Here is a 144,179-nt window from a genome sequence, read left to right as displayed (position 1 = left end):
TAGCAGAGACCATAACCTGAATTACAGGAAGGTCAAGCTCCTGAAAGTATCAAAGGGCTCAATAGGTCCCATTCTGTAGATTCTTCTGACATGCACCCTGATTACAGGGTTGTCACGCTGACTAGTGGGCCCGAGCACAGCGTAATGCCAAACGAGCAAGTGGGCAAAGACCCTTACCCTAGTTACAGGGTGGTCAAATGGCTCAAATTACCAAACAACTCAACTTCCCTCGAAAGCGAGGAGAAGGTGACTTGCACCCTGATTACAGGGCAGTCGCTCTCACTAGTCAGCTAATCGAGCATAATGTCAAAAGGACAAAAAAGCACAGACTCGGACCCTGCTTACAGGGCGGTCGCGCTACTCAAGATATGAAAGGGCTCGAGATCCCCATACAGTATCATTACATGACCTGTCCCCTGATTACAGGGGGGTCACTGGGATTAGCCAAATAGCCGAGACCATAACCTGAATTACAGGAAGGTCAAGCTCCTGAAAGTATCAAAGGGCTCAATAGGTCCCATTCTGTAGAAACTTGTGACATGCACCCTGATTACGGGGTTGTCACGCTGACTAGTGGGCCAGTGTATGGCGTAATGCCAAATGAGCAAGTGGGCAAAGACCCTTACCCTAGTTACAGGGCGGTCACCCTGCTCAGGGTTCCACAGAGCTCAATATCTCCCAGAAGCCAGAGGGACACGAAGTCTCCCCTAATTACAGGGTCAGGGCTCAAACCAACCGGCTGAAGTAGCATGGTGGCAAAAGATGGAAAGGCAGAGACCTGAACCCTCGATACAGGGTGGTTATGCTGCCCATGTACTAGGGAATACTGCTCTACCTGTGAGTCACAGGCACGTGACTTAAAGTGCCCTCCTTAAAGGCCAGTCTTTGCCATCAGCCCACGAAAAGGAGTCAGCCTCAACAGAGCAGAAGGGGAGAGACCAGATCCCTGTTTACAGGGAGGTCACTCTGTACGAGGCAGTAAAAGATGATGTCTGAGCCCTTACTCTTCCCTTTGGTGGGGAGGAGGAGGATAAATACATTAATACACCTTGAGCTCTTTTTTCCGATTCTGAGAAGAGTAAAGAAAAAGCGCTGCAGCGATTTAACTTAAAAAAATAAAAATAAGTAAATAAAGAATAAAAAGCTTGCACACCCACAGTTATCACGTGCTCTCACAAACACATCTGTACAAAACAAAGGGGGACTTCCCAGAACAGAAAGAGAGCTCATCACAACAGGTCACTCGACCCTCAGTGTTAAACTCGACCAACCTTCCTCCCCTCAAAAAAACAAAGGGAAAAGGGACAAGACCTGCACCCTGATTACAGGGTGGGGTCCAAGTGACTAGCCCAACAACCCAAAGGAGCCAAAGGGGAAAGGACCTGAACCCTTCTTACAGGGCGGTCCCTCGGGCTAGCCGATTAATGGAAAATACATCACAAGAAAGAGAAAAGGAGGAGACCCTGAACCCTACTTACAGGGTGGTCACTCAGCCCAAAGCACGAAGAGGACCCTAGTCCTCCCTAAATAAGAGGCGCATGACCTGCACCCTAATTACAGGGCAGTCAAACCGACCAGGTAGAGAACAGGACACAATCCCAGAAGGGCAAAGGACAGAGACCTGAACCCTAGTTACAGGGAGGTCACACGGCTCCAGTAACAAAGACATCAGTAGCTCCCATAAGCAAGGGGAAGGTGACTCTCACCCTGATTACAAGGTGGTCACTCTGACTAGCTGAATTAAGGAGCATAATCACAGAAGACAACTTTAAACCTGAACCCTGATTACAGGGTGGTCATGCTCATAAGGGCCCTAAAATAACCCTAATCCCTAATAAATGAGAGGGATTTGACCTGCACCCTAATTACAGGGTGGTCACTCTGATTAGAATGATAAAGGTGTATAAAGCCAGGGAGCAAAAGGGCAGAGACCTGACCCCGAATTACAGGGAGGTCACGCTCTGCAACGTATCAAAGGGCTAAGTGTTTCCCGTACTACAGAATGGTGTGACATGCACCCCAATTACAGGTGGTCACACTGACTAGATTGCCGGCAGGGCATGATGCCGAAACAGCAAGAGGGCAGAGACCTGACCCCGAATTACAGGGAGGTGTGTCAAACTGCTCAGGGTTCCAAAGAGCTCAGTATCACCCAAAAGCAAAAGGAATATGACTTGCACCCCGATTACAGGGCTGTCATCCTGACTAGAGGGCCACAACAAGGCATAATGCCAAATGAGCAAATGGGCAAAGACGCAGACCCTAGTTACAGGGTGGTCACATAGCACAAGTTACCAAAGAGCTCAATGTCCCTCGAAAGCGAGGGGAAGGTGACTTGCACCCTGATTACAGGGCAGTCACTCTCACTACTCAGCTAACGGAGCATAATGTCAAAAGGACAAAAAAGCACAGACCTGGACCCTGCTTACAGGGCGGTCACCTGCTCAAGGTATGAAAAGGCTCGAGATCCCCATACAGTGTCATTACATGACCTCTCCCCGGATTACAGGGTGGTCACTGGGATTAGCCAAATAGCAGAGACCATAACCTGAATTACAAGACGGTCAAGCTCCTGAAAGTATCGAAGGGCTCAACGGGTCCCATTCTGTAGATACTTATGACTTGCACCCTGATTACAGGGTTGTCACGCTGACTAGTGGGCCCGAGCACGGCGTAATTCCAAACGAGCAAGTGGGCAAAGACCCATACCCTAGTTATAGGGCGGTCAAATGGCTCAAATTACCAAGCAACTCAACGTCCCTCGAAAGCGAGGGGAAGGTGACTTGCACTCTGATTACAGGGCAGTCACTCTCACTAGTCAGCTAACGGAGCATAATGTCAAAAGGACAAAACAGCACAGACTCGGACCCTCCTTACAGGGCGGTCACGCTGCTCAAGGTATGAAAAGGCTCGAGATCCCCATACAGTGTCATTACATGACCTGAGGCCTGTTTACAGGGAGGTTACTGTGCCCAGAGTCCCTTTTCTTCTCCTCAATCTTCAGTGACATGTCTTCTTTTCTCTTCTTTGGTTGACATTCCTGACGCTCTCTTCTTTTCCACCTGTGCTCGGAGTTGTCTGAAAGAGAGAGAGAGCGAGAGCACACAGGAGTGTGTAAGTCAGACGCCCTTATGGCAGCCCTACGTCCCTGATGCAACCTGAGTGTAAAGTAAGGACACAGTGTGGTTTTCTGGGTCTGCAGAGAGCCTAGATATTCAGCTCCAAGACCGTTCTCTGGGGTCCTCAGACACTTCTATAAGGACTGGCCCTTCCTCCCCAGCCCCACTGGGTGAGAAACGTACCAAACCCATCCAACTCCAGAGCCACAATCTCCGGATTTCCCCGTGACAACTATTACCCCAGGCAGTCTCTATACAGAATCGAGAACAACTCGATGATTAAGGGCAGTATGGAATTAACTGACAAGTATTCCAAAATCAATGTCACGAGGTACACTGCCTGGATTGACTTAGTCCAGAACTGTAACAGGACCCTCCCTTGGAGCTTACCAGCAACACCAGCAGGATGTCGGTCTCCAAGAGCACAGTACGTGGTGAAGAAAGCAGGAGACTTGGCAGAAGGAATTCCAGGCAAGTTGGAAGTGTCGTGCGAAGGGCCAGGACTCTGGACACAGTTACAAGGGGGACCAGAAAGAGGGTCTGATGAGACCTGGACCCTGTTTACAGGGTGCTCATTAAGGCCAGCTGGCTGCAGATGTCCTAGTGACAAGAGACTCGAGCGCAAAGACCAGATCCCCGATTACAGGGCGGTCCCTCGTCTCAGGTTGTGAAGAAAGCACAGTTCTAAGAGACCTAAGGGCCTCAGAGACTCAAACCCTAGTTACAGGGAGGTCAAGATGCCCATGTTACACAAATGGTTCTAATCCTCCACATTTCAAAAGACAGATGCAACCTGTCCCCTTATTTCAGCAGGGTCACTGGGATTAGCCAAATAGCAGAGACCATAACCTGAATTACAGGAAGGTCAAGCTCCTGAAAGTATCAAAGGGCTCAATAGGTCCCATTCTGTAGATTCTTCTGACATGCACCCTGATTACAGGGTGGTCACGCTGACTAGTGGGCCCAAGCACGGCGTAATGCCAAACGAGCAAGTGGGCAAAGACCCTTACCCTAGTTACAGGGTGGTCAAATGGCTCAAATTACCAAACAACTCAACCTCCCTCAAAAGCGAGAGGAAGGTGACTTGCACCCTGATTACAGGGCAGTCACTCTCACTAGTCAGCTAACGGAGCATAATGTCAAAAGGACAAAACAGCACAGACCCGGACCCTGCTTACAGGGCGGTCGCGCTGCTCAAGGGATAAAAGGGCTCGAGATCCCCATACAGTGTCATTACATGACCTGTCCCCTGATTACAGGGAGGTCACTGGGCTTAGCCAAATAGCCGAGACCATAACCTGAATTACAGGAAGGTCAAGCTCCTGAAAGTATCAAAGGGCTCAATAGGTCCCATTCTGTAGTTTCTTCTGACATGCACCCTGATTACAGGGTTGTCACGCTGAGTAGTGGGCCCGAGCACGGCGTAATGCCAAACGAGCAAGTGGGCAAAGACCCTTACCCTAGTTACAGGGCGGTCAAATGGCTCAAATTACCGAACAACTCAACGTCCCTCGAAAGCGAGGGGAAGGTGACTTGCACCCTGATTACAGGGCAGACTCTCTCACTAGTCAGCTAATCGAGCATAATGTCAAAAGGACAAAATAGCAAAGACCCGGACCCTGCTTACAGGGCGGTCACGCTGCTCAAGGTACGAAAAGGCTCGAGATCCCCATACAGTGTCATTACATGACCTGAGGCCTGTTTACAGGGAGGTTACTGTGCCCAGAGTCCCTTTTCTTCTCCTCAATCTTCAGTGACATATCTTCTTTTCTCTTCTTTGGTTGACATTCCTGACACTCTCTTCTTTTCCACCTGTGCTCGGAGTTGTCTGAAAGAGAGAGAGAGCGAGAGCACACAGGAGTGTGTAAGTCAGACGCCCTTATGGCAGCCCTATGTCCCTGATGCAACCTGAGTGTAAAGTAAGGACACAGTGTGGTTTTCTGGGTCTGCAGAGAGCCTAGATATTCAGCTCCAAGACCGTTCTCTGGGGTCCTCAGACACTTCTATAAGGACTGGCCCTTCCTCCCCAGCCCCACTGGGTGAGAAACGTACCAAACCCATCCAACTCCAGAGCCACAATCTCCGGATTTCCCCGTGACAACTATTACCCCAGGCAGTCTCTATACAGAATCGAGAACAACTCGATGATTAAGGGCAGTATGGAATTAACTGACAAGTATTCCAAAATCAATGTCACGAGGTATACTGCCTGGATTGACTTAGTCCAGAACTGTAACAGGACCCTCCCTTGGAGCTTACCAGCAACACCAGCAGGATGTCGGTCTCCAAGAGCACAGTACGTGGTGAAGAAAGCAGGAGACTTGGCAGAAGGAATTCCAGGCAAGTTGGAAGTGTCGTGCGAAGGGCCAGGACTCTGGACACAGTTACAAGGGGGACCAGAAAGAGGGTCTGATGAGACCTGGACCCTGTTTACAGGGTGCTCATTAAGGCCAGCTGGCTGCAGATGTCCTAGTGACAAGAGACTCGAGCGCAAAGACCAGATCCCCGATTACAGGGCGGTCCCTCGTCTCAGGTTGTGAAGAAAGCACAATTCTAAGAGACCTAAGGGCCTCAGAGACTCAAACCCTAGTTACAGGGAGGTCAAGCTGCCCATGTTACACAAATGGTTCTAATCCTCCACATTTCAAAAGACAGATGCAACCTGTCCCCTTATTTCAGCAGGGTCACTGGGATTAGCCAAATAGCAGAGACCATAACCTGAATTACAGGAAGGTCAAGCTCCTGAAAGTATCAAAGGGCTCAATAGGTCCCATTCTGTAGATTCTTCTGACATGCACCCTGATTACAGGGTTGTCACGCTGACTAGTGGGCCCGAGCACGGCGTAATGCCAAACGAGCAAGTGGGCAAAGACCCTTACCCTAGTTACAGGGTGGTCAAATGGCTCAAATTACCAAACAACTCAACTTCCCTCGAAAGCGAGGAGAAGGTGACTTGCACCCTGATTACAGGGCAGTCGCTCTCACTAGTCAGCTAATCGAGCATAATGTCAAAAGGACAAAAAAGCACAGACTCGGACCCTGCTTACAGGGCGGTCGCGCTACTCAAGATATGAAAGGGCTCGAGATCCCCATACAGTATCATTACATGACCTGTCCTCTGATTACAGGGGGGTCACTGGGATTAGCCAAATAGCCGAGACCATAACCTGAATTACAGGAAGGTCAAGCTCCTGAAAGTATCAAAGGGCTCAATAGGTCCCATTCTGTAGAAACTTGTGACATGCACCCTGATTACGGGGTTGTCACGCTGACTAGTGGGCCAGTGTATGGCGTAATGCCAAATGAGCAAGTGGGCAAAGACCCTTACCCTAGTTACAGGGCGGTCACCCTGCTCAGGGTTCCACAGAGCTCAATATCTCCCAGAAGCCAGAGGGACACGAAGTCTCCCCTAATTACAGGGTCAGGGCTCAAACCAACCGGCTGAAGTAGCATGGTGGCAAAAGATGGAAAGGCAGAGACCTGAACCCTCGATACAGGGTGGTTATGCTGCCCATGTACTAGGGAATACTGCTCTACCTGTGAGTCACAGGCACGTGACTTAAAGTGCCCTCCTTAAAGGCCAGTCTTTGCCATCAGCCCACGAAAAGGAGTCAGCCTCAACAGAGCAGAAGGGGAGAGACCAGATCCCTGTTTACAGGGAGGTCACTCTGTACGAGGCAGTAAAAGATGATGTCTGAGCCCTTACTCTTCCCTTTGGTGGGGAGGAGGAGGATAAATACATTAATACACCTTGAGCTCTTTTTCCGATTCTGAGAAGAGTGAAGAAAAAGCGCTGCAGCGATTTAACTTAAAAAAATAAAAATAAGTAAATAAAGAATAAAAAGCTTGCACACCCACAGTTATCACGTGCTCTCACAAACACATCTGTACAAAACAAAGGGGGACTTCCCAGAACAGAAAGAGAGCTCATCACAACAGGTCACTCGACCCTCAGTGTTAAACTCGACCAACCTTCCTCCCCTCAAAAAAACAAAGGGAAAAGGGACAAGACCTGCACCCTGATTACAGGGTGGGGTCCAAGTGACTAGCCCAACAACCCAAAGGAGCCAAAGGGGAAAGGACCTGAACCCTTCTTACAGGGCGGTCCCTCGGGCTAGCCGATTAATGGAAAATACATCACAAGAAAGAGAAAAGGAGGAGACCCTGAACCCTACTTACAGGGTGGTCACTCAGCCCAAAGCACGAAGAGGACCCTAGTCCTCCCTAAATAAGAGGCGCATGACCTGCACCCTAATTACAGGGCAGTCAAACCGACCAGGTAGAGAACAGGACACAATCCCAGAAGGGCAAAGGACAGAGACCTGAACCCTAGTTACAGGGAGGTCACACGGCTCCAGTAACAAAGACATCAGTAGCTCCCATAAGCAAGGGGAAGGTGACTCTCACCCTGATTACAAGGTGGTCACTCTGACTAGCTGAATTAAGGAGCATAATCACAGAAGACAACTTTAAACCTGAACCCTGATTACAGGGTGGTTATGCTCGTAAGGGCCCTAAAATAACCCTAATCCCTAATAAATGAGAGGGATTTGACCTGCACCCTAATTACAGGGTGGTCACTCTGATTAGAATGATAAAGGTGTATAAAGCCAGGGAGCAAAAGGGCAGAGACCTGTCCCCGAATTACAGGGAGGTCACGCTCTGCAACGTATCAAAGGGCTAAGTGTTTCCCGTACTACAGAATGGTGTGACATGCACCCCAATTACAGGTGGTCACACTGACTAGATTGCCGGCAGGGCATGATGCCGAAACAGCAAGAGGGCAGAGACCTGACCCCGAATTACAGGGAGGTGTGTCAAACTGCTCAGGGTTCCAAAGAGCTCAGTATCACCCAAAAGCAAAAGGAGTATGACTTGCACCCCGATTACAGGGCTGTCATCCTGACTAGAGGGCCACAACAAGGCATAATGCCAAATGAGCAAATGGGCAAAGACGCAGACCCTAGTTACAGGGTGGTCACATAGCACAAGTTACCAAAGAGCTCAATGTCCCTCGAAAGCGAGGGGAAGGTGACTTGCACTCTGATTACAGGGCAGTCACTCTCACTACTCAGCTAACAGGGCATAATGTCAAAAGGACAAAAAAGCACAGACCCGGACCCTGCTTACAGGGCGGTCACCTGCTCAAGGTATGAAAAGGCTCGAGATCCCCATACAGTGTCATTACATGACCTGAGGCCTGTTTACACGTAGGTTACTGTGCCCAGAGTTCCTTTCATTCTTCTCCATCTTCAGTAATTTGTTTTCCTTCCTATTCTTTGCTTGACACTTCTCAGACGCTTTGTTCTTCTTGTGTTCAGAAGTGCTGGAAATAGACTGATATAGTGAATAAAGACATTAGAACAAGTCCAAAGTTCTCCCAGCAAAAATCATGCGTTCACTTTATCATTATTTTTGTTAAAAACCCTTTATTGTACCATTTATTAGGTAAGGCTGTATTTATTTAATTATTCTAAGAGTCTCATAGGAACTGGCACATTTTATTTTTCTTAACATCAGTGCAGATTCTCTTCACTCCTGGTAAGTTATGAAAAAACATGAGCATTTCCACAGTGTTTAGACTACCCTTCTTCGGTATCAACTCAGCGTTTTCCACCAGGTACTGAGCCCCCTTCTCCATCCTCACCTCAGCCTTTCCCACCCAGACCCTGAGTCTCTTCTCCTGTGTCACTTCAGCCTTTCCCGCTCAGACCCTGAATCTCTCCTCCGGCATCACCTCAGCCTTTCCAGCCCAGACCCTGAGTCTCTCCTCTGGCATCACCTCAGCCTTTCCCACCCAGTGCCTGAGCCCCCTCCTCCAGCCTCACCTCAGCCTTTCCCGCCCAGTGCCTGAACCCCACCTCCATCCTCACCTCAGCCTTTCCCGCCCAGACCCTGAGTCTCTTCTCCTGTGTCACTTCAGCCTTTCCCGCTCAGACCCTGAATCTCTCCTCCGGCATCACCTCAGCCTTTCCCGCCCAGTGCCTGAGCCCCTCCTCCAGCCTCACCTCTGCCTTTCCTGCGCAGACCCTCAGCCCTCCTCCAGCCTCATCTCAGCCTTTTCCACCCTGGCTCTGAGCCCTCCTCCAGCATCACCTAAGCCTTTCCCGCCCAGACCCTGAGCCCTCCTCCAGCCTCATCTCAGCCTTTTCCACCCTGGCTCTGAGCCCTCCTCCAGCATCACCTAAGCCTTTCCCGCCCAGACCCTGAGCCCTCCTACAGCCTCACTTCAGCCTTTCCCCTCAGACCCTGAATCTCTCCTCCGGCATCACCTCAGCCTTTCCAGCCCAGACCCTGAGTCTCTCCTCTGGCATCACCTCAGCCTTTCCCACCCAGTGCCTGAACCCCTCCTCCATCCTCACCTCAGCCTTTCCCACCCAGACCCTGAGTCTCTTCTCCTGTGTCACTTCAGCCTTTCCCGCCCAAACCCTGAATCTCTCCTCCGGCATCACCTCAGCCTTTCCCGCCCAGTGCCTGAGCCCTTCCTCCAGCCTCACCTCTGCCTTTCCTGCGCAGACCCTGAGCCCTCCTCCAGCCTCACCTCAGCCTTTCCCGCCCAGACCCTGAGCCCTCTGGTGTCACCTCAGCATTTCCCACCCAGACCCTGAGCCCTCCTCCAGCCTCACCTCAGCCTTTCCCGCCCTGGCTCTGAGCCCTCCTCCAGCATCAACTCAGCCTTTCCCGCCCAGAGCCTGAGCCCTCCTCCAGCCTCACCTCTGCCTTTCCTGCGCAGACCCTGAGCCCTCCTCCAGCCTCACCTCAGCCTTTCCCGCCCTGGCTCTGAGCCCTCCTCCAGCATCAACTCAGCCTTTCCCGCCCAGAGCCTGAGCCCTCCTCCAGCATCACCTCAGCCTTTCCCGCCCAGAGCCTGAGCCCTCCTCCAGCCTCACCTCTGCCTTTCCTGCGCAGACCCTGAGCCCTCCTCCAGCCTCACCTCAGCCTTTCCCGCCCTGGCTCTGAGCCCTCCTCCAGCCTCACCTCCGCCTTTCCCCCCCAGACCCTGAGCCCTCCTCCAGCCTCACCTCAGCCTTTCCTGCCCTGGCTCTGAGCCCTCCTCCAGCCTCACCTCAGCCTTTCCTGCCCAGACCCTGAGCCCTCCTCCAGCCTCACCTCAGGCTTTCCCGCCCTGGCTCTGAGCCCTCCTCTGGTTTCATCTCAACCTTTCCGGCCCAGACCCTGAGCCCTCCTCCAGCCTCACCTCAGCCTTTCCCGCCCAGACCCTGAGCCCTCCTCCAGCCTCACCTCAGCCTTTCCTGCCCAGACCCTGAGCCCCTCCTCCAGCCTTACCCAAGCCTTTCCCGCCCTGTCTCTGAGCCCTCCTCCAGCCTCACCTCAGCCTTTCCCGCCCAGACCCTGAGTCTCTTCTCCTGTGTCACTTCAGCCTTTCCCGCCCAGACCCTGAATCTCTCCTCCGGCATCACCTCAGCCTTTCCCGCCCAGTGCCTGAGCCCCTCCTCCAGCCTCACCTCTGCCTTTCCTGCGCAGACCCTGAGCCCTGCTCCAGCCTCACCTCAGCCTTTCCCGCCCAGACCCTGAGCCCTCTGGTGTCACCTCAGCATTTCCCACCCAGACCCTGAGCCCTCCTCCAGCCTCACCTCTGCCTTTCCTGTGCAGACCCTGAGCCCTCCTCCAGCCTCACCTCAGGCTTTCCCGCCCAGACCCTGAGCCCTCTGGTGTCACCTCAGCATTTCCCACCCAGACCCTGAGCCCTCCTCCAGCCTCACCTCAGCCTTTCCCGCCCTGGCTCTGAGCCCTCCTCCAGCATCACCTCAGCCTTTCCCGCCCAGAGCCTGAGCCCTCCTCCAGCATCACCTCAGCCTTTCCCACCCAGACCCTGAATCTCTCCTCCAGCCTCACCTCAGCCTTCCCCGCCCAGACCCTGAGCCCTCCTCCAGCCTCACCTCAGCCTTTCCCCCCCAAGACCCTGAGCCCTCCTCCAGCCTCACCTCAGGCTTTCCCCCCCAGACCCTGAGCCCTCCTCCAGCCTCACCTCAGGCTTTCCCGCCCTGGCTCTGAGCCCTCCTCCAGCATCACCTCAGCCTTTCCCGCCCAGAGCCTGAGCCCTCCTCCAGCATCACCTCAGCCTTTCCCACCCAGACCCTGAATCTCTCCTCCAGCCTCACCTCAGCCTTCCCCGCCCAGACCCTGAGCCCTCCTCCAGCCTCACCTCAGCCTTTCCCCCCCAAGACCCTGAGCCCTCCTCCAGCCTCACCTCAGGCTTCCCCCCCCAGACCCTGAGCCCTCCTCCAGCCTCACCTCAGGCTTTCCCGCCCTGGCTCTGAGCCCTCCTATGGTTTCATCTCAACCTTTCCCGCCCAGGCTCTGAGCCCTCTTCCAGCATCACCTCAGCCTTTCCCGCCGAGACCCTGAGCCCCTCCTCTAGCATCACCTCAGCCTTCCCCACCCAGACCCTGAGCCCTCTACCAGCATCACCTCAGCCTTTCCGGCCCAGACCCTGAGCCCTCCTCCAGCCTCACCTCAGCCTTTCCTGCCCAGACCCTGAGCCCCTCCTCCAGCCTTACCTCAGCCTTTCCCGCCCTGTCTCTGAGCCCTCCTCCAGCCTCACCTCAGCCTTTCCCGCCCAGACCCTGAGTCTCTTCTCCTGTGTCACTTCAGCCTTTCCCGCCCAGACCCTGAATCTTTCCTCCGACATCACCTCAGCCTTTCCCGCCCAGTGCCTGAGCCCCTCCTCCAGCCTCACCTCAGCCTTTCCTGCGCAGACCCTGAGCCCTCCTCCAGCATCACCTCAGCCTTCCCCACCCAGACCCTGAGCCCTCCTCCAGCCTCACTTCATTCTTTCCCGCCCAGACCCTGAGCCCTCCTACAGCCTCACCTCAGCCTTCCCCACCCAGACCCTGAGCCCTCCTCCAGCATCACCTCAGCCTTTCCCGCCCAGACCCTGAGCCCTCCTACAGCCTCACCTCAGCCTTTCCCACCCAGACCCTGAGTCTCTTCTCCTGTGTCACTTCAGCCTTTCCCGCCCAGACCCTGAATCTCTCCTCCAGCATCACCTCAGCCTTTCCCGCCCAGTTGCCTGAGCCCCTCCTCCAGCCTCACCTCTGCCTTTCCTGCGCAGACCCTGAGCCCTCCTCCAGCATCACCTCAGCCTTTTCCACCCTGGCTCTGAGCCCTCCTCCAGCATCACCTAAGCCTTTCCCGCCCAGACCCTGAGCCCTCCTACAGCCTCACCTCAGCCTTTCCCACCCAGACCCTGAGTCTCTTCTCCTGTGTCACTTCAGCCTTTCCCCTCAGACCCTGAATCTCTCCTCCGGCATCACCTCAGCCTTTCCAGCCCAGACCCTGAGTCTCTCCTCTGGCATCACCTCAGCCTTTCCCGCCCAGTGCCTGAACCCCTCCTCCATCCTCACCTCAGCCTTTCCTGCCCAGACCCTGAGTTTCTTCTCCTGTGTCACTTCAGCCTTTCCCGCCCAGACCCTGAATCTCTCCTCCGGCATCACCTCAGCCTTTCCCGCCCAGTGCCTGAGCCCCTCCTCCAGCCTCACCTCTGCCTTTCCTGCGCAGACCCTGAGCCCTCCTCCAGCCTCACCTCAGCCTTTCCAGCCCAGACTCTGAGCCCTCTGGTGTCACCTCAGCATTTCCCACCCAGACCCTGAGCCCTCCTCCAGCCTCACCTCAGCCTTTCCCGCCCTGGCTCTGAGCCCTCCTCCAGCATCACCTCAGCCTTTCCCGCCCAGACCCTGAATCTCTCCTCCAGCCTCACATCAGCCTTCCCCGCCCAGACCCTGAGCCCTCCTCCAGCCTCACCTCAGCCTTTCCCCCCCAGACCCTGAGCCCTCCTCCAGCCTCACCTCAGGCTTTCCCGCCCTGGCTCTGAGCCCTCCTCCAGCCTCACCTCAGCCTTTCCCGCCCTGGCTCTGAGCCCTCCTCTGGTTTCATCTCAACCTTTCCCGCCCAGGCTCTGAGCCCTCTTCCAGCATCACCTCAGCCTTTCCCGCCGAGACCCTGAGCCCCTTCTCTAGCATCACCTCAGCCTTCCCCACCCAGACCCTGAGCCCTCTACCAGCATCACCTCAGCCTTTCCGGCCCAGACCCTGAGCCCTCCTCCAGCCTCACCTCAGCCTTTCCCGCCCAGACCCTGAGCCCTCCTCCAGCCTCACCTCAGCCTTTCCTGCCCAGACCCTGAGCCCCTCCTCCAGCCTTACCTCAGCCTTTCCCGCCCTGTCTCTGAGCCCTCCTCCAGCCTCACCTCAGCCTTTCCCGCCCAGACCCTGAGTCTCTTCTCCTGTGTCACTTCAGCCTTTCCCTCCCAGACCCTGAATCTTTCCTCCGACATCACCTCAGCCTTTCCCGCCCAGTGCCTGAGCCCCTCCTCCAGCCTCACCTCAGCCTTTCCTGCGCAGACCCTGAGCCCTCCTCCAGCATCACCTCAGCCTTCCCCACCCAGACCCTGAGCCCTCCTCCAGCCTCACCTCAGCCTTTCCCGCCCAGACCCTAAGTCTCTTCCCCTGTGTCACTTCAGCCTTTCCCGCCCAGACCCTGAATCTCTCCTCCGGCATCACCTCAGCCTTTCCCGCCCAGTTGCCTGAGCCCCTCCTCCAGCCTCACCTCTGCCTTTCCTGCGCAGACCCTGAGCCCTCCTCCAGCATCACCTCAGCCTTTTCCACCCTGGCTCTGAGCCCTCCTCCAGCATCACCTAAGCCTTTCCCGCCCAGATCCTGAGCCCTCCTACAGCCTCACCTCAGCCTTTCCCACCCAGACCCTGAGTCTCTTCTCCTGTGTCACTTCAGCCTTTCCCGCCCAGACCCTGAATCTCTCCTCCGGCATCACCTCAGCCTTTCCCGCCCAGTTGCCTGAGCCCCTCCTCCAGCCTCACCTCTGCCTTTCCTGCGCAGACCCTGAGCCCTCCTCCAGCATCACCTCAGCCTTTTCCACCCTGGCTCTGAGCCCTCCTCCAGCATCACCTCAGCCTTTCCCACCCAGTGCCTGAGCCCCCTCCTCCAGCCTCACCTCAGCCTTTCCCGCCCAGTGCCTGAACCCCTCCTCCATCCTCACCTCAGCCTTTCCCGCCCAGACCCTGAGTCCTCCTCTGGCATCACCTCAGCCTTTCCCGCCCAGGCTCTGAGTCTCTCCTCTGGTGTCACCTCAGCCTTTGCTGCCCAGACCCTGAGCCCTCCTCCAGCCTCACCTCAGCCTTTCCCGCCCAGGCTCTGAGTCTCTCCTCTGGTGTCACCTCAGCCTTTCCTGCCCAGACCCTGAGCCCCTCCTCCAGCATCACCTCAGGCTTTCCTGCCCTGGCTCTGAGCCCTCCTCCGGCATCACCTCAGCCTTTCCCACCCTGTCTCTGCGCCCTTCCTCTGGCATCACCTGAGCCTTTCCCGCCCAGACCCTGAGCCCTCCTGCAGTGTCACCTCAGCCTTTTCCGCCCAGACTCCTCCTTCAGCGTCACCTCAGCTTTTCCCACCCTGGCCCTGAGCCCTCCTCCAGCCTCACCTCAGCCTTTCCCCCCCAGACCCTGAGCCCTCCTCCAGCCTCACCTCAGCCTTTCTCACCCACTTGATCTACCTCAGATCTTTCCTGCCTCAGCTTGAGCCCCATCCCTGAACTCGTGCCACCTCAGGTCTTTGCCCAGCCTGCTGCCTCGAATCACCTTCCTCTCCCCCTCCAGTGACGAAGCATTTTCCGCCTGCTGGCAGCTCCGAGTGCTGGGGCAGCCTCCCTCTGCCACTTCTCCCCATTGGGCTCCCCCTTCCCTGAGGGCCTGGAGCAGCATCAGCACTTCAAAGACCTGGGCCCCTGCCTGGGCTCGTGCAGCCACAGCGGTTCTCTCTCAGTGTCACCTCACAGTCGGTGCCCGCCATCCTCTAACGCTAAGCCCCGGCCCGGGCTTGAGCTGACTCAGCCTCCCTCATGCCAAATGCCCTCCCTCTCCAACCCGTTCCAGCACAGCCCGAGCCCTGCCGCTGGGTGGACCCCTGTGGGCTCCGTCCAGCCCTTGTGCCCGGGGCTGTTTTGGTGCCTGGTCCCGTGGTGGCAGCAGGGTCAGAGCTGAGCAGAGCTGGCCCCGGAGGTGCAAGGGACAGAGCTCACCTCTCAGGCCATCTCCCACTGGCCTCTTCCTATGGGGAGAGGGGACCAAACCATCCCCTGCTGTCCCTCAGCAGCTCACAGAGCCTGCCTGCACCTGCTTCCCCACAGCGCCATGCCTGGCCCCATCCCTGCTGCCTAGGCTCTCACACCAAGCCCACCCTGGCTTCCCTCGTCCCCAGCACCACGGTGCCACCCCAGGCACTTTGGCAGAGCCCATCACCAGCCCAGGGAGGAGTTGGGCCTCTCCCAGCCTTAGGCAGCGATTTCCCATTTGCACAGCCGGACTCCACTGATGGGAAAGGGAAGCCAAGAGACAGCGGCGCAGATCCTCAGAGATATTTAGGCCCCTCACTCCCATAATGGCTAAACACCTTTGAGGATCTGGTGCTGTATGGCCAAAAGATTCAGCAAAAGTTTCTAGTGTAAATAGATATCCCCTGCATGGGCATCAGAAAGGGAATTACCTGCTCACTGAAATGTGCTGAGGTGCTATTAACACATCAGTGTAGTGTGTTCTCAAAGTTATTATTTTTATCCATAGAGGTTTAAATGAATCATCTAGGCAAAAAACTTTCAACCTTGATTTAATTGTATGGATGTGTTTTATTGTATACAAAAATAAAGAGCTTACAGTTTTACAATTATATCTGCAAAAGACAAAATGTAATAATCCAGTACCTTTAATTTTAGACCATGCTAGAGTTATGTGGAAATGCTGTTCTTTATTCCCCCTTAATAAATAGAATATATACGGTTTGTGTGTGTATGTGAATCTTTAGTGATAACACAAAATACTATCATAATAATCCCAATAGATAGCAGGAAATAAGTGTTTACAGAGCTGATTTGTTTAAAAAATCACATTCAAAATGGTTTGCAAACTTTGACCTTCCTATTTCAAGTAGTAGTCCTGCCTGATGTACAGTGGAAAATAGGGTTAGAAAACAGCAGCTGAATACACAGCCACAGGTGCTGCTTTGAATTTCTTCAGTTTATCTCAGAATGCCTGTCATGTTTAGGTCACCTACTCTGCAATTATATTACCAAGCAGAATTCAGCTTGAACTATAGATAATGGGTTGATAGTGTAATTTATTTGTCCTGCTGGTAGTTAATAATGGATTTATGGAATGACTTATTATGCTAGCCTTCAGTATTAAAATTGCATGATATCAGAAGGACCTGTTTTCTTATTCTTCTCTAAATGGCAATCCTCTGAATTCCCTTCTGTTCCCTTCCAGCCTAACCCAAGGGATCACTTCCACAGCCCTGATTTACTTTTGCACCTTTCGTGGGTATGTTGATGAAGGTAACAGCCTGACAAGGAGAAGGAAATAAAGACACTTATCACAGTGCATATTGTGTGTTGCACAATCTGAGACATGTTAAGGCTTCAAGGATGTTTTTTGGTCCGAGGTAAATTATAGCCATTTACATTTGTATTGCAACCAGGCTCAAGTACATTTTGCTTTTCTCCCTTGGATGATAAAAAATGAAAATGACAGTAGACCTTTGGGAAATGAGATAGAAGGTCCTAGTCCACTTCCTCATTGACATTCCTCATTCCATCCAGATCACGGAAGTTATAATTGAATTTGGCATTAATTAGTATTTTTGTTAGCAGTTCCTAAAATAAATTTACCTGTGTGGTGAAACATGACAACTATTTAAGCTAATGTATAGAGCTGAGTGGAGAACAGTTATTTTGCAGAGGATTTTACTATTTCAAAATCAGAATTCATTCTGGTTCAGAATGATAACCAAAATTTTTGAAATTCTCTGTGAAATGGAATTACTGATCTCCACCGAGCTCTAAAGCAGCCTGGAGGGCTGCCCCAGAGCTGGAGAACCTGGGAACCTTTGAAGCCCTAGATCCACAGTAGTACAAGCTGGTGGGCTTTGCTGGAGCCAGGGACCCTAACAGCCCTGTCTGGTGAGGAATCATGAGCCTGGGAGTGGGGGCTCCTACAAATTCCAGGCTCCCAGCTTCCCATCAGCCCACCAGGCAGGCAGCTGAGGAGCTGGGACCCTGGAAGCCTGGTTCCACGCATCCTGCCAGATGGTCTGCCAAGGAGCCAGGCAGGTGAGTTGTCAGGAAGCCAAGCAGATTTCTGATGGAATCCTGCCTGGCAGGCAAAGTTCCATTGGAAACTTGCTTGGTTTCTTTTGGGATTTTGTCATGTGTGGTTGGTTTATATCAGTGTAGCTGATTTGATCCAGTGGAACTAATCACTTGAGTAATGTAAGCATGATTTGGCTCAGTGTATTGGACAACTAGCTCCTACTTTTATTTGTTTTTATATATATATATAAACCCCTAAAATGGTTTAATTTGGGGTCCCTAATGAGATTAAATGATAATGGAGACTAGGATGATGGATTTTTGAGATTCTCCTTTGTTGGCTGCCCTCTGGGGTGAAACATGGTAGCTATTTAACAGTGCACTTAAAAATCAAAATATCTTTTGAAAATTGAATTAGCAGCTCCTGAGGGGAGGAGAGTTTGTGTGTGTGTGTGCGTGCGTGCACGTACCCATGCACAATATATCTAGTACTTAGAGCTGGGAGTCAGAGCACCTGAGTTCTTTTTCTGGCTCTCTAACTTGGACAAGTTTCTTGCCTTTTCTGTGCCTAAATTTACTGTAAATATGTTTTACATATTTCCCTGCCAAATGGGGATATTGTGAGGCTAACTTAATTGTGTTCCTTCAGATTAAAGGTGCTATATAACTGCAAAATATTATCATTATTTGATATTCTGATTAATTAAGTTCTTAGTTCAAGTTTTAAAAAGTTGAGGGAAATAATTCTAGATTTATTGTGTTTGTGGGGGGAGGGGTGTAATTTATTGCAATTAACTTTTAGCCTTTAACAAGCAACAAATTATTGTAACATAATGGTATTAAACTAATATTTTTTGCTTTGAAACTTCACTTTGTTTGAAACTTTATAAATATAAGTAACTTTTCATGAAGTATTAATACTCCCTCTCCCAGATCAGGAAAAAAAGGAGTAATGGGTAAGTAAGAGAGAACCAGACAATATTTGTGCTTCCATGCTCTTAAAAAGGGGGAAACCCATTAAAAAAAAAGAAATAATTGTCAGGACTTTTTAAAAATATAGACACAATTCTATTAAATAACAGAAAATCTCAGCCATCACAAAACCAAGAATTATTCACTGTGGGTGGGATTCTCTACTTGTTCACTTATATCACTCTTACACTAGGGTACTTTTGGTTTACATCAATGAGTAGGAGAAGAGAATCAGGCCCTATCATTCTTCTCTTCTCTTTCATATATACACTCAGAGAGACAAGGTGGGTGAGGTAATATCTTTTAATGGACCGACTTCTGGTGGTGAGAGAGACAAGCTTTCGAGCTTACCCAAAGTTCTTCAGGTCTGGGAAATATACTCAAAAAAGATGTAAATCTGTGTTATATATGTACAACAAAAGGCATTACACATTTTTTTTTCTAGCACTGGTAACAGCCCTGCAAGTCAGGCTCTACGTTTAAAATAGCCCTGGGCAAATTACAAATCATCACAGATATTTTAATAATTCTCTGTAGCCCATATCTTAATAATACCTATCTGTATTTTCATTTCAGAGGCTCAGGAGAGAAATTAGGACATCAAACTCATTATAAATTAGCATGAAAAAATAAGAGAGACCTCATGTGAGACTGAAGACCTAGAAACTCAGAGAATGGAGAATGTTACTCCAGATAGAAAAAAATCTGCCTAATTTAATGATGAAATTATTGCATATTAATGACGCTGAAATGACCAGGTCTAAAAATCTTCCAACACAAAGCATGGGAGACAGACATTAACATTTGTTCCCTATATGGTGAATTATTGAACAGGTGACTTGTTCTGAGAGACCAATTCTGAGTGAATTACTACAGCAAAAGTGTTTGACCCTGTTTCTTCTCCACCACATCCTGGATTTACTTTGGATGAAATCCTCCTTGACTTTAGCTACTTCTGATTTACATATATGTGAGAGGAGAATAAGAGCATGTGAGTTAATGTTGCATGCATCTTTCATTTTAACGGATGAATGTGAATCTGAATATTGGCAGAATCAAGCTATGGGAATACATTGGTACAGAAGAAACTTGGATTTAGAGCCTGATCCAAAAGCCATTCAAGTCAATAGGAGTCCTTCCATTCACTTCAGTGAGGTTTGGATTAGACCTATAATCTGTTCCTTTCAAACAGCTACGTATAGTGTTTAATTTAATATAGTGTTAATGCTTGTCTTCATTGTGTCAGTGTTTTTTTCTGTATAGAACCGGGAACAGGAATCCAGGATTTCTGCTACACATTTGCTGTATGATTTGGGCAAGTCACTTCCGCTCGGTGTTTACTTCAGTTTCCTGATCTGTAAAATAGGGATAACGTTACTTACCTCTTACAGTTCTTAATTAATTACAAGTTTTATAAAGGTTTCAGAGTAACAGCCGTGTTAGTCTGTATTCGCAAAAAGAAAAGGAGTACTTGTGGCACCTTAGAGACTAACCAATTTATTTGAGCATGAGCTTTCGTGAGCTACAGCTCACTTCATCAGATGTATACCGTGGAAACTGCAGCAGACTTTATATATACACAGAGAATATGAAACAATACCTCCTCCCACCCCACTGTCCTGCTGGTAATAGCTTATCTAAAGTAATCGTCAGGTTAGGCCATTTCCAGCACAAATCCAGGTTTTCTCACCCTCCACCCCCCCACACAAATTCACTCTGCTGCTGGTGATAGCCCATCCAAAGTGACAACTCTTTACACAATGTGCATGATAATGAAGTTAGGCCATTTCCTGCACAAATCCAGGTTCTCTCACTCCCTCACCCCCCTCCAAAAACCACCCCCATACACACACAGACTCACTCTCCTGCTGGTAATAGCTCGTCCAAACTGACCACTCTCCAAGTTTAAATCCAAGTTAGGGTTAACTTGGATTTAAACTTGGAGAGTGGTCAGTTTGGACGAGCTATTACCAGCAGGAGAGTGAGTCTGTGTAGCTCGTCCAAACTGACCACTCTCCAAGTTTAAATCCAAGTTAGGGTTACTTACGATTACTTTAGATAAGCTATTACCAGCAGGACAGTGGGGTGGGAGGAGGTATTGTTTCATATTCTCTGTGTATATATAAAGTCTGCTGCAGTTTCCACGGTATACATCTGATGAAGTGAGCTGTAGCTCACGAAAGCTCATGCTCAAATAAATTGGTTAGTCTCTAAGGTGCCACAAGTACTCCTTTTCTTTTTGCAAGTTTTATAAAGTGCTTTTACTCATGTAAATAGCACAAGTTGGAGACAATAGCACAGCTTCCTTGTAGCACCCTGTGAATTTATTGCAGCATTTGGAAAAGTCTGACAAAGGAAGTTCTTTATTAGGGTACAGCAGCCCATATCACATATGGCAGTCCTTACACACATCTCCTTCCAAATCCAGATTTGGTTTCAGTAAGTCATGTAAATGGTATGGTTTGTGTCCTTTGAGGTTTTTGCTCTGTGGCTACAGCAGCCCTCACATTGCTTCTATAGCCTATACTGTTCTTCTCCAACTCCTCTGGGGCAATTCCTTCATACAGGGCCACCAGGAAGGAGTCACGAGGGACTGCTGCACAGAGCACACTATACTGCTTACAAGGTAAACCCATCAGATGAACATTTCAGTGTCAAGGTGAGGAGTCAATTCAGGATGCCTCTAATATCACCTCCAAAGAGGCTTCAGTTCTTTACTTCTTCTCCTGACTCTCTCTTCTCTCCTGACTTACCTCCTGCATCCTCTCTGCTCTTCCCAGCTCCCATCCCGCATATCACCCCACTGTCAGGGCTCATCTCTCACATTCCTCTCCTGACTTGCCCCTTACTTCACTTCTGATCATAATGGTCTCATCATGCATAATTTCTGACCCCAGAGGGCTCCTAAAACAATTGTCGGTAGGAAAGAAAAGTCATCTACACCTTTCACGGTTTGGAGGAAGTGTGATGGAGGAGGAGAGAAGATTTTGGTTGAGTTCTGGCCCAAGGTTCAGCTTGCTTCTTATTTTATATGACCTGGTTTTCCCCCAAGCATGGAAAGAAGAACAGCTGATATCAGAAACTAACAGAACTAGAGGTTTTCAAGCTTGAATGCACAGCCTGGCTAACACTAAACAGAGCTGGAAACAATGCAGTAATAATGCTCAATTTTCAAACAGCAGATTTGATTAGAAGGAAGAAATCTGTTCTGCAGATAACAGCATTGCCCAGTTCCATGTCAAACAAGGACTAAATAGCATGAGTTAATGAGCATGAAAAAAGGAGCATGAAATCAGGAAAGAACGTTATCCGGTAGGGAGGAAGCATAGCGGGAGAAGGAAAACAAGGTCCTGTGTGATATCGCAGAAGGAGATTGTTTGCTATAGCACTCCCGATGATAAGTATGCAGGTAAAGGATTCCTGGAGTACCATGTGTTTGTTGTCATTATTGTTATTTAATAAATATTTAGCCTACCATAGAATCAGGATCAAGGGCCTGTAATTAGAGTACAGAGCATGCACATGGTTGGTTCCCATCCAAAGAGCTTACATGTGTAGCCCCCTCTCCTGTCCACTGGCCCAATATGAGGTTGCTCAAGATAGGGTAAGTGTGCCTTATGGCTTTTTACACAACTTTGAGAACTTGGGCCTGAGGTTCCTCTGTATGCTCTGCGTGGTGTGTCAGTGTGTATTCACCTCAGACAAGATCCACTCAGACAAACCACCAAGGACAGTTTTATTCTGCCTCCCCTGGCACTGCCACATCTGCCAGAATTTGGGGGGACAAGTTTTTGCTTTATTATGCCCATGCAGGTTCTGGGGCAGCTGGGGAGGCGGTATTTACTACTCAGCTTCCTGGGTTCATCGGTAATCTCTCTGGAGTCCAGGGAGATTTACTGATGACCCAGGAAACTGAATAGCACATACCACCTCCTCAGACACCCCAGAACTTGCATGGGGCATATCAAAAGCTTCTTTGCGAGAGTGAGAGCTTTTCCCCAGGGCTTGGGGTTTGGGGAGGGGAGGCACGGCTGGTCCATGGCAGGAGGTCTCGGGGCTCCAGCTGCGGGGAGGAGGAGAGGGGGCATGGGAGGAAGGGGCGGAGCCAGGGGCTAGCTTCCCAGAAGAGGGTCTCCCCCTGCCGTCCATGAGAACAGGATCACAATCCAGCGGCCTCCTCTCTGCTTGCTGGCCTTGTGTTCCCAGCTTCGGTCAGTGCTGAAACTTCCTGCTGGGAGGGCAGAGAGTACTTTCTGGCAGGAACCAGGAAGTTCTCCCAACATGCTGCAGTTTGTAGGTCTACCACTTATAGGTCCCACGACTGCTGTTGAAGCACACTGGACCTTGGGCTACACGTGCTAAGAAGTTCCTGGTGCCACACTTCAGTGCAAATATATGTGATGTGTGATAGAGTATTTACTTGTGGTGCTCAGGAAAAATAAACACACAAGAACAATCACAAAGAAAAATGAACTTATTTCATGGGTTATAGTTATGCTGACTCACTATGAGTGAGAAGTAGCCATACAATCATGGAGCCTTAAAATGTCACCTGTCTTGCAGTATGACTGCCGTTGAATTTCACTGAGTTTTTGTAAAAAAGAGATAGTCACTTAGTAATAAAGAGGTAGAATTTGTGAGCTTTTGAATAGTCATTCAAATCAGCAGAGATAATTTCTGCAGTATCTGGTGCTGGGCACTCTAGGAGACAGCATTCTGGACTAGATGGACCTTGTGTCTGATCCAGTCAAGAATTCTTCAGTTCATCCATGTTAATACCTCCTCCTGATCTGGAGAAAATGCTGATGCTGATTGAGAAATACTGATTGGTCCCTACCCAAATAGCACTCTCTTTCTTTGATGTGAGACCCCCAGGAATGACATACTGCTGTGCATTTATTAGGCCACCCACATATACCACTCACCAATGTCAAAGTGCCTCTCATCTGTCCTGAAGGATCCGCCATGAACCATGCCTTGACTTCTCCGATGGTAGTGCCAGAACCAGTGACAACACTTACAGTTCTGATTATGGGGTTTTCTTTGCAGACAGTTCTCTGGGAAGAAACTGACCTGAGAACCCCAACTGAAACAATTTACCAAATTTTGCGATGGATTGTCAATCACTGATAATGTTGAAATCAAAATTGGAACTTTTTCTAAAAGATCTGCACTAGTTCAAATAGGAATAATTTTAGGGAAGTTCTCTGGCCTGTGTTATGCAGGAGATCAGAACAAATTATTGCAGTGGTCCTTTCTAGCCTTGGAATCTATAAATCTATGAATTCATTTCACACAGGTCAGCAAAGAATTAATCTTTTGATACACAAGCTCTTGGCCTGAAAGGATTCCTTTTATATGCCTTGGCATAAAGGCAAAAATACATTCTGTGAGATCCTCCGTGTACACCTATTTACCATGATTTGCATTGACAGATTGCAGGGAGTTACACTATAACATAGGAGACAGAATGAATCCTCACAGGCTGCTGGATAGTGAAGGAATCTCACAATGAAGCAGATGAGACCGGGGATGGGGAGAAAGTGGCTTCTGCGTATATTGTATATTAGGATACCATAAATAAAGTAAAATAATAATAATAACAGTACTGTGTATTACTATACTATATATATATATATGAATATACACACACACATACATACATACACACACACACGTAATAATAACAGTATACACACACACACACACACACACACACATCCCTGAAGCAATATGGTTCAGTGGATAGCACACTGTACTGGAAGTCAGGAGATTTGCCTTCTATTTCCTGCTCTACCACCAACCTGCTGCATAATCTTGATATCTAAGATATTTGGGGCACAGACTGTTTCTTACTGTGTGTATGTACGGCACCTAGCACAATGAGGCCTGGTTTTCTATGGGGACTTTAGGTGCTACTGGAATATTATTAATAATAATCCATACAAACCTTCATGCGGAGGCATGCAGGTTTATACATGTAGACAGTTAGTTGTATAGGCTGATAGAGTACATAAATATTGCATAGACATATTTTCGTGCAGTATTTTACCCCGCTTTCACATTCAGCTCCCTATCTTCTTCTTCACTACATTCATTCATTCTGAGCATAAGTTAAATCCAGAGATGTGGAACGCAAGATATCTCTTGAACACACTGCATCTATATTTTGGAGCTGTATGCCATGTGCTCAGTGTGTCTCTGTCATTCACTCCTTGTTGCACATCCATCCATTTTTTTCTATTATTTGCCCTGCTGCTTTTGATACAGACAACAAGCACCTTGTACATTGTCAGAACAGAAGGCCATTCTGATTCCAGCCTCTGACTCACTGCTGGCTTCTCTAGCAAGCCAGGTCGCTAAGTGTTTATATGATTACTATGAAAGGAGAGGTTGATGGCTTTCGTCATTCATTTGTCTCAAACATTTTACCATCCGCCTACAGTTGGCATTTCTTAATTATGTTTGATAAAAGCTGAGGCAGAGACAATATCTGTCCAATTAGGGGTATATCCTTGAACATGCACATAAGCTTTTTGGGGACAGCAACTGTCTCTCTGTCACAATGGTGCTCTGGCCTATATTTACAGTAATGAAAATAATACTTATTATTAATAATAATAATAACAATAAATAATTTATCTCGTACTTATTACTTCTTTTTGCAATGGTAACATGAGTGAAAGGCACCCGATGGATCCTTTATTTACCCACAGGACTTGTGCAGACCTAATTTTCCAAAGAGCCCAGGACCAGATTTCCATTTGCTCAGCATGCACAATTGGGACAATCTACAAAAGAGCTCAGCTCCCATTTATGCACATAAATAAGGGTTATTTTTTCAAATGGGTACTGAGTTTGTTTGAAAATTCTGGCCTTACAAGGCAGAGTACCAGTTCTCTCCACACTGTCCTGCTTATGTGCCTCAGCCCAGTCCTAGAGGGAACATTGCTAGAAGTGAAATAAATAAACCTAGCCATGTGCGGAGCTGGACTATGTTAGCACATGGTCTCATTGCTGCTACCGTCATCCTTCCTAACCCTGTTAATGCTCTAAGCCACCACAAGTTCTTTCCCCACCCTGATAGGAGCATCTTTGCTGGCTTCCATTGTACATATTAAAATCCCAAGCACATTTAGTAAGTGGAGGACAAGCCATTTGCTAAAACACCATCATAGTAACAACAGCTGGTTTTTAAACTTGTTCTTTTAGTAAAAATAATAAATAAAAAGTCTTTTTTTAAACATTCCTGGCAGACCTGCCATCTCCTCAATCCAAGTGACAAGTCAGTTCTACAACGGGGCTTCACAAAGTTCAAACCATATTGCATGGCAGATGCTCTGATAATATTATTCCATAACTCTACATAGACTCCCCTCTGTCATCTCCTTCCCTTGAGGCAATTTATGACCTGCTCTCTGGTTGCAGCATTACATTATGGTTGCATTAATTGTAAAGATGCATTAACCTTACCTCTGGCTTAACCATTTGTTTTCTGACTTTCACATCATACCCCCTCAGGCCATGTCCCTGCAGTTGGCTTGTTCGACACTATATTTTCTTATTAGCTCTAAAGTAATTCTTTTGATATATTCTCAAAAATTTACCCCCTTAGTTCATTAGTTCTGGTCCTTTCAGATTTAGGTTTTCCATAAATCCCACAGCAGCAGAGTCTTTAGAAGATAACAATCCTGCACCTTTTCCCATTTTATCTTGTTTCCCAGTCCATCTCACCTTAAAATTAACATTAGTTGGCACTTCACATGGCCTCCATTCTACATAAAATACCAGATGTTGTCCATCATCCTTATAACAAATCTTTGGAATTAGTGAGTCTTTTTTTTTTTTTTTTTTAAGTCAGCTGTGATCTAAGGGGTTGAACATGGACCTAGGAGAAAGATGCTCTGGATTTGATTCCCAATTCTGCCAATGACCCACATAGTTTGGATAAGTCACTCAACCGCTCTGGGCCTCAGCTATCCCATCTATAATATGAGGATGATAATAATGCTAATCTACCTTTCCAAAGCATTTTGAGATCTACAAGTGAAAAGTGCTGTATAAGTGGAGAATGAATTTATTATTTATGATTCATTCTTATTGTTATATATTTTGATTAATATTGAAAATCTGCCCTTGATATACAGTATCTGTATAAGTCAGGTCCATTTCTTCTGTACAACAGTGAATGGTAAATTAGACATAAAGAAGGCCCATTCGGTCATTTATTATTTGTGTTGGTAGCACCGAGGAGACTCAGTAGCAGACCAGCAACCTGTTGTTCTAGGTGCTGTATAAACAAGAGACAGTCCCTGCCCTGAAGTGTTTGCAATCTAAGTAGTCATCTGGCCTTTCCTCTTTAGCCAGTGCAGGATTGTTCCTTATAATATATTATTGTATTTATTCTACCTATGAAGTTGTAATGTCCACTCAGGGTGCGGGGGGGAGAGTAATAGGTGGAAGGGGGAATGTGAGGGAAGGCGAGTAAGGTGGTTGGGTTGGAGCAGAAAGTCTCTTGTGATGTTTTTTTTTTCACAAGTTGATTTGAAACCAGACTGCCCACAGATGGATATCACCTGAATTCATCTAAACAGGATGCGCTTGACCCACTACAGAAAATGCACTTTGGCGTGTCGTTCCAAAGGGCAGAACATCTGCTGAATGTCCCAGAGGGTGGAAAACCTGCTGGGTCACTGCTGTCCCAATAAGTATTAAGCTGCCAAGTCTGTTGCAGTGGTCCCAGCACAACTTCGTGCAAAAGAATGGAAGGTCTTTAGCTGTTTTGCAAAAGAGCAACAGCAACAATTTGATTGTTGCCCTTTGAGCCTAGAAAACCTTTTCTGTCCCAGTGCCCCAGCTCCCACCTGTCAGGAACTCAGCTGACTCTGGGCTCAGCAGCCTAGCAACCCAATCATCTGGCAGGACCCAATAAACCCACACTAATTGACTGTGCTACCTGATTGGTCAGAAGGGCCAACAGCTCCCCAATTAGGCTTTGTAGCAACAGTAGCACAGTGAGTGTTCAATGTGTTCCATATCTGCAGCTGTGCCAAATCTGCTTCCTGCACTGGTCCTTGCTCCAGGCCTAGTTCCTACCATCCCCTGAACACCTGGCTCCAACCATTGGCTTGTCCTCTAACTGCACCTCTGGTTCTTCCCTCTGATTCTGCACTGGCAATAGGCAAGACTCATGTTCTGCCCACTAGATTGCAGCACCTATATTCTGGTGTGCGATACCATGCAACTGCCTCTGGGTCTGCCACTGTGGTTTGATTTGAGTATCTATGTAGACCAAAGGGCTGGAGTGAGGCTTTGCCATATACACAGTGCCTACTTTATGACACACCTCTGAGATGCACAATTCCTTCCCACTTGCCTCCTTGCTCTTGAGGGAGGGGAAGGAAGTAATAATTTGCTGGCATGTTGGGAGTGGAAGGGGTGTAGCAATTGTACTGCGCCCATTTACTCCTCTGTGCTGTCCCGAGGTTTATATAGTGGAGGTTTCTGCTCCCTCCTAGAGCTCTGGTCAGGAGTGCAAGCCTAAGGCATTCTAAGCCTGAGCTGTTTGGGGCAGCCACTTTGTCTTCTTCTGTGCTTTATGCTCAGCAATATGCTATTAACAATAATAATTGGGTGGAGCAGTGGCAGGAGTGGGGGGAATACAGATCAATAATTACCATACTGTGCTGGGGCTAGGAACGTGAGTTCCCAAAAGAAGACAAGTACCAGCAAAAACCCCACAAATATTAAGTGGTTAGGCAAGTACCACATACAGATATCTGCCTCCAGTATCTCCAAAATCTTGTCTCTTCTGCGATAAATGAAGGTTGATCTATTATTTACTATGACTGGGCTAACATTTCTAAAACAAGCTTATTAACATTTATCTTTGGCAGTTCTTTGTTTCAGTTTTAGCTTTTTGAGCTTTTTTTTACAAAAGATTGAAGAACTCTTGTAATTTTCTACAAAGCAATGGGTAGGAAATATGATTAAGGTACTAGGATAGGATGCATAAAGATCTATCACTTACCTCCGATATAATGCTTGTCATCCATAGATCTCAATGTGCTTTATAATGGACGTCAGCATCCTTACCCCATTTTACAAATGAGGAAACTGAGGCACAGGGACAGAAGTGACTGCCCCAGTTCATCCAGCAAAGCACTGGCAGAAGCTGGAGTTCAGCTCAAGTCTCTTGAGTGGTAGTCTAGTGCCCAAGCTACTATGCCACACTGCCGGTGTGGGTTAAGTTGTTTAGGGCCAGATTGTCAAGTGTTAAGCACCCAAAACTGGGTCCAAACTTTTTTTAAAAAGCACATCTCCCAGTTAGGTACCTAAATAAGTGCCAGATTTTCAAAAATGCTCAGCACCCAGAAGCTCCCCTTGTGAAACGTATAGTCAGATTTTCGAAAGACGACAACACTCAACATGCTGAGCTCTTTTGAAAATCTAATCTCTTATTTCGGAGCATAAATGGGAGCTGAACTGTTGAAAATCTGTCCCCTTGCATCTCTGGTGCCTTAATCCTCCATCTGCAAAACTGGGACACCACCATTCTGTTTGTCTGTTTCATCTGTTTAGACTGTAAGTTTTTTGGGTTAGACTGTGTGTGTGTACAGTACCTAGTGCAATGGGATTTTGTTTGAGGCCTTTATTAAACACTACTGAAATACAAATAATAATAAAGAATTCTGAGAACTTACTTCAGAAACATATCCAAACACTTTGGGTCAGCAAAACTGAACTGTATTTCTTAGAGATGAAGTGATGCTGGTGCATTTCAGCCCATCCCACATTCAGTCGTGAACAGAAGCAAGAAGCAAAAATGAGAAAATAATTTTTTTCAAACTTTTTGGAAGTTTTGACTGAAGTTTCCCTGGAGTTTCCATAGAAGCTTCGTATTGGTTATGATTGTCTCTGAACTGCTTCAACCATTCCTAATCGAATCTCTCTGAACCAGCCATTAAAACTGAAATTTAACATGCCGCCCTCCAGTTGATCTCAAGAATGGTATTATCCCATCAATTTCCTATCAAATTATAGTGCTTTGCAGGAATGCATTAAACTATCAGATCTTTCTCATAATGGATTTCTCATAGGGCTTTTAGTTCCAAATGAGCTCTGAGCCCAACTAAATCTCTAATGAAGCCGCTTCTCTCTCCCACTGCACAAAATGAAAAGTGCTGTAATCTGGGGGCTGAGCAGCTTTTGTAAAGTTAGGCAGCTATAGGTACAGGTTACTACATCTCAGTGAGTAACTGAGATGGAAAGACACAGTTAGCATTGCTAAATAGTGAGTTGGGTAGGAATCCGGAGGCCTGCTGATACGTCTATATTGAACTAGTATATGCTTAATATTTTCTTTCTCTCCTTCTTCTTCACAATGACCCCGAGGGGAATTCTGTAGGTATTTCTGGCAGCCTGGAGCTTTTGCCAGGTAATTATTGGGATTGGTAGCTAACGTAAATACTCCCGTTCCAGAGGGGATGTGAATCTTTCCCAATCAGCTCCTGGCACCTTTAAGATTTTGGAAGTATTTAAAATGTAAGAAGTCCCAAATTGACGATGCAGATTGATTTAGAGTCCACTTTAAATATCTGCTCCAGCTAGCGGTGTTAGCTTTATTGCTTAAAAATAACAGCTATTTCAAAATGTGCAGCTATGGAGCCATTGCAAATTTGCTGGGGGAGGGGGGAAATGGAACCCACTCTAGGATCCTGCTGGTCCATGCAAATTACAGGTTGCGCACGTCCTCACATTTCATCTTCACTGGCAGCTTACAGCACAAGAGCTGCATATTTGTGGGAGCTGCAAAACTAAAAGAGACAAGGAAAGAGGGGGCTGTCTGCAAGATGGATGTTGCATTTGCTCTGGGCCTGATCCTGCATGGTGCTGAGCGCCCACTGAAGTCAGTGGAAGCTGAGGGGGATCAGTATGTCTCAGGAGGTGCCTAGCACCTCAGAGGATCAGGCACATTGTTTTGTTCTTATAGTAATGGTGACGGTGCTTAGTGGGCTACGTCCTCAGAGGGGCCAAGCACCTGCAAATCACATGGGCTTAAGGGTTGTGCCCAACACTTTTCAGGATTTGGTCCAAAGTGCTGTATATTTCTACAGTGCTGCACAAGCATTTAAGGCTTTATTATACCTTTTAAGGCATAGCCCAGTGGTAGGGGCAGTGCAACAGAGGCAGAATTCCTCCCTGAGCTCTTGGGTATGCAAGAGGAGCACACCGTTGTTAAAAGGGGGCTCAGCACACTCCCTACTGTACACCCAGCCAGCTTTGCCACGACCTGATCTCCTCATAGGTTCATAGAATCCTAGAATATCAGGGTTGGAAGGGACCTCAGGAGGTCATCTAGTCCAACCCCCTGCTCAAAGCAGGACCAATCCCCAACTAAATCATCCCAGCCAGGGCTTTGTCAAGCCTGACTTTAAAAACATCAAAGGAAGGAGATTCCACCATCTCCCTAGGTAACCCATTCCAGTGCTTCACCACCCTCCTAGTGAAAAAGTTTGTCCTAATATCCAACCTAAACCTACCCCACTGCAACTTGAGACCATTACTCCTCGTTCTGTCATCTGGTACCATTGAGAACAGTCTAGATCCATCCTCTTTGGAACCCCCTTTCAGGTAGTTGAAAAGCAGCTATCAAATCCCCCCTCATTCTTCTCTTCTGAAGACTAAATAATCCCAGTTCCCTCAGCCTCTCCTCATAAATCATATGCTCCAGCCCCCTAATAATTTTTGTTGCTCTTCGATGGACTCTTTCCAATTTTTCCACATCCTTCTTGTAGTGTGGGGCCCAAAACTGGACACAGTACTCCAGATGAAGCCTCACCAAAGCTGAATAGAGGGGAATGATCATGTCCTTCGATCTGCTGGCAATGCTCCTACTTATACAGCCCAAAATACTGTTAGCCTTCTTCGCAACAAGGGCACACTGTTGACTCATATCCAGCTTCTCACCCACTGTAATCCCCAGGTCCTTTTCTGCTCCCCTATTCTCTGGAGACTGCATTTGTGCAAAGGGTGCCACTCTCTATGCCTTTCCCCTTTGTGCACATGGGGTCATCAGGGCACAATTTGGACCTAGCTACCCTCAAAAAACTCCAGAGAGAGAGCAAAGAAGGGGAAACGTAGACACAGAGAAGTTAATGCTTCAGGACTACACAGCTAGTCAGTGCCAGAAGAGATTAGAACTCAGGAATTCCTGGGTCCCAGTCCCATGCTTTATCCAGTCAGCATTCGCTAATGTATGCATAGGGCAGGTAGACTGTACTCTGTACAGTGTGCAAATACTCCATACTCCTACATGTGCACAGGCACATGTGGTAGACACAAGTACATTTACACATTTATTCTCAAAGTGAATGTAATGTGTAATAAGGAGAGCAGTGATGACCAGTGGCTAGGGTACAGTCTGGAAATTCAAGGGATCTGGATTCTAACCCCAGCTCTGTCCGTGACTTGCTTTAAAGTGCTTTCGTTTAAACTCTCGAGGGGAGATTTTCAAAGGCACAACTGAGAGTCAGGTGACCTTTCATTGAGCGCGGGGAGCTTCAGTGCCCTTTGTGCCTTTGGAGTCTCCTCCTGCATTGCAGCCTCCCCCTCGGCTAGATAGGGATAATGAAGAGCACTTTGCAATCCATAGTGACTAGCCCAATAGAACTGCTAAGCATTATTATTAGTATGAAATGATATATTTGATGGATAATGTGATCTAGAATATGTGCATTACATGAAATATGCAGTGTGTGGCAATACAATCATGGGTAATGGGTATCTCACTTTTTATGGGTCCATTCAACAGACTACATCTCCCCTTACTGTGAGCTAGATAACAATCCTGCATTATACCAGCTCTGGTAACAGACACGCAAGATGGGATGATTTAAATCACTCTCCATGAAATCTCCCCAAGGTTTTCAACTGGTTTAAATGAAAAAACACAAGAAAAAGCAATAACAATTTAAAAACTTTTAAGTCAAAGCCATAAATTCCCTTCAGCTTGTTAAATTTGCAGAGGCATTGTGCTGTGAAAAGGGACCAAATTAAAGAGTTCAGCAGCCAGACGAATCTAAGCAGGGTCACCTATTAAAATATCTCTTAACTGTGCAGAGAGCAGCACACACTTGACTCTTGAGAGAGGCATGAGGGGAGCATGCTGCTCTGATTTCCTTTCTGGCTGATGCTCAAAAGCATTCTCCACCAGCCATTCTCTGATATCATAAAGCAGGGACTTTACATCCTTGGGAGGAATAAGTGCAACAGCAATCATCTGGATCATCACTGGGGAATGGATGCAGGCTCTCCAAAGCTACACACAGAAGTTGTATATGTTGAATTTAAACTGGTTTAGTTAAACCAGCACAACTTCTCTGCGTAGACTTTCTTATATTGGTTTAAAACTGGTTATGTCAGTTTAGCTTGCAGCTGTAAATATAGCAAAGTAAACTAAGCTGCTATAAGCCAAATTGAAATCAGCATAAAAGCATTCACCACAAAATTGCACAAGTTTAACTACAGTAGAATTCAGTCACTCCTTTAGTTAAAATGGCACAACTTTGTGAGTAGACTGAGCTTTAAGAGCTAAAAAACGAGCTCCCTAGCTATCAGTTGTAGCAGACTCATATCCTCTGTCTATCAGGCACAGGGACATGAGCAACACACACTGAGCAATGGTTTACATAAAGATGAGGAAATTGTGCAGTACCCCTCAATACAGACAAGAAAAAAAACATACCCTTTTTCCTCTTTTAAGAGCTTTATCCAGGGAGATCAAAGCACTTTTCAAACTTTGAGAAGCACAATCGCCCAGTGGATGAGGCACTCAACTTTGTTTCAAAAGGACCTGGATTCTGTTCACAGTTATGTCACTGGCTTGCAGTGCTGGGTGACCTTGGGAAAGTCACTTCCCCTCGATGTCTTTAGTTTCCCTGTGAGTAAAATGGGGAGAATGATACTCCCCCACACTTTAAGAGCTATGGATGAAAAGTACTATATGAAAGCTTGGTATAGTTGCGTAAGCCTTGTAACAGTGCCCTGTAAGGTGGGCATCACTCCCACTTTACATACAGGAAAGTGAGGTGCTTTAGAGGCCAAGATTTTCAAAAGTGACTAGTAATTCTGGGCACCTCCATTTCTGGGTGCCCAACTGGAGACACCATAGAAGCGCCTGATTTTCAGGAAGTGCTGATCCTCCACCCTCTGAAAATCAGGCCTTTTTAAGGGGTCTCCAGTTGGGCATCCAAAAATAAGGCACTGTAAATCAATAATAACATCTTGAAAATCAAAGAGGGAGATTTCCAAAAACAGAAATTACAGTTAGGTGCTTATTTCCCATTTACTTGGGCTGTGTTCACTTCAGCTTGATTTTCTCTAGGAGTTAGGTACTAACTGCCATTTGTGACTTAGACAACCCCCCCCCCCAATGGACTGGCACTTGTGGGAGTGGAACCCAATTATCCTGACTGTGCAGCGCCATGCTCCAGCTGCTAGACTGCTCTCCACTGTGTCAATGCAGTTTGATTCTTTCCTTGCATGAATCTGAAGGGACTGGCCTGTAGTGCCTGATGTGATGGGTCAAATCATTAGGAAACAAGGTTGCGGTGTGCAAAGCTCACCAAGTTGGTTACATCTACACGGGGTGCAGACACGTCGACTCTAGCACTTCACTACTCCTCCGCTGAATATGCCTGTGCGGTGCAGGTCTGATCCCCCCACGCAAAAAAGCTAGAACCTGTACTGAATACTGCCTGCCCTTATATCACAGGATGCCTTAAGCCTAGACACATCAACAGACTCTCTACACATATTCCGGGAAGTTGTTAGTAGAGTCGAGCACAGATGCAAGACATTCTCTATATGATGTAACGTGACACTGAGTTGACCAAAGTCACAACAAAGTTTTCTTGCAACCATTAAACATGTAACATTGTCACCCAAACAGAAAAGGGTTCCCTCATGGCAAACAAGAGTAGAGAACAACTCTGTAGACTGTGCACTCCGGCTCCCACCGATTGAACACCTCGCATCCGGTGCAGATCAGCCATGGACTACAAGGTGTTGCCTTAATCAATACCGCACTGGAGTTGACTAGCTTAGAGATGCGATGATCAATACCTGTGACTGTTGCAAAATATGAAGCATGCCTGTGATGCAGCTGCTTGAGTGTGAATGCTCTTCCAGTGACCTGGCAAAGGGCAGTGATAAGGCAGTCGTATGTGCACAAATGTGGTGGGAAGCAGTATGAGGACACAACAAGAAGTGTGCAAAATTCCAACTTAGTTGACCTGCATGTTATAAATTAAGCATCTGTTCCTCAAACTGCTTTTCATAACATCAGCTGCTTGGTACAGACACTGAGATCTTTCATTCTGCTGGTCCGTTCATCAAGCTGACAGGCCCACTCATCACCGAGGTGATGCTCACCAGAATCAGGCATTCCAGACAGGTTTCATCTGCTCCATATTACAACAGGTTGCACTCACCTTAACGTTCAAAGATTTGTGCCATGCTGTCACCTTATGGGAATTGAGGGGGACCTCTAATCACAGGCCACAGGGCACTGGTACCTTGTAATCACTATGGAAAGCTTTGTGGACACTTTAACTACAAGAGAGTTAAGTAGCACAGTGCCTGTTCTGCAGCTTCGCACATACCCAGAATGGATTGTGCTTTGCTCCTCTCAGTCAGGACACAGTAGCAGGTAGGCTCTGCATAAACTGGAAATGGAACCAGGTACCATGAAGAGCTAGTGTGAGCATTCAGGCATTATTCAGTGTGTAAGCAGCTGACAGGTCTTCTGGGGTTCATAGCCTGTGTAATCACTGAGCAGCTTGCTTGACAGTAATGCTTGGTGCAATATCCCATATATAACACTGGTTTGAGTCGGTCTAAGGAGCTGTTTAATTGCAGAGTAGACATTTGGGCTCAGAGTGGAGCCCACCATGAGTGGGGAGGATCCCAGAGCTCGGGCTCCAGCCCAAGCCCAAACATCTGCACTGCAATTAAACAGCCCTTTAGCCTGAGCCCTGCAAGCCAAGGTCACCTGACATGGGCCATCCATTGGTGTTTAACTGCAGTGTAGAAATATCCTTAGTTTTCTTCCAGAAACTGAGGCAGCCTAAATCAATGTCCCCTTTGGAAAAGTTTGCTTTTACTCATTCAAGTATCAACCCACCACAGTACCTTTAAACAAACCTACAGTATTGGACCCTAATTGACAACAGTACTGTCTGGGCTAGTGAATGGATCTGGGGAGTCAGATACTACAGGATGAGGGCCACGTGATTGGATGGAGGGATAGATGGAGAAACAGACCACATGGCCTTTTCCCAGGTGACAATGTTATTGCTGGTATTTATTTGTTTCAAGTAAAAACCAGAAACTGAATCCCAATGACTTTGTTTAATTTTACATGCAACCTACTTAGATTTGCATTCTGTTTGAGCACTGGAGAAGGTTCAACCCTTTGATGGTTTGATAAGATCTTTTTATAAAGTTAACCTGCAAAAGCAGATACGGTATCTGGCTTTATGGTAATTAGCTTTACAACTTAATTAAAAATAGTTCTGTTAAAAAAAAATCAAGCACCTCCTGGTTTCTAAATTCCACCTTGAAAAGCCTCCTCATTCCTTCCTTCCCCGGGCTGCAATCATATTTTAAAGACAAGCTTTTTAAAATCTAAAAGCAGGGACAGAAGTGAGCAGAATGCAAAGTCTTCCCTTCTGGAGCTACCTGAAGAGATTGATGAAATAACAGATAGTCTTTAACAAAATAGCAAGTCTACCTGACAGGAACCACACATCCATTCAAAGGGTAGAACAGCAAGAGCGATGCATTTTAAACATACTCCCAACTGGTCTGTCAGTAACAAATTAGACTTGTCACATTCTCCAAACAGATTTAGTGAGAACATTAACAATGTTAATGAACTGTGGTCTCAGCAGGAGAAAGAGGTATGAGTAGTTCCAGGAAGGTGCAGAATGGATCACAATTGTTTTGTTGTTGAGGTTGTAGGGTTTTTTTAAAAAAAATTAAGCAAATTCTTGGTTTGGAAACTTAGTGTAATTGGAAGTAATCATCGTTGCTGAAATCCTACAAACATTTAAGCATGTGTATAACTTTATTCACCGTGGCAGGCCACATTTTCAAAAGAAGGCAACTCCCTACTAAGCACTTAAGTATGAGTCAGATTTTCAAAAGTTCTCACCACCCAATTCTGGATTCTGAGCTCTTTTGAAAAATCTGGCCAGTGTGTATTTTTTTTAAAGTGCAGAGCAGGGGCAGAGTGGCGTGTGTGTGTGTGTGTGTGTGTGTGTGTTGGTCAGTTTGGATTCATGTGGGTTCCTACCAAGTTTTCAAGGAGGAGATGAAACAAATATATCACGGGTTGATTTTACACATGCAGAGGTTCTTCAAAATATGTTTGGGCTAATAATAATAGGCTAAATATATGCAGGGCATCTAGTGTCATATTGCTAATACTGATTATAAAGATTTGTATAAGTGTGGTCTCGTTAACAGACCAGTGGCTAGTAATCACAGTTTAGACACAACAAATCCTGCATCTTGGCAGGGGGTTAGACTAGATGACTTTGCTGTCCCTTCTAAACCTATGATTCTATGATTTCTGGTTTGTGGCTCTGACTTGACATTGACTTCCCATGTCATTTTGAGCAGATCACATAAAATTATTGTGCCTCAGTTTCCCTATCTGTAATGAAGTTTAGTAACACTTAGCATAGGGTTGTAAAATACTTTGAGATTCTCAGATGAATAGGACTACATGTGCTAAGTCTCTGAATCAGGAGGGCATCCCAATGCAGCACTTAGTCAAGTATATACTTAACTTTAAACATATGCTTATTGAAGTCAATGGGACTTAAGCACATAGTGAAAAATAAGTACATGCTCAAGTTCTGTCCTGAACAGGAATAGATTTAGGCATGTGCTTAAGTGCTTTCCCAAACTGAGGCCTACATGCAGGATGTAAATTTTATTTGCATAACTTTACGAAGCACCATTTGTCCTTGAAATGTGTGTCTCTCACCGATCACATTTAATTTACACAAGGAGCACTCTAAGGCTAAGTTGGAATGTACTTGTGGCTGGAAAGAATGAAATCTACACTAGTGTCCTTTTGTCCTGATGTGGCCATGAACTCCATACAAGCAGAGGGATCTTGCCTCATGGTCCTCCCTGCAGCACTGGGGCTCAAGACTACAAGCTCTTTGGGGCAGAGAATTTTTCATAAGTGTTCCTACAGCACCTAGAACAATAAGCCCTGATTCTTGATTGAGGCTCTACAATAACAACATACTAAGAATAATAGTAGACAATAATAACAATAATCTCTCAAATATTTTTTCCCATACCTGAGTCAACAGACCTCAAAATATTTGAATAGCAGTTAGTAGATAAATGTTCTGTATAACCTTCCAAGCTGCTTAAAGCCTACCTTAAAAAAGAGATATTTTGCCTTTCTTCTTTTAACAATCTTATTACATAACATTTCTTGCCCAAGGATATAATTCCAGCTGGAGTCTTTTATAAGAAAATATGTTTATTGTCAAATAGAGTAGACCACACACACACACAAATCTACCTTTTCCTTCTAATCTCCGGTAATTATTGCAATGATCTGGACTTAGAACTCATAGCTAGGGGAAGGAGAGAAGAGGCTGGAATGATGATTTTTTCAGATTGAAGTCGGTTGGTAATTAATTCTGCAAAACAAATGCTGTAATTGCTAAAAAGTAATAAAACTTTATATTACATTAAAGAGTATAATAGGTTTTCTAAGAGGATTCTATTACATTTAGCGCTCTGGAAATATGCTATTTATAAAAGCGAGTCTTGCAAAATGTCAATAGTTTGGTATTTACCTAGGAAATTTGGCAACTACATAAAAAAATTAATAATTATATTAAAAAACACATTTAGAGATTCTCTCATTAGTTAAATTAATTACTTAATCTTAATAGCGTGGGTGGTACATAATGGGTCTGATTTCTGAAGCTCTGAAAAATAAAAAGTGATCAAGGGAAAATGGGAACAAAAAATTACAAGCTCTTTCCACCTGCTCATTTCACTTTTTAAAAAACTTGTGCTTGTTAATTTAGTTTTCAGTTCTGCTCCTAATGAAAGAAACAGCAACACTCCCACTGGGGTTGCAGAATCAGGGCCTAGGAAACTGTGGCAGGTGTCCACCTATGTGACCTGAGTAGAGGAAAACAGAAGAGGCCCCTGAAGTAGGGCATGCCTTGGTACAACAATTGCCATCCCCTTAATTAGAAGGCAGGGTCAAAAAGGATTGGGGGCATCAACTGAGTTCAAAGATTGTGAGCAGTCATTAGGAGAGTGCCAATGAGGGACACCAAAATGGCAACCCCAGGGTGAAAGACTGACAGCCTGTCTCTACAAAGCAAATATAGAGCAGTCTCCATGCCCATTCCATCTTGGGACTCTCTGCTGAGGCTAAATATCAGGGGGTAACTGTGTTAGTCTGTATCCAAAAAAACAACGAGGAGTCCGGTGTCACCTTAAAGACTAACAGATCTTCTGAGACTGAGAGTCAAAGAGTGTGTTAATTGTGGTGGGCAGTAATTTGTGTAACAGGGGCACTTGTTCACTAGGAATAGGATTGAGACACAATCACATGGGCCACCACACACTTATATAATAAGATATTTTGGTCACCACTAATCCTAGCCTAAATCCATCAGCCTAGTGGAAAAAGACTCTATAATTCATTACTGGCCCTTGGGGCTTTGCCTTCATTACCAAAAGGGGTGTGTTTTTACATCCAGATAGCTAACTTGAGTAGGCTATCTTGATGTAAACCACTGGAAACAAGGCACAGGTAGTTTTACTTCTATGTAGCTAATTGAGGTCAACCCTACATCACCATGTGGAGTTTACCTTGACTACCTGCGACAAGGTAAAATCTACAGTACCTTGTTTCCACTATAATTTTATACGAAGAAAGCTGTCTCGAGTGAGCTATCTCTATGTAAAGAACACACCTAGATTTTGCAATGGAGAAATAGCCCAAGCTATCCAATACTACACATGTGTAACTTTGCTAGTCTGTTTGCATTCTAGTTTTGGGTAATCGTTCATTTCTAACAGGGCTTGCATTGTGCTTCACTTTGAAAACCACAACAGAGGAGGAGACAAAGGAAAGCCAAAAATAATAATAATACAAATATATGAACAGTTACCTAGCTGTACTCACTGAGTCTTCAGGATAACACCACTGTCACTTTGATTCCTGCACTTCTGAAGTGCTCTGTAGAACTAGCCAAGGAAGCTGAATTTCTGCAGGGCACACTTCAGCTGGCTTGTCTCTCTCTCTCTCTTTCTCTCTCTCGCTGCTTGTGCTTTTGTTTTTGTTTTAATAGCTATCATTTCTAACCAAACATTGTTAGTGAAAAGGTGTTTAAGTTCAGTGAAGTGTCTCTTGTGGGGATGCTGGCCTATGTGAGTTTTAAATGTGGTCAAGCACATCCCTCAAACGTGACAAAACCCAAAGCAAGCTATTTGACTGATTTGTGCCGAGTTGTTCACTGAGGCCAGGAGAATGCTGGCTTGTGACAAGGTAAATCAGCCAGGAAAGGATGAAGGGCTACCTGCCTGTCATGTGACCAATAGGGGATTTAAAGGGAGAGCTGAGAGAGGCCGGGGTAAAGCAACTGACGAATTGTTCTGTTTTACGTTATTCAGGAGTATTCTGTTTAACCAGTAAATTGTGTCCTGAAGCAAGCAGCTGAAACAGACTTTGTCTTAGCATTTGTTCCTTCCTGAACTGGTGAGAGAGCTCACCAACTGACATGGCTCCACCCTCTTCATTATATATTCACTGATTCTGATTAGTCACCATACCTGACCAAGCCCCCTCGTCACTTGCACATCGTAAGGTCCTAGTTTAGCACAGCGCTTACACACATGCTGAAGGGAGAGATATTCAAAAACAGAAAAGGCAGTTAGGTAAAGAACTAGTCAAACATTTTCCATCAAAATTTGTTCTTTATTTTCATGGGAAATGTCTTTAAGACAAAATGAAAATATTCATGAAAAAAATCCATTTTTTGGGAAAATTCTCATTGAAAAATGTTCAGGTTTTGTTGTTTTGATGAAAACCTGAAAAATGTAGGTGGAGAAAATGTTGTGTCATCATTTCTTGCAGGAAAAAAAATAAACAATTTCCCTCCCAGCTCTAGTGAGGGAGCCAATTTCCCATGCTCAGTCATGTGAGTTGTGGACCTAGCTTCCCCTTGAGTCTTTGCAAATCTTCCTCTAATTTCTGTGATGAATTGGGGCCTCCAGGCTAGATCTTTAGATCACTGGGTAGGCAGCCAAGTTTCTTAGCTTCTTTTGTCTTGAGTTTCGTTACTGTATTACTTGTCATGTAGCCATTGATGACCTTGTGAGGAACTCAGGTTCGAACTGATTGCCATTTGTGGGGTTGAGAAGGTATGTTCCCCTGGGTCAGTTTGGGTGACTTGTGTTTTGGTTTGGGTTTTTTTTTTACCTTTCTCTGTAGCATGTGAGTTTGGGTCACTTGCCATATTATCTTGCTATTTTTCACTGAATCATTTCCATTTCTATTGCAGGGGCCTAGGGCACCTCAATTCCTCATATACACTATCTGTGGCATATAATAATTTAGTTTCCTATGGGCTGTGATACTTTGGTCTAATTTTGGTTGTTGGATTTAGCGTGAAGGTGCCGGGTGTTGTTGGTGGCCTGTGATATACAGGAGGTAAGTCCAGATGGTCTGATGATCCCTTCTGGACATATACTCTATGACTAAACATGAGAAGGGACAAACCATGATGAAGAATCAAAGTCCAGGCCAGCTACACACATACACAAACATATACACACACTGACCTTTTATTAAAGGCATAAAGCCATTGCATTAAATACAACAACAATACCTTCTCCCAAGAAACTGCAGGCACTTGCCTAAAATGAGAGTAGCGGAACCAAATGAAACCTTGATCCACTTTCTGCTTACGATTGTCATGGACAGGAAGTTGGGTCATATGGGACAAAAGAAAAGGAAAGAGTGATGTCAATTAAATTAAAGATTTAAATTAAAGATACTTCCAGCATGGAGTGAAGTCAGGTGAACTATACCAATTTACACTGGCTGAAGATCTGGCCCCATGTCCCTGCTGTCCAAGAGCATTACAGCATTCACTGGAAATCCACATTTTTACCACTGATGCCTTATAAAGTTTCCAGGTTTGTGACAGGTAAGAATACAAGGGATCCAAGTGGATTCTGTTAGCCTGTTAGGGCCTGATCCAAAGCCCACTAAAGTCAATGGAAAGACTCCCACTGACTTCAACAGGCTTTTGATCAGGGTGTTAACGAGTCTGGCTATATATTTTTCAGGTTGCAAGATCTATCTATCTATGTAAAACCTATATACAAACAAATTGCTTTGCCAATAATTGCACCATGTGCATAGAGATCAAATAATGTACCAGTGCCTGCTATTTACAAAGAAATGCAGAAAACTGAGATGCCAAGTCTGTTAGGAAGGCTAAATATATTCACGGGCTGCATAGTCATTTGTTCTGGGAACAAGTCCATTGCTTCCTTTGCAGGTGTGTGAAGGAGCTTCCAGAAAATATCCCAAGTGCATCTGATTATTAGTTGTTTAATTTGATTTTTTTATATTTCCAACCAATCATAACTTTAGGGAATGCAAATGCTTTTGTTGTTTATTGCAGGCGTGAGCAAGTACGTCAGTCCTGCACATGAGCTACCAACTCCATTGCTGTTGATCAGTTAGTTTGCTATGTTGTATTAAAGATGCAGCCTAGGTATTAGGGGGCAGATTCTACTAGTCTTTGTCCCTATTCACCCAACATAAACACCTTGCCAGAAAGGGAAGATGGAGGGAAAATGTTCTGCTTCGTTCACTGATTGCATAAAATCCATGCTAGGACATAGGGCAAACCCCATCATTGATCCCATACCTAGGTTCATTTCCTTGTTTGTGGCACAGAACTAACATGCTAAGTTGCAAAATGTACCCCGAGTGGGTGTAGCAATACATAAAAAAGCTAGTCATCAAAGCTACTTGGGTTTCCTTTATAACAATACTTTACACTTGTACAGCACCTTTTATCTGAAGCTACAATGCAGCTACCTTTGGTACTGGGCAGGGCAGCTGTTTAGCCGAGTGAAACAATACCATGAAACACTTTAGGACAGGAAATGAATAATACTCTATCCACTTTGAAAGTACAGCAGCAGGGGGTAGGAGATGTCAAGGAAGAAGATTACAGTTATCTAGAGAGGATTTAGACTGGCACACTGAGGCAAACTCCCTATTCTTCCAAAAAGTGCCGGGGGATGTTCAATAACTTAAGGTGGCCAGAGTCTGTTTTATGTCTATGTAAAGGACAACACTTCCAGCAGGACAGTGTCTCCTTGCACCATTGCTAAAATGCTTACACAGAGAGAAGAAAGACACACATACAGTAAATCAACACCAGTACCCAGAGGTGCTTTGGAAGTCCCCTGTGTTCAGAATCCTAGTCCCATCCTGCTTAGGCCCTTATTCAGTAAAGCACCTAGAACCAGATTTTCAATGTGCTGAGTAAACTCTTTTGGAAAATCTGGTTTATGCCACCCTAATCCAACACCCTTGGATGCCAGTGGGAGTCTTTCCATTGATTTCAGTGGTAGCTGAAAGGAGCCAGTGGGAGCCAGTGGGACATCTCACATGCTTAAAGACATACATATGCTTAAGTGCTTTAATTTATAAGGGCCTTAGTTTTGGGGACTAGATGGAGAGGAGCATCATCTGGCATAGCTGCAAGAGAGAAAAAACATCAGACACTTACGAGTTTAAGGAGTGTGTGTGAGTGTGAGTGTGTGTGTAAACATGTAGAAGCAGAGCAGGAGGAGTGATTTACTATTTCTCTGATTAGGCTTGGAAGGGGGGAAAAAGAGCAGAGAGTCCTTGTAATACTGGAGAAAAGCAGAAAGAGTAGGCTGAGGAAGGAAAATTATAAACCACAGAATCCCATTCTGAGCAAACATATCATCCGAGTAGAATACCTTGTAGTTCTTGCTCAGAGACAATAAATGTTACAGCTTTAGCACTGAGGAGAAATGAGAACTGCCATTCCCAAAGGATACAGAATACATCTCCACATATGACAAGCAGTTAACATTATGGATAGCATCTGCCTGGGCTTTTATCATGATTTAAATTTGTTTTCCATTCACCAGGCTGAATTGCAGGAAATTATATTGAAATGTGTACAAACTACCGGTTACAAATTTTATTATAGCCTCTGAGGTGATCCTACTGCAGGGAGAGAAGTTTATGAGTGAACATGAGTGCAGGGTACTTAGTCACCTCTGGTATTTGCAGTCCGGATTGGAAGGTGTAATTGATTTTCTAATAACAGGGAGAATTCTTGGCTAGAAGCATAGTATTGTGGTTTAGCCAGTGTCTAAGTGATGTAATCCTCATGATATAGTCACTGAACTGCTTTATAGTGACTGGCTTGCAGGATTATTTGCTAACAGTTTTTCAGATGATGTGTGATGCCAGGGGCCTCCCAGCCATCAGGGTCATTAAAGAGTCCATGGTATTTTTCATAGGGACAAGGCTGTCAGGCCCTTTGAAAAATGCCACAGCCCTGGTGGACAACTGTCTTACCGGGTAAATTCCAGAGAATATCACTGAGTCCCTATATCATTAAGAAGGCACCCATTCTTTCAGGGCATACAGCCTGATTCTCCTCTACTTCACAAGGGTGGCCTGAATTCTCATTCACACAAAGGCTCTCTTATCCCACTTCTGGGGTGAAATCGGCACCTACTGATATCAATGGGAGTTTTGCCATTGACTCGAGCGGGCCCAGGTTTTCACCTGGCAATAGAAAGGGGCATTAGAATGGGTGTAAGTGCAAGAAAAAGGCTTTAGTGGAACTGAGGCTTGTGCATGCTGTTGGTGTCAGTGGTGTGACTCCTGATTTACACTGATGTGAGCAAAGAACTGGGCCCCTTGTCAAGTAAATATGAGCCTTTACTTCATCCCACTGAAGTCTGTAGACAGCCAGGCACTGTACCTGAAAAAGAAGGGGTAAATACAATGCATGGTGAGAAATAAATAGGAGTAGAGAAGGTTGCACATTCTGAATTGGTTTTGTTTTTAGTTTCTACAGATAAACAATCCCCCCCACTTCTTTTAGAGTGACTGTTTGGGTCTGGGTGAAAGTTGCATGACTGACAATGCTGGAGAAGGACGCTGATTCCTTTTGTTGACTGATTGATTGATTTCAGTTTCAGTAGCACCAATCTCAAACGCCAGACAACTTGCAAAATTTAAAAACCAGCACTATTTGTACATATCAAGAACTGACATTTCACTCTACAGAGAAACAAATGCAGCAAAATCAAATGATTTTCAAAAGACAGACTGTGAAGAGTCTTCCCATGGATTTTAATGAGCTTTGGATCAGACCCTATATAGGCTGCTGCCCTAAATGCAGCCAGTGGATCAATATTTGCATGTTCACATTTGGTCAAAATGCTCTTATTAATATGTTACACATTTACTATAATTCTGCTGTTGGCTAACTCACACAAACAGGAGTCAGGACTCCTGGGTTCTGCACCTGGCTCTGCTACAGACTTGGCTGTGCAACTGTTTGCAGGAGTGGGAGTGGAGGGTGTGGGGTGGGGATGGGGTGTCTATCTGTATGTACTTAACTTAGCACAATGGGATTCTGGTCCTATTTGGGGGTCTTAAGTACAATAATAGTGCATGCTATTTTCTTCCCTTTCCAGCTATACAAAGGCAATTGACTCCCACAATTTGGCCTCTTAGGTCTGATCTTGCAAGTGATTCCATGCAGGGATTTGCCTGTGCAGTCACTTGCAGCATCTGGCCACCACTGAGTTCCTCTAACACAGCGAACCTCAGCAGAGACAAACTCTTCAGTACAGCTTTTCAGCCTTCCTTTGGGTTTCTTCCTTTATAGTCTAATTTTTTATTGCCAGCAATGGTCAGGAAGTTGATAATGAAACAAACAAACACTCTTCCCTTCCCCCCTACCCGCCCGCCCAGTGATTAACTGGCAATGAGGACCCAGAGGAAGAGGGCAGGAGAGAAAAAGCAGAAAGCATTCAAACACCTTAATATAAATTCATGGCATAGAATTAGGTTGTGCTCTGAGGGGCAGCTGTTAACAGAGCTGCATCTAATGGGTATGTCTACACTGCAATTAGACACCTGCCACTGGCCCATGCCACCTGACATGTGCTTGTGGGGCTCAGGCTAAGGGGCTGTTTAATTGCTGTGTAGACTTCTGGGCTCAGGATGGAGCCTGGGGTGCAGGACCTTGCGAGGTGGAGGAGAACACCTTTCCACCCACTCCTGCTGGCTTTGCTTTGTGGGGCCTAAAGAGAAACTGGCTGGATGGAGACTCTGCCTTCCAAAAAGGCTTCCTTATGGAATGCAGCAGCTTCATATGGCCTCTCCCAGTACATACACCTTTGTCTTCTTAGCCTTGGGCTCCTTATGAGCTCCTCCGAGCAACCCACAGTATGTGGTATGGGCTTCAGTTAAAGTTATCTATCTAGGTTTTTAATTGTATCTGAGCGTAAGCCAGAGTGATGAGTTTACCACAAAAGGCTCATGAGTTAGGTCTGTATAAAGCATCCAGAACATCTTTGATTGAAAAATCAAAGCTAGAATAATCGTGTGTGGATAGTTTTATATTTTGGCTTTGATGGCACACGTTCATATCATCCAGGGACGGTGATAATCCCAAGAGCATCTTGAGCGGACGACCAGATATGGTATGTTGGCTTCTCTTCCTAGCTGAAAACAGAAGTGTAGACATAAGTACAACCAAAATTTTAATAAAAGTAACCAATTTCTTTCAAACCTCAGACAAAGGTCTCTGAGCCACTTGGTCTGTGACTAATATCTTTGGGCACTGAGTAGAGTCGAGGCTGTGGGGTTCTGTGGTGTCAGGGCTATATAATTCTTTTGAGTCATTGGGTTTATAACAAGCAACCAAGCAGCTCTGCACCAGTAGCTCCCTGAACCCACATGTAGCCCCATAGCTTTTAGATTTGGTTGCTGCTGATGGAAATTTCTCTTTGAGCACCACCTCCAATTGTTTATGTCTGAGTACAAGGCCCCATGAAAAATTGCAGAAAAATTATACAACCCAGTCACACCCTCCCCACTATGCCTCTTCCTAATCCAGCTCTGCAAAACCTTCCATTCTTATGGAAAGAGCTGTGGTTGCAGTATGAAACTGACAGCCAGGACCCCAGGCTGACATTTGTACTGGCTTCACCACCACATGCCTCTTTCACTCTCTGTATAATGGCATAACAAGATATTGTCAGGGTTAATTATTTAAGGCCCAGTTGCTGTTGGTAAGCACTAATATGAGGAGTCCACAGTGAAGGAGGGACTATCCTAAGCATTTGCAAAGTGCTTGAAGGGATTCTTAGATGAAAGGCCTAGATAAGGGGGAAATGTTATCATTAGAAATTGCATTGAACTGGGTTTCTGTGATGGTTTTCTATAACTTGCTGGATTCACACTGGTGCAGAGAATGAGGTCTACACTTGGATTTCCTGGCCCCATCCACACCCAGATATGGGTTCTCATCAGTATTCCTGCTACACGAGTTGGTATCAATATGGTTCTCATTCCCTGAGCTTAAAAACCTCCCCGTTTCGTCTGCTGACAGCTTTATGCAAGCAGCTGTAAAGTTTTTTTCCAGTGCTCATCTTACCTGCATCAGTGAACCTGCATCTCCTGCTACAGTAAGATGGATAGTGGGCTATTTTTATATTTTGAGCCAGATTTATGCATGCCTCAGAACTGCATGAAGCCAACCACGTAATAAAAACATGTATCAACGAACGTGAGAAATATTATGCCAAGTCTTTTCTGAACCTCTCTATGTATATTTCTGATATTTCAGGTTTTAACCTTAAACTCATAATGGGCAGTTATCAGTGTCATGAATGTGGAAGGCATGAAATAAATCATGTCTCAAGTGAATTATACATAAACATATACACACGTATATATGGATGTAGCCACATGTATACACACACACACATTCAAATGCACATACATTCATGCATAAATATATGCACATACACACATAAACATATATATGTGTGTGTATACACGTGCATCCATGTAACACAAGTATATGTACAGATATACACACAAATACATATACATACATGCACAAATATGAGCATTTGTAAACATAAAATGTATGCATGTGTATACACAAGCATTTATATATACACATACATATTCTTACAAATATAAATATATATTCACATATTGATTGAAACTGATCTGAGCCATTCTCAATGAAATATAAAGTAGTTAGGGGGAGAATATCTTTAACAAAAAGGTTGCTTTTCATAACCAGTTTAAAACTCTGTCAGTATCTCTAGCATTAGTGCCAAATAAAAAAGAGAAAAATAAGATTAGGTTGCAGGGTGTAGAGAAGAAAAGTTTCTCTTTTCCCCCCAGCATTAATCAGAAAAGGCTGAAATGCAGAATATCATTTCTCTGGAATAAAATTGACAGAATATAAATCACTCTTAATACCTCCAATCCTCAAAAAAAAAAAAAAAAAATCCAAACCACAACCTGAACCAGGGAATAACATCTTCTCTGCTTTGCCCACACTTTGTATGCTCTAAAGTCTCTCGCCTTGTCTAGCAATTCTGAATAATACAAGAAGCTGAGGCATGTATATGAAACCTGGATTAATGCGTGAGATTTAATCTGTGGTTTGCAAGTACCTGGCAAATTCTGGGGAAATCAAGTCTAAAAATTGCTCCCAAACTGGAACCATGTATCAGATCTAGCCATAATATGTTGTTCATGACACATTCCTTCTTCCAGGCCATTCTTTTCATTCTTCACTGAATTCAGTGTTACTGAAAGGTGGCAGGTGGGCACTTTAGAGTACTATGTAGACCAAGGTCTTAAATTTATCAGCACAACAAATATTAATCTTATGATGGAAGCTCCTAAAGGCTCCACTGGGAAAATCAGGATGGTATTGTGCCAGGCACTGTACCCAGGTAATGAAAAGACCCAAACAGCTTACAGCCTCTCCAAGAGATATGACTGACCATCACAGGAGATTAAAAGAAATAATGAGCAGGAGGTGAGGGACAAAGTAAACAGTGGAAAGCTTTTTGTTGGCTTAATAAAGAGAAGTGTCATCAGAACAACTGCATAGCCACTGTTGAGTGATTTGCAGGCATCTCTAGAGATGTGAATTTTAAAGGAGGGATGTGAAAAAGATACAATGCAGCAACTGCTTGGGTTTTTTTTTTTTTTTAATTTTTTTTTTACAGGGAGATCCCTCTATGTCTGAGTAGAAGGCAGCACAGGTGTGAGCATGAAGGTGCTTGAAAGAAAACTGGAATGAGGAGGAATGATCTTCAATTGCCACTCTCTCCGCAGTCATTGGTGAACTGCTACGTGCTCTTGTTAGCCAAGAGGAGGAATGGACCCCTGGACTCAGTCTCATGAAAATCCCCGTAGCTCTGACATTTAGCTGTGGCTAGGCAGATCCTAGAGCTGATTGGAAATTTTCCAAAAGTTAAATTTGATGCAAATCTGTGAAAACAACATTATGTTTGTGTGTGTTCCTCATTTCTGATCAACTTTTCCACACCCCGATTTCAGGGGAGACCTGTTGACAAGAGTGCAGTAGCCAGAGAGGACAGGTTTTGTACCACGCTTCTGGGATACAAAGCTTACCCTAGAAAAATTATTATTCTTCAAAGTTCCCCAAGAAACAAGCGTTTAAGGTGTTTAATGATTAAAAACCTGATGCCCTTGAATATAAAAGTCAGATAAAGGAACTGCCAGGGACCGTAATGCAGCTGAAATGATAAACATAGAGGGGGCAATAATGAGTCAGCCTGAGGTGATTACTTTCTCTAATTAGAACACATGTATCATTTAGGCATGTTAATCTTTGTCTGTCTAATGCAGTTTGGTTAGACTAACCTATATGCACTGTAAGTTGTTTTTCTTTTTATTAGCATAGCAGTATATGTAGCAGGCCAAACCATTACATGTATGGATGTTCTTCCAAACCACTCTGTTCTAAGTGAACAGCAAGACCAACAAAAACATAATGGAGGAGGTTTTCCGAAGGGACTAAAGTGATTTAGGAGCCTAACTCCCATTGCATTTCAGTGACATATGGGCAGCTGACTACATTAGTCTCCTTTGAAACCCCACACCAGTATCTGTGGAGCAGGGAAAGGGGTTTGATTAAAAAGAAGGACTGACCCAAACTTTCACCCCAAACCTCAAACTGAACGTGATGTAAAACTTGTGCTCTTTAAACATTTCAAGTCACTCTGTGTAAAAGTAGGGCTACAGAACTGGAAGCTCAGCTGGTGTAAATCAGGGTAGCTCCACAGGTATAGCTTTGTTGAAATTAATGGTGCTGCACCATTTACACTGGCTGAAGTCCAGCCTGCTGTCCCAGTTCTATGAGGGTCCTGACAGAAGACTGCTGTTGAATTACCAGCATTGCTTTCTACAACACCTAAATGCTCCTTGGTGGTTTCTTAGGCTAGTACTCAGGAGGCAGGATCCTGCTTAGCCAAATACTTGCGACTGAATAACACAGACTCAGGTATGTAAAAGCCAAAGCTTGCAGGTGCCTCTGCAGGTATTACAGTACTAGAGAGAATATCAGCAAGCCCCTCTTCTGGATTGTAACATTAGCATTACTGAAGACAAAGGCCTAATCATTTTTACAGTCTGTACTGCTTTGAAGCCATGTTATTTAACAAACTGCTTGCCAGTTGGCCTGGTGAGATCAGAGATTGGCCTGGCAAAAGTAATAGAGATCCCACTAATAACATTCAGCACCATTCCAGGCTACTTTAGGACTTTCATGCAAATGCTGGTAGAGTCTGGTTCTCACCAGCACTCTTGTAAATATTATTTACCCATTCTCCCCTGTTCCCCCCATGCTGTAATGACACTCACTCATTTAATTTTGACTGCTGAGCAGTTTGAAAATGAGCTGATTCACTCTTATTTCTTTGGGATATTTAAATGTGGGTCCATATGAACTTTTGGGCATTTTTTGGATGCAAAAGGATAAGAAGGACCCTGCACCCTTTGGTTCCTACTTTTAACACTTGTAGCTGTACCATCTTCCTCTTCTCCTGCAATAGATAACTATGCCTTATCTGCTGAAGGTACTATTAACATAATGACTTCTCTCATAGGTCATCAGCAGTGTTTGAACTCTCAGCACCAAAGCTCAAATGGTAGGGAAGAGTGCTAACAGTTACTGTGCTGTTACCTAGTAGCAGTAGTAGGTTGTTATCTTCTGTATGAACTAGCCATGTGACGAAGGCACACAAACACTTGACATCAGCTCTTTGGAGGCCTCACTGCATGTTTGGTTTAGATAGAGTTTTATTGGAGCACAGTGGGGATTTCCCATTGGGAAATCTGGTTCACTTCAAAAGAGAAGTAAGAAAGTCAAAGTTGTAATAAATAGCTTTTAATTGTTCCCTGCCAGCCCAGTTCATAGAGTAACTAGAAGATATAGTATATTGTTCCCCAAATCCAACTGTGCTCCTTGTCCATGGAACAGTGCCCCTCTTCTTGTGCACCAAGGAGTAAATTCTACCTAAACCCACAATCACAGAGGGTCCTGTGCCACTGAAACTATTGTGAGTCTGCTACGAAGAAGTGGAGAGGGAAGGAAAGGGGGTTGTCAAAGCAGATGCCTCTGAGCCTGATTCTACTGGATCAGAATGGTCATGTTTTGACTCTCTGCCCCGATGTCAATAATATCACAAAGTACAAAGTGATGGAGAATTGGGCCCGGGGGTTTAGGACTTCTGGGTTCCTTTACCAGCTCTGATGCTAACTCACTGCATAGGCTTGGGAAATTCTCTTCACCTTTTTTATGCCTCAGTTTCCCCATCTGTAAAAGGGGGAAAACAATACCTCACAGCAGCATTGCTAGTCAGTGTTAGTAAAGTGCTTTGAGATACTTGTACTAAAGGTGATATTTTTAGTAATAAAGTTAGGAATAATCAAAGGAATATTAATATATTAATATCCCTTTATCAATGAACTCCTGGTACTGTATGCATATGAAGGCTCTAGACCCTGTAGACTTAAGACAGAGCCAGCAAGGTCCAACTGAAGACTAAATGAGCAAGAGGAGAGAGAGACTGAAACTGCCTTCTGGAGAGCCTGAGAAGGCTCACAGGGTTTAATTTGAAGCTTTGATGCCTCAGTGGATATGTGGAATGTAATAATAGCTCTGAGCACACACCAGCCCCATGCAGTGAACATATAGTAATGTGGTAATGAAGCAAGCAGGGATCTGGATTGACACTGACACTGGAGGTAGAAACCCCATAAAACTCAAAGGTGAAGGCAAAAATGGTAATACATGTAGAAGCTTGTTAGGTGAGTTTGATGAGAAGAGTCAAATTGTCACCCAACGGGGTAGTAAGGATGCTCGTGGGGACAGAACACTAGTCTGGGATTCAAGAGACATGGGTTTAATTCCACTCACCCACAGATTTCCTTTGTGACATCAGAAAAATCACTTAATCCACCCTGTGCTTCAGTTCCCCATTTGTAAAATGAGAGAAATAGCACTGCCCTAGCTTGCAGGAAAACCTAATGATTGTAAGGTGCTCAGATACTACAGTGACAAGGGCCCTATAAACAGCTAGATGGAGGCTTCTCTTCTAGCCTGTTTCATCTCTGTGCCATCCTTTGCAAGGTTCTTTTCTTGAAATGCCCCTGTTCTACAGATGCAGGCTCAGGCATCTGTGTGTCTGCCTAAACTTTGTGTTTCCTATTGCCAGAACCCCTAAGGGGCTTGCAGCAGGCAGGAATTGCCCCAGTGCATGTCCACCTCACCCACACCCCTATTTCTCCCCGGTATGCCTACATGCAGCGGAGAAGTCCTGGAGACAACACAGAGCTGGCTCTGTGCAGGGCAGATGGTTTGGGCTTTATGCCAGGGGGACGCCACCAAGAAGGTCATGTGACCTATTTGCACCAGTGTAGCTGGCAGGAAGTAGCTGGAGCATGGGGGTGAATGTCCTACAGGCCCAACTTTTGCCTCTCCCCCTTCTAGTGTAGAAAGGTGAATTTTCAATGTCTGCATAATACAGAGATTGGCACCTTGGACATGAGCCAAACCACATGCATGCAGCCTGGGGGCTTAGAATATAGGAGCTTTGGCTCCAGAAACACAGGGCCCTGGAAAGGAAGGAAACAGACTTTCCCTCAGATGCTCCCCAGGTTGCCTGCACCTGGAAGTTAAAGGCAGCGGGAGGATGTGGGCCACATTCTGGAATCGCACAGGATGCTGCCAGGCTCTAGCACAGGGGTTCTCAAACATCATTGCACCACGACCCCCTTCTGACCATAATAATTACTACATGACCCCGGGAGGGAGGACTGAAACCTCAGCCTGCCTGAGCCCCTCAGGTGGGGAAGCCAAAGACGAAGCCGAAGGGCTCCAGTCCCAGGCCGGGGGAACACCTGTAACCTGAGCCCCACTGCGCGGGGCTGAAGCTCAATCAGGCCTGGGTGGTGGGGCTCAGGCTTCGGCCCTGGGCTCCAGCACGTCTAACCCCCGCCTTGGTGATCCCATAAAAATGGGGTTGTGACTCACTCCGGGGTCCTGACCCACAGTTTGAGAACTGCTGCTCTAGCAAATAGCTTGTACTTTTCCTGGCTTTCAGAGGTGCCATGCAACGGTCTTTAAAGCACCACTTTCCCCAGTCCAGTCTCTTTCTTCGAGAGCCCTTCTCAATGCTGCCAGAAAAGGGCTGCTAATTGTGAGCTGTGTCTGTCACAGTCTCTTATGCACTAAGTCTCCTCTTATCCCAACATTTTTTGTACCCTCATGAGTTTTAAGAGGCCCCCATCAGATAAAACACAATTTCCAAATCAGCGTGATTGAGCCAATCAAGTAGGTTGCATAAGGCTGTTAAAACCCTTCATTAGTCTCAAGTATCCCTTTGTAATGACTGCTGAAGTTGAGAAAGCTTTGAAGACCAGTTGAAAGGAGATTGTCAAGGCCAGAGATTGGTGGATGGGGCTCAAGATGCTCCTGGAGGAGGAACAGATCATCCTGAGACAGGCCATTGAGAGCACTGAAGAATCAAGCAGATGGCATGTCCAGGAGCTGCCATTTTCGGGATGAGACACAAGACTGAGGTCCTGATCCTATATGCTCATTAAAGGGCCTGGGAGCTATCTGCAACATTTGTGGAGTTTGCTGTTTTCACTTTTTTTAATGAAAATATAAGACTGAAATGTTCAAAAGCCATCCTGGGGATTTGGATGTGATTACAAATAATCCAAATCAGGGGTCCCTTAGAAAGCTTTGAGAGGATCTTAAGGCTTACCAGTGGTCTCCAAGGTCACCCTGCCCATCCAACAAGTCATGGTAACAACCAGAAGAGAACTCAGAACCTGCTGTTCCTTAAAGCACAGGCCTCAACCAGCTAAGCTAAGAGACAACATCCATTAGCAGTTAGCAATAAAGGGCCTATGACATCCAATAGAGCAGTTCAGATTCCTTCCAGTAGAGGGCAGTGGCTTGTTTACACATTGGTCACTCTGCAACAGTGTTACCACATCCCTCCTTAGAAGACACTCTTCTTGCCTAGTGTCCGTGCTACATTCCGCAGCAGAGGCAGCTGTGTCCCAGCAGTAGGTGCATCAATTGCCAGCTGCTCATTCAGACAGAGCCTACAAAGCTGCTGGCGGCTGCCTCTGGCAGAGAAGCAGCACTGCAGGAACATGAAGGATTATTATTATCATCAAGAGAAAATGAGAAATGATCTCATTCCTAAAAAATATGCCGCACTGAATATTCTCCACGCAAACGCGCTTGATCCTCCATCACATCGGGCAAGTTTCTCATATTAGGCAGAATAATGGCCTTTCTGAAGAGATATTAGTGGGTTATTTTCCTTTTGGTGCAGGTGGTGCTAAGATGAGAGGCCCTGGCTATTGCATTGTCAATTTGTTTAATGATTATTAGAGGAGCAGGTGATTTCTATTAAAGGGAAGTGACAGACTGTTCATTAGGTGTAGATGCATGTTTATTAAATTGGAAGCCTAGAGCAAGCAGCCGGGCTCATTCACATCCAAATTCCAGACCGATCCGTTTTATTTTGCACCTGGAAGGTTCATAGCGCAGCTAAAGCAGAAGCCGTTCACCAGGTGGGGGATGGGGAAAGTGTCACGTTCATGCACAGACGTCTCTTCTCTGCAAAATGGAGACTGAGCTGGAGAAGTACAGCCTCTGCAGCAAGTTCCCCCTTTTAATTTCACAGCATCCTAACCGGAGAGGTTTGGGAATGGAGGGAGGGCACAAAGACGGCATGAGGATTTTGTCTCTCAGTCCAGACCTTCCGCTGCTGCTGTCAGGGTGTGTCCTGGCTCTTGACCTAATAGGAACATAGGATTTATTTTATGGATCCATCTAGTTCAGCATCCTGTCTCTAACAGTAGCCAGCACTGACAAGAATTGTGCATGCGATGGACAATTATACCGTAACTGGCCCATAGGAGAAGATTCTTCCCAGCCTCCATCAGTTAGTGCTTCATTTGTGCCCCTGGAGCATCAGAATTTATATCCCCTTTTTTCTTTTATCCACTCTAAAGTAACTGTGGATGTTCTCATTATCCAAACAGAAGTTTAATCCCTATCAGTCCTGGCACCCAGTGCCACAACTTTCATTCTTCCCAGTCCAACACCAATTAATGCATTCCAAAATTAATGCTTTCCCTTTCAAGCATCTAGTTTATTAATAAGCTCACAGCTTGATCCATTAGCATTAGTGACATCATTGATAGACGGGTGTGTCTGGTTCTGGTGTCAGCACTTCAAATAAGATGTTGAACTATTGGAAAGGGTTCAGAAAAGAGCCAGATGAATGATTCAAGGTCTGGAAAACTTGCCTTATCATGACAGATTTAAAGAACTCAACCTATGTAATCTATCAAAGGAAAGATTAAGAGGTGACTTGATCAGAGTCTGCAAGAACCTACATGGAAAGAGAATTCTGGTAGTAGAGGGCTCTTAAATCTAGCAGACAATGGTAAAATAAGATCCAATGGCCAAAAGCTGAAGCTAAATAAACTTGGGCCAGAAATAAGGTGCAAATTTTTAACAGAGAGGGTAATTAGACATTGGAACAATTTATCAAGGGAAGTGGTAGATTCTCCATCACCAGAAACCTTTAAATCAAGACTGGATGCTATATCCCAAACAGAAGTTATGGGGTTGATACAGAAATTACTGGGTGAGGTTCTCTAGCCTGTGTTATACAGGAGATTGGACTAGATGATCATAATGGTCCTTCTGCCATTAAAATCTATGGACCATTGAAAACCAGCCAGCCAGCCCTCTCTTCAGGGTTTAACAATTCACCCAGCTCTTGCCCCAGGTTCTAGTCCTGACGCTTCCTGCTCCCTGCAGATCTCTCACTGTGTGAAAGGCAGCCCCTCCAATAGTAGGTACCACTTCTAGGCTACCATTGTGTGATCCTGATTCATGTGCAGGTCAGAGTTTGGCCTCAATTCCTTACATACCCCTCTCACTCTGTGACCTATTACTTTTTTCTGAATCTTGCTAAGCTTCTGGCTCCAGGAATACATTGCAGCAATGAGTTCCACGTGCTAATCAGCATTTTGCACGTCTGATCCTAGGAGTCAAACTTTCTCTGCTGTGTTGCACTGGTGCTTAGATACTTCCATGATGAAGTCCATGCAAGTAGCTAGATAGAGCTTTCCCAATAGCCCCAATGACTAGCAAGAAACAAGAAAGCATACAAGCTCTGCTTATGGTTGGCCACGCTTCAATGTGATGTAAAAAAGAGTAGTACTGGTTTTAAAAAAAATCGATTTTTAATTTCCGTTTTCCCAAAACTGCTGGGAAAAAGGAGCCAATGTTTTTAAACTTAATGTTTTATAAAGAAATGTTTGTTCCTTTCTAATGTCCTCTTTAGGAATGGAGGATTGTGATGAACTCTGTGTCTGTCTGTGCATACTAATCTCTTAATTGGATGAATCAGATATGCTCAGGTGTGCGTCACAGGTTCTATATTGTTAGTACCTAATGGAGTTTCTCCTCTAGCCCAAGTGGTAAGGCTTTGTGCTTTTGGCTGGGATATATCCCCACTGCTGTTATTGAAGTTCTGAGTGACCCTATGTTGTGGCCTGGTGAAAATCATCAAGTCCTGTACAGCCACACAGATTTGTTACAGCAGAGATCATCTGACCATGGGAAATACGGTTCTGTGACTTAAGCACAAGCCTGGGTGTGAGGGAGTCATGAGCAAATCTGGTCAGGAATTTTTCAACAAATGTTTTTTTTTCCATTGGAGAATGCCAGTTTGTCAACATTTAAATATTTTGTGGGAAATGGTCAATTTCGATAAATGTTCCAACTCCATATTATTATTATTTTTAAATAAACCTAGTTTCCAAATGGTCAAAACATTTTTGTTTTCACATTATCTAAACAAAATGTCTGGCTTTCCTGTTCAAAACAACTTTTTGTTTAAAACTTTTAGCTAATTATAGTAGAGAAAAAATGTAATGATCAAAATCAGAAGAAAATATGTTGAGTGATCTGAATGGAACCATTTTTTGTTTTGTGAAAATTTTCCAGAATTTGACTTTTCATCCTAATTTGGGATGGAAAATGTTTTCAGTGTCTCAGAAATGTTTTGTGATTCATTTGCAATTCAGCTGTGCTTCTGGGGGCTGATCCCCGCTCTCCCACTGACTCCTTGTGTGGCCTTGAGTCTCTTTTCCTCAGTTTCCCTCGTTGTAAAACGAGGGAAAAACTGAGTTATCTCCCAGCAGAGGAGGTTATGGAATTTAGATAATGTTTATACAGCACTTTGCACACAAATGCCATTCCCTTTTTGCTGGAAATGAGCTGCAGGACATCTCCCAGAGCATTTCCACTTTGTATTTAATGTTGTGTGTCCACATCAGTGAAACATAAGCTACAATTTACTTAAATAAAATAAAATAAAACAAAAATCTGCTCTCTGGTAAGCTCCCCTTCCTGGATTGTGTATCTGTCGCTGTGAAGGCAGGACAGTGCCCTGCTGCATGCCAGTCAATCACTTTTTCTTTCCTTCTGCAGCTCTGTACTGTTGCTGAGTGATTGTGATTTGTGAATGACTAAGTTCCTGCTCTGGGGACACTTGAGTGGGAAAAGAGCTGGAGTTGTGTTTAGCTAGCGCTTCACCCGGCTGGATGCAAAAACATGCAAATGCTGCCACCCAGAGGACACACCTTTGGCAGCACAGCCCCTTAAGGCATGTCTACACTGCACTCTTCTTTTGTTGGCATATAGAGTACGTACTCTGGTATCCTGCCCAGCACAGGTATAAACAGCAGTGTAGATGGTGGGGAGTGCATAGGCAAATTCAGTAAAGACATGGCTGAGGCCAGTATGTATGTACCCTGTCTACACTACTATTTTTAGCAGCCTAGTGTCCTGCAGCCTATCCCTGCTGCAGGGAAAAACTTTGGCAGCAGGGAAAGGCTCTGGCACCTTCCTGCGACCAGAGTCTTTCCTCACCACAGTGCTCTGGCAGAAGGAAGCTGATGAAGTCTTTCCCCACTGCCTCCCCACCACCTTTCGCTCTTGCATGTAGCTATGCATACCGGCATGCAGTGTAGATGTAGCTTTAGAAACAGGGAGAGTGGTTTCAGAGCCAGAATAATATCATTTTACACCCCACAGATTATAAACACACAGGTATCTCTTCGCTACTGAAATGCAGCTACCTCTGGAGTGGGTGAAAGATCGGTTATCTCTGTTTTACAGATAGGAAACTGAGGCATAGGGTGATTAAGTGACTTACCCAGTGTCACATAGTAACCTGTGGCAAAGCCAGGAACTGAGTCCTAAACTGGTGCCTTAATCTCAGGACCATCCTCCCTCCCAAGTGTTCTGTTTTAGGTCACCTGGGAGTGCTTCTGCCTACAGTCCTTGATGCTTCTGGATTGAAACTTAGCTGTGGTAATATGCAGGGGACATACACAGAAAATCTTGCCACCAGATGAGGTTATCCCTTAGAGAAATCCTGTTGGAGAGTTCTGGCAATGGTAGATCCCACACCTGGCAGTTCCAAGTGGGGTCAGAACTTCAGACAATTTTGGGATTGCTTACTCCCTGTAACCTATGATTTCAAAACCCTTCCAGAAAAGCCAGGCACGGAGAGAGGTTGTGAATACACAGCCAAATTCAGCGTGTGTGAACAAAACACGCAAAACCAGGGGAAAGTTAGTCATCTTAGGACAATAGTCTTTTTATCTCCCTCTGGGAACTTATTTCAACAGCCTTCAATTCCTGGCTCAAGCATTTTGGAGTCTTAGATAGGTAGCTGATTGTAATTGTGGCGTGTCAAAGCGTAGAGGCACATACACAAATAACAATTCTGCCAGATGACAAACTGTCCAAGTACAGTCTTCACCATTCAAAACACGTCCCATTAGTTCCAATCACTCACAGTCCCCTTTGGCACTCAGATGGGGGAGGGAATACTAAATAATGACTGTATTTAAAGGCCACAATAATACATTCTGTGCCCACCAGACGATGTTGCTAGGCTGTTATTTTGCCATTCGGTTTTCATGTGCACGCATTCCCCCATTCAGGAGAAATCATCACTTTCACACTCAGCTGGCCTGATTGCATGAAGAAGAATCTGATTGCATTATTCATCTGAAAGCTTCATAAAAGACTAAAACTCTTGAGGAGCCCTAGAGCTTTTGATGAAATTATATTTCAGTGGGGTTAAAAAAAGTACTGAGTTAACTGGTTGCATCTGAACCCAACTGAGCAGCTGCAGATCTGGTGGCTGGGCCTGAATGGAAGAAGATGGGCTGTTGTTTTTATTGAGCAATTTCTTGAATATGGCATATTGTGCTGCTTCTCTTCTGTTGTTGTCCCAAGGCCTGGCTATGACACTAGCCCTTCAAAGAATCTTTCTTATATTGACAGGTTTCAGAGTAACAGCCGTGTTAGTCTGTATTCACAAAAAGAAAAGGAGTACTTGTGGCACCTTAGAGACTAACCAATTTATTTGAGCATAAGCTTTCGTGAGCTACAGCTCACTTCATGCATCCAATGAAGTGAGCTGTAGCTCACGAAAGCTTATGCTCAAATAAATTGGTTAGTCTCTAAGGTGCCACAAGTACTCCTTTTCTTTTTTCTTATATTGGAATGCCATAGCATGCCGGCTAATCGCTGAGGAAATGCTGCCACCTATGGACAGAAAGGTAGAATGGCAACTTCTCCTGGACAACAGCTGGGTGTAGATCACAAACTTATCTCTGTCTCGTCCAGCAACGGAAGTTGGCCCATTAAAATATATTATCTCACCCACCTTGTCTCTCTCATAGCCTAGCATCAAAACAGCTAGAAGCACACAGCAAGAAACTTTTCTAGTGTCATTCATATCTGCCTCCCATTCTTTTCTGGATGGTTGTGAAATTGAGGTCTAGAGAGGAACTTAGTTTTTCCTTAAAATATGTTGATGAAGAAGTTTAATAAACCAGTCTTCAGACAGAAGAGAAAGAGAGTCCCCTTTTTCAATTCTTGCCATCTGAGCACCCTTTTCATTACCTCTTGTTTTAAAATACAAATGTCCCATTGTTTGTATTTCTCTTTGAATTGATGGACCCAGCCAAGAACTCTCAGCTGATCACCCCCGCCCCAAATGTTATGGATGACCCAAAGCTGAAGCTTTTCTGGATCCAAATTTGGTAAATAACCCCAATTTTTATGGCATTATTATTATGTATATTACAGTTGTGCCTGGACCTCCAGGCTGAGATGGTGCTGTACTGAGAAATAGTCCTTGCCCTAAGGGTTTACAATCTAAATAGACAAGATGAACAAGGAATGGAAGAAAGGAAGGATTTTTCTCCCTGTTTTACAGATCGGAAACTGAGGCTCAGAGAGACCAAGTGAGATGCCTCTTTTTTTATACTGTGCAAGAGCCAGCAATTGAACCCTGATTTACTGAGATCCAGTCTAGTTCTTTAATCCCAGAACCATATTTTCTCTCTGTACCAATATTTATTAAGAAGATCAGAGTTTGAGAGTAGAATTGTTTGAAAGGTTTTCAGTGAAAAAGCTAGTGGTTATTTATGAAGTTAACAGTAATACAATGTGTTATGACTGAAAAGAAAAATACACTGGTATCCCTAATAATAAGAGATGGCCCAAATTTAAAAAGCCCTGGATCCAGATACATCTTTTTGCATCTGTACCTCTTCTCTTTCTGTAACAGCGGTGACATCACACTGCTGCATGTTGATAATGATGTCACAATGATACTACAAAAGCATAGTGTGTCTTAGAATGTCACAGCTGAGCAGTGGAGGAAGCTGAGAAAGAAGCAGGCAGAGGGAAATGACTCCTACTAACCTGCCTGAGAACAGAACCTTCTGTGAAAAATACATGCAGTTGGCTTTTATCCTCTCCTCTTTGTCAATTTTCTTAGGAGGCCTGTTCCTCATAGTAGCTTCCAGGGTAGCCAAATATGTTTACAGGTTCATCTCAAAGTGCATTCTCAGCACAAAGGTAAATACAACGTCTTCTTGAAGTAGTGCATGTTTGGGTGCTGACATGGGAAAATCTACATTTTTGGAAGTCTTGGGCCTTTTAAATTTGGCTACAAAAGAACTTAGAATTCTTAGAATTATGCCCCTTAGAATCTTTCTCTGACTAGATCTTCTGCTGTGTTGTACTGAGCAGAGCATGTGTCCAGGGAAAATTTGGCCATTTGGCATGAAAGATTCTGGATTTTACTTGATTATTAGACTGAGAGATATACACAGCCAATCTGTTTCTCTCACACACGTGTGCACACGAGGTCAGCTTTAAGTCAAAGGACTTAAGAGAAATTAGGTGTCTAATGCCTATTGAATTTCGGAGGGGTTTGGGCTCTTAACTCCCTTTGGAAAACCCAGCCCCAATCCCTCTCAATTACACTAGCACAGTTGCCCATAAAATGCATTAACGTGTATAATGAATGAATCTTAAGATGCTTGTGTTCATGTTACCTACCCAGGTTGCTTAACTACATGATTTCAAATGACTCTATAACTTCTTACTTATGTCATACTATGCTATCTCCCACCATTGGGACGTGCCGCATCATTCTATCATTTAGAAGAGAGAATTTGACATCAACCCACCTGGATTGCATGGGCAGAAAATGAAAGAAACACCTGTGGTGCTGGCAAGCCAGATGGTATCACTGTTTGCCAAAGAGTTAAAATAATGTCTGATTATCTGGTGTCTTTTTGGCTACTAGAGCAGATGTGGGGTTTAGTGTTGGCTTCCTACTGATGCTAGAGCCTGAGAAACTCTGAGTGTAAAAGACGCTGGGGTCAGCATATCTTCTGTAATGCACAGACAACAGAAGCTCCAAAAATAGGTGATAAGGGAAAGGAAACGAATAGACAATCAGACCTAAAATGCAGGTGTCTGACTATTGTGGTGGGAGGAGATGCTCCCAGTTTTCTAGTAACAGAATAAATCTGCATTGAGGTATATGTTCTATTAATTAATAGCCATACCTGTAGGACAAGAAAGAAGCCTGCAAAAGGGACAAACTAATCACAGTTAGCTGATGCTGCAAGGACAATGAAAGCCCCAGTCGTGGGTCAAGTTGGTCATGTCACATATAAGGGAAAAATAAAGGGGTGAATCCTGCAGGTCACATTAAAACAACAACCCAGAGCTGGGATATTCCAAGGCATCCGTGAGAGCAATGTTTAAATGATCCAAAGTTCATAGGTTGAATTCATTCCTGATGCAAGCAGGAGAGACATCTCACAAACCCCGCAGAAGATGTGCTGGTTTGCACCAGGGTGAATTTGACAGTTTCCTACAGTCCAAGGTTACAAAGGGCCATAACGTAAGGGTTGTTGACATATGTCATCCATGACAGCATAAAATACTCCATCCTCAGACAGGCCACTGGTCCAGGCAGTCCTGTACCCTATCCCAAACAGTGACCCAAACAGAAAGGCAAGCAAACCTAACATAATGGATATGGTCAAATGCACAGTGCTTGCTATTCATAGGAGTAAAATGTCTTTTCCATTCCCTGCAGGCAGTCAACTGATATCTTGAATCATGAGGTTTGATTACTCTCGAATACTGTTTAACTCACATTTAAGTTGTACAGTTATACGGCTTATTGATGGTGATAAAGCTACATAGCTGTTTGCAGGAAAAATACTTTCACTGCTTTCTTTTCAAAATAGTGTATGCGCATATGAGTATTTGTGGGTGTGTATGTGTGCTGTGTGTTTGCACTCAGGTGAATATTTGTGGGTTTGGGTTTGTGTGTTGTGGGGCTGGTTTGGGGAGGTTGATTTTCTTCTGATAATTTGTTTTCATTAGACTTCAAACTGTTATAAATTGACTATGCAGTCATGTGACTACCATGTGGCAGAGGAGAAATTAACCTTGATGCTGTTGTGATGTGACGGTGGGAGTCTATCCAGAATGACCTCTAGCAACATGAAGCTCAACACAGCTCCTGCTAGCTCACCTGGGAGAGCTGCAGACTAGGAACCATATAGGTTTTCTTTCTAGTCTGGCTATAGTATTGTATTAGATGCATGTAGCAGGACCCCATTCAGTGGCTTTCACTATCGTAGGAAACCGTGTAAACTCTGGCACTTCCTAGGGTCCCAAACTATTTGTGTTGCTCTTAGGGGGAACACAAACAGCGTGCTCAGTGGCTGCCCAAAATAAGGCAAATTTCAATTCGCTGGAAAGGAGCTTTCCTGGAGTCAGTGGAGATGATGCTGTCAGCTCAAACATGTATTGGGCGCGTGCTGGTAAGTGGATTGGTTGGCAGGGTTTCATCCCCTGCTAGGGATGATAAGGGTTGTTGAACAGGTCTTCTGAGACTCTTGTAGCAAAATGAAAGCCCACTGGGGGTGCTCCAGCAAACCACATACAACAATTCACCCTGTTCCTCTAACGAGACATGACTGGGCTGGGAGGGGAATCTGAAAAGTCTCCCTAAGCAGAAGGAACGCAAAATGAAATGGTAGATATTCACAACCCCTGGGTCACTCCAGGTCAGGATGGAGGCAGATTGCTGGGTCAGGTTGCACAGTCACTCTATCTTGTGGACAATCAAAGGGACTGAGTCCTCATGACTCATTGGGTGCTTGCCCCCTTAACTGAGACTGCCAATACAGGGGCCAACTATGATGTCAATTTATTTATTTATTTAATGTCACTCCACTAGACTGAAAGTACCTTCTCCTTCCATCAAAAATCTTTCAAAGGGTAATGTTCTCTGTTCACTGATGCAGATGATGATGACTGCAGTAGAAATGTCTGTAAATGAGGTGGTCTAAAAGTTATTCTGAATTAATACACAGAGAAACTGGCATCTACCCAGTTTTTAATGTTCACAGATCCCCAGATGTACCTGGAACTTTAGTGCAGAGTGCTGTGTAGATGTGCATACTGCTTTGCATAAACATAAAATAAAACACATCTCCTTCCCAGGAAGCTTACAATCTCAGTTAAATAAACATTATGAACTAGACAAAATCAGTCACAAACCTGGATCATATAGTACTGGGAAGAAGATCCATCAACAGTCACCCTTCATTTCCCCAAGTCCTGAGTGAAATTACTGCCACTTGTCATCAGAACTTATTGCCTTACTTATCTGACCTTCCTCTGCATATTAGATATTGGTAAATTGGCATAATACATTAGACTTTAGCAGCTATGTCGATTAACAACATCTGAGTATCTGTTGTGACTAATCCAAATTAAAACCCATTTCCCACCTTTGTCACAGAGCTCAGATAGCTGATTATTTGTATCCTGACTTTCTCCCCAAGGTCACAGATAAATGCCACAGGAGATGTTCTAGATGTATTTTTGGAATCTGTGTCAGTTTCAGACAGGCAAGTAACATGATATCTCATGCTTGATGCCTATGTTTTTAGGTGATACTGGTGTTACTACTGAGTATTGGATCCCTCATCATTTACTTTATCAACTGTGACTTGTAAGTAGAATCTAGGCATTTATCCAAAATTTTATTGCTTCCTTATGCATGGGAACAAGCTATAGAAGCCCAAAATGATATATATTCTTAAAGGGTGGTCTTGTGGCTACAAACACAGGCAAAAGGAGCCTAAGAGAGTTGCATAGCCAGCTCCTGTTGAATTTCAATGGGAGTTGGGTGTCTAACTCCCTTAGGCTCATTTGGAAATGACAGCTTTATTTTAAGGAGGAAGTGGCCTTATTGTTAAAACCCAAAAATGGGACCCAGGAGTTCTGGGTTCAGTTGCCAAGTCTGCCAAAGACTCCCTTTGTGGCCTTTGCTGAGTCACTTAGGGCCAGATTTTCAAATCCATTCCCACCTAAATAAAGGGGCCAGATTCTCCAAAGGAAGGTGCTCAGCAACCTAGAGCTCCCACCTGGGCTTCTGGAAATCACTTCTGATCATCTGACCGCATTTCTGGGGACTGAGCATTTTTTTTAACCTCTGAGCCTGAAACTCTCTCTGCCTTAGTTCCCTTGCTGCAAAACAGGGATAGTGATATTTCCCTGCCTCACAGGGTTGTTGTAAGAATAAATTCATTAACACCTGTGAAGTGCTCAGATACTAAGGTGATGAGGGGGCATATAAATAACTAGATAGACAATAGATTCTCTTATAGCAAACTCCAAATTGAGTTGGCTCCGATTAAGCGTTAAATGATCTTTTTTTTCCCAACTGCTGGTGCAGCAAAATCAAATAATATCAAGCTGACAAAATCCAGCTGCTTCTCACATCATCCACATCAATAAAGAAGATAGCTGATGATTCTCCTGATGATGCATGAGGCAGAATAGAATCCATCTAGTTCCTGCACAGCTGCATTTGATTGGAATTGCTAACGAGTGAATCCCATCTGTGTCCATAAAATCAACAGATCTGATGTTGAGAAAGAAGGGACTATGTTTACATACAGTTGCTGTTCTGAGGAAATGCAATTGTGTTCTTTGTGACATGCTCTGGTCTAAAAAGTCAGGTAGTGATAATATCCTCTTTGAGTTATCTCATTGAAACTGACCAATGAGAAGGTTATTCTTCTAAAGAAGACACACACAACAGAGAGCAGTAATTTAATCTGTCTGAATGGAAAAAATGAAATGACAAGTGAAAAGAGCTCTTGATGTTCCTGGGCAAAGGAGAAAGAAAATGGGCTATATTTTAAAATTAAATGTTTGTAATTACATTGTAGTTACACTGTAGTTACAATAACTAATTACCACTTATTCATGTCACCAGAAGTTAACTACATTACAGACTTACATTTTATCCTCTCTTTAATATGTGGATTTTTAGCTTTTAGGGACATTCATTATATTGTATTCACACTATAATCACTCACTCAGTCATATAGTTAAACTTCCAATTTTGCAAATTTAGTAATGATTATAGGTGCAAGAAAGCGTAACTAAAATGTAATTACACTGTAATTGCAGTATAAATACACTCACTGAATTAGATAATATAACCAGGAAAGGAAAACATCCCATGAACATTCTTCTGCTCAAATTTCCTTAAACTGAATTCTTTTTTCCTTTCCCCTGGTGGAGCTACATTTTTTTATTTTCCAAACGATCTTAGGGGCAGATCTCCATGTGCTCAACACCCACAATTGGGGCCAGATTTTTAAAAGAGCTTAGCACTCAGTAGCTCACATTCTGACACTTACGGCCAGATTTTCAACAGAGCTCAGGACCCAATATCCTGAGCTCTTTTGAAAATCTGGCCTCTTATTTTGGTGCCCAAATGGGAGTTGAAGTCTTTTTTGAAAATCTGGCCTTTGTAAACAATTTGACAGAAATAAAATATGTAACTAGACTGAGTAGGAAATATACTGTGGCAAACCCAAATACATATATCTCACAGGAAGTGCTCAGGGGTAAAAAATATTTTAGTATGTAAAGCCTTGTGATCAATTTAATATGCCACAGTGGTGTTTATTTTCTCAACACTTTATTTAGACTGTTGCGCAACACTCAGAAAATAAATTGGAATGTTAAAACAAAATAAATAAAATATAAAAGTTTTGGAACAAACTGAAGTGTGTTCAAATAGGAAGGGTAAACCTCAGAAGCAGAATTATACATCAAGTGCAATCCAATATTGTGTTTAATCCCAAGACATCATACACCTGCCAAACCGTTAGGAGTAGCTACAGAGGGAAAAGAGTTTCTTTACAAGACACATACAAGTACATACTCTTATTTATATCCTAGTCTCTCCATGAGTAGGATGACATGCTAGAAAGTAAACTAAGTTTTTACACTGGTTAACCTATAAGGCCAGGTTAGCTGACTAGATCTCTCCAGCTAAGAATGCCCCCAACATGTAAGAGTCTTCAACTGGTGCACAGCAAGCTCCTAAGGCAGCCCTCACAGCCAACTCTGGCATAGACGGCATGCCAGAGATAGCAGGTGTGAGAATCTAGTGCTTACTCAGGGTGAAATCCTGGGTCCAATGAAGTCAATGGCAGCTTTGCCATTGACTTCAGTGGGGCTATGATGTCACGCTAGGAGCATGTCTATACTGCATGTGAAGGTGTGATTGTATCATGCATAGGCATACCCCTGGCTAGCTTTAAGCTAGTTAGGGTGGGTAACAACTGGCAGTTCAGGCTTCAGCCCAGGCTAGCTACCTGAATTTAAGTCCGTCGAGGAGCCAGGGTAGCAAGCCTGCACTGAAGCCTGTGCTTTTATGTCTTCACGACTCCTGTTATCTGCACTAGCTAGATTAAAGCTAGCACATGTTGCCTGCTCAGGACACAGTCACACCTTTGCTTGCAGTGTAGACATACCCTACAAATAAGTGTCTAATAAAATGCTATATAAATACATGTCCAATAAACTTGCCTGATTCAAAAAACAATTTAATCTAACTCACTCATCTTAATGCAAACCTGATATTAGTTTACACATCCTAATTCACTGAGAAAGCAGAGATTTAAATTATTTGGTGTGTTCTTAACCTATGGTTTGGGAAAATTCCACAATCAAAATAAAAGCCAGATCAATGTCCATTGCAAGTTTCTGTATTGGCTATAATGGCTGTTGGATCAGGACCTAAATGTGTAAATGGAACGATGACATCATACAGGTACATACGCATTTCAACTTTGTTTGTGTTAGACTCTGCCAGTGCCTCTCTTATCTGGTGGCACTACAGAACAGAGGAGTACGGATTAGAATAGGGGACTCAGAATCTTGAGTCCCATTCCCAGCTCTGCCACTGATTTCATGTGTGAACTTGGGCAAATCACTTAATCCCCCTGTGTCTCATTTTGGGTCTGATCCAAAGCCCACTGAGGTGAATGGAAAGACTCCCATTGACTTTAATATGCTTTGGATCAGGCTGTGAATCATCAAAAATATGGAGGAATAATCCCTAATTCATAGGCATTTTGCAAGAGTTTAATAAATTAGTTAGTCAAGCGTTTGGAGGTTCTTGCATGAAAAGGGCAATGTCAGTGCAAATGATGATGACTTTTCCTCCCTTAGCCCCATAGAGCACTACCAGTCTTTCGCAGACACCACCCTTGCTGTAGATATGAGCTTCAATGCATTCTTCCTCTTCTATTTCGGATTACGGGTAAGGGCACTTTACAATCAATCTGAGTTAAAATAATACGTACTTGGAAATAATTTAACAGCATGAAGGAACATGATAGGAATATTTCTCTTCTCACCACAATATGAAGCAGGAATTAACTCAACTGAAATCAATGGGATTACACTAGTATGGAACTGGCATGAGATCAGAATCTTGTCTCAAATTCCAATATGTAAGAGAGACTGGACATTTCTGATAGCAAGAGGGAATACATCCTAATACCAGGGCATCATTACAAAGGGCTAGGTTTTTCATCACATTGTATAGGACATTACTCCACACTAACCCCAATAGTGAAGTAAGATGTTATTTGCCATGAGCAAGGTTATCCGAATCTCTCCCCAGAGTTAACAACTATGGTGGAATGATGCTCTAACTATTATGTTACTGTCCTGGGTCTCAGGATCTGGGTTCAATTCCCAACTTTGCCAGAGACTCCCTCAGTGAGCTTAGGCAAGTCATTTCACTTCTCTGTAGATGAGGCTAAAAATACTTCCCTACCTCCATGGGTGCTGCAGACCAAGCGTCATTAGAGTTTGTGAGGCTTGGATACCATGGTGTTGGGAAGGGGCCATATCAGTGCTAAGATAGATGTATCCCCTTTATGAACCATGTTGCTGCCAATTAGGAACATAGGATTTGCCATACTGGTTCCGACCATTGATGGCAGTGAGCAAAACCTGATGTTTCAGATAAAAGTGAATAATTTCTTAATGAACAGTCAGTCTGGTACATTAAGGGAAAGTTCCTTCCTACCCTGACAGCAATGTCTGCTCTGAAGCATGAGATCTGACTGCCTTAGCTTAGCTTACGTAGCTCTGGTACAAGTGTTACCAAGGCTAATAAGAATTTTCTGCTTTTTAATCTGTCTTTTTCCTCAGCCTGATAAATTGTTAAGCCCTTTTGCAGCTCCCACTGTGAACAATGTGTTCCTCACCCCTAATCCTCAAACCATCTAGTCAATTAGCTAGATTTCACCTCCATTCTCCCTTGCATGGAGTGGTCATAGTGTGCATTTTTTAAGATACCATTGGCTGCACTGAGGTGAAATGCCCTTTTGTTTTAGTTTTTGGCATTAGAACTCTGGCAAAGTCTTTAGAAAATAGGCTTTTCCTTATGACAGATTTGGGTAATGATGGCTGTGGGTTTTGCCAACCATTGAATTTTCTAGTTCAGTGTCATCGGCTCTTAGATACCATGAGGAAAAAAAGATGGGTAACTAGTTGTCAGTGGAGATAGAGAGTTCATCACTATGACTGTGAGATGGTGGATCAAAGCCTCCTGTTGTAACTCCATTCTCCACTGAAGTCAGTGCAGTTCAGCTACACTAGGGAGTAATTTTCCGCAAGCTACCCTATTTTAAAACAAACTGGGAAACGTTCATTGGGTGCCTACAGGGTGAAGAGAGAGAGAGAGAGAGCGGAGCTAGCTGCATTCGGCAAAAGAAGCCTCTTCCTGGGCTTACTAACCAGTCTCTTTCTTTCTGCTCTGATGTGCTTCAGTCTCACGCTGTCCTCATGCTCTTTGACTTTGCCTGTTTTCTGTAGTTCATGGCAGCAAACAACAAGCTGAGTTTCTGGCTCGAGCTCAACTCCATTGTGGATTTTTTCACCATCCCTCCAGTTTGTGTTTCCTACTATTTAAAGAGGAACTGTCTTGGTAAGTAGGACTTGGAGATTTAGTTCCCCATCATTGTTATTTCACGTCTTGTTCTCAGGATTATTTTACTTCGCAGAGGTGAAGGTATCTCCTTATCTTGAGTTTCCTGCACTATGGAAACTGCTCTTGTGTGAGTGGGGGCAGAATTAGGCCCTAAGGGTAACCGCAGCCCTACCGCCTCCATGAAGAGAATTGGCAGAAGCCTATGCACCACTTAAGTTCTGCTTCAGCCAGGTTTATCTGTCTGTCTAGCTTTTAATACCATGTCCATCCCTCATCTGAGCCTTTGGATGTGGTGCTTCTCCCATGAGACATTCAAATGGGAGAGTACAGTGCTTCCACTATGGACTGACTTCCATACCCATTCTGTGGTGAAAACCTCAAGGCCTGGGCCTCATTTACATCTCACTTAGGCCCTCACAATACATAAGAATATAAGAACAGCCATACTGGGTCAGTCCAATGGTCCAACTAACCCGATAACCTGCTGTCTGACGGTGGCCAATGCCAGGTGTGTCAGAGGGAATGAACAGACCAGGGTAATTTATCGAGTGATAAACCCTCTGCCAACCAGTCCTCCCTTTGTAGAGTTGCCAACCCTCCAGGATTGTCCTGGAATCTCAAGGAATTAAAGATAAATCTTTAATTAAAGATTATGTCATGTGATGAAACCTCCAGGAATACATCCTACCACCTACTTTTGAGATTGAAGGTTTATAGACACCCAGAGCATAGGGTTGCATCCCTAACAATCTTGACTAATAGCCATTGATAGACCTATCCTCCATGAACATACCTAGTTCTTTTTTGAACCAGGATAAACTTTTGGCCTTCACAACATCCTTTGGCAATGAGTTCCACAGGTTGACTGTGTGTTGTGTGAAGAAGTACTTTAATTTTGTTTGTTTTAAACCTGCTGCCTATTAATTTCATTAGGTGACCCTTAGTTTTTGTGTTAGGTAAAGGGGTAAATAACATTTCCTTAGTCACTTTTTTTCACACCATTCATGATTTTATAGGTCCTCTGTCCTATCCCCCCTCCACTGTCTCTTTTCCAAGCTGAACAGTCCCAGTCTTTTTAACCTCTCCTCATACGGAAGCTGTTCCATGCCCTTAAACATTTTTGTTGCCCTTCTCTGGACCTTTTCCATTTCTAATGTATGTTTTTTGAGATGGGGCAACTGGAACTTCACGCAGTATTCAAGGTGTGGATGTACCATGGATTTATACATACAGATATGGGAACTTCAGGCCTTATATTTTTGTATAATACAAGCCCTATCTTGAGGGCTTAAGTTGAACTCAAGAGGTGCATGGTCCTGGAGCCAAGTTTGATATGACATTGGCTACAGATAAAAACAGAAGTTTGCATATGTGTTTGCACTTGCGTGCACACACACATGGTGCGCACGCATGCACACACAGAGATGTGGTCTTGTTGCTAGACATTGCTTTTCTCTGTCCTCTTCCTTTGCTGTTTTCCTGCAGGTTTGCGGTTCTTGCGAGCACTCAGATTGTTAGAACTTCCCAAAATATTGCAGTTTCTCAGGATCACTAGGACTAGGTAAATCAAAGTCTGGTCAAGTGATGTCTGCCATTTATCATTATCTCCTGGCTCCTGTATTTTGGCTGGTTTAGGAAATGGAGAAAGTAAGTGTAATAGACTGCTGGAAAATTCTGATCCAGTTTTTCATGTGGATCTGTATATTGCATCCGGCCTCTGACCCTGAATCTGAACTGTGCAAACTATTCCATATCCAACTTGTGGCTCCGGCTGATCTATTAAAAAGGAAAATCAAAAATAATATGCCCAGTTGGAGGTCTCTTGCAAGAGGCTGGGTGCAGTAGGCAGATGGAGTCATGCAGGTGGTTGAAATATTAACATAACTTATGCAACGTCTTTAATGAGCTTTTCCCCCTCCTGTCCACAGTAATTCAATCAAGCTGTCCAGATTGTTAGCTGCAGTTCTCAGCACCTGGCTCACAGCTGCAGGATTTATTCACTTGGTATGTACAGTTAGTTCCACATCCTTCCTGGATAACCATAAAACAGTGCTAAGGCATATTTTTTGTGTATATTTTGCTGGGGAAATGTAGACTTTTACTGGGAAGAGATGGGACACGAGTAGCTATTGGTATGAAAGACCACTGTAAGGGTATGTCTATACTACAGAGATTGTACCAGCATAGCTACAAAGCCATATCTATGCCAGCATAACCCCACAGGGTAGACAGCCTACATCAGTGGAAGGGTAGAAACACCACCTCCCCAAATGATGGTAGCAACGTTAATGGAATATAGAACAAACAGGGAAGCAGTTTCTTCTTAGCTGCGCAGTGACAAGCTGTGCCTTGGCAGGGGACAAGGGTGAGGTAGATTCAGAAATTAGTCTCCCAAAGGAGTAGGAGACCTTTAGACATCAGCACAAATCCCTAATGCAGATGTGTTGTACCTGAGCAAAGCAGAATTTATACCAACACAACTTGCTTGGGTGTGTTACCAGATTAATCTGCACTGGGGCAAGCCCCATTTTGCACTGCTGTCGCATGTCTGCATCAGGGCGTTACATGGGTTTAGCTATGTGGATGTAGCTACAACAGGGCAAATTTCATTTATGTTCTTTCTGGCAAAGAGGTTCCCCAACCCTAGCTCACGGAGCAGATGAAAGTGAGGGAGGTAAGCCCTATTATATATTTATATATTGGAACAGGCAGGAGGCAACTCATCCAACTGGGATATCAATGGCAAAGGATTATTATAACTCTTGCTAGGAAATAAGCAGCAGAGTCTATAGCAACGAAAATGCTTGTTTCATTCATGGGAAAATAAAGAGAGAGAGACAGCAGCAAGATTTGCCACTCAACCAAATCTTTCCAAGAAGCATTGACTCTTTCAGATTGGGCTGAAATATATCCATGACACACTCATTAATTAGAGATGGACCTGAACCAAAATCTTGGATTCAAACCATTTCCTACCCTTTTATAATTCTGGCAGGTGGAGAACAGTGGAGATCCTTGGGTCCACCATCAAAATTCCCAGTCCCTGAGCTATTTTGACTGTTTATACTTGACAATGGTGACCATGTCCACAGTTGGCTTTGGAGATGTTGTAACTAAAACGTCCTTGGGTCGTATTTTCATGATTTTTTTCATCATCGGTGGTTTGGTAAGAAACCATTATCTCCTTTTCACAAGCGGCCACTTCCCTGGAGTTTAATGCAATGACAAGATGTTAGTTGATTTGAATGCTGACACAAAAGCTCAGGGTCCAGCATTTCTACTGTGATAGATGTTGGCAGGGGACTAGCAGTAGATCAGGGAACTGCATTCACTTGCCTTTCTCACTGCACAAGAACCAGGGGACATTCAATGAAATCCAAAGGTGGCAAATATAAAATGGCTAAAAATAAATATTTTTTTCTAACAATGAACAGTCAGTAGAACTTACTGCTACAAGGTATCATAGAGGTCATGATCTTAGGAGGATTCAAAACGGGATGGATACATATCTATTAACAAAGGATACCCCAGATTTTAATAGCAAAAAAATTGCAAGTGTTTAATATATTAATCCTCATGCTTCAGGACACAAGCTTGAACTAATCAGAGTTAGGAAAATATCTTATCTATTTATATGTCACTCATCACTATTGTATCTGATCACCTCATAATCATTAATGAATTGAATCCTACAACAGACCTATGAGGTAAGGGACTATTATCCCCATTTTAAAAATGAAGAATTGAGGCATAATGGTAGGTTAAGTGATTTGCTCAAGATCACATAGGGAGGTTATGGGTGAAGTGGGACTAGAACACAGGTCATCTGAATCCCAGTTATATACCTTATCCTCTAGATCATCCTTCCACCAGTATAGTAGGCATCTGGAGGGTGTGTGTCTGTGTGGGGTGCATAGTGGGGGCGTGTGGAAGCTGCCCCCTCTCATAACTGCCTACTGCAGGGTTTCTTGTACTTCTCTTTGTAGCAGCTAGTCATGGCCATTGCCAGAGCTAGGATACTGAGCTAAATGGACCCCTGAAACCAGCAAGACAATTCCTGTATCCCACATGTAACCAGTGGGCATTCCCCCAGTCTTCATGATGACTATAGAAATATCAAGCCTTATTGGGAGCTTCTATAATGACTCACAACTTAGGGTCTGAAATTTAACATGGGTGGGTAAGATGGGGGTGTTCACTCCACACAACACCTGAAGGAGTTAACATGGCTCAGAAGAGGGCTAATTAACTTAGTAGGCTGCACATAGGGGGAGACTTAGACTTCCCTGACAAGCACTAATTGAAGATGGAGCCCATCTGGGCAGCAGTCGGTGGGGGCTTGTATAAAACCAGGAAGAGAGAGCAGAAGGGGGTTGCAGTGGGGAGCTGTACAGTCACTCTCTGGACCTAGTGAGAAGAGAAGGAGGAAACCCAGGGGGAGCAGAAGCCCTGGGATTCTGAGCCTGACAGAAAAGTTTACCCAGAGGGGTGGTGGAGAAGGAAGCTGCAAAGGGAGGGCCGGGTTTTCTAGCCACTGGGAAAGTGGCACAGTCTTGAATCGGAAGAGTGCCTGGAATGGCAGCTGGTCTGGTGAGACTTTTATTACCCAAGAATGGGAAAACTGTACAGTGATCTGGCCAGAGGGCCAAGCCATGAAGTGGAAGCACTGCAACTGCTAGAGAGTAAGAGGGGTCATGGCGTGAGTGACCAAAGGAAGTGGGTGTCAGACTGGACAGAGCTAATCCCCAGACTCAGCCACAAGGGGACGCAACCAGTACTGCCCTTGGACAATGGGAAATGGCTCTAAACAGTATTGTATTTCTTGACACTTTAGGTCTTGTTTGCAAATTTTATCCCTGAAATTGTGGATATCGTTGGTGGCAATCGACAATACCAAGAATCGTATGAGGTAGTGAGAGGGAGAAAGTAAGTGTGATTGTTTATATTGTCTTTGCAAAACAAAGAGCATCTTACTAATTAGGTTACAGATTAGATCAGAGGAAATAAGGAGTGATATGAATCTTCCCAAAATAACTTGAGCCAAAGCCTGAAACTTTCTGTCTTTCTACCCATCCATCTTGGCCCTCGTCACCAAAGTATCTCAGTACACATCTGGTCAACAACAGCTCTCTTCAGGGTGAGTTTTGTTTCTAAGGGTATGTCTATACATACAGCGCTGTACGGATACAGCTTCACTGCTGCAGTGTGCGTGGTGAAGATGCTCTATGCTGTTGGGAGAGAGCTCGCCTGTTGGCATAAAAAACCCACCTCCACAAGCGGAAGAAGCTACGTTGGTGGGAGAAGCTCTCTTGCCAACATAGCACTGTGCCCACAAGTTCTTATGTCAGTGTAACTTGTGTCACTTGGGGGTGGTTTATTCACACCCCTGAGCACCGTAAGTTGTGCCAACAGAGGCTGTAGTGTAGAAATAGCCTAGAGGAGAGGAAGTATAAATTGCAGATAGATGAGTCCTATCATTTCAATTAGCCCATTCCTTTCAAATAAAGCAGGATTGTTCCAGTATATTCTTCAGTGCTTAGTCCATTCTATTTTTCAGTAAAACTGGTTGAAATTTTTCAAATTACAATGAAAAATGTTATTGGCATTTAAATTATCAACAAAAACAAGGGGAGGGGGGACTGTCAGTAGGTCAACATTTTTCAGAGTTTGGATTTTTTTTATTTTTAATTAAAAAATAAAAAGGAAATATGTCCATTAATTTGCCTTGACCTGTTTGTCAGCCAACTCTATTTTTCACTGACTCAAGTGATGGAGCTCCCACTGTTTCCTTGGGGGAATATCGCACTGTATTAAAGAAATCACTTGTAGCATTTTCTCCCTGATACCCATTCTGAATTGTTTTTGGCTTAATTTTATCCCATCACTCCTAGTTATACATTCATAGACTGAGAGATTTTAATGCTAAAAGGGACCAGTGCAATCATCTACGCCAACCTCCAGCATGGCATAGAATTTTACCCAGTAATCTTGCATCAAGCACATAACTTGTGGTTGAACTAGATCATCTCTTTGAGAAAGACATCTCTTCTTGATTTAAAGGTTTGAATTGATTAGAGTCCACCATATCCTTTGGTAAATTATTGCAATGATTAATTACCCTCACTGTTAAAAATTTGAATCTTATTTCCACTTCAGAATTGTCAAGCTTCAACTTCCAGTTATTTGGATTTTGTTATGCTTTTGTCTACTTGACTAAAAAAACCCTTTACTACCTGATATCTTGTTCCTGTGTAGGCACCTATAGACTCTGATTAAGTCACCTCTTAAACTTCTCTTCAGTATCCCCCAAACTCCTCCTAAATGTTTTCCTAAACTTTTCCCTTTGGTGTCTACCCCATTTGAATACTTGTAAAGGGTTATATCTCCCCCTTGTTTACCAAATAACCCTTCTAACCTACAGGATCATGATATATGGAATCATAATCACAACTACAGATACAAACAAAAAGACTTCCACACAACTTGATTTCCAACTTTGTTGTCATATTTACCCAGGACCACACTCTGTTTGGAACTCTGTTTAGCACACAGAGACATCTAGTGGCTAATTAATTGTTACATACAATGTCATGCTTATAATAAGCACTCTACAGGTTCCAAACATGACAGAGAGTTCTTTCTATAGGTACATTGTTGTCTGCGGTGATATCACTCTGAAGAGTGTGACAGCTTTCTTAAGAAACTTCCTGGTCCAGGACACAGGAGATGTTTGCACTGAGATTGTCTTTCTGGGAGAGTAAGTATTCCCACTAAACATTTCAAAGTCACTTCCTAAGCACAGCTGTTTGGGGGAGCTAGAGGATACTTTTATTGCCTGGTGGCTTTGGGCAAGGGAAGTCACATTGTATAACTAATTAATAGGAAAGAGCGGAGAGTCATATGAGACCTTCCCACCTTGGGAAGCTTTATGATAAAATCTTCTCTGTGCTAAATGTTTAATGAGAATAAAAATGTTCTCCTTTTTTGAGTGTATCTTGCGTTTTGGACTCACTCTATATGAGACTCTATGACCCACCCAAGGATCTCTTGGAGCTATCTGGCAGAGGGTACGGGGTAAAATAAGGGTTACAGGGTCTGGTATCTACTTATTGTCAGAGAATATCATTTAATTTCTGTAGTGAAAGCCTATGTCACAGTGAAAAGAAAAGGAGTACTTGTGGCACCTTAGAGACTAACCAGTTTATTTGAGCATGAGCTTTCGTGAGCTACAGCTCACTTCATCAGATACATACCGTGGAAACTGCAGCAGACTTTATATATACACAGAGAATATGAAAGAATACCTCCTCCCACCCCACTGTCCTGCTGGTAATAGCTTATCTAAAGTAATCGTCAGGTTAGGCCATTTCCAGCACAAATCCAGGTTTTCTCACCCTCCACCCCCCCACACAAATTCACTCTCCTGCTGGTGATAGCCCATCCAAAGTGACAACTCTTTACACAATGTGCATGATAATGAAGTTAGGCCATTTCCTGCACAAATCCAGGTTCTCTCACTCCCTCACCCCCCTCCAAAAACCCACCCCCATACACACACAGACTCACTCTCCTGCTGGTAATAGCTCGTCCAAACTGACCACTCTCCAAGTTTAAATCCAAGTTAAACCAGAACATCTGGGGGGGGGGGGGTGGGGGGGGGAGGAAAAAACAAGAGGAAATAGGCTACCTTGCATAATGACTTAGCCACTCCCAGTCTCTATTTAAGCCTAAATTAATAGTATCCAATTTGCAAATGAATTCCAATTCAGCAGTTTCTCGCTGGAGTCTGGATTTGAAGTTTTTTTGTTTTAAGATAGCGACCTTCATGTCTGTGATTGCGTGACCAGAGAGATTGAAGTGTTCTCCGACTGGTTTATGAATGTTATAATTCTTGACATCTGATTTGTGTCCATTTATTCTTTTACGTAGAGACTGTCCAGTTTGACCAATGTACATGGCAGAGGGGCATTGCTGGCACATGATGGCATAAATCACATTGGTGGATGTGCAGGTGAACGAGCCTCTGATAGTGTGGCTGATGTTATTAGGCCCTGTGATGGTGTCCCCTGAATAGATATGTGGGCACAATTGGCAACGGGCTTTGTTGCAAGGATAAGTTCCTGGGTTAGTGGTTCTGTTGTGTGGTATGTGGTTGTTGGTGAGTATTTGCTTCAGGTTGCGGGGCTGTCTGTAGGCAAGGACTGGCCTGTCTCCCAAGATTTGTGAGAGTGTTGGGTCATCCTTTAGAATAGGTTGTAGATCCTTAATAATGCGTTGGAGGGGTTTTAGTTGGGGGCTGAAGGTGACGGCTAGTGGCGTTCTGTTATTTTCTTTGTTAGGCCTGTCCTGTAGTAGGTAACTTCTGGGAACTCTTCTGGCTCTATCAATCTGTTTCTTTACTTCCGCAGGTGGGTATTGTAGTTGTAAGAAAGCTTGACAGAGATCTTGTAGGTGTTTGTCTCTGTCTGAGGGGTTGGAGCAAATGCGGTTGTATCGCAGAGCTTGGCTGTAGACGATGGATCGTGTGGTGTGGTCAGGGTGAAAGCTGGAGGCATGCAGGTAGGAATAGCGGTCAGTAGGTTTCCGGTATAGGGTGGTGTTTATGTGACCATTGTTTATTAGCACTGTAGTGTCCAGGAAGTGGATCTCTTGTGTGGACTGGACCAGGCTGAGGTTGATGGTGGGATGGAAATTGTTGAAATCATGGTGGAATTCCTCAAGGGCTTCTTTTCCATGGGTCCAGATGATGAAGATGTCATCAATATAGCGCAAGTAGAGTAGGGGCTTTAGGAGACGAGAGCTGAGGAAGCGTTGTTCTAAATCAGCCATAAAAATGTTGGCATACTGTGGGGCCATGCGGGTACCCATAGCAGTGCCGCTGATCTGAAGGTATACATTGTCCCCAAATGTGAAATAGTTATGGGTAAGGACAAAGTCACAAAGTTCAGCCACCAGGTTAGCCGTGACATTATCGGGGATAGTGTTCCTGACGGCTTGTAGTCCATCTTTGTGTGGAATGTTGGTGTAGAGGGCTTCTACATCCATAGTGGCCAGGATGGTGTTATCAGGAAGATCACTGATGGATTGAAGTTTCCTCAGGAAGTCAGTGGTGTCTCGAAGGTAGCTGGGAGTGCTGGTAGCGTAGGGCCTGAGGAGGGAGTCTACATAGCCAGACAATCCTGCTGTCAGGGTGCCAATGCCTGAAATGATGGGGCGCCCAGGAGTTCCAGGTTTATGGATCTTGGGTAGTAGATAGAATATCCCAGGTCGGGGTTCCAGGGGTGTGTCTGTGCGGATTTGATCTTGTGCTCACGAAAGCTCATGCTCAAATAAACTGGTTAGTCTCTAAGGTGCCACAAGTACTCCTTTTCTTTTTGCGAATACAGACTAACACGGCTGTTACTCTGAAATATGTCACAGTGCTCATCATAATCATAGACATGTTTGTATGGAAAATATGTGAGGAGTTATGTATATACAATAAAATATGTTCTCTAGGTCTGTTAAGACAGGTCACCAAAAGGTGATCCATATACTCCTGTCTGTCGGGGGGAGGAGATATTTATCTCTCTCTGGCTGGCCACGTGCAAATTAAGTATTGCATGATTCACAATGGATTCCCATTTACAGTCTGAGCAAAATGAGTGGGAGTGGGGAGGTGATTTTGTCTCTGGAGCACTGATGGGACTGGCGCTGGAGTAATGCGTGCAGTTCTGGCACCCACATTTTGCGGGGGATGTTGAAGAATCGAACAGGGTGTGGAAAAAACCCACAAAAATTATTAGAGGGCTGGAAAAAATGCCTTATAGTGAAAGACTTAAAGAGCTCAATCTGTTTAGTTTATCAAAAAGAAGATTGAGAGATGATTAGATTAGTGTACGTATATCTTCATGGGGAGCAAATACAGTGTACTAAAGGGGTCTTTAATCTAGTGGAGAAAGGCATAATAAGAACCAGTGGCTGGAATTTAAAGCCAGACACATTCAAATGAGGCATAATTTTTTATAGTGAGGGTGATTTACCACTGGAACAAACTACTAAGGGAAGTGGTGGATTTTTCATCCCTTGTTTTCAAATCAAGACTGGATGCCTTTCTTGGCCTTAGCCAAACATAAATTATTGGGCTGAATACAGAGGTAATGGGGTGAAATTCTCTGGTTTGTGTTATACAGGATGATCTAGATGATCTAAACTTCCCTTCTGGTCTTAAAATCTATTATTCTACAAGGGAAGGTTGGGTCACGTCTCTTGTATTTGGAGTAATAGTCAATGACAGTGTGGAAATGAGTGAGGAAAATAACTGAGTTTTTAAGGGAAGGAGGTGACCTGAAGTCCACAGGGAGGAAAGAAACGGATCCATGGTTCCACCTGGATGCAGATTACAGGATCAGGGCCTTAGCAAGTCTTGCTTTCTGCTTCTCACGCAGTACCACCATGCTGCAAAGTACGGCTGCACTCATTTTAGTGGAATAGTACTTCCTTAAATTCCATGACACTTAGGCTGTGTAAAACCTAAATTATGTGCCTTAGCTGGTCTGCCAGTGTCCCTTTTAAGCAGATTTTTAAAACGGCACATAAACACACATTTGGGGGAGGGCAGGGGAGTCAAGAACATTGTTATTAGGGGCTGATCAGCATTTTCCTTCTGTTCTGAATTTTTTATCGTGTAGAACTCTTCCTAGTCTGGAGCTGGAAATTGTATTCAAATGCTATTCTGCCTATACCACTTTCTTCCATGGCTCTGCACTGAACTATAAAGATCTGAAGAGAGTTGTGGTAAGACCCCTTTTTTCCATCCACCATTTTCTTTTCAGGAGTCACAGTTTTGAAAATCCAGACTCCAGCCATGAGCTCCAGCCAGCCAAATGGTGAGATTCTGCCACGACTAGCATTGATTAGAACCTTGCTTCAAGCACTCCCACGTATTTCAGTGAAACAGTTTGCAGAGTAAGGTGCAACTCAGTGTCAGCAAGGATGCAAGAATCTAATCCTAAATGTTTGAGTTTAATGGATTAAAACTTGGAAAGAAGGAAAATGAAAATAAATGACAAAACCGAATTGGGACCAATTGGCCTTAAAAGAAGCGTATAAAATGATTCTAAGAAATGTAGCATTTTTTGGAAAGTAGAGATTCTTGACAATAAGTCAGATAAGCACAGAGGATTATTGTACTCCATGTGGAATCAAACCCCTGACTCTGCTTTTCTCTCCTGAGAAACAGATGGGATCTGCAGATGCTTGTCTGATCCTAGCAGATACTTGCTCTTCGGACCCTTATGTTGAAGACACTTCCAATATCATGAGGTAGGGTGAGATCCTCCAGCATTCTCTTTCTGTGTCTGGGTGATGTTAACACCTGCAAACACAATGAGCAGACATAGGCAGGAGCAGAATGTGTTTACACTGTCACAAGTTTCTCTGCAAGCAGAACCCTAACATCACCTTTTGTGTAAGAGGACCAAGAAGGTGGACAGCTCTCTAACCTCCCAAACCCCACAGTGGACGATGTTTTTGCATTCTCACCCTCATGAATACTGTTGCAGCTCTCAAGGGGAACGGTGCCTTTATCCTGAGGAAACAGTCATGCACTCTCAGGTGGACTACCTTGAGCAGTGATTGCATTAGCTCTCACACACTAAGCATGGTTAGGCTAAGTCAGTACTTGTATATGAGACTCCTAGATTGCATGTAGATGCTGTATTATCTGGTGCTGGTAGTTCAATCGGTGTGTTGCTCCTCTTCAGAATCATTACAGAAGTACTGTTCCAGCCCAAATTCCAAGCTAGATGATTGTTTACATTTTGTGTTTGTACAGTGCCTGGCACAGTGGGGTCCTGGTCCATGACTGGGGTTCCTAGGTGCTACTGCAATACAAATAAATCATAGAATACTTGCTGCCTCCTTGAATCCCCCCTGCGGCTCTCAATGGATACAGATATGATCAGGGGTGCTGGAACTATGGGTGCTGGGAGTGTGGTAGCAGCCCCTGGCTTGAAGTGGTTCTCATCATATACAGGGTTTGCAGTTTTGTTCAATGGCTCTCAGCACCCCCTCTGGGTATGATTGTTCCAATGCCACTGGATATGGTTCTCCACTTCTTGTCTGATAACATTGTCAGGCACCCTTTCATTTCACACCAGAGGTGGCTGCATTTCAATAGGGAGTGAAGTGCCTCCCCCGCGATAGTTGGAGTATCAATTTGTTACATTTGGAAAACATCATTTGTGGGAGAGGCACAATGGGAAAGTACTTTATAAATTATTGTTCTCCCTAAGCCCACCTTCTCTCCCAGCACCAGACAGAGGGGTGGGGAGGAAGCCTGGGGTTGGAAATATTTCTGCAGAAAAGGACCTAGGGGTTACAGTGGACAAGAAGCTGGATATGAGTCAACAGTGTGCCCTTGTTGCCAAGAAGGCCAATGGCATTTTGGGATGTATAAGTAGGGGCATGGCCAGCAGATCGAGGGACGTGATCGTTCCCTTCTATTCAACATTGGTGAGGCCTCATCTGGAGTACTGTGTCCAGTTTTGGGCCCCACACTACAAGAAGGATGTGGAAAAATTGGAAAACGTCCAGCGGAGGGCAACAAAAATGATTAGGGGACTGGAACACATGACTTATGAGGAGAGGCTGAGGGAACTGGGATTGTTTAGTCTGCGGAAGAGAAGAATGAGGGGGGATTTGATAGCTGCTTTAAACTACCTGAAAGGGGGTTCCAAAGAGGATGGATCTAGACTGTTCTCAGTGGTAGAAGAGGACAGGACAAGGAGTAATGGTCTCAAGTTGCAGTGGGGGAGGTTTAGGTTGGATATTAGGAAAAACTTTTTCACTAGGAGGGTGGTGAAACACTGGAATGCGTTTCCACCATAGGGAGGTGGTGGAATCTCCTTCCTTAGATATTTTTAAGGTCAGGCTTGACAAAGCCCTGGCTGGGATGATTTAGCTGGGGGTTGGTCCTGCTTTGAGCAGGGGGTTGGACTAGATGACCTCCTGAGGTCCCTTCCAACCCTGATATTCTATGATTCTATGATTCCTTTGCAGAATTATAGAACTTTATTTTCAGATAACAATTTTGCACACACAAAAATCAGAAAGTGACTGTCATTTCGCTGGAGGGTCCCCCACAGTTGTCCCCACCCCACAACAATGGGATCCAGCTCTGGATTTCATAATGTCCAACTGCTTCCACTGCTGTGGTCAGCTGCTACATCCCGTATCCCTGGCAGGTCTCCATTCCCTTCTTGCTATGCTTTGCAGTAAAGGCTTTGAAATCTGAGGGCATTTCACCCAGACAAGACACATTAACCAACGGGTATATTTTTCATGCAGGGCGCTGTCTGTCAAGAATCACTATCCAAAGACGAGAGTCATTATACAGATAATCCAGTCTCATAAAAAGGTAGCCCAGTAGCTCTGTCAGTCTAATCTTATTCTTTTAGTGCTGATCATCATGGGTGAAAGACTGGCCCCACTAAAATTAATGGCTAAGTTCCTACTGACTTCTAGAAGACCAGGATTTCACCCCATAGATCTTGCTCCTTCCATTACTACCACATCAAGTGTGTCTATTAATGGATATTAGGTCAAACTTTTTCACTAGGAGGGTGGTGAAGCATTGGAATGGGTTACCTAGGGAGGTGGTGGAATCTCCTTCCTTTGAGGTTTTTAAGGTCAGGCTTGACAAAGCCCTGGCTGGGATGATTTAGTTGGGGATTGGTCCTGCTTTGAGCAGGGGGTTGGACTAGATGATCTCCTGAGGTTCCTTCCAACCCTCATAATCTATGATGATTCTGTGTTACTAAATGATAATAACTGAATCTTCTTTTCTCATGCACATTGTGTGTCATCACAAGGGCATTGTTCTATTTTGTTTTAAAAATATATGTTTAGTGTTTAACTCTGCATTGTGTGCTGTCCCCATCAGAAGCATTGCTCAGGTGGCAGAGATTTATTTTTGCTTTCCAGCAAAGCTTCAAGTATTGGTCATAGCAAGATATGGGTGATCAAACTAGAGGGATAGTTAGTCTGATCCACTATGCCAAGGTGTGGGATCCCTACTGGGGTAGATTTCAGAACGGTAGGAGCTAGGCCAGGATTTTTTTAAAAAAGTGGTTTTTGGTTCCTCAGTGTTTTGGTGGCCAATGTGAGACCTCTTAAAGCAGCCTGATTTTCAGAAAGTGCTTAGCTCCTTTAAGGTGTTTCAAGTAGGGCACCTAAACCAAGTGGCACCCAAAATCACTAGCTCGTTTTAAAAACTTTGGCCTAGAGCTGTTCACAATTTTCATTGCTGGTTTTGTGAACATTTTTAGAATATTGTTATTTTGAAAATTTCAGTAACTATTTTTTCAAAATCAAAAAAGGGAGACAGAAAAGACAGTTTTTATTTTATAGGAACATCATGTACCTGCCTGTCTTGACCCTCACTTGTATTCACTATCGTATCCTGAGACAGGTATACCTGGCAAACATCCCCAACTGGGACTGGAGGAGAGGAGACAGCATCATCTGTTTTGCTGAACTAAAACTAGGCTTCATAGCACAGAGTTGCTTGGTTCCAGGCTTGTCCACACTCCTAAGAAGCCTGTTCATTAGGCAAAAGAGTACCAAGGTAAGCCCTTCACTTGTCCAAACAATGTGAATGGCCATTACAGGATCTTATCTGACAAGCGTGTGTTCCTTGTTTTAGTGGAAGCTTGGGTATTTTCAGTCTCATCTTGATCAAACTGGGACTTAATTTGGCAGGGGAGACTAAATAGCCTAATAGGCTGTTTTTATTTAACACTTGAATGTAGTACCACAGGTTTGCAATAATGCTTTACAGCCTGATTAAAGGTATGGATTCTGATTCTCCTTTCAAGCCAATGTAGCTTTGCTGACTTCAGTGGAATTACTCCTGATTTGAACTGATTGATGTAAATAAGGTGAGAGTCAGTCCCAGGGTAGCTTTTCCATCCTGTGTAGTTAATACCCTGCTTCTCACAGTTTAGGATTGCTCTGTGCAAATTAATTTCCTGTCTTTGTTTAATTCTTACAGAGTTAGGCTATGTCTACTCTATGGGTGCTATAAAAACACCCTGTAGTTATTCCACTGTCTTGCCATAGTAAAGCTTCCTGCAGTGTTGGAAGGGGTTTTTCCATTGCTATAGGTAATTCTCCTCTCCAAGTGAAGGCAACTAAGTTGATGGGAGTATTGTTCCATTGACCTAGTTGTGTCTACACTCTGTGTTAGGATCAGTATAGCTACGGTGCTTAGGAGTGTGAACTTTTCATACCCCTGAGCACTGTAGCTATGTGTTTTAGGTGTGTTTTATGTGTTTTAACTGTTGACCAAGGCTTAGGGCTTGTCTACACAGCCCTGCAGTTCAGACAACAGGGGAATGAAAAGCAGTGTGCACCAAAGTACTCTGGTATAACTCCTCCAATTGCACACTGTGGGTGTGAACTAAAAGGTAAACAGGACTACATTCATGTGAAGTAGGAGTCTTTTAGTTTGTGCCTGCAGCATCCACAAGGGGAAGATAGGGTGCAACACTTCGGTGCACACTGCAAATCATACCCCTACAGTCTGAGCTGCTGGACAGTGTAGGCATAGCCTTAGATTCAGCCTTTACAGAGGGACAGAACAAGGCCACTGAAGCACTTACACCCTCCAAATAGAATTTAATTGGCGCTTGGGTGTGCAAAGGATTTAAGTACTGTCCTTCTGCAAAAGAGTAAATACAAATATACTCTCCCTTTCTTGATCTGTCCTGATTGAAGAAAAATCAACAAGTAAGGTATTAACTTTTCAGTACACAAAATTGCTCTCAATTCTTACAGGCAATGCTGGAAGATGTAATAAAAAGAAATAACTGTCAGGCATTAAGTTGTCTGGAGAAGCCTCATGTTTCCTTGTGCTGCAATGGATATGTTTTTACTATCACCTAGTGGCCATTTGAGATGCCTTCCATAAGTGGCTTCTATGCTAATTGAATTTCCCTGTATTCTGGTTTAGAATAGTGGCAAGAGAATTATGCTAGCATTTCTGACTTCTGATACTTTTCATTCACAGGTTTTGCTTATACAGATTAAGTGAATGGAATATGAAATAAATACATGTCTCATTCATATACAAAAATTGTACCTAAAACTTGTTGGAAGATTTTTGACTGAACATATTTTCATCAAAATATTCTGTGTTATCAAAGCCAAAATGTTTTGAAGAAATGTATGCATTTTTGAGAAAATTTTTAACGAGAAGGTTCCTGATGTGCAGGGTTCTCTGTTGACCAGAGAAAAAGAGAGACCCACATTGAAAACCTGATGCTTTGCATTTAAAAACAGGTGTTTTGACACAATTCCATTTCACAAAACGTTGAGAAGGTTTTCGTTTTGTTACAATGTGGAACAAAACCAAATTCTGATAGCATATGTTGCAAAATAGAATTGTTGTCCTGTGGCCCGCTTTAGTTCTTCAGCTTTAATTATCCCAGTATCGTTAAATAGATACAACATCTCTAGCATGGATGCTGCTGTATTGGTATAAAAGTGCTTATACCAGCATACCTAAGGAAACATTTTTTTTATTTGCTTATATATGGCATGAATAAACACAAAGTTACAGGTCTAGTGTTCAAATTTATCACCTTATATAACACATTAAGTTGCACATCAAAGTTGTGAAATGAGCTACAAATGCAATAAAAAATAAGGGATTCAAAAAATTAATAAATGGAAGGAGTGGGATGCCGAAGACGCTCCTGGCCTGGGGCACCATTTGGCTTGGGGCTGGCCCTGTACTGAGCCATTTCAACTCCCACTTTCTTCAATGGAATTTTTGGTGCTCTGTACTTCTCAAAACCAGGCCCAAGGTTTCTCTAATCGAGCACCCCAGTACAGAAGCACTCACAGTTAGTAGCCACTCTTAAAAATCTGGAGTCTACATAAAATAAATTCTGTTAGTGTTCAGCAACATGGAATGTACATAAGCTAGTAAGTCAAGTGCATGGCGCCTGGATGTAATACAGGTATCTTTTCTACTAGTCACCTTTTTAAAATGATTTTTGCCTTTTCCTTCCAAGAAAAAATCATATATGTGATTTTTTCAAGTGACAATGGAATTCAGGTTAGATATAAGGAAACTGTCCATTATCAAACAGTAATTATGACCACGGAATACATTGCCCAAGATATTAGTTAACTATTATTAATTGTTCGAGCTGGTTAGGAAATTTTCTTTCCTGCAAAATTTTTCAGGTGTTTAGTTTCTGACCAAAATTTCTGTTTTTCTGGTTGCCCCTCTTTTTTTTTTGTTTGATGAAACCCTGAAAATCTTTGACCATTGGCATTTTTTGGCCAAAATTTCCATTTTGTCAACAAAGCCATTTTCCATTTAAAAACAAAAGCAAAACCTTTTCAACAGAGAATTTTCAAACAGCTCCATTAATTGTTTTTCATGGCAGGCACTAAGATACCACGATGATGGGTGGCAGTATAAAACCCTAAGGACTTGCCTAAGGACTAGAAAATGTTGCTATTTTAACTATACTGATATATTTAAAGCAGCAATGCCCCTAGGATGGACACAGTTATACTGGTTCAAAGAGCCTATACTGGTATAGCTTATTCCAACTGAAGAACCAAAATAAGCAATACTGATTATACCAGTATAATTGCCCCTACACTATGGCTTTTACCAATATAACCATGCCAGCAAAAAATCACACACCTAACCAAGATGCTTACATCACTACAACTCTTAAGAGAAGATCAGCCTTACAATAGATAGGTAGACAGAGTAATTTTTATTGCAAAGTAAAGGAAATTTTGCTCAAAATTATCTGACTCTGGGACTCCTTTGTATGTTTTCGTCATTATATGACTTTCTCCATTTTCAGTCCTGCTAGACAGGCAGCCTCAATTGATGTATTACTGTGAAGTGTCCAGATCACTTATGGTTTAACTTGGCTCATTATTCTAAGGGCTGCTTATATGGCTGCTGCAGTAGCCAATGGGTGCCACTGCATTCTAGTAACTGTCAGGGTTGCTGCACCAATATATAATCATGTGGCCAGAGGCAGCCCATTGTTACACTAGCTTTTGCAAAACATTTGGTCCATGGTTATTTGTCTTAGGTGAAGAGAAAAGGCCCGTGGAACAGGAACCTTTTTGAAGGCAATGACTACAAAGTGATGACTGACTGGCTCTCCAATGATTTTGTGAACATGACTTTTCCAGATGTTTGCCGGTAGGTAGAACAGAATTCAGTGTTACTTCCCTGCTTCCCTCTTAGGGTTTGTCTACACATGAAAGTCAATCCAGAATAAGGTAAGGTGTGAATTTAAAGCGAATTAACTATTCCTGATTAACTTCATGTGCTGGAAGCTCTTATTTCAGAACCAGAACATCACCCATGGAATTAATCAGGAATAGCTATTCTGGAATAATTCCCTATGTAGACGAGCTATTCGGGCCTTAATTTGATTTCACTCAATTCATTTCTAAAGTGAATTAAGATCAACTGAATAAAGACACTCTAATTCTGAATAAAAGTATTCACACAGGGACTTAATGCAGTTTAACCAATCCACTTCAGGCCTGTTTTCTTTCCCCAGGTTCTGCTTTGTTAAGTTGGATCTTGTGCTGCTCGCAGTTGAATTCAGAACTGGCATTCATGAAAACAGGTGATGAGAGAAGCTGCTGATCCATTTCTTTTAACAAGAACTTGTCTATGTAGTAACCATTCCCAAGCCCCTTTGGATGAAATTTGTCCCTGGGCAGAGAGCTAGCACAAGGTCTTTACATAGCATACACCCCATTTCAGCCCTATTTTGAAGACATAAGTGAGATTAGTCTTTGGGCTGGTCAAATGCAAAGGGATGAATTTCACCCCATATGATTAGTTTCCTCTTCACCTCCAGGATGATCAGCAGAAGAGGCAAATGAACTACTATTTGCATTGTCCACTCCTGTACTGAAGTGACAGCCCATTCCCCAAAGAAGAATGGATCCCGCTGACTCTCTTCCCCATCACCCTCTCAGTTCTAATAATTGATAGCATATCACCATTTTATACAGCATTTTTCATCCACAGATCTCAAAACACTTTATGACAGAGGTCAGGGTCATTATCCATATTTTATGGATGGGTAAACTGAGGCAGAGATGTGAAGTGACATGCTCAAGGTTACTCTGCAGGCCAGTAGCAGAGCTGTGAATAGAACCCGGATCACCTCAGTCCTAGCCCTGTACTCAAGCTACGAGGCCACACTGTATCACATGTTACATGATATTACAGACTGGGGAGGAAGTGGCTCTAAAAGCCTCTGAACAGTTCAAACTCAGGGAGCCCTCAGTGGAAGACATAGCATTTCCTGCAAAGGGCTAAGTAGGACAGGTTGAAAAATTTTCAAAGAATTTTTTTGTTCAGAGAAAAACACTATTTTGTTGAAAATGAATGTTTTACTAAAATGTATTGGTTTTGGCAGAAATGTTTCTCAGGCCCAGGATGGAATATAAGACAGGGACCTTCCTGAGAGCAGGCAATAGCTCAGAGTTAGCTAACTCACCTGACTTGTTCACCTGCTGGTTCATTGCTTTTAACAAGGACTCAGCTAAGAAATATCATTCCCAAACTACTTCGGATGAAATTTGCCTCTGGACGGAGAGCTAGCACAAGGCCTATGAACTACTTAGGATACGTCTATAATGCAAAAAAACACCCATGGCAAAAAGCTCAGGTCTACAGACTTGGACTTGTGGAGCTTGCCCTTTAGTGTTAAAAGTAGCCAAGTAGGTGTTCCTGGTCGGGCTGGAGCTTGAACTTGGAAACACGACGAGGGGGTTGGATCTGAGAGCCTGAGCTCTAGCCCAAAAGGGAACATGGCTATCTTTAGAGACATCACATCAGCCCAAGTTTATAGACCCAGCCTCTGAGTCTTGCTGCCATGGGTTGTTTTTTTTTCAGTGTAGATGTATCCTTCAATGCCACTTAAGCTATGTTGCAAGACTTACGTGAGACTCACTTGGGATATGACCTGGGCTCAAGTTCCTGATCTAAAATTAGGGTGACTAGACAGCAACTGTAAAAAATCAGGACATGGGGTGGGGGGTCATAGGCTCCTACATAATATAAAGCCCCAAATATCGGGACTGTCCCTGTAAAATCGGGACATCTGGTCACCCTATCTACGGTAGGGATTAGAACTGGGGTCCACATCCCAGCTGAGTGTGCTGACTATTCTGGGACAGGTCTCTCTTTTTCTTTTTCTTTTTTTCCTGTTTTTGCAAAGAATTGCAAAAGGTTTTGGTTTCACTCCACCTTGGAATGAAAACAAATTTTGTAACCTGGATTTTTTGCAGCCAGCCCTGCTACTGAGCACTCTCATCTGCAGCTGGATTTAGAGCAGGTGATGGCACGCAGCACTTCTTAGATTCGGGCACAAGGAGAGTTGTGGTTTTCTTTGTGTTGAGGGAGGAGGGAAGGTCCCCTGAATCAATATGTGACTTCCTCTCTGCAGCACAATTATACAATAATGACTGATAGAGTGGCCCTTTTCCCAGCTAGTACAAGACCACGGTACCAGGGCCATGACAATGATGACCGTGGACAGAGACGGGCTCATGAAAACAGGAAGTGTTCAGCAGTTTAGGCCTCACTTCATGGTCTTAACTGGGATCTCATGGGTAAACTGCAGATGTTTCACCTTGATTTCGGGTGACCCAGCTCAATCTGAGCCCATTTCTTTCCATCACTAATAGAAACACTTCCCTAGGTTTTAACCTCAGAAATTGCCAAGGTCCCTCACCTCCATGAAGTTTGGTCACAAAAGTATAGTCTGTCAGTGCTGAAAGCAGAATCTGCTCAAAGCTGAAGCTGATCTGGGTCAGAGCCAGATAGTAGTCCCTAACTGCTCTAATGATGAAATGCAAGACACCCTAATGGGGATGCTGGAACTGGCTGAGAAAAGGAGAATGAGCCAATGCTACAGATTTGAGAAAACATTACAAAATTATCCAGAAAACAGCAGTTTATTAAGTGCAATTACTTTTTTCTGCCTTTGTAAATGAAGTGTCTGCCTGTTTCGGGGAGACTGCTGAGAACATGAAAAGAAACACTGACAACAAAACAAAGGGATAGAGGAGAGAGAAAACTGCTAGAGATAACACAGGGCTGATTTCCAGAGGTGCTGAATGCTCACAGCTGTGAAGTCAGTGAATGTTGTGGATGATCAGCTCTACTGCAAGTCAGTCCCTGGGTGAATCTGGTGCTTCTGGCATCTGTAGGGAAATAATGGGAATGAGAAAGAGATGACAAGGGGGAAAACTCTTTGGGGCAGAGACCATCATTCTGTTCTGTGTTGGTACAGAACCTACCACAATGGGGGCCTTGGTCCATGGCTGAGGCTTCTAGATGCTGCCACAATAATAATAATAAGGAATATTTTTTTCTTCTGGATCAATTGTTTATTCATTAGTAACTGAGTAACTAAAGAGGAGAAGCTATGGGGAGGTGTCCTCTTCCTTTCTGGGTGGGAAGTGAAAGATGAAACCTTACATGGCTGTTCCCTGCTCCAGCTGTACTGCCAAGACCCATTAAAACTGCGTTGAAATCAGTAGGATGTTAGGATGTCACTGATACATCCAGCAGCTGGGCAGCTCTGCCTAACTGTATCTGATAAATTTAGTAACACTGCAGGGGGATTCTACCTAGCTGTACCTACTACTTATAGCAACACAGCAGGTACACGCTCTCTGAATGTGCCTGGGATGTTCAGGTGTCTTTTTCCGGGGTGTAATAGTATGTTTAGCAGTGCAGCAGGTGCATTGAACCTGCACATCCCTTATACATGTAACAGCACAACAAGCATGCTTTAATGGGAAGTACTTGGCATTCTCAGCTACACAGTGGGTGCACCTGGATCTATCTGGAATATTCAGCAACTGCGGCTAGACTATGAATTTATCCATTACATTAAAATAAATGTTTTTAAATTGTTTTGAGAATGAAAAGAGTCAGTTTCCTATAAACTTAACCATCTAACAAACATCTAAAAACATTTTAATTTTTTTTTAAAAACAGTTATTATATTGCGGTAAGTCTGTGAAGATTGGTCTTGTCATTAAGATATTAGATTGGGACTCAGGAGACTGGGGTTTGAGTCGTGGCTCTTCCGCAGACTCCCCATGTGCCCACAGGCAAGTCAATCTCTCTGCCTCAGTTCCCCATCTGTAAAATGGGGCGAATAACACGTCACTTAATGATGGGGGTATTGTGAAACTTGAACACAACAATGATAGTGGGGTGGTGTATAAGTGCCTCGTACACTGTAAGGTAAGAAGGAGCCATTATGACCATCTACTCTGACTCCTTGCAGAACACAGGCCAAAAAACCTCACCCAATAGATGCAGATGATCGGAACAATTTACCAAAGCTTGTGGTAGATTCTCCATCATGGAGAATTTTTAAATCAAGATTGGCTGATTTTTCCAAAAGATCCACTCTAGGAATTATTTTGGGAAGTGCTATGGCCTGTGTGATACAGGAAGTCAGATTAGATTATCAAAATGATCCCTTTTGGCCTTGGAATCTGTGAATGGTAATTTGCCTTTGTTTGTTTGTTTGTTTGTTTCCAAACTGTTTTCCAATAGCCTCCTGGTCAACCCATCTGCACAGATAAAGCTCCATCGAAACACAATGGGCTTTTTTATTGCCAAATCCAAAGTGGAAGTCAAAAGGTAACTTTCTGTACTATCCTATAGTAAAAAAGTTCTAGATGAGTAGAGCTTTCAAGAGTTAACAAATGCATTTGGACCTATTCCTCCACTCCACTAAATTTAATCCAATTTCTCCTGATTTGCTTTTGTTGCCCAGGGCTCATTTTTACTGTAAAGCCTGCCATAGTGAAATTGATAATCCGGAGCTGATTAAAATATGTCACTGCAGAAGGAAATCTTGGACAAGATCCTTTTCAGGTAATGTTCTGTTCAGACTGGGTTTCAGTTAGAGGAAATAGGAAGCAGCTAGCTAGTTCCTACCTGATTCTTAGGTTACTGAATCATCCTCTTCTTTATTCTGTCTGTGAAAACATAGGTTTGAACATAACCCTTTATCATTCTGAAAGATTGAAACTGAATTGCACACAATTTATTGAGTGCAGATCTTTCAGACAAGTTCTCAGAAGACTCTTAGATCCCATCTACTCTGACTGGACGGTAAAGGTTCCTGCTGCATTTTTATAAGAGCCACATCTCCTTGTCCAGAATTTCCCCTATGCTCATTGTCATGCTTGCATGGGCTGCTGCTCTTTAACTTCAGAACTGGAGTCTGGGGCAATTGCATCTCATTGGTGCTGTATGCGTATAGTTTGTGAGATGCTTTGGTGTGAAAGGTGCTACAGGATAAACCCAGAAGTCCTTACTCAGTTTGTACTCAATTCCTGCTCAGGCAAAACTCTCATTAAAGTCCGTGGGAATTACCCTAAATAAAAGTCGAGTATGACAGTGAGTAAGGAGGTCAGGATATTACTCTATATATAAGATATTATTATCATAAGACTAGGAAATAATAATAATGAAGGCAGAAAAGATGTATTTGAGGTTGAGCAAGGATGTATTATAAGATTTAAGGAGTTTAGGCTAAAAATTGGGAAAGCATAGATTGGATGGGAAAAACTCCTATTCACGATAATGTCAATGCAACTGTGGAATGGCTCATTCCCATCCTACCCCAAATTCCCTGGGACTGGAAATGGGACCTACAGCCTTTCAGTACTAAGTCGCCTGCTGAAATCTACCCCCGGTAGTAAGTGCAAATTGCTTCAGTCCATTGGTTCTTCATTGGCTTACATGAATGACTTGATGGATCTCAGTTCATTCCTTAGTGGATACATGTCCACACCAAAATGTACATCACTTTGGTCATTACTAATTAACATCCTTCTTGCTTCATAGATTCATGGAGTTCAAGACTAGAAAGTACCATTACATCATCTAATCTGACCTTCTTTACATAACTGGCCATTAAAATTCACCCACTTATCTCTATATTGAGCTCAATAACTTGTGCTTGACTAGAGCACAACTTGTGTTATATCAGCATGAACAGAAAGGCCGTGGAACTGTGATACGCTCCTATTCCCATAAAGTGTTCTCCTCAGAATAATGTTGAGGTCCGTTGTGGTGGCCCGCTGGAGCACCATGCCCGGCAGCTACAAATACTGGCTGAAATTTTCAAAAGCAGTCTAATGGAAGAGTTGTGTCTAAATCTCCTAGTTTTACTGAAGAATGTGTATTTAAATCTAGACTGTTTTGAAATTCTCAGGCACTGTGTCTGTGCCCTGGATATAGGACTTTTGCTGTACAAAGCTGTCAATCAGGTATCTTTCATCAGCACTCAGCAAATTCTCACACACAAAATATATATTTTAAATTAAATCTCCTTTCAGCAGTAGATGGCAGCCGAGCCCCATTATTAAATATCTGGCTGAAGTACACAGGGCTGAGATAAAGGAAAAACTCATTCATAGAGAATGCTCAGCAAAACAGGCCATGTGAACAAACACAAGCATGCTGACACCTGGAGGATTCCATGTAGGAATGTCATTTATAAAGAGAAATCATAGCCCATTTTTCAGTTCCACATACTTATTAAAATAGATGCAACCAAGGTCCCCCAAAACCAGTTGATTCCCAGAACAGAGGTTTCTGTATAATACAAAGACATCTCAAAAAGAGTCATCAAGAGACACATGGACAGACATTGACACTGTAAGAGCTCTCACACCTGATGGCTTTACCTTTTCCTTCCTATGCAATTTAAGGTGGTTGGATGAAAAGGCAAGGTGGGATTTTAGTATAAATGTAGCCTAATAAAAAACAATTGTTTACAGTTCTTCACCAGATAGACTGCAGGGAAACAGTTGCTTCAGAGGGATCGAAAGTATTGCCAGATATAAGAACTTGCTGTCAGTTCTCCCTAGCATTTTGGATGTATCAGAGCAAAACACTGCATAAAAAGAAGTGCTTTGGTCTGTGACAAAAGAAGTAATGCAGCTTAATCAGTACATAACGTCCTGGCTGCCTCTAGTTCCACTGTCAGCTGAAGTGAGATAAGGAATCGTGAGCCAGATCCCCAGCTGGTGTAAAATCAGCCTCTCTCTGTTGTTTTCAATGAAATTAGGCTGATTTTACACCAGCTAAGGATCTGATTCATTTTCATTAATCCCCAAACTAATGCAGAAGCCTAAGAGAATTGAACGTCAGTTAAAGCAGCCAAAAGCTTTCCCACTGTGCATCACATACAGTGTCAGCATTTAACTGGAGTACGCATGGCTGTGAAAAGCCAGGGCAATCTGTTAAAATCAGAGACAAGGGCTATTCCTGCCCTAGCCCCAAAATACCTAAATCTTGCCAATAGCTATTGGTAATAAAACATAACCTTTCCCCATCTGGGGCTGCCATGGTATTTTTAAGAAGGGAGCCAGCCTGAAGCCTCTATCTAGAGACCATGTACATCTCAAGCGGTTGTGAGACCTGGTCCACGCTAGAAAGTTTTACTGTAATAGCTATGTTGGCATAGCTAGGGATGTGAAAAAAATAGTATGCCAACCAACATAGCAATGCTGGCAAAATCCCTAGTGTAAACAGTTATGTTGGCAAGAGTTCTTTCTCTGGTATAGCTTATTCCATTTGGAGAACTAGTTTAAGTTGTCCCAGCAAACAAATTATTTTGCTGGTATAAGCTTTGTCTCCACTGGGAGGTGTGGTCAATATAGATCTACTAGTATATCTATGCTGGCAAACCCTCCTAAATTTAGACAAGGCCTGAGATTTTCAAACATGCCTAGAGCTTGTCTACACCAGGAAATTTATCAGCATTGCAATAATTATCTCACTATAGTTGAATCTACAGCTATAGGTTTCAGAGTGGTAGCATGTTAGTCTGTATCAGCAAAAACAATAAGGAGTCCCTGTGGCACCTTAGAGACTAACAAATTTATTTGGGCATAAACTTGGGTTCTAGCCCACGAAAGCTTATGTCCAAATAAATTTGTTAGTCTCTAAGGTGCCACAAGGACTCCTCATTGTTTCTACAGCTATAGTTATACTTGTATGTACCAGTAAATTTCCACATGTAGGTAATCCCTAAGTAACTTAAGCTAATGGGTCTTGTGCTCATAAACTACTTAGGACCAGATTTTTAGGTGCATTTTGTCACCTGCAGATGTAGATGGGCACTTGATGAGATTTTCAAAAATCCCTTGGTGCCTAAGGGAGGCCTTCAGGCATTTTTGAAAATCGCAGCTCAAACTCTTCGAGGACAAAATTCAGCCTTAGCACCTTGAAAGTCAAGGGCCCTGATTTATCTCAGTTGAGAATCTGGCCTTATGTGAATTACATGGGGAGTCTGTGGCAAAGCCAGCAATTTAACCCAGATCACCTGATTTACAGTCAAATGCCTTAACCTGAAGACCATCCTTCCTCAAACTCAGAGGTTTCTCAGATGATTGTTTCTCCTGAAGCTAGTTAGGCTGGTTTTACATTTTATATACCATATCTGTCTTGGCTTACCATACTTTTATTAAGCCTGATCTCCTGTAAAGGCTGACAGCTGCATGCTGTGCCCTCAGAGAGCTGTTTTCTTTCCCACCCACCTCCCGGAGAACAAATCCCCAGATAAGGAAACATCAGTCACTTGGATAAACTGAGACAGGACACTGTAAGTAAATAGAGGCTGGTAGAATGGCAGGTAGAGCTATCTTGTTACCAGGAGTAAATGCACCTGCTTCTAACACACCTGTGTGGTCAATTGCTGCTTATTAAAGTTGACAAATGGCCCATGCAAAAAGATGTCCCTTTTCTGCCAGGTGTATGTTTCAACTCATGAGACCTTTTAGCTGGATTAGAACAGTCTGGGAAGAGTTACAACATCCAAAGGAGATAAAGGGTGTGATAGGTTTCCCCTGTCAGACAGTGTGATGAAGAGATATGTGGGTCTGAATGCTTCTCCAGTCCAAGTTCCACCCACATACACACATGTATGGACATGTTTGGACACATGTAATGTAGAGATCTTTGCTGAGCCTCCTGTCAGGCTCCGACAGTGATAGGAATGCAGAGTGGAAAGGCAGATGGCAAGACAGAGAATCTGAGAATCAGTGGGCCAAATCCTGAGACCTTTGCACAGTTGTTACTCAACAGGAAGGACGTCAGAATTTGGCCAAGACAGGATTAGATGGAACATCAGTTTATTCAGAGAAATGATACTACAGTGGTTAGGGTGCTAGTCTGTGACTTGAGAGGCCTAGGTTCATTTCCCTGATCAGCTGCCGACTCCCTGTGTGACACTGGGCAATTCACTTGCTCTCTCAGTGACTCACTTCTCCATCTGTAAAATGGACATAATAGCACTTCCCTTTTTCACAGAGTGCTCTGAGGATAAAAAGGTTCAAGATTGTGAGATTTTCAGACAATTGAGTCAGTAATGGGGTCCATTTAAGTACCTAAGACAGATTCACTCTTCCCTCTATGACTTTTATTTCTAATCATGTGGAAGAGATTGTCTAGAGCTCTTTCTCTAATCTAAGCATAACTCACATAAAGAGCATCCCCCACTCTCTTTCCACAAAATGCAATTGAACACCAAGGCATAACAGGCTGTGCAAGTGTGTGTTATACCATAGGACCTAACGGCTTGTCTACATGGGGACAGTGAAGATATGTCTACACAGAGATTATACTGGCCTAATTTAAGTTTTTTCTGTTGGTGCAAATGAAGTTAGCTGTGCTGACGGAAGTCATCTTTCATAGAGATAGTTGTGTTTACAATGCGAATTATGTTGGTATAGCGATGTCAGTCTGGGGTGTGGTTTTGTTCACACCCCTGACCGTTATAACTATGCAGGTATAACTTTTTAGTGTAGAGCAGGCCTCAAGAAAGTTAATCCGAATTAGTCTGTAAAATGGATTAGTTGAACTAAATCTAAATCTAAATTAAATCCATGTGGACAGTCTGAATCAGAATGATAAAGTGGCCTTAAATTGGTTGATTTTATTTCACCTTGGAAGTGAATTAAACTAAACTGAGCAGGCTATGTCTACACAGCTCCCTAGTGTGAATTGCAGGGGTGTGAATGGCAGAGTGCACTGCAGAGCTGTGCGCTAACTGCTCCAGGTGGATACAGTTGGGGCGAACTGAAAGGTACCTTGTTCATGTTAACATAGTCCTCCTTCAAACTATACTATAGCGTATAGTATGCACATGACAGCCATCTACGTGGCCAATATCCCGTAGCTACCAGTTAATGCAGTCCTCTTTCAGACAGGACTTTATTATCACAAACAATGTGCCTTTTAGTTCACATCAGCAGCATTCACATGAAGCAGTTAGAGTGCAACACTTTTGTGTGTTCTGCAATTCATACTCCCACCATTCACACTGAGTTACGGTATAGACAAGCACTGAGTTAAGGCCCCTTTAATTCTGAACGAGCACGTCCACACAGGGTTTAACAAATCAACTTTAAATTCACACCTTTGTTAATTTGGGTTACTTTTCCTGAGTGTCCCCACGCAAACAAGCCCTTAGTGCATGGTAAAGGTATTCACCTTTCACTGAATAAGACAAGTACCAAAGACACTGGAAAAGTCTGATTTAACCCAATGGTATATAGCTTGGAGTTTGCATTACCAAAGGATAAATGGGAGGGTCACCTGTTTTGGGGGGGCAAAAGTTGGCAGTTTTGAGTGAGTTTTACTTTTATTTTTTTGGTTTATATGAGTCCTCTAAAAACCGCAAACAAAAAGATTTATTTGAACAGCCCTTTGGAATGAAACCATGAGTCATATGTAGTATTAGTCATGTATAAGGCTATCATGTACATACTATACATATGCACCATAATATAATACTGTGCTTTATTAGCTGTGTGATTGTTTGGCTAAGCAATTACCTAAAGCCCCATTGTCAAGCATTTTTTAAGCCCCTGCAGAACTCTCCTATGGCGCGGTGGCCACTTGCAATCCGCATAGAAATACAACCAAACGATATATAAAGAAAGGCAAGTTCCTTTTCACTACCTTTGTTTTCAGAGAAGCTGAGGATTCCTCAAGAAACACTGTACCTTCCAGACCAAGAGCCAGCAAAGTCGAGGTCTCTTGGGGTTCTTCCTGTTACAGGTATCACTGCCAGGTAAGAAGTTCAGAACTCTTCTTGGTATTGCAGCTGCAGTGAATATTTGTGTGAGAGATGAGAATGGCAGGGTGTTTTCTTTCAGGATGCAATTAAAAACCCTTTGCACGTACTACTTCTTGTGGCATTGCTACTGGTTTTGATTGCAATGGATGGTTTAATGGCTCCTCCCTGCCTTGATTAATTGAATGGCCTCATAGAAGCTCAATTCAACCTTACACACATCCAGCTTCTCAGTCCATCAACCCATACTCTCCTCGAAGGGCTCAATTCTGCAAGATGCGAGGCATTCTGAACTCAGCACCTGACAAAAAGGTGCTCAGCACCTTGCATGCCTGGAAGGTTTAGCAAATCTGGACTATAGTGCAGCATGGGAAAAGGATGATATAAAGTTGAATGGCCTTGAATCCCAGAGAACCCCCTGACAGCAGTCCCACTTGTCTAACCTAAGCGCCAGCCTAAATTAGTCTGCTAACCAAAGTGATGGCAGTACCACCAGGGGAGACCTTCCCAGGTTTCACAATCTAAACTCCTCCAGCTGTCTCCACTGGATATATGGTCATCAGAAGAGTTTGAACCTGGGTACCACACTAGAGACCTCTCCTACAGGGACTAAAGGAGTCACTCCATTTAAGATAGATACTCTTATTCACATTGAATAGTACTTACCTTCACAAGCAGCCCTACTGACCTTCAGTGGGACTGCTTATGGTGTAAGGTGCTACTCAGCCAAGTAAGGGGAATCACTATCTGATACTTAGCTGGCAGCAGTAGTAGGCTGTTATACTGTGATGAATCATGCTCTAGAGGGGGATGAAGCACATTTTGGCCAGAAGAAAAGGAGTACTTGTGGCACCTTAGAGACTAACCAATTTATTTGAGCATGAGCTTTCGTGAGCTACAGCTCACTGTAGCTCACGAAAGCTCATGCTCAAATAAATTGGTTAGTCTCTAAGGTGCCACAAGTACTCCTTTTCTTTTTGCGAATACAGACTAACACGGCTGTTACTCTGAAACCTGTCATTTTGGCCAGAGTTGTTATACAAGGACTTGCGGGGAGTACACAAGATCCTGACTGGGGAGGAACACACAACCAACATCTTATTAAAATATGACCATGTAGATCATTGTTGTTACCACTGTTATATAATTGCAACAAATCTGATATAAAGTGTGTCAAGTAAGGTGTCAATAGAAAAGTTATGATTTGCTGAATATGATTATGCAATGATTATGCATGTATCATTTTTGTATCTGAAATTATGAGCATTGGCTCTATACCTGTATTTCAATTGTTTGCTTCTGGGTAGCACCCACAAGGTATTTAGCCAACACATTGTGAAGGAACTATTCAAGTGAATGTCCCATTAAGGAACACTTAACTCACAATGGAAGACGCCCATCTACACTTAATGGATTTTCCAGCTATGACTAAGAAAAATCATGCATGGACATGTGACTTGCCCATGTGACTCCAAACACCATCTTGTCACCTGCAATTTTCCACAGTGAGAACAATGGGTTTTCCTTCACTAGAGAGAAGCTATAAAAGGCCCTGGAAACACCTCCATTTTGCCTCTTTCCTGCTCAAACCTCTGGACTATGGACTTACACTAATGGGAGCATTCTAACCAAGGGATCAAGGACCTTCCAATGATTTGGAAGCACTGAGAGACTTAACAAACCAGCAGTTTATTCCATCACTGCTACAAGCCTGAACCAAGAACTTTGCAATTACTGTATGTATTTGATTCCTTTAACCAATTTCAACTCTTTTTCTTTCTTTCTTTCTTTCTTTCTTTCTTTCTTTCTTTCTTTCTTTCTTTCTTTCTTTCTTTCTTTTATAAATAAACCTTTAGATTTTAGATACTAAAAGATTGGCAACAGTGTGATTATTGGGAAAGATCTGAGTTATATATTGACCTGGATATATGGCTGGTCCTTTGGGATCAGAAGAATCCTTTTGTTTGATGAAATAAATAACCATGCATCTTTAAGTCTAGTGTCTGGATGTTGAATCCAGGACTGGAATGCCTAAGGAGACTGCTTTCCTGACTTCTTGTTAGCCAGTGTGGTGAAACAGAAGTTTACTTTTGTTGCTGGTTTGGTATATCTGATGGGAGAATAACCACCAGTTTTGGGGTGTGTCTATCCTATTTCTCAGCAGTTTGTCTTGAATTTGGTATTCTTCGTTGTGACCCTGAGAGACGCACGGTGACACTATAATAATTTTCAGCAAATCATAACTTTTCTGCTGACACCTTACTAGACACACTTTGTATAAGATCTGTTGCAATTATATAACAGTGGTAGCAACAATGATCTACATGGTCATATTTTAATCAGATATCGTCACACATTTGTCACCTTCCTTCTACAAAGGCTTGAGATCTAAGTCTGTTAAGAGCTCATGAACAACACAATCCTTTTCTCTGTTTTGACAGCAAAGACAAGCATTGGCATAACAAAAACTCCAAGGTCTCCTCTGGGTAGCTTTGCAGCTCGGCAGCTGTCCCCAGCACTTACATAGGATCAGAACGATAAAACGTTGTTCATTGCTCCTGTTCTACCACCAGTTAGGTCAGTTGTAAATATTGGAACTGCATAGTAAACACATACACACGCGCCGTTAGACTGTGCTGACTCGTTAAATATAAATGAAAACACAATTAATTTATAACACGTCTCTTTTCCCCTTACATCCCACAACATAATTTACACACACAAAAAGAGCCCTCACCACCTGCTGAAATATCATTATTAAAATGTGCATGAAAAGTCAATTATGCCAGAGGGAGGTATTCAAGAGAAGTGAGTTTCCATATTCTGGCATTACACCTTGGGGATTAGGTATTTCTTATTTATTTATTTTTCCCTGAGATCTTTGCTGCCGCTTAACAAAAAGGAACACAAATGTTACTAGCAGATGTACTGTAATTCCCTGAAGATGCAGCCAAAAAGCAAATACATAATTCCCTTCCCCATCAAGGTTCTCCCTCACCATCAAATCACAAAAGAGGCAATGATGTCCCTTCTAGCCAAGGCACCACTGTACCCTACACAAGGTTTTCGGATGTCTAGATTTAAATGCCACCAGGGATTGGACTTCCACTGCTTCCTATGGGAGGACATTTTATAATGTTACAGATAGCAGTAGTAGTACTTATTATAGGCATTATAATAGTGCCTAGAGACTCCTATTGAGATCAGGAGGCACTGTGTACACACACAGTAAGAGACAGTCCCTTTCTAAAAGAGCTCACAGTCTAAATGGAGAAGACAGCCAAAGTCTCAGACTATGCGACAAAGGTTTGCTGGCATAGCTATGTCATCTGTGAATGGGAAAAAAGCATACCCCTAGCCAACAGAGCAATGCTGACAAAACCGCTGGTGTAAACACAGCTATGTCAACAGAAGAGTGCTTCTGACATCTCAGCTAATGTTGTTCTCGGAGGTGGTGTCATCATGCTGGGAGAAGAACTTCTTCTGTCTGCTTAACCTGCGTCTTCACTAGTGGGATCTGCTGGCATAGCTATGCCAGTGAAGGCTCTGTAGTGAAGACAAGCCCAAAGGAAGGGGCTCACAGAGCGGGAAAGTGATGGGCCCAAGCTCACAAAGTGAAGACACACTCTCCTAGATGGAGTTGTCAGGAGCACAACAATTCCGTGCTCCAGTAACTTTCTTCTCTCCTTCTTTGGTTCACGTCCATATTCTCAGCAATAACGATGGGGCCAAATGAAGTCTTTTCCATTCTTCATTCAGTTTCTATTGTCTAATATTCCACACGTGTTTGACCCTGACTCCTTGGAGGGCCAGGCATGCCCTTCTCTAGCGGTTGCCACCACTGACTCCTCTCACTAGGTTCAGCATGCCAGCTGAGGTAAAGTATCAGGGTGTGACACTGCAGTGTACATGCAGCTACTTGGAGCCACTAGTGAGAGCTGAGTGAGTGGCCAGGACCAATTGCAAGCAAACCACCCCCTACAAGTGTGGAAGCCTCCTGTGCAGGGGTACTACCAGGTGAACTCACCCCGGACATCCTTAAAGTCTCTCTCCAGATTTCAGAATTTGTTTTTTTTCTGCACTGAAATGAAACAAAACCTTGTGAATGTCTTTGCAACAGTGGAATTGAGTGAACACACCTGAGCGTTTCCATCCTGGGCTGTCTAGTGAAAGGATGACTATCACACTCCATAGCACAGAGGTTAGGTTAGAGCAGTGGCCTGCAATGTGCACAGCCCATGTTTATATCCCTGCTCTGCACCCCAAATGCAGCAAAGCAAGGATTTAAGCATGGGTCTCCCACATCCCAGGCCATTGCCCTGATCACTAAGCAGTAGAATTTGTCTCCCTGGCTTGAGCCCTGCACCAAAACCCTTCCTGACAAATTGAAATGTCATTGAACTAGGGACCCTTTGCACTTCCGTTGGGATTTTAAAAGAGGATCTATGGAAATTTAGGAGCCCAGCTCCCAGCCCTTGTGTTAATGCACAGAAGTGCTCCAAAGTTTTCCATACTGGCTTAATACCATTTGGAGTATGCTCTGCTGCTGCAGCATTAGAAGCGACTTCCTCTTGAACCATTGCAGTACATATAGGGACACAGATGAACTGCATTGATTCACATTGTGTACCAGAGACTGTTCAAAATCTTCAAGAAGCACCTCTTCTGGGAGGTATGGTGAGAACTTTAGGATAGATGCCAAGAGGGCATTGCAGTTGAAAATGATTTAGGGACAGTGCTGTTGTGGATGAAGGAATATGCAAAGGGTCTTAAACCAATTCATTCTAGTTAGTGTAGATCTACTTAACTGTTCATGCTTAAACCAGTTCAGTTACAAATGGCTCTATTCCCTACTGTAGACAAGAACTTAGAGATCACATGATCCCTTGTTTAGGAAGGTTGCAGGGACTTGGGGACTTTTAAGACACATAGTTTTAAGCATCCCATAAAAAAAGGTGCTCATATACCACTGAAATAGACTCCAGCTAAGGAGTGAGTGAGAGAGAAGGTAGAGTAGGTACGAAAAAAAAAATTAGGAATTTTCAAAATATTTTAATAGTGTTTCAGAACTTTTGAAATGTCAAAATCAGCAATCTTTTTCACTGCTCAAAAAGTTTTCACTAGCTCTATATTTATTCGGGAGAGGGTTCTTTGTCAAAAAATGTATTTTCAATTAAAAATTTTATCAAGAACCTGAAATTCAGAAAATTTCAAGGAGGTCCAGTTGGAGGGAAATGGGCAGGGTTACTAGACTTCAAACACCCACCAGGCCCAGGTCTTGCATAGATTTTTGGCTGTTTGCAAAGCTCTGATTAAAGATTTCTTCTCTCAAACTACACGTACAAAACTCAAATACGCACACATTTTTTCACCCAAAATTGATCACCAAGAAGTGGGTCTTTATATCCAGGAAATTGACTTAACTGGTACCATTTCACAAAAGAAATTCTATAAAGCTGGGCTATAAGTAAAAGACTGAAAACCTGTTAGGATCCTGAGACACTTATGAGTCTTTCCATCAATACATTTCCTTTACTAGACATGGTTTTTCCACATGTTCTTGCCTATAGGCATGACAAATTTAATGGTGTATTTTTTGCTGAGTTGTTGACTCTTGTTTTTCATTCCTGCTTTGTTTCTAGATTGGTACTAAAGAATGTTTGTGCATAAGATCCCACATTGATGCTTGACTGTGCTGTCTCGGACTCCTTTTTGTCCTGGATGAGAGATCGTTTAGCCAAACAAAGGATTAATAAAAACTGAATTAGATGAAAGGGAAAACCAGGTTAAAGAACAAAATTTTAGTTCCTCTTTAATTGAAACTTATCTAGCATCTGGATAATTGTTCATAAATACCTGCTGAGTTGCAAAGCCTACGTTAGGGCTTGTCAGTTTTTAATAAATCTTAAAGACATAAGATCTTATTCTTTGATGCTACCCATCACATCTCAATCCAAAGGCAAGGCAAAACAAAGCAATAATGCTAAGCACTCCAGCATTCAGCTAATCTGGCAGAATGCATCACGATCTTTATGAATGTGTGTGAGGGGCTGTGCAGGAGCTCGTGAAAAGGTCATTGGTATTTTTGGAGTAATAAATCACATAGGGGAAAGATTTGCATTTTGGCTGTATAACATCCAGGGCCGGATTAGAGAGAGAATACTTTGAAGTAATATTTCTCTGCTGACTTGTTTTATTAGCTTCCTTTAAACATGTTACATTATTGCTTATAGAATTTCATTTACTTGGATTGGCAGCTTGATAAATATGTCTATTGGCGATGATTTGGATTGCTCTGGGCATTAATATTATTAAAACCTGTCACATGGAAATGTCTGAAAGATGACTTACTGTAAAGATTACAGCACGAAATAAATCATACAATGGTATTTGTTACCGTTTATGGCCTCTTGGAGCCGAGTCAATCCCTTTTTATGTTGCATTATTTTTCAAGTTTTTATAGCCTTACATTATATATCGCTGTCAGAAATGAACAGATGGGGTGTCAAACACAAGCCTTCTGAATAATTCTCACCCTCGGGTTATTTGTATGAAGGACAAGTGTAAAACTGTGTTCTCAAGAAAAGGGAGATAGATAGAGGTGGAGAAAGTGTTGTTACAATAAGCAAGATCCTTTTTGTCAGCTTGCACTGTGTGCTTTTGATCCCTACCTGGCATTTGCCCTGAAGGAGCGGGGGTTCTGGGAAAGTTTAGCTGCCTGTTTTTCAGTCAGGGGGAAAACCTAACTTACAAGTTAAACAAGTTTCACTTTCCCTTTGTTTTTCTGTTGATGGAAGTATCAGGGGATGTTTAAAGCCATAGCACAACCGAAGGGGGTTTGGATAAACAAGAAAAGTTTGGATGCTTTTCCGTGCCCCTTTTGTCTAGGAAAAGTCATCATGAACTGTGAAGTTGAATTTTTTTTGTTTCAAAAATGTCAAAAACTGGACTTTTCAACAATTTTTCTAAACTTTTTTTCCCAAAAAATTTTCTAGTCAAGAAATTAATCAAAACAAACCCTTTCCCACAAACAGTTTCAGTTCTGATGAATCAACATATTTTGATGCAAAAACAGTTTGCCAAAAAATTCCCAGCCAGCTTTAGTGCCATTTCAACCCCTGCTGTCTGCTGACTTCCTTGTTTATTCATGCTTTTCACAGTCCAGTACAAATCTCCCTTCCTTGTTTTTAAAGATGCTTATGAACTTATTCCAGCTAACCTCACAGACTTCATCTCTCTCAGCTCCGTTAGCCACTCTCTTCGCTCTGTTTCTTTCTCTCCAGCTTGCCACTGTTGGCGAGAGAGCCTTCTTCTCTGCAACTTCTGCTACTCCCTTCATTTTCCTACCTCTTTTCAAATCTCGTGTGAAATCATAGTCTTTCTCTCTCCCCTACGCCTCTTCATTCCCGTCTCTCATGTCCATTATCAAGCTTTCCAAAGGGTTTGGGGCATATGCTTACTTTGCAAAATGAAGTTGCATTGCACTGTGTAATGAGAGGTGTTCCCACCCATATACTGCTCACTCCATTTCACATTGTACAATAGTATAATCGCTTTAAGACTGTGCATGACTGACTGTGTGAGTTCTGAATGCATAAGGATAAGTTTCGAATTAGTTTTCTCTGTGAACTTGTGCAAACCAATCTATTTCTAATTTGGTCATCTCCTGATTTTTAATGAGGGTGCTGAGAGTGACTGAAGTCTCTGGCAGCATGCATGTTGTATTTTAATTACCTACAGTAATTCTGACAATTACGCAAATGTCATAAATCACATTGTAATGATCCATTTAAAAAAACTATTTAATTACTGCATGGGGATTTGAGTTAAACAGGTATGCAGTGGATTAACAAAGAACTTGAGCTTGGAGTGCAAGGCAGCCATATTTTATTGGTTGAACTGGTGCGCGAGCATGTGAGAAATACTGGTGGAACTCTCTTTGACAGGGCCAAGTCCTGAATTCCTTAATCTGCCTGGGTGGAATTCGCTCTTTGCAGAGGGCTAGCCACAAGGCCTATGCACCACTGAAGAACTCAAAATAGGGCTTAAATGGGACTTAAATGGTGCATAGGCCTTGTGTGAGGTGAATTTCACCTTCCGTGCTCAATCCTCGCTCAACAAAACTCCTCTTCGTTTCACTGAGTCCAAAGACCCATTACTCCACCAGGTACGTCTCCCTAAGAGAGTATCAAGTATCAGAGGGGTAGCCGTGTTAGTCTGTATCCACAAAAACAACAAGGAGTCTGGTGGCACCTTAAAGACTAACAGATTTATTTGCGCATAAGCTTTTGTGAGAGAGTATGATTGTTTTGCATTGGATTAAATCCACCCCAGTGCAGAAAGCCAGCTCCAGAGCTGCATGCCACTTGTAGAGGACTCAGAGAAGTCTGTCTCACATGCTAGAGATTCAGTTCATCTAAAAATCACATGGTATGTTGCTATGTAACTGGGTCCCAGCTTTTACTGGATATTGGTCTTAGTGAAAAATCACTCCTATCATCAAAGATCTTGACTAACCCAAGTTCTGTTTTTTAGATTATTTTGCTATTAATAATGTCATGATAAGTGGCGGGGAAGTAGCTGATGGCACTGAGTCACAAATGATCCCAAATGTTCCTAGTCACTCTTCTCCTGCAAACTTTGACAGGTTGGAAGTGATTAGTACAATATTGCAACACTCAACATGTGTTTACAGGACCGTGATCTGTTCCACGATGGCTTCCAGATGTGTGAGTGTGTGCAATTCCATAATTCAAGAACAGATTCTGTTGCCCTCCACAGATCCCCCATCAGGCTGTTCAGAAACAGTGCTGATAATTAAATTAACCTGCTAACTAGCCATGCAAATTCTGATAAGCAGTGACCAAAAAAAAAAAAAAAAAAAGGGAACTCTTGAGAAGCTCTCAGAAAAATGACAAGGTTGTCACTGGAGATTATTCATCATGACCAGATTTGCTTTTCCCTGTTTGCCAAGTTCAACATTGTTCCTTCATACACATCACATGCTTTGGGGTTTTAATTAAATAATTAGGGGCCAAATTCTGCCACCCGTGCTCAAGCTGAGTAGTGCCTGACTCTCTAATCAGTCTGACTGTCACCGAGAAAAGCCACTGCTGAAAGTGTGAGTAGCAGAATCAGGCCCTACTTTTAAAGTTAGCATCTGCCCCATTCTGATTGACAATGGGCTTGAATCCAGAAATTTGCACTGTAAATATCTGTGGTCATTTTCCATCAGTACAGCTGTGTGTAGAGTTCTCTTGTAGCATAAAACCAGCCAAATGTGGGCTTTTCACCAATTTCCACCATAAGGCAAACCACATCTCTTCTTCAGCAGTGTACCTTCAGAAGTTTGTACTGTCAGTGAAAGGCATTTTCTCCCACCTCGATGAGAATGGTTAAATTTAAATCCGTGGTATAGTGACATGAAATAAGTTGGAATGCAGGGAGGGTGGGAAGGAACCATGAGCAGGACACCTACAGGGAACAGTAGTTTTGACACAGTGTCGTGTCAGGACAATACCCCTTCACTGTGATGTTCTGGCAATCGCAGGTGATGTCACAGCTGGTGAATTGAGTGTGTGTGGGGTGTGTGTGTGGGGGGTCAGAACCCAGAATAAACTAGTTAGGGGCTGCCAGAGTCCTGAAGCTGATGCTACTCTGAGTCAGTGGTTTGCAATTTTAAACCATCTCTCAGTTGCAATACGTTATACGTAGGTGTGGGCGAGACTGCATTTTTAATGGCCCTACAGTAACCCTTGGGAACTTCAGCAGAGATCTCAAAATGGACACCACTCATAATGAGCTATTGTTTTCTGGTAAAACAATTCACGGATACACAAATTCAATCTGCAACCGGGGCGTCTGGCTTTCTTGTGATAATGGTGCTGTTATTAAACACATCAGCGATGGAGTTATGGCACCTGGCTTTTATCTGTGTGCTGCACAATGTGTCCTTGTACATTGAAGTGTTAGCAACCTTTCCGAGGAAGCTAATTAGACTGGAGGGCAGAGAAGGGACATACAGATCAGATGACAGGCTTACTAAAGAAGGTCAAACAGCTTCATGAGTTTAGAGATGGAAAGGACCCATGAGAGCACCTAGGCCATCTCCCCAACAATGCAGCATTGTTACCTATTGTACATTTGCACCCATATTTTGTTCACAGAGTAGCTAACTCATGATTTTATCACAAATCTGAGTGCTATTTGGTGTTTTTATTAAAGCCCTGGCTCCTGCAGTCATGTTATTACATGAGACTCCTGGCTTTCATTTAAAACAAAAGTTGCTAACCTTGTGGCTGCAGAGAACTTTATTCTTGTAGCGGAACACAAAGCAGCTGCTGTCTCAGGCTATGTCTACAGCCTATGCTGGCAAAACTTACGTTGCATGGGGGTGTGAATATTCCAGACCCCTGAGCAATATAAATTACACCAGCATAAGTGTTTGTGGGCATAGTTTATGCAGTTTGCGGAGGTGGTTTTTTTATGCCGACGGGAAAGCTCTCTCCCATCGGCATAGAGCGTCTTGACCAGAGTGTCTGGCACAGCTGTGCCATGCCACTGCAGCATGATATGTCTCAGTGTGGCCTTGCTGTGGTTTAATGGATGATGCATTAGACTGGGAGTCAGAAAATCTGGGTTCGAATCTCAGCCTTTCTATCCACCTCGTGTGTGACTGCAGGCAAACCACTTTCCATCCTTTCTCTGTCTTGTCAGTTCATACTGAAAGCTTTTTGGGGTAGGGACTGTCCCTTACACTGTGCGGGCAAAGCATCTAGTATAATAAGGCCCTGAACTCAGCTGTGGCCTTTAGGTGTTACTGTACTATAAATAAAATTGTTTGTTGCAACTTTAGTGATACCCATGTAACTCCACTCACTTCACTAGGGGTTGCATGTACATTGTTAAGGAACTGTTTGGTTCAATGGATATAATTACAATCCTTTTTTCTAAAATGCTGGGTTTACGTGTTGCCGTATGTGTTTGTTAACAGTTTGTTGGAATACTATAAATAATGATACTTTGCAATTATGCACAGCTCCTCTGCATGCATCAATTAATTACACCTCACAGTTCCATGCGAAGTAGGCAAACCACTTTGATCCATTATGATTGAAGTAATGTACATTAATCTGTGATGATGAATAAGCAGTATTCTCACAATGCAGCCATGGCCATTAACGGGAGACTGTTTAGCAACCTGCCTGGGCACAGGCAATTTTTGCTTTGTGTGTGAAGCCCTACTCCTCCTTGAAGTATAAGACTAACATATGTGCAGTGCAATATCTGGGAGTGATTAAAAAAACAATAAAGAGGATTCCCAAATGGGATGTGAACTGAATAGCCTACATTCCATGCCTTAAATCATTCACAAGCCTCAACATGCAGAAGACAATGGAATGATGTTCAGGCTGGTGGGATGCGGACTTTCCAAGCTCCAGCTGTTGAATCAACCTGCCTGCTTCATTTAGGTACCCAGAGATTTCTTCTTTCTGAAATCTTCTGCAATGGCAGCTCAGGTATTTACTGTGTGTGTTGGTTGTTTAGGCATAATCAAGAAATTCTTCCATCCACCGCTAATGGTAGGATGCTTTGCACTCAGTCTTATGTCCTTTTCCTCTCCTCATTACAACACTGGGAGACAGAAGGCAGTACTGTGTCCAAAGGATTTGCAAAGGTTTTCAGCTTGCTGAAGCCAAGGGAATACCAGTAAGCAAAGAACTCAGCAAACACCAAAAAGTCTGACACCAAGACTCACTTCAAGCACATTCTCCTATGTGAGACTGAAACATCCAAGGTCAGAATGCTGCAGGCTGGGGATTCAAAAAAGATTTCAGAGCTTTGCAAAGACATTGTGAAGGATTTAAAGATAGCTTATCAGCAGGACGTTATTGGCAGCTGAAGATACGATAAAAGGGCTTCCATTCCTGTCTTGGAATGCTATAAACAACTGTTAATCACTTATGCTAGTTCAAAATTCTCAGGTGACGTTTGAAACATAATGGATCTATCTGTCTTCTAGCATACCTCGGAGCTGAGGTACTGATCCAGTGTTCACTAAGACGTGACTGATGGGTTTCTGTTACAGTTCTGACTATGAGTTGATATAGGAAAAGAACAAACTTCACCATCAAACTGTGGTTATCTGTCTACCTATCATTTCAACTCTAGAGCACCTGTGATGGCTGCCATCCTGGCTGACACACAGGGGATTAAACTGGGGACCTCTAGAGCTGAAAGCACAAGTCTTTCTATGGCTTGGTTAAACAGCCAAGCATTGTCAGGTGAGGCTATAAAAGATTCATATCTTGGGTGGATCAGGCACAGAGTGGATCAGGCACAGGGACCTGGAAACACACCCACACGCCCCACATCCCTACGCACCAATCCACAAGTGGGATATGCACCTATCTCCAGATTTTCAAACATTTAGCCCTCACAATTGTGGCCAGATTTTCAAAGAGCTCAGCTCCCATTCAGACATCTAAATAAGGCCCAGTTTTTCCAAAGCACTCGCCATGCAGCCGCTCTTATTCTGACACCAAAAGCCACATTTTCAAAAAAGCCCAGCGCCCAACATGCTCAGCCCTTTTGAGAAATTTGGTCCCAACAGCAAGTGACAAGCTCTTGAAAAGCTGGCCCTGAACTCTTTTGATAATCTGGCCCTAAGCATCTATATACCCGTAAGACTTTTTTCCCCACTTTCAAATTCCTAAGATCTTAGTGTAGGCTGATTTACTCCTCTCTCAAGGAAAGCAGATTTCTGCAAGGATCATGTCATTTGCAGAACATATGGCAGAAGGGAACCTTAGTTAAAGAATGGTGAGCTAAATCACAATCCCCTTTGCTTTGGCAAGGACATCGGGTGGATGCCTTTATGATTAAGTGGGTTTCTTGCAGTCTTTTTTTTTTTTTTTCCCATCTCGGAGTTCCAACAGGTGTTTCCTCCAAGGCATATATGTTTCCTATAATATTGGAATGAAGGGAGATGTCACCCATGGTGGCTTGTGTATATAGATGACGGTTTTATTATGATAGAAAACGTGTGCACTGATTGATTGGTAGCGCTGAGTAGAGTGAAAAGGACTTGTGAGAAGACTGTCTCCAACTTGCCAAAATACCATTTAATCACTGGCTGGGACATTCATTATCTGGGCAGCAGGGAAGAGGCCTTGTATACTGGGGAGGAGCCGTAGGGCTAATGGACAAAACTGTCTCTATTTGGCATCGGACTGTATGGATACACTGGAGAGGTTTAATGGGATGCAGGTTTATTTATTCCCCCAGATATATCAATTACTGTAGACAGTTCTATTTAGAGAACAAGTTTAGACTTTCTCACTGTCTCATAACACTAGAACAAAGGGAGAACAAATAAAATTGGAAAGTGAAAAATTCAAAACTGATAAAAGGAATTTTTTTCATGCAACCTGTAATTAGACAGTGGAACTCACTGCCACAGGATGTCATTAAGGCCAAGAATTTAGCAGGACTCAAAGAGGGACTAGACATTTACATGGTAGCAATAATATCTAGAGTTTTAATAGTTAATACTAATTAAATTTGGAAGAGATATAAGACCTTATGGTTCAGTGTTTAAGCCAGTCTCTAAAGTGAGACCATCATTGAGGGCAGATTATCCCATATCTGCCACAGGTGAGGGTTCTTGCACTTTCCTCTGAAACATCTGGTGCTGGTCCCTGCTGAACTGTGCTAGCTAAGAGGGAACAGGGTTAGGAAGGCACTGCAGTTCTGCAATGGAGCCAGCTTTCTGACTTCTGATTAAAATTAAACCCAGCACATGTTCTAATGTCTTGAACATGTCACAGAGAAGGTTTGCAGGCTGCTTGCCAAGCTGCAATCATTACAGTTTTGCTCAGTGCCATTAATGGACCCTCTGTGGCTTTTATATTTTGTGTTGGTCTCGTGATGGGTGAATGTTTATAAAACCTGGAAACATGTTAATTTAAAAAGAACAAGGCAACCCATTCTAACGAGGACACCCTGGGGCTTCGTTATTACTTCCTTAGACTATGGTTGGTGAGCTAGCAGCAGCCAGCTGGAACTTCCAGCCTGGTCTTTGATGAGGTCTCCTGTGGAAAGAAACAGCCTCAGAAAGGCCCTCAGAAAGGAATGTCACCCTTTCCCTTCACACCTCCCTCCTGCCCCTGCAGCACCCTCCCATTCAGTGAACCTGGCCTTGCTCATTCTGTTTGTGCCAGGTGAGAGATTACTGAGGTGTGGTCTACACCAGCAAGGTATGTCGGTATAACTGCATTGCTCACCATGAATGATGTAGTTATACCAACCTAATTCCTTGTGTAGACTGCGCTATATCAATGGGGAGGTGGGAATTCTCCTGTCGACATAGCTACCGCTTCTTGGGGAGGCGGAGTATCTACGCCAGTAGGAGAAGCCCTTCCATCGGCATTGGTAGCGTCTTCACTTCTACAGCAACACTGCTGCATTTTAAGATTAGACAAGCCCTAAGACACGTAAAATATGAAGGGCTAGTACCTTGGCTGGTGCAGGCTCATGTAGTTCTATGGAAGCAGTGGAGTTATGCCAGTTTACGACAGCAGAAGATCTAATCCCCTGGGTGGGTTTTTTTTAATTCCCCCCATTATTGTGGTCATTACAGTCATAGGGTGATCAAGTCGATTTTGTACCTGACTTGGTAAATGTTCTTGACAATTGTTCAAGGTTGATTTTACCCCAACTTCAGAACAGGAGAAAATCGTTCTGAGTGAATTATTTATTCAACACATTTCACCTCTTTTTTCTGTTCAGGAGTTGGCTGAGATCAGATAGTGATTTTCTCATAGTTATCTGCCATTCAAAAGTATTCTCCGAACAATTCTTGAGGTCAGGAACAGTAACATCACAACAATTTGGCATTCAGAATTTAACCTGATTGGATATGTAAGGCACATGGTGTTCTTTCTGCTCCCTGATTAGATGAATATAACACTTTGAAGCACAACTACATATTTGAAATGTACTTTCTGTCAATACTCTGCAACATCGTCCTGATCCTAAACTCATCGAGTCAATGGAAAGGTTCCTGATGATTTCGTTGGGTTTTGGGGCTAGACAGGGGTTGCATAAAAATCGCTCTTTCCATGAACATCCCTGCTGATGAACTCGGTGGTTAGAGTATTCAGGGGAAGCAAGCATGAAACAGCCACTAAAACCATCCATATAATAATTCAAAGAAATATTTGATGAATGTGTTTTCCCTGCATTTGCTTGGCTCTACACGGCACATTAACAAGATGACAGGTTTCAGAGTAGCAGCCGTGTTAGTCTGTATTCACAGAAAGAAAAGGAGGACTTGTGGCACCTTAGAGACGAACAAATTTATTTCAGCATAAGCTTTTGTGAGATACATGCATGCATCTGATGAAGTGAGCTGTAGCTCACAAAAGCTTATGCTCTAATAAATTTGTTCGTCTCTAAGGTGCCACAAGTCCTCCTTTTCTTTTTGCACATTAACAAGAGAATTCATCTAAATAATCCCCTCTAGTGTTTTCTTTAAATTGCTGCACCATCACTGCAACTATGTACCAGCCAGGACAAGACAGATCTCTTGTATGTAATGTACAGCTCCTTACAACCGATCTGCCTTGCTGCAGTGGGACAGACTAGCCACGAGTCAGACAAAGATGGGTTCTTGCGAACCGGTACAAAGATCATTTCAATGTGGCTAAACTGTCACCATGGCTGCGATGTAGCTGATCAGTTGCTCTATCTCTTTAGGATTGCTGCTGTCGTGGCAGAAGAGGATAGCAATGCTCTGCTGGATTCCACAGGAATGTTCCACTGGTGCAAGGCTGTCCCACTGGAACAGGCTGTCCTGGTAGGTGTGGTGTAATCAGCTAGGCTGTATGGAACTCTTATGACTGCTTCTGGGGAATGCCTTTCTAAGTATCTAAGGGCTCTGCTGTCTGCAGAGGTTGGCACCCACTGTGTACTCAGTGCCGAGGACACACTCACACCTGCGCGGTTCACTCACTCACTTTACTTGTGTTCTTTCTTCTTCTCTTAGGGATACACTGTGACACTGATCTATGCTACGAGACCCTGAGGGAAGCTCAGAGAGGGGTTGAGCCTCAGGGACAGGTGGGAATGGGAGTGTCTAGAAGCAGTAGCATCCTTGAGGGTGGTTCCATCTGCTCCTGCTGGTTATTATTATTAGTATGACAATAGCACTTAGAGGCTCCAATCAAGACAAAGACCCCATCATGTTAGGCACTGTAAATGCACATATCAGGAGACAGTCCCTCTCCCAAAGAACGTATACTCTACATGCGGAAGACTGGCACAGGAGTGTTATCCCCACTTTACAGATGGGGATCTGAGGCTGAGAGAGGCTAAGTGACTTGCCCAAGGTCATACAAGGTGTCTGTGGCTGAGCTGGGAATTGAACCCCAACCTTACTAGGGCTATATGGGGTGCACAGAGAGGGGGCTCTTTTTAATATATCTCTAATATAATACATAATACCTCCCCAGCAAGGCTTTCCTATGCAGCAAGACTTGGGGGTGGGGGAGCAGCTGGTTCACTAGAGGGTCCTGGCAGGTAGGCAAAGAGGAAACAGATTTTCAAAAAAATTTTTTTTAATGACTTAATTGCAAATTTCAAGACTTTCTGTGTTCTGATTTTACCAGTCTGGGAATCTTTAAACTCTTTTTTTTTTTTCCTTTTAGCTCATTTATTTACTATAAGTGTTAATCTTTTAAAAGAATAAAATTCCATTCAGAAATGGCAGGTGGTGCTCTGAGCTGCCAGGATTCTGAGAGGAGGCAACCAAATCTTGCAGTGAGGTGATCAAAGATTTCATCAGAAATACAGAATGTTCAAGCTGTTCCGCCAGCTGGGAGACTTGCAGCAGGTTGGAATTCATGCTGCTTGAAATGCAGCATCCTCCTTCTGAGCATGTAAAAGGATCCTAAAAGCCATCAACATCCAAAGTAGAAAGGGATAAATATCTGAAAGGCCTGGAGGCTCAGCTCAGATAACCCAACGGTAGCATTTTCAAAAGCACCTAAGACACATTTTCAAATCCTTAGCGTATGTCTACACTTGGGGCTGGGGACTGTTAGCTTGAGAAATCGCATCAGCGCTAGGTCTGATCAAGCCTGTGTGCTAAAAATAGAGTGTAGCCACAGCAGTGCAAGCAGCCTGAGGTGCTAGCCAACCCAGCTAGGTACCTAGCATCTCAGATGGATATGTACTGGGGTGGTGAGCCGCTCCCATTACTCATGCTAGGCTATTTTTAGTGCACAAGCACTATCAGAGCTAGCACCGGTATGATTCTTCAAGCTGGGAATTACACCTCAAGCTTGTAGACTTGTTTCTCCAAAATAACATGTCCGTCCCTGTTGCTCGCTTATTATATCAAACTTTCTCCTGTTGATCTAGCAACTGCATATTTCCTTCGGTAGATTCCAGCGGTCATCGTTTTTCCAATTGTTCCTATAAAATACGCTATATAATAGATTGCATTTTTAATTGTTTAGCTCCATTCAACAAACTAATCATTGGACTTAAGGCATGTTGCATTAAATACAGCTGAAGGTTTCATTATTCAATATAAACTAAACCGATTAGTTAGAGACAATCATTTAATTTAGTTATGATTGTAATCTCTCATCAGGAAAGTTTCCTCTGCCATAATGCTTTTGTTTCTCTGGAAAGAAAAGTGGCTGGGGAAAGAATGTTACGAGGACTTACTAATTTGACACCTCATTGCCTAAGGTGGATACACACTATGTAAATTGACAGCTCTCAACTGGTTAATGTGGACACATACCATGTACCAATCAAGTAAGGCTTCCTCAGTTACATCTCATTATTTGGAACCTCATCATGCAGAGAGGATGACACAAACAATGGCATAGTGTGTCACAAGGAAACATGACATCACAGGACCAGAAATGCAAAACCCAAATATACATCTGGTCAAAAAATAAGGGTTGAGACAAATTCCCTAACATGATTGCTCTGCCTCTCCCCTGATCTCTGTGGTTTAAATGAGATGGCACGCTCCTTGAGACAAGGACTAACCATGTCTTCCTGTGCATTTGTACTTTGCCTTGCACAATGGGGCCCCAACCCTGAAATTAATAACAAATACATAAATAAATACGATCCTATGTAAATAACAAATTGGCCAAAGTTGTTATTATTAATCATATTTACTGCAGTAATGCCTAAGGACCAAGCAAGAAGGGGGGCTCATGGACAAACACAGGGTAGCGGACACAGCATGGGGAACATGATATAAAACACAAGCAGAGAGAACAGTGTGCAGGCAGCAGGTGTCATGTTAGTGCTACAATTTAATTTATGTATATATTTATTTTTGGGGGGGCAGGTTTGGTTGGGAGGAGATTGGATAAATAAACAGAAAAGAAAGGGAGTGAGGAAATTGAAGGGAAGGTGTATGAGGGGGACACAGATGAGAGGGGCCGTAAAGATGAGGTGAAGAGACTGTGAGGGAGAGGAACGAAGACGGTTTTAAATTGTCTATGTGCACCACTGATCTCTACTGGAAGGACTAAGAACTGCTCCACTGTGTGTTGTAGGACCTATACTGCTAATAGCTTGCTCCAAGCGATACTGCTCTGTGCTTCTGGAGCAAGATGATTGGAGTTCTAATCCCACCATTGCAGTGAAGTTCTGATTAGCCATGATATGGAACACACTAAAAACCTTAGCACAGTAGGAGCAGCCAGTGCAGAAAGGGTGGGGAGCGTCCCTTTAAAATCCCTGACTCTGCCTGAGCACAGCAGAGGAAGGGGTTCTAATCTGGTGTCTGGGTAAAATTCTTCTGTTTGCAGCAATCAGCTTGTGTTTTCTGAAGGGAAGTTGCAAGCTTCATGGAATTTACTGCTCATATGTACTGAGGCGAGCACACTTCACAACAATGTGTGTGTAGGGGGAAGAGATTTTGACCACAACTTCAAGGGGAACTTCTTACCCTTAGTGAAAAAGTGCCTTGTATCAGTAATGTCCATGCAGAGCTAACAGTACCTTACTTTTTAAAGGCTCACCTGAAAGACTCATAAACACAACACTGCCTGATATTTATTTTACTGTTTTAGAAGACTGTAGGGCTCAGCAGATACTGTTGGGATTTGAACATGTAGTTCTCCTCACCATTGTAAGCTATCTTCTCTGCTATGTTGTATTCCTGGTACCGAAACTTTAGGGGAGTGAGTTTGGAGTCAAAGAACTTATGAGGAATTGTTTCATTTTATACAAAGTCTGATTCTATGGCAGGAGTGTTATCCAGTAAGGAAATGGCCCAAGTCTTCCGGGACGTTGAGGAAAAATGTAAAAAACTAGCAGCTTGGGGTCTGTTCTGTTTTAATTTAGAAGCACCAGAGACAAACTACTTCACCTCTGCATGATCATATCGTCGTTTGTGTCTTTGGAGATGCTAATTCAACATTAATTGGGCTGCGGAACTTTGTGATGCCTTTAAGAGCCAGTAACTTCACTTACCAGGAGCTGAAAGACATTGTCTTTCTCGGGTCTCTGGAATATATGAAAAGAGAGTGGAAATTTATCCAGAATTTCCCAAAGCTGCTATTATTCCCGGTAAGAATTTCTCTCTTCAGTCTCTCTCTCTCTCTCTCTCACACACACACACACACACACCATTTTTAGACAGTTTTAAAGTTCAATATGTTTTTAGTAACCATGTACAACACTCCAGATTTGACACTTTTCCCTTATGATAGGAGTTTGCTTCTTTTGTCTTCCACTGGATTTTCCTTCTGCAATTCTGTATTCTCATCAGAGATGGACAAATCTGTTCAGATCCAACAAGAACTTAATTGATCCTCTGCCCCAAACTTGAACCTGAACCCAAAACTTTCTTGACAGATTTTCACTTCTCCAAAGTTTGTTTTCTTTTATGGGTGCTTCTTCACTCTCTGGTTTCCTACAGAAGCACAGAGAACCTGATCCCCACAAGAAGTGGGAAAGTATCCAAAATTTGACAAGAGAAGTTCAAAGTTTTTGCAGTTTCTACTTCTGTTTCTGGACCTTTGCTGGTGAGAGGAACATTGGAGAAGTTTCTGAAATTTGTTTGCTTATCTGAACCAAACCTATGACCCTTTAATGTTCACCCTTCTCTGAGTCTCATACTCCAACTGTCTGTCCTTTTTTACCAGGGCAGCGCCCTCTCCTGTGCAGACCTGAGGGCAGTTAACATAAGGTACTGCACCATGTGTACCATCCTGTCTTCTCACGTGAGGGCTTCCACCAATCCAACTCTGGTGGACACAGAAAACATCTTAGCCACTCTTAACATCCGGTCTATGCAGTTTAAGTGCAGCTCAACTGCTGGAGGTAAGAACTTCTCAGTTATGTAGATGAGCCTTTTGATGTGATGAGGCAGGGGAAAATAGAATAATCTCTGTAGCCTTTCTCAAGCAGCAGCATTAGAAGAGGAATATTTCAGTTTACTTCTGCATAAACCTTGGCAGAGGACAAATTGAAACTAATCTTTCATTGAGAGTGGTCACGACTTTGCACTAACACCATCCACGATGGTAACATGCACTTTGGTCGGCAATTTTGAGGTTTTTCAAGGCCCCATCAGTGATGGATTGTAGGTTGGGACTCTTGCCACAAGCCCTGTCCTGCTTTGTCCAACATGAAGAAGTAAAAAATGCAGCCACTGCCCTCTCTCTGGCTTAGTACTGGTGTCAGATTTGGTAGGAATTAGGGGACACAAGATGGCAGTTCCCACTGTCTTGCAGCTTTGAGGTGAGGGGCACCAAGTAAGAGCAACTCCTTGGCAAGGGTCAGGGAGAATAGGAAGCCAGCTACTCTCACCAATGGGCAGCATGTATTGCAAAATATACCCACTACCACTGCCAGGAACAACCATAGGGGCCCCACAGTCCATCCTTTGGTTGCTAGGAAACTCCTGGCATAAAATAATTGTAAAAAAAAATTAAAAACAGAGAAAGCTTAAGTAATGAGGTGAGTCAGGGAGTGGGGAAGGAAACTTTTTTCTGCTTGACAAACAGGTGTTTAATGGAAAGGAAAACCAGTAGGTCTCTGGGACTCATTCTCCAAGTGCTCAGAGAGCTACCCAGTGTGCTTTTGCAAAACATGACTGAGTCAAATTGAAAAATTTGATGAGGAATCATCTGTGTCCTTTCTTTCTCTCCACCACCCCTTTAGACTGCTGGGCATTGCCCCCTCATTTACCACTGCTCTGGTCACTGGGTATCCCTCCGAAAGATAAATACATCAATGACTCTTCCAAATTCAGAGCAATACTTTGGGTTTCCACCTTCTGAGGATGGGGAAGGGGTGGGGGTGCATCCATGCTTACTTCTGAAGCTTTAGTAGCTCCAGTTTTGTTTGCAAAAGCCCATGTGAATGGAGCTAATGGGCAGTGGTAGATGGCAGATGAATTGCACATTCCCTAACCTTCAACACAGGTAAGAGATTTGTATGTTTCCCCATGGGGGCTTGAGGTGGGGTGGAGGGCTGCTGTTTTAATCTAAACAGCATTTATAGCACAGAACTGCCATGGAAGCAAACAACTCCAGTCCAGCAGAATATTTATTGCATCTCTCTTCCTCCCTTCATTTGGCAAAGGAGCCAAGATTTGTCCTCCTCTTGGGAAAGGAGAAGTATTAATTAACTGAAAACAGGCTGAGAAATATATGGCTCTCCTAAGTGTTTTCCCCATACTTTATTATCATTCACAAGGCTTTTAAAACAATGGCTGTGCCAAAGGAAGATTAGAGTAAGGCAGAGACACGTTTTTAAATAATAAATTGACAAAACAATATGAATATAGGATTAGAAAAGAAGAAAAAGTGACTAATAAGGGATGTTTGAGTAAGAAGTACATGTAGCTGAAACAGATTAATTAGTTAAGAAGCAATCTGTACATATATAAAGTTAGATCTATAGTTGTAGATCTATATATTGACCACATAGATAGATATAGATACCGTGTGTGTGTGTATATATATATTTGTCTAAATCTCTCTATCCATAGTAGACAGATATAGCTACTGTACATACATATGGAGATAGATAGATAGATAGATCTATCTACAGGAATAAAAAGACATTTCTTTCTATCAATCACTGGCTGTCTTCTCTTCAGCATTTTTGCCTTTATCACCAGAACTTGTGATAAGCAGAATCCAAACCCCTTAGCTGAAATAACAATAATAGAGAAAAATAGAAAAACAACCCTTCCCACCCCATCTGGGTAGTTTCCTCAAGTACATTTTTATCCACTTCTCTTGGAAATACTTCTATATCCATCAGAAGATTTCAGAGCCCTTTACAAACTTTAATTAACCCCAACAAGCTCCCAGGCTTTTCCCCAAGGGTATTATCAATGTTTTACAGTTCTTTAAACTGAGGCACAAAGAAGTTAGGCAACATGGCCCAGGTCCTCAAGGGTATTCAGGCATTGTGGGCCAAATACCTTTGTTGATCTGAGCCCATACCAATGGTCACACATCATAGGCAGGAATAGATCTCAGATCCTCAGTCCTGGGGTTTAACTACAAGACTATCCTTCTTCACACCATGTAGCTTTCCAACAATTCTGTTGGGAGATGGACAGATGACAAGACAATTTGTTCCACGGAAGCAGAGCATGTGGAATAAGATGCCTCTGATTTCCTCATTCATTAAAATGACCAAGGGGGATGGGGAAAAAATCTTATATCATGGATAATGGAAAAGCTTGGCCAATGCTCGGCCCCAGAATAGGAGAAGCAGGGACACTGACAAGCATATAAGGAATCAGATTACTTCTCTGGAGAAGGAAAAAAAGGCTAGTAGTTAGAGCATAGGAGTGAGAGCCAGGACCCCCAGATTATGTTTCAGGGTGGGAGTCTAGTGTACTGGTTAGAGATGGGACGATTAAAAATCGGGGCTCCTGGGTTCTCTTCCTGACTCATGGCTAGAGTGTGGGCTAGTGGTTAGAGCAGGGAACTGAGAGTCAGAGCTCCTGGGTTCTATTTATGGGTTTGAGAAGGAGTGGTATCTAGTGGTTAGAGTAAGAATCCTGGCATCAAGTCTATTCTCATCCTTACCACTGACTTGCTGTGTGTCCTTGGGCAACTACCTAGTCGTTCTGCACCCTAATTGTACACCTGTGTAATAATAGTTATAGGATTGTTGTGAAGCCAAATTAATTAAAGTTTGCAACATGCGTTGAGATCTTTGGCTGAGAGGCAATGTGGAAATGCAAATTATTCTTGTTTTTATTACTCACAACTGTGATCAGTTCTTGTTAAAAGAATTATTTCAATAAATGGAAAGAGATTCTGTCACCACTGACTCGAGCAGCTTTGACATCTTCTGACAAAAGACTGAGTTCCCCAACATGATCCCTTTCTATTTAGCCTAGGTTTTTCACTCAGGTATTTATAAGGTGCCTCTCTCCTAACTCACTTTTTAGTGAGTTCTGGAACCCTAAAGTAACTACAATCCCAATTTCATAAATCCTTGGCTACTCAGTTAAGGCCATTTCTCAGATTTACACTGTTTTCTGGGGACAGAAAAGTAGTATTCACTTAAAGGACATTATCATCAATAAATAAAACCCCTTTTCCCTGAGCCAGCCATTAAATCTGTTTAGTGATTCACCTTCTGAGTATAAATTAGCTCTTTCCTCTTTCTAGGTTCATTAGATGTGTTGTTAAAATAGCCAACCCACTTTCTGCTTTGCTGCTGTAATTATTTGTAATTATAGGCCCAGATCCTGCAGCTGGGTCCACCTATAGGAAGTCTCTGCTGATCCAACAAAAGATTGAGGCCACATTTTACACTCCTATGGGGCTTTTCATATGAAGATCTCAAAACCGTCTTATAGACATTCACCCCTAGGAAGAAGTAAATTATTATTACACCCCATTTGCGAATGGCTAAATCAAGTCACAGAGAGGTTATATGGTTAACCAGCAGGTTATGAACTAAGGTGGGGAGAGGTTGGAGTAGTACCCAGGTGTCCCAGCTCCCACGGCTATAACCACTAGCTTCACTTTTTCCTCGTAATTATTTTGTATTGGTCCACCTCTAAACACCACTTCTAAAAAACCAAAATCGTGGTCAGTAAAAGCATCAGTGGTTAAAGGCAGGAGATACCATAAAAATATGTTATTTTTTTTGAATGACTATTTCTTTTTAATAACCTCACATATAAAAACAAAAATTCCCAGCCTTGCTAGATCAGACAGTCCTATACTCGAAAGCTGCCTTTAGGCTGTCAGAAGGGTCTAAGGGCCCAAAATTTCAAGGGGTCTAAGGCCCAGAAAGGTGCCTACTAGCACTTTAAACACCTGCTAAGCAGGTTAGGTGTCCAACTCCCATTGATTTCAGCGGAAGTAGGGGTGCAATGCATGAGTAGCTAAGGTACCTACAAGTTAGGTATCTAAATCCCCAGGTGTGGCACCAAATCTCCTGCTTGGCTGCCACCTAACTTTGTAGGCACCTAAATTCACTCAGGGTGCCTAGCTTTCCTCTGTAAAAATTCCCTAAGTGCCTAAGCTTTAGACCCTGGAATGCACTCACTGCTGCTCTATTCTCTGGGCCGTGCCATCTATCTCCCACCTAAGCCTCGGAGTGACTCCAGACCTGGGAGAAGATAGGCATTCAGCTGCCTAAGTCATGTGCAGAGCACAATCCGGTAGGCTGCCTCTGAGCAGATCTACAGGATTGGGTCCCATTCAAAAGCCAGCTGGAGGAGGAGGTAATGGCACCCACTTTATAACTTTTAACTCATGTGTGAGACCCAGGTTTAATTCCCCCGTCTGTCAGCAGAGAGAAAGGATTTGAATACAGCATGTCCCACCACACAGGAGCTGGGTCTAATCACTGAGCTATGGGATATTCTGATGTGGGGCTCCTTCAATGTCTCCTGCTGAAGCTGTTCCATTGTGGATAAATAACAAGTGATTGGAGTAGGGGGATGGGTCCTCTCCCACCTTCCAGGTGGATCCCTAACCACTATACTATAGGCTGGTCTGTGGGAGGAGCGGGGCTTGGCACACACCCGCTCCCATCAGTTAGCTTGGGGGGCTCCCTGCCTCGCATGCTGGCTTTTGTGGATCACATTCTGAGGCACCTCTCTTTCCCTGTGCATTGTTAGTAGGGACTCTAGATGCCTAACTTGGCTTTATGGATCACAGTGTTGTTCCTGTGATTTTCTAGGCACTTAAAAGTTAGGTGTTATGACATTCAGCATTGCAATGCCTAAGTCCCTTCATGGATCCTACCCTACATGGCTAACTTGCTTAGCCACTTTTGAATTTCCCAGTAGGTGCCTATTTGCATATTTAGATACCTAAATACCTTTGAAAATCTGGCCTCAAGTGCAAATTAGGGTTGATCTTTCCTTTCTCTACTAGCATTATTACAGCAGGGCCACTGTGTGTGGTGCTGAAACAGGGCCACTACTCAGGTGGCATTAACTGAGGGGAATACTTCCAGGTGAAACAGTTGAATAATGCTAGCAACTAAGGAACCTGATGAGGTCAGCTGATGATCCAAATATAAATAAGGAAGAGGGTTTTCTATTCTCTGTCTCCATTTTGGTGGGGGCAAAGGGGGAAAGAGATGAGCTTGTTTACTTGATTTAAGCCAAGTAAAAGAACTAGAAAGGGGTGGGGGAGAAAAGAGCCCACAGAGACAGAGGATGTCCAAACAGTTTGCCAAACTCAGCTGGTATGAGGCTGGCAAAACCATTCATGGAGGGGCTCTGTCTCAAAAGATCCCTGATCTTGCAAACACTCAGACACATGTTTAAGTTTGAGAATGCAAATAGTCCCATTGACTTTGTTGGGACCGCTATGTTAAAGTTAATAGGTGGTTGGCCCAGACTAGGGAAATTTGCACCCGTCTATATACAACACTATGGTTGCATTATAACAAACCCCTAATACAGCTCCTTTTTTACCCTTTTATAAGGCTTTGGAGGAAGGAGCGGATGTATTTATAGGCAGCCATTTTCTTATTCAGCGATTTTTAATGTGTAGAGTAGGTGCCCACAGCACAGGAGAGACGCCTATAGTTCTATTTTCATCTTAAGCTTCGAAAATATGAATGTACACCTGTTCCCTGGTAGAAGCAAATTAGGGCTTCTACTGTTGCAACCCACTATGGGAACTCACTGGGATAAATTGCACTAGCGTGTACAAGCTCCGTTCTATACCAGTGCAGCACATCCACACCGGGGGTTTCACTGGCATAGCTTTACAGTTGCAAGACAAAATTTTAAAAAAAAACAACCCAATGTAGACAGAGCCTAACTGTTCACAGAATTGGGGTCAGGGAGGAGACATGTAGAAGATGTCCAATAAATAGTCCAAATTAGTCCATCTGAAATAAGTGGGATTGCAGCACATCCATGAATGCAGGATTCCTTTTTTAGGGGGTGTGGAGTTCATACCAGAGAATGAATGACTGATGAAGACCTGCTGCTGGTATGACCCAGATTGATCTTGGAGACCAAGAGTAGAAAAGCATTGGCTGACAGTAACTATTGGTTTGGGAAATAGGAGGAGAGAGCATAGATTATGAAGATCATTCTTTAACATCATAATAATCTGAGGAACTAGCAAGTACAGAAGGGACTGATTTAAAATACCTGTTTATGTATGTTATGAAGCAGCAAACCTAGTTTTTAAAAAGATGGTTAAAAGCTGGACTTTTCTGTGCAATATTTATCAGTTGCTGATGGACTATTCAATTACTTGGCTGGACATCCAGCCACCTTACTGATCCTGATTCTCCATCATCCTAAACTTTGCAGCTGTAAATAAAACCACCCCATTTCACATCCGCAACCTTGCAAAAGTTGGACATTTGTCATGATTTTGAGGCAGAAGTCCTAGGTTCCTCAGAAGTTAAGTGAACATTGTAGCTATATGAACCGAGTCTGGAGGTTTCTGTGGTTGTATCTTGTGGTTTTGGATTTCATCATAAACATTTCAGAGAGCTCTACCCGAGCCCAGCACATCTCTTCCACACATTACCTGTCTCCGGGGTATGCAACTGAAGAGATCTTAGTGAGCCAGACCCCCCTGGAGGTCAACATTACTTACACCCACAGGAATGACCATTTGTTAGGGTCATTTTGAATGCCAAGGACTCCTAGTCTTTCCCATGGAAACTTTTAGGTTTTCCAGTAATGCTGTAATGATCACCCTGTCATGTCACTAAGTGAACAGGTTGGCAAACCTAGGTACTGAACTAAATAATCTGTGGCATAATCTAAATATATAACAGTAATTAAGTCTGACAACTTAATATGCTATTGAAATTCAAATGTACAGTAGTAATCTACAATTAAGTAATCTTTTGTAATAGCACGCTGCCAGTTTGTAAGATTTCAGGTACAGTGCTGTGTACTGTTTGGTAGCAAAAATATTGACATAAGGAAAATGCATCCAGGCAATGATCTGACATACATTCAGATCAGCTACTATAATACGTGGAAAGGTAGAAAAAGGGCAATAATTCATTTTCAGGCATTTAGCTGATGTCACCAGCCGATGTTCAGAAATGCCAGTGCATGCCCAGGAGGTGCTTTTTGTGCTGCTTCTGTGCCCCACATTTCAAATGTTTTTGGGCATTTGTGTCACCTGAATTTAGTAATTGTCAGAATAGATTAGACCAGTGACCCATCTAGGACCATATTAGTGTCTAGACAGAGAGAAGGTTCAATGAATTTTACTTCCAGACTCAGATAATACTTCTGTTATCCCTGTTTGTTCAGCCACTTTCTATAGGATTTGTAAGAGAGACGATCCACTATCCAATATCCTGTCTCTGACTGAGATGAGACCCTGCTTTTAGTCAGAGTCCCTAGTGCAGTTTGGATTCTGCCATCTTTACTTTGAATAACGCCTTACTCAATGATTAGTCCAATTAATAGTCACCTACTCAGATATTACAGTGATGGGCACTAATATAAGTACTTAGATGTTGATTGATAGAACATAAGTAAGAGAGACCGAATCAAATCCTATCCAAACAAGAGATGGGGAAAGCAGACAATCTAACACAGTCTCTGAAAACTGTCTTTAAATAAAATGAGTCTGGTTTTCCCACTGATGTAAATCAGAAATAACTCCTTGAAGGCACCCACAAAGTAAGGGGAGAATCAGGACTAATGTTTTCCAGGAGGCCTTCACATGTCTCTCTTAAACCACTGGCTTATGTCTTGAGTTCCAAAATGCAGGCCATTTTGCTTTCCCCTTCACTTTTGCTGCACATGTCCTATCCCATTTCTTTATAGCCTTCTTCAAGGGAAAAAAAAAAACACCCTTGGAGTGCAAATTGGCTTACTAGGGGCTTTGTGCCTAACAACACTATTACCAGCCCCGCTGCTCCACAGAGAGTAATTATATTTTAGTTATGATGTCAATAAGCGGCTCCCAGGAGAGCTTTTCTTTCTTAATCCTTTGAAACTCTGAGTGAATAAAATGCAGCATGGAAAAGCAAACCAAGGCAAGAAACTTTCTATTTATAGGAAGTGCTTTGGGATTTTTACATGACAATGACATTTTTTAGGCTCAGGTAAGTGCCTTTCTGCATGTGTCAGTCTCTGAACCATTGTCTTCCTGCCTTTACCTCTCTCTTCTCTCCCCATGTTGTTGTTGATTGTTTCTGCAGAGGCAGTTGGCAGAGTGAGAACACTGGAGAATGAATCAGAGCCAAGTTATAAAAGGATCCCCATCATCACAGAGCTGAGTAAGTTATTCTTTGGGAACAAATTTCACAGAAGCGATAAGCGTACTGCATTATTTATTTACCCCCTGCCCCCTTTAAAATTCACAGACAGAAAACAACAAGCACTGCATGTCCAAGGAGCATTAAAAGGGTTGACTTAAATGTTAATTTGGTGGCTTTGAAGAAGTCAGGGGGAAAAAACCTATAACAGTGTTATAAAATCCCCAGTGTGTAGTGAGTCTATTTAGGAGAGAAAGGATACCCTTACGGCTATGCAACTGACTACACATCAGGAGATCCGGGTTCAGTACCTGGTTCTGCTGCAGATTCCCTCTGGGATCTGGGCAAGTCCCTAAATCTCTCTGTGCCTCAGTTCCCAGTCTGTAAAATTAGGGCTAGTACCACTTCCCTCTTTCATCTCATTTGTACTACATTGTCATCTAGAGGCGTCAGCCCACGCTCCAGAAAGACAATCCCTGTACCAAAGAGCATGCAATCTAAGTACCACCTGCCTCACAAGGGTGTGCTGTGAAGATCATTCAGAATGATGGTGAGCGATTCAGACATTACTGTGATGAGTCCATATTAGTCTGGAGACAGCTCAAGAGCTCAACGCATTTTAGTATCAGATCCAGTGAATACGTCTGTCCTTCACATCCCATATTGTTCAGCCACTCTGGATTTCATTTATAACAGAGACAACCCACAATGCTTTTTCATGCTACTCTTGGCTGTTTCATCTTCATCCCCTGGTGATTACATACTAAATCCATTAATTAGAAACATGTGCAATGATTAACTGATTACTAGTAACATAGCAGGCAGTGTGACACCAGAGTGGTATGGCTGGGCTGCTAGTCTCCAGGGATGCGGATGTTTAGTTCCATTTAGAGTGCTGACACAAAGCAGTACTCATCAAATTAGCATAGTGTGTCGCTAGGCATTCTGACTGGACCCTGACTCCATCAGCCACTGTTTTGTTTGGCATGATCCTTAGAAGTGCCATGTGCACTGAACAACTCAGTGACAGTTCTGTCAATTCCAGAATCACCCTCCATTCATAACTGAGCCAGAACCAATGACCTGCCCTTCCTTCTTGTCCATATGTAACCATCTCTCAGGATCATCACAGCACAGCTTATGGTAAATCTTTCAAAGCTCGATGCCCTGAGGTGGCGGTAGGAATGGCTGAGGTGGTTTGAATAGGAGGTTTACTTGTTTGTCTGAGGTTTGACAATGTTATTTTATTCATTTATTTATTTATTTTATTGTTTCTCCTATTTCCATGATTTTCTGTGCTTTCCAGTTCCAGCTGGGGCAGGAAGTAACAGTACTGAAAAGTTTCAGAGTAGCAGCTGTGTTAGTCTGTATTCACAAAAGAAAAGGAGTACTTGTGGCACCTTAGAGACTAACAAATTTATTTGAGCATAAGCTTTCATGAGCTACAGCTCACTTCATCAGATGCATTCAGTGGAAAATACAGTGGGGAGATTTATATACATAGAGAACATGAAACAATGGGTGTTACCATACACACTGTAACGAGAGTGATCACTTAAGGTGAGCTATTACCAGCAGGAGAGCGGGGGCGGGGGCGACGATGACTTTTTGTAGTGATAATCAAGGTGGGCCATTTCCAGCAGTTGACAAGAACGTCTGAGGAACAGTGGGGGGTGAGGGGTGGGGGAAATAAACAAGGGGAAATAGTTTTACTTTGTGTAATGACCCATCCACTCCCAGTCTCTCTTCAAGCCTAAGTTAATTGTATCCAGTTTGCAAATTACTGAAAAGTTGTGGTGATGGAGCTTGTGGCTGGGTAGTCATTACACTTGGAGTAACTGTTAATGGAGAATCCAGAGACACATTAGAAAAATAATCACATTTCTACTGGGAGATTCTATTTGGCTGAGCTAATTGAAACTGCACCAGTTGGAGAGAAAGAAAAATGTAGCTCTCCACAGAAACCTCATTTTCACCAAAGCTGCCCAAGGTCCAGTGGCTGTACATTCTACCCATGTAGGTCTCCATCCCTATAGTATATGAACAGCTCACGTCCCTTAATGAATTTACCCTCGCAACACCCCATGATGTAGGGATGTATGACTACCTCATCTTACAGAGGTAAATGAATGAATAAATGAGTAAATGAATTCTTTGCATCAGTCTTCACTGCAGAGGATGTGAGGAAGATTCCCTCACCTGAGCCATTTCTTTTAGGTGACAAATCTGAGGAACTGTCCCAGATTGAGGTGTCTATAGAGGAGATTTTGGAACAAATTGGTAAATTAAACAATAATCAGTCATCAGGGCCAGATGGCATTCACTCAAGAGTTCTGAAAATATGAAATTGTAGAACTGCTAACTGTGGTATGTAACCTATCACTTAAATCAGCTTTTGTACCAGATGACTGGAGGATAGCTAGTGTGACACCACTTTTAAAAATGGCTCCAGAGGTGATCCTGGCAATTACAGGCCAATAACCCTAACTTCAGTTCCAGGCAAATTGGTTGAAACTATAATAAAGAACAGAATTATCAGACACATGGATGAACACAATTTGTTGGGGAAGAGTCAACATGGCTTTTATAAAGGGAACTCATGCCTCACCGATCTATTAGAATTCTCTGATGGGGTCAACTAAATTAGAATTCTTTGATGAGCTCAACAGACAAGTGGATAAGGGTGATCCAGTGGATATAGTGTACTTGGACTTTCAGAAAGCCTATCACAAAGTCCCTCATCAAAGGCTCTTAAGCAAAGTCAGGAGTCATGGGATAAGAGGGAAGGTCCTCTCATGGATCAGTAACTGGTTGAAAGACTGGAAACAAAGGGCAGGAATAAATGGTCGGTTTTCAGAATGGAGAGGCGTAAATAGAGGTATCTCTAGAAGTTTGCAGATGATACAAATTACTCAAATTAGTTAAATCCAAAGCTGACTGTGAAGAGTTACAAAGGGATCTCACAAAACTGGGTGACTGGGCAACAAAATGGTAGGTGGAATTCAGTGTTGATAAATGCAAAGTGATGCACCTTGGAAAACATAATCCCAACTATACATACAAAATGATGGATGTGCAATGGCAGTCAAAAAAGCGAACAGAATGTTGGGAGCCATTAGGAAAGAGAGAGATAATAAGGCAGGAAATATCATAATGCCATTATATACATCTATGGCACCTCCACACCTGGAATCTGCGTGCAGTTCTGGTAGTCTCATCTCAAAAAAGATACATTAGAATTGGAAAAGGTACAGAGAAAGGCAACAAAAATGATTAAGCTTCCATATAGGAGAGATTAAGAAGACTGGGACTGTTCAGCTTGGAAAAGAGACACTAAGGGGAGATATGATAGAGGTCTATAAAATCATGAGTGGTATGGAGAACGTGAATAAGGAAGCGCTATTTAACCCTTCAAATAACACACAAACCAAGGGTCACCAATGAAATTAATAGGCACCAGGTAACAAAAGGAAGTACAATGCAGAGTCACCCTGTGGAACTCATTGCCAGGGGATGTTGTGAAGGCCAAAAGTATAACTTCATTCAAAAAAGAATTAGTTAAGTTCCCGGAGGATAGCTTCATCAATGGCTATGAGCCAAGACGGTCAGGGATGCAACCCCATGATCTGGATGTCCCTAAGCCTCTGAGTGCCAGATGCTGGGACTGGATGATGGGATGGATCTCTTGATAATTTCCCAGTTCTGTTCATTTCCTTTGAAATATCTGGCATTAGACACTGTTGGAAGATAGGATATTGGGCTAGATGGACCATTGGTCTGGCCCAGTATGGCTGTTCTTCTGTTATGTACAGAAGGAGACTTGAGGTATAGAGAGATCTCATGACTTGTTCAAGGTCATATAGGGGATCTGGGGCAGAACCAGAAATTGCCCCCAGCTCTTCTGAGTCCCAATCCAGTGCCTTAGCCACAAGACCATCCTTATTTACATCCTCAAAACAACATTTTACTGACTGATCGTACCCTATGGTCCTGATGCTGCCTTATCACAGCTTAATTTCCCATAGGTGCCAGGAAGCAGCAGAAATCATGAAAGAAGGTTGTGCTCTGAGGGTTCCAGCCTGATTTCATTAGTGTTCTGTCACATGTCTTGGTACTGATAGTTTGGAAGGGATTACAAAGCTTAGGTTTAGGACATGATGCCTCACTTAGATTGTAAGCTCTTTGGGGCATTGACCATCTTTTTGTACAGCACCTAGCACCATAGGGTACCATCCATGACTGGGATTTCTAGCCAATATTGCAAAAGAAATAATTATCAAATAACACCTGTCCTACCAGCATCTCAGACCTATGGGCCACTCTGACACTTGAATTTCCCATAGTCATGCTTTGATATTCACTTGTGCTGTGGTCTGTGCTTTTATTTCTCTTGCCTCCCAGCATCTCAGAATGTTTTGAGCCAGCTGTTATGATCCAGCCCCACTGAGGAGAAAATGTGCCGTCAAGCTGATGGCTTGAGACAGGCAGTGGACCAAGTGCGCAATTCCCTCCTGGATTCCATGTGGCAGTGGAGGGGAAAACACCTGAAATCAATTGACATGGCTTTGCATTTTAGTCATGTTAGATCTTTGACAAAGTAATGAATTTGGGCCAGTCCCTTCGCACATGCTTCCCTGCCCCCACTGTGGCCTAGAACAGAAATGGGAATCTGTTTGCAGACTCAGGGGTAAGGTAGGAAGGCAAATGCCCTCAAGAGTTTAAGACTTGAAAGCACAAAAACAGCTGTCTTGCAAAAAGTCCCTCATATAGCTCCTTGGCCAGTGAAGCACTTATGTCTGTGCCTACCTTCCAAGCCAATGGAGGAATTACTTGCATGCTTAAAGTTAGCCATATGCATACGTGCTTTGCTGGATCAGGTCTGTGGCTAACCTCTGGTCACTGCTGGGTACTACATACCAATGTCAGCAATAAGACATCCATTACCAATGTTGCCATCTACCAAAGGCATCTTCTGAATACCAGTCACACACTGCTCAAAACCTGCCAAAAGTATCATCTTAGCACCTTAATATCTTAGATCCTTAGTATCTTTGGGTGAAATCCTGGGCCAACTGAAGTCAGTGGAAGTTTTGATGTTCATCTCCATGGGGATAGGATTTCATCCTGTGTCTTTTAGATTGCCATCTCTTCTGGGCAAGGATTGGCCTTTGCTATATGTTTGTACAACACTTAGCACAGTGGAGTCCTGACCGTGATGGCCTCTAGGAGCTGCCACAATATAACTGGTAAATAGTAAATTCCTACGAGCTCCTCAATTGCCACCTACCACAGGAAATCTATTACAGACTCCCAGCTCCCACAGAAGCATAAGAAGGCATCAGCAGACCCAATTTCTACATTAAAAAGAGCTCTCCAGGAACTCAGACCCATTGTATTAAAAGCAGCCAAGCTGTTTCCTCTGGATTCTCATCTGCAATATGATATCTCAATTGAATCAGCATTGCCAAGCTTGGCTGGCCTCTGCTGTAATTACTGTGAGATCATGATGATATCCCAGTGAAGTACAAAGCTTACCGTGGCCCCTGAGGCCATGCCATCTCCTGGCACTTGCTGAGCCATGAGGCATGATAGACCGAAACACGGACTTTTCAGTGCCAGTATAGATCCTGAGTGCCCATGAAGGAAATAGACATGGATATAGCTGTTGGAGCATTATTCCCACATCTGGAGAGTTGTGTTACTGCCCTTATACTCTGATAGGCTGCTGCTTTCCCCTTACTTATGGGGACATGAGGAGGAGTATTCAAGGAAGGGAATTAGCCAAACCAGCCACCTCCCATCAGGCTGATCTAAAGCCCATTGAAGTCAATAGAATGTCTCACTGGGCGCAGTGGGCTTTCGTTTAGCCCAGGGAACTGGCTGGCAGGGTTCGGATTTCCAATGCAACAAACTTCTGATTTGCTCGGCTACTCCATTGAACGCAGGGTGAATGGACATTCCTCTGGAGTTACGGCTGCTAGATACCCCTGGCACAAGCGGCCAATAAGTGAAACAAATAACTTAGAAACAATAACAAACCCCCCCTAAACAGGAAAGAATGGGAAAAAAACAAAACAGGTTATTTCAATCTGTGCTAGTATGTCCATGGTTTTTATACCCAGATTCTTAAGGGCCGATCAATGGAGCAATACTGATTTATACCCGTTGAAGGTCTGACCCCCAAAATGTAGGTTGGTTAAATTTTTGTGTACAGAATACACTGCTAAATGATAATGCCAGTGTGACCGGGTATCAGAAGTCTTTCAACAGCAATGTGAAACTGGCCAATTTTAGTCACCTTCTTTAAGCATCTGTTCAAATGCCTCCTAGCTTTGCAGGGCACAAAATACATTAATCAGTAATCACAGAAAGGTTACTTGTTAAGGTTTTATTTTTAATGGAAAAAATGGGTTCTTGGTCTTGATTCCGTTGCTCATTCTGTCCCACTCCAGCTGTGTTGCTGTCATTCATCAACATTCTCACTGGCATAGCTCGAATACGAGCATATACCTAATACATTCAGCAGCACAGCAGGTGCCTTCTGCCTGGACGATTTACACAGTCTATTAAAAACAGAAAAGAAAGTTAAAGCAATGCTATTTTTTATTATGAGGATTTCTTCAAGAACTATATGTTGGCTCTTAAATGTGGGCAAGACTGAGAGACTGCCTGATATCCCATAACTTAAGAATTGGTGTGTGTGGCGGGGGGAGGGGGTTTCAAAAAATTAACTAAGCAAATTTAAACAGCAATTTTTTTCTTTTTTATGATTGTATAATTAAGCAGTGGAACTCACTGCTACAGGATGCTGAGGCATTATGGGTAAAAGTTTCCAAAACATTTAAGTGACTGAGAAGCCAAAGTCCCATTTTCAAAAAGTGACTTGGGAAGTCCCATTTTCAAAAAGTGACTTCAAAAAGAAACCTAAGTCTTAAGTCATTTTTGAAAATGTGGCTTTATTCCTAAGTCATTTGGGTGCTTTGAAAACTTTTACCCCATGTCACTAAGGTCTGGGTTCTTGGTGTGATAAGCTTTTGCCCCAGTGCACAACTGGTCAGGTACATTAAACGCTTTTTTCCCCTTCTTCCTCTAAAGCAGTAGGTTCTGGCTAGTGCAGGAGACAGGATAATGGGCTAGGCTAATGAATCATTGTTCTGTTCTCATCCTGTATGGTAACTACAGTGTTTTTAAGATCTTTAGTGTTCCTTCTTTGATTGATTGATTGATTTTACAGACACTACATCGAATGTCCAGTTCATTGATCACCACATTAGCAGTGACTCTCAGATCCCAGAACAAGAGCTGTATCTCAGCTCCACTGGTGGTATCTTCTCAGATAGCTTTTTGGATTCTCTCTTGTCTACTGTAAGTACATCACTGACTCCTGTAACTGGTGGCCTCATAAACAACCATTCGCTAGGACAGGGACAACCGATCAAGCAATATAACAATTTCCATTTGGGATAAATCCACTAAATCTCCCATCCTGTCTCCAAAAACAGCCAATATCACCTGCTTGAGAACAAGGTGCAAGAAACCCTGCAGTAGGCAATGATGGGGTTAGTTAGAGGTTGGCTTATTCCCTAATGTAGGAGAGTTTATAGCTCTTCCAAAACTCTTGTATATTTTTAATCCTTTAAATTTTATAGCTCTAGATATTCCTGTTATCCAGAGAAATGTTTACTCCTTTTTTGAATCCTGCTTTTGGCCTCAATGATATCTTGTGGCAGTGAGTTCCACAGGGTTATGCGAATCCGGAGAACCATCAGTTCCAAGAGACATCTCATTCAGTGCACACCATTGTCAGCTCTCTCATTCTCTGTGCCAGGGGTTCTCAGACGTTATTGCACTGCAACCCCCTGCTGACAACAAAAATTACTACACGACCCCAGGAGGAGGGACCGAAGCCTGAGCCCACCTGAGCCCCACTACCCTGGGTGGGGGCGGGCAGGCCCAAAACCTGAGCCCCATCACCCCAGGTGGGGAGGGCCAAATCCAAATCCCAAGGGCTTTAGCCCCAGGCGGGGGCCTGTAATCTGATCCCTGCCATCCAGGGCTGAAGCCCTCAGACTTCGACTTCTGCCCTGGGAAGTGGTGCTCGAGCTTTGCTTTGGCCCCAGGCACCAGCAAAGCTAATGCCAGCCTTAGCGGCCCCATTAAAACAGGTTGTCACGATCCACAGTTTGAGAACCGCTTCTCTACGCTGTATAAATAAGTTAGCTGGAGTTATTTTATAGTGTTTTCATTACAGGTTTTTTTTTTTGTTTTTTTTTTAAAGAATCCTTACTTGCTGTAAAAGATATTTAGGATGAGTCTGACTGTTTTTTAGCATGATTTAGATCAGGAGCAAGCTGTTCCTCTGAAGGGAAATGTATTCGTTCAAACCATCATTACCTTTGACACCAATTGGACCCTGTGTTGGAAATCACAATAGTAGTGCCAATAACTGAATGGCCCATGAAGACTCAAACTTCTTGCTCATCCATGGGAGGGAGGGACAGAGGGAGTGGGAGAAGGTACCTCCAGGTCCGGCTTGAGGTGCATTGGTGAGCTGAAGTGTGGAGGGACATTTGCACGACCACTACCCTGCTATAACTGATGTGGGGATAAACAAAACACTTCATTCTCCAGGGATGTCTGTCTGGCATCAACATGGAAATTCAATTGGGCTGGATTGCAAAGCGAAGTCAATGGGAGTAGTATGTTTTCTACAAAGAGATTTAGGTGTACAACTAATTCTACACATGTTGCCACAATCATAGACCTGATGTGGTCCAGATGTCTGCAAGCCCCATCAGATTAGGACCCTTACAAAAGAGGGAAAGGTTTGAATCTGCAAAATTTTTTGGCAATGGCTCTGTATAACATTTATATCTTTAAGAGTGTGTTTAACATGGTAGATGGGATTGAAAATGTAAGGAGAGCAAAGAGAACATGACAGTTCCCCACCCCCATAACATATTCATGTCAGATCACTGACAGAAGTGAGTGATACTGATGGTAGTGACGCGGATGAGGGAAAGTGTGGGGCAGTTAAGCCAACATTTTGTCAGGAAGACAGCAGCTCAATTCATAATAAGCCTGCATCTCCCAAACTGGCTGCCCTTCTTTCTTAACTGTGCCACCTCCCATCCTCCATGACCTTTGGTGCTGCAGTCAAGTTACACGTGACTTGCCTTGGATTCAGGTGTAACAAGATACTGCTTGGGCGGCAGTTTTAAAGAAATTGAATAAATACACCACAAACCTCTTGAAGGGATAAGCAGTCCAAAAAAAAAAAGAAGAGTGTCAAGTCCAGTTATGCTTTCCTGAGAAGACTCCAGTGTTAGGGAAAGTATTACATGGCTGCTAGTCACTGATATGTCAGTCAGCCTGACTGTAATTAAGGATCGCTGGTGTCAAGTGTAAAAGTAACTTGAGATCTAGCATGACCTATCTTAAAGGATAAAATTTCACTCAGGCTTCAGATCCCAAGTCAGTCCAGGAATGATCAACTCTTAGGTCTAATTTTTCAGCAGGAGAATGTCTTTGGTCAGATTCAGCTGGTCATTAAATGTAGGGAAGAAGGAAAAGAGACATGATATTGTTTAGTCAGGCAGAGGGTTGGGAAAAGCAAAGCAAGCGAATGAGAATAAAGAGTAGAGGAAAGCATTCAGCTGTTAAATATCATCTCCGCTTTCCCATCATTGTGAAGATCTGCTGAAAGTTCCTGGGGTTTTGAGCTGCCTGAGAGCTAGTTTGTTGTTTTTCTGTAACGGGAAAGGACGGTGCTAGAGAGGCCAGAGTGGAGGAAAAGCAATGACAGTAGATTCCATCAAGTGAAGCATAACCCACTCAGAAGTCGGAAGTAGAAATGTCTCGCGCTAACCTGATACTTGATGGCTAGCAGGGCAGAAAGGAGCTATATAGTGCAAGAAGAGAGAGAGGATGGTTTTGTGGTTAAGGCACTGAAAAGAGTTCAATTAATAGCTCTGCCATAGGTTTCCTGTATGATGGGGGGCAACTCATGCAGGGCCAGGTTTGCAAATGCTCAGCACTTACAATTGGTCTGGATTTTCCATCATGCTCAGCAGCCAATATGGAGTTGATGGGACTAACTGGGTAACTGCTCAATAATGTGAGAAGAGGGTTCACAGCCTGTCCTGTCATATGCAGTGGCATTCCAGGGGCATCCATGCTCTTCAGGCTGTAACCAAATAACAGATGGAGAAGTCAGTAGGGTCTCCCGCTTTCATCACAAGAACTTGGCTCCTTTACAGTGAGCTTGGAGATCCATTTTAAGCATACTGAAACTTGCCTGCGTGCATATACTCTTACACATCTCTTTACTTGTTTTGCCCCTTTCAAACTTCTACAGTATAGCTAAGCAAAGAAAGTACAGAATGAGGGTGACATGCAAATCCTATTAATTCACCCAAGTATGGAAATACAATTCTTTTGATGTCAAAAAGTACAGCAACGATATGTTAAATAGCTCAGCGCTCTTCAGTTAAATATGTAAAATGCAGATTCCTCTGGAGCAGTATCACTTCAGAATAACCCCAGACTACAGCTCCTTACTTTAAAAGGCTGATAATTACTCTAACAGCATTATAGCCTTTTGCCCAACAATGTGTTCACATGTTATTAAGCGGATTTGAGTTTAGCTCTGATTTAGTAACACCATTCCTTCTCCACAGCTTGTTTAGTTTTTCCTCCTGAGAATACAGCTGACAGATTCCATAAGATTGCTACATGTGGGAAATCAGTTTTTGAGAAAGAGTAGAAATTAAATTATTCGATGCATTGAGATTATGGACAGAGGAAATCGGTTCAAATAAACATAAGAAAAATGCTTTTTTTTTTTGTCCCAAATTTGAATTTGAACCACACACTTTTTTTTCAGGTTTGCAAAAGCTCAGTTGTCTTTTTCCCCCTACTTCTGTCTTGTAATGTTTCAGGATGTGCTTTACAGTTTCTCCAGAGAGCCTCCTTATCTATCTTAAACGGCTGGCACGGATTCTCCTTGTAGAGTTACTTACATTGTTAAGAGTGTGTTTCAGAAAGTATCCTTCTGAGTTGCTAGCATTTTTTGCCGACTATTATTGGTATAAATGAATTCACAAAGTGCAGGACAATAGAGGATTAGGCCCACCGTGTCCTGCAGAGTTTGGGCTGTACACTTAATGAGTATTCTGTTTTGTCAGTCTGGGGGGATATTTTGAAAGCTCAGTGTGTTAGTTCTGTCTTCACCAGTCTTCTTCCAAAACAGAGGGCCCATGAAGCTAAAGCGCCCTGCATAACTTTAAAAAAATATAGCCACAGAATTAGGGTGCTAGAATCAGAAGACCTGAGCTTTCTTTCCATCCCTATCACTGACGTCTGTGTGACCTTGGGCAAGCCTTTTTGCTAATTGCTGCCTCTATTTCCCCTTTCACCCCTTGTCTGACTTGGTCTATTTAGACTGTAATCAGAGACAGATGGAAATTTGTCAACGAAATATTTTTGCATTGGAAAATACAGATTCATCAAAACAAAAACTTTTCTCAGGAAAGGGTTGGTTTCAATGAATTTCCTGTTTTGAAAAACTTTTGAAAATAGAAGTTTCAAAATTGCCAGAATGTCCCCTTTTTTGACATTTTCTCAGTGAAGAGTTCCATTTTTTGACTCCAAACAACTTTTTGTTTAGAAATTTAGGATAAGTTATTGCAAAAAGCATTTAAGAAAATAAGAAGCTCAAAATCAAAACAAAATGTTTCTGTTGACCCAATTCAGTTTCACACACACCTCTCCCAGATTTCTGGTTCATTAAGATTGTTGAGATTTTTTTCACGTTTCGTCCTGATTCAGGACAGGAATTCTTTTTTGTTTTAATCTAATTGCGGGGGTCGGGGGGGGGGGGGGAGAGAAGTCCCATTTTCTGACCAGGTCTAGTCAAAACACTGGAGCACACACTGTGGAGAATAATCCTGCACCAGCAGGGATTGCTGTACTAGAGGTGACGGATAGGTAATTTCCATCTTAAAGTGATAGGGTGATCACTTTTGTCAGCCTGATATAAACCGGAGGTTTCTGTGTCTGCTGTGACCTTCCTTTCCAGACCTACCGTGACCACCACGTCTTGGCTCTGCTCCAGACTCTGGTGACGGGTGGGACAAGCCCTGAACTGGAGGAACAGCTGGCAGAGAAGAATGTGCTGTGTGGCAGTTTCATGAACACAGCATACGTGGCCCCCAGAGCTAGGTGCAAACTTGCGCTTATGCCTCTGTCCAAGAGGCTGTTAACGGATTCCCGGGTAAGTTATAGTACCATCTTGGTAGCGTTGCCCTTTATGAGCTTGGTTCTGATCTCACACTGGTGTAAATTAGAAGTAACTCCCCTGAAGTCAATGGAAACCCAGTGTTGAGAATATAATCAGATCCCATATCGCTATTCAGTGCAGCATGTGAACAGCCTAACCTGTGTATATGGCATGTCTTGTATCTCAGTGTTTTATGGGGTAAATATGTCATGACCTCGCACTGATTAGTGAGTTGGTTACCAAGTGCAGTCAGTAAATATCTCCTCCCTTATCCAGCCTCACCACCTATGCAATCTGCGAGTAGCCAGTGGTGACTGTCTCAACAATATCCTGTCCATTCTGAAGCCTCCTTTATTTTTACAGCAAGAGATTTTGGAACTTTCATAAGAATATGACCAGGCACAAAATATCCCAAGATTCACTTGTGTAGCTGGGATATTGGCTGTCCTAATATGATATTGACACTCTGGCCTGCTGCAAACCTCAGAGTAAAATATCACCTGAATCACCCTCTATCAACTTATCCTCTTCTTGTTCTCTTACCAAAATGCTGGTGACTACTGACCAGGGCCTGGCCTAGATGTGTCTCTTTCTCTTCCAAAGATACCTGGCTTCCTTTGTCCCTGATTGCTGTCCACGGTCATCTCTCCAGTGGTCATTATTGTCTCCTTCATACAAATCCACAGGGACCAATGGGAAGGGGGTTGGAATCCTGGCATGTATCATGTACCAAGGCAAGTGAGTGTGACTCTCAAGGCTAGGCATTGCTCATCCTTATTAAGCATTTTGAAAACCACTCTCCAAATGAAGGCCCTGATTCAGCAAAGCACTTCAGTCAATGGGACTTAAGCAAGTGCTTAAAGTTAAGAACGTGCTTATGTGCTTTAAATCAGGGTTTGTCTTTTCTCTGGATGCTGAGTGTGAAACACAACCTTGCGCACATGCCCTAGTGGAGACATAAGACTAAGCTGACATATGTAAAATTCAGGTTCATTAAGTTGGATCTGAATCTGTGGCTAAGGGTGTCAGATATCCTTTCTTAATATTACTTAGATTGTAAACTCTGTAGGGCAGGGTCCTTTTTTTATTCTGTGCTTCTACAGCATCAAGCACTGTGGGGTCCATGACTGGAGCTCCTCGGTGCTACTGAAATACCAATAATAAATAATAAAAATCTGATAATGGACTGATCTCACCAGAGGGCTGAATGACCATTCCAGCTAAGAGTACTTTTTGTTCTCTCTCTGCAGGATTCCTTTGGAGACATTTACTGCAAAGCATTAGACTTGTTTGGAATCCTTTGCTTTGGACTCTACCGTCTGACAGAAGAGCCCAATCCATACAGGAATAGGGGAGTGCATTTTATTTGAAACTGTGTTTTATATTTACTTCAGTTTGAGCTGGGCAAGAAAGATCCAAAAAAATCTGTTTAATCAATCATAATCATAATGCTGCAATTATTTTAGATGGTGGGCAAGGAGATACAATGAATTTTGGAGTGCTCATGAAAACAAAGGAGTCAAGATTTGCTAATTACATGTGCAGTGCAGGCAGATGAAGCCTTCACATGGCTCTAACAAGACACCTCAGTCTTGACTTGAAGCTCAGATGCTAACCTAAATCTTAAACTAGAGCAGCCCCAGCTGTTCCAGTGCTGTGCCTCCATGATATCATAATCCTGGTCCCTTCCCCAGTCTGAGTCAAGATTTACACCCTTGTTATGGCTCTGGGTATCCCCTGAACAGAGACCTTTAAATATATCTACTTTTGTGGCAGTTACAGTGCCTACTATGGGCTAGCATGAGAGACAACGATGCTTATTTAATATCTGATTATTCTTTACATGTGAACACTGGCCTTTAGCGAGAGGCCAGAGTGTGATGTTAGTGGGGCTGTCCAAGTTCATAGATTCCACAGATTTTAAAGTCAGAAGAGAGCACAATGATCATCTAATCTGATCTCCAGCATGACCAAGGCCAGAGAATCCCACCCAGTGATTCCTGCAATGAGCCAAAAATGTTGGTTGAACTAGAGCAGCTCTCTTAAAAAGACACCCACTCTTCGAGGGATAAAGCATTTATCACGTCCCTTGGCAATCTCTTCCAGTGATTAATTAACCCCAATTAAAAATTTATATCTTATTCCTAGGTATAAGTGAAGGCAGAAGAAAGCCCTATGAATGGTACAGTATAGTATGCATCTTCTAATTCAGGGGTTGGTAACCTTCGGCACGCGGTCCATCAGGGTAATCCGCTGGCGGGCCGTGAGACATTTTGTTTACGTTGACCGTCCACAGGCATGGCCCCCCGCAGCTCCCAGTGGCTGCGGTTCACTGTTCCTGGCCTATGGGAGCTACGGGAAACAGCGGGTCGCAGGGACGTGCTGGCTGCCTCTTCCCACAGCTCCCATTGGCCAGGAACGGCAAACCATGGCCACTGGGAGCTGCGGGAGACTGTGCCTGCGGATGGTCAACATAAACAAAATGTCTCATGGCCCACCAGCGGATTACCCTGATGGACCGCGTGCCGAAGGTTGCTGATCTCTGTTCTAATTATTCAAAAGGATTTTTCAAGTGCAGTTAAACATTGCAAAAAGATGCTATTCCCTAGCTATCCTGAGCATTACTTAGCAAAGGTCAAAAGACCCCACAGAGCTGTTGGATTCTCATGTTCTGGTGCTTTTCCAGGTATGCAATTGCTCGGCCCCCCAGTGATTTCAAGATGTTACCTACGGATATGGTGTTTTGCATTGTCCCATTCAGCACCACAGCAACTAGTGACCTGTCAGTTTGTGAGGAGGATCTTTCACCAAGGAGGCATCAGAGCCATACGGACAGCTCCATAAAGCAAAATTAAGTGAGATTGTGGAAATAAAAAAGAATGTATTGGTTACTAAGACCCCACAATGAGCTTTCTTGGTCATTTTTTCCTAGGGATGTAGCAGGCAATTTGAAATGCTTAAACACTGACATGAGCAACTGTGTAGCCACACAGGCTGGGATTTTCAAAAGTGCCTACAGAAGTTAGGCATCCATGTGAACCTTTTACCCATGACCTGAACTCAGATGATCAGGTAAATAATCATTTATATCTTAGCAAGCATCTTAACTCTTTCTAAATTAACACCAATGAAACTCAAGTTCTCATGCAAAGTAGGAGTAACCAAAGAAATGTAAGGATTATTTTCAAATTGGTTTTGCAGTAGACCTGGGGCACAGTACTTAGCTTGGGGCCTAATAGTAGTAATTGTTAGCATGAGGCCACATTAGGCCTATTGTAAGTTAGCATACGTAAGTAACCTTGGGTTAAAAGATTTAGCAATATGTATCCTGTGATAGACTGTTAGACTGCAAAGGCTGTATTTAGCCCAGACTTCCTTAATGTCATTGAACAGAGAACCTTCTACCTGAGCAAATCCTTATGACAATAGTGGGAATACCCAAAATAGATAGCCTAAATGCCCAAGTATAGACAAAAGGTCAAGATGTAATCAAATATGGTCTCAGAAGTAGGAGGGTGTGGGAATAGGTGCGTAAAGGGGTATTGAACCTGAGCCTTGGCAAGAATTCAGGATGACAGGAATGTGTCAACCTTAATGCTTTTCTTTCCTTAAGGGGAACCCACAGCCCCATGGATTCATGAGTTTACAAGATGTGGATTCTGCTGCTGTTTGTGTTTTTCTAATTTCTGATTTTGTTTATACTGATCGTGGTATTAATAAAATTCATGAAATCTCTTAATATGTCTTACCAATCATCTTCTTCATAATTAATCTCTAAGTAGCCACCAAAGAAAGAGGCTGTTATTAGTGACAAGTGCATTTTGCAACTCAAAATAATCATCAGGCTACACCCCGCTCGCAGAGAAGTTCAATGGAAGTTGGGCTCCCAGTTCCCAACTCTACCTTTGAAAGTAACCCATCTGCCCCCAATTAGCATTACCCACTTTTCACTGACAAGGTATCTCCCTTGGTTCTCAGGCCACACACACAGGTAAGGCATGTAACAGTTTTCTCTTCTAGACAGAATAAAAGGAGTACTTGTGGCACCTTAGAGACTAACCAATTTATTTGAGCATAAGCTTTCGTGAGCTACAGCTGACTTCATCGGATGCATACTGTGGAAAGTGAAGAAGATCTTTTTATACACATAAAGCATGAAAAAATACCTCCTCCCACCCCACTCTCCTGCTGGTAATAGCTTATCTAAAGTGACCACTCTCCTTACAATGTGTATGATAATCAAGTTGGACCATTTCCAGCACAAATCCAGGTTTTCACCCCCCACTCCCCCCCCACACACAAACCCACTCT

General features: G+C 43.5%; 1 protein-coding gene across 1 annotated transcript; it reads left to right on the top strand.

The window, feature by feature from the left end:
* The first annotated feature begins 60,730 nt into the window (after positions 1 to 60,730).
* KCNU1 (potassium calcium-activated channel subfamily U member 1) lies at positions 60,731 to 142,723 on the top strand. The gene is made up of 23 exons (XM_077805541.1): positions 60,731 to 60,901; positions 63,052 to 63,177; positions 64,315 to 64,376; positions 67,904 to 67,994; positions 69,563 to 69,674; positions 71,163 to 71,238; positions 71,606 to 71,681; positions 72,673 to 72,843; positions 74,512 to 74,603; positions 76,324 to 76,434; positions 80,348 to 80,453; positions 80,899 to 80,981; positions 83,007 to 83,076; positions 84,130 to 84,285; positions 87,791 to 87,903; positions 92,308 to 92,394; positions 114,611 to 114,710; positions 118,235 to 118,459; positions 119,038 to 119,215; positions 134,823 to 134,953; positions 139,668 to 139,862; positions 141,119 to 141,225; positions 142,555 to 142,723. Exons 1-23 carry the CDS (start codon positions 60,731 to 60,733, stop codon positions 142,721 to 142,723), a joined length of 2,808 nt encoding a protein of 935 aa, XP_077661667.1.
* The last annotated feature ends 1,456 nt before the right edge of the window (positions 142,724 to 144,179 follow it).

This window comes from Eretmochelys imbricata, chromosome 26, assembly GCF_965152235.1.
Source record: "Eretmochelys imbricata isolate rEreImb1 chromosome 26, rEreImb1.hap1, whole genome shotgun sequence".
In the NCBI taxonomy this organism is placed as follows: domain Eukaryota; kingdom Metazoa; phylum Chordata; order Testudines; family Cheloniidae; genus Eretmochelys; species Eretmochelys imbricata.
This window is presented reverse-complemented; position numbering and strand designations above follow the sequence as displayed.

Excerpts from the sequence above, each read along its gene's own strand:
- KCNU1 (XM_077805541.1), top strand. The coding sequence starts at position 60,731 with ATGACTCCTACTAACCTGCCTGAGAACAGAACCTTCTGTGAAAAATAC. Across the intron at positions 72,844-74,511 it reads TTTTCATCATCGGTGGTTTG|GTCTTGTTTGCAAATTTTAT; the intron begins GTAAGAAACCAT and ends TTGACACTTTAG. Across the intron at positions 76,435-80,347 it reads GAGATTGTCTTTCTGGGAGA|AACTCTTCCTAGTCTGGAGC; the intron begins GTAAGTATTCCC and ends TTTATCGTGTAG.